The 144,179-nt window shown below is 41.8% G+C and overlaps 4 protein-coding genes and 1 long non-coding RNA gene across 7 annotated transcripts in view; 2 read left to right on the top strand and 3 right to left on the bottom strand.

Annotated features, from left to right (window-relative positions):
• Positions 1–49,483: 49,483 nt before the first annotated feature.
• MMP27 (matrix metallopeptidase 27) lies at positions 49,484–63,138 on the bottom strand. Of its 2 annotated transcripts, none has more exons than XM_059874730.1 (10): positions 63,012–63,138; positions 61,973–62,211; positions 60,659–60,807; positions 60,444–60,572; positions 55,098–55,259; positions 54,801–54,921; positions 52,623–52,753; positions 51,565–51,724; positions 50,933–51,036; positions 49,484–50,019 (listed from the first exon to the last, which is right to left on the bottom strand). In XM_059874730.1, the coding sequence occupies exons 1-10, from the start codon at positions 63,108–63,110 to the stop codon at positions 49,778–49,780; spliced, it is 1,536 nt and encodes a 511-aa protein (XP_059730713.1). In that variant the 5' UTR covers positions 63,111–63,138; the 3' UTR covers positions 49,484–49,777.
• A 6,390-nt stretch (positions 63,139–69,528) lies between these two features.
• On the bottom strand, positions 69,529–80,769 carry MMP8 (matrix metallopeptidase 8). Its single transcript, XM_024975688.2, has 10 exons — positions 80,520–80,769; positions 78,611–78,855; positions 77,553–77,701; positions 77,340–77,465; positions 74,606–74,767; positions 72,177–72,294; positions 71,302–71,435; positions 70,574–70,727; positions 69,796–69,899; positions 69,529–69,638 (listed from the first exon to the last, which is right to left on the bottom strand). Exons 1-10 carry the CDS (start codon positions 80,628–80,630, stop codon positions 69,529–69,531), a joined length of 1,413 nt encoding a protein of 470 aa, XP_024831456.2. The 5' UTR covers positions 80,631–80,769.
• An 8,038-nt stretch (positions 80,770–88,807) lies between these two features.
• LOC100336562 (uncharacterized) lies at positions 88,808–106,952 on the bottom strand. Of its 2 annotated transcripts, XR_009490614.1 has the most exons (6): positions 106,556–106,952; positions 105,065–105,187; positions 104,158–104,313; positions 103,763–103,992; positions 97,719–97,905; positions 88,808–88,827 (listed from the first exon to the last, which is right to left on the bottom strand). It is a non-coding gene; the product is annotated as an uncharacterized lncRNA (long non-coding RNA). The 2 variants fall into 2 exon arrangements; XR_003029416.2 differs by lacking the exon at positions 88,808–88,827 and having other exon boundaries at positions 96,440–97,905.
• A 1,269-nt stretch (positions 106,953–108,221) lies between these two features.
• LOC100848277 (stromelysin-1) lies at positions 108,222–110,706 on the top strand. Its single transcript, XM_024975625.2, has 3 exons — positions 108,222–108,405; positions 109,124–109,227; positions 110,301–110,706. The coding sequence occupies exons 1-3, from the start codon at positions 108,278–108,280 to the stop codon at positions 110,399–110,401; spliced, it is 333 nt and encodes a 110-aa protein (XP_024831393.1). The 5' UTR covers positions 108,222–108,277; the 3' UTR covers positions 110,402–110,706.
• A 25,195-nt stretch (positions 110,707–135,901) lies between these two features.
• Positions 135,902–144,179, top strand: part of LOC112441463 (interstitial collagenase) — a 9,468-nt gene continuing 1,190 nt past the window's right edge. The window contains exons 1-8 of the mRNA XM_024975704.2: positions 135,902–136,206; positions 136,924–137,168; positions 137,262–137,410; positions 137,652–137,777; positions 138,712–138,867; positions 139,000–139,117; positions 141,659–141,792; positions 143,689–143,851. Of these exons, the coding sequence (XP_024831472.1) occupies positions 136,102–136,206; positions 136,924–137,168; positions 137,262–137,410; positions 137,652–137,777; positions 138,712–138,867; positions 139,000–139,117; positions 141,659–141,792; positions 143,689–143,851 (1,196 nt within the window). The 5' untranslated portion in view covers positions 135,902–136,101. The remainder of the gene's footprint in view (positions 136,207–136,923; positions 137,169–137,261; positions 137,411–137,651; positions 137,778–138,711; positions 138,868–138,999; positions 139,118–141,658; positions 141,793–143,688; positions 143,852–144,179) is intronic.

The raw sequence follows: 144,179 nt of genomic DNA, 5'->3' as shown, positions 1-144,179 counted from the left end.
CTGTGCAGACTGTGTGCCCAGTGCCTTGGGTGGGAGAGTTGGGTTTGCCTTGGAGACAAATCACGTCTTTCCTCAGGCTGTGCTGGCAGCTGACCCCTTGGTAGGGGATGTGGCTAGAGCTGGAGCTGGGTGGGATGGGGACGTCCCCCTCTGCTTAGTGGCTGCTCTCACCCTACTGAGGGGAGGGCCTGATTCCAAGTTGCTGGAGCACAACCCAGAGCTGGCTCTGTTCTCTTTGCGTGTGTTTCCCTCTCCCTTGCCTCAGAGGGTGTGAATGCCGAATTGCCTGTCCCTTTAGACTCAGCTCAAAGATCATCTATTTATCATTTATCATTTCTCATGCTGTTGAGCGAGTGTATGTCTCTCCTTTAATTATGCTTTGAGCTCCTTAAGGAAAGAAACTTGATATCCAGTAAATATGGTTATTGGATATAAGATGTTGAAAAAATTAACAAACTATATTTGTTGAACAAATTAAGATTTTCTTGAATGAATTAACAAAATTACTTGATAAAAATGGGATTAGAATGAACTTTGGATGTTCTAGAATAGTACTACATAGTATTTTCTTTAGACTTCAGGAAAAGTTTAAAAATAATCATATGTAATTGACATATGTAACACATACATTTTTGTGATACATATAACAAAGATTGGGTTCTCCTGGTGGCACACTCTGCAGTGGACACAAGAGTGTAGGAAGTTATTGGGAAGTGGTCTCAGCACTGCCAGTTGTGGAAAGGATGGGAAAGGAACTGAAAGAATGGGAAGGGAAGGAAAAGGAAGGGAAGGGTAAGGGAGAGAAGGGGAGGGGAGAAGAGAGAAGGGGAAGGGGAGGGAAGAGAAGGGGAGGGAAGGAGAGGGGAGGGGAGGGGAAAGGAGGAAGCAGGATTAAGCAGATGGAGAATCTCAGCTGTGATATAGTTTCAGGATGGTGTCAGCATCCCGAATGGTGTCAGGAGCTGACAGGGTCCTTCAGAGTTGTCCTGAGTTGAACTGTGATTGACTTGCCTTATAACCCATACATGTAATAAGGATGTGGTCTGCCTTGGAAGGGAGGAGGAAATGGCAACCCACTCCAGTATTCTTGCCTGGAAAATCCCATGGGTAGAGGAGCTTGGCGAGCTATGGTCCATAGGGTCGCAAAGAGTCGGACATAACTGAGTGACTGAGCGCTGTCTTGGAAGAGGCAAGATCCCTCCAGTTGAAGCAATGCAGAAAAGGGCTAAGAACTGAGGGCTGTCTGCTGCAGTGCTGCCAAGAGCTGGGGGGATCCTTTTAGTCCAGAGGAGGATCTTGACATGCTGCACAGCACCCGGTACATCCACAAACACGACGCTCGAGATGGCTTGGATTCCATTGACCTGAGTGTAATTGTGTGTGGACGGAGGTGGGGTTAGGGAGGTGTGTTTCTTCCAGGGCTCTAGAACCACTGGCCATGATTTCTGTGAGGGAAAACAGAGCTCAATAAAACTTACACTGTGAGAACAGTGTGGAGATTCCTTAAAAAACTGGAAATAGAACTGCCTTATGATCCAGCAATCCCACTGCTGGGCATACACACTGAGGAAAGCAGAAGGGAAAGAGACACGTGTACCCCAATGTTCATCGCAGCACTGTTTATAATAGCCAGGACATGGAAGCAACCTAGATGTCCATCAGCAGATGAATGGATAAGAAAGCCGTGGTACATATACACAATGGAGTATTACTCAGCCATTAAAAAGAATACATTTGAATCAGTTCTAATGAGGTGGATGAAACTGGAGCCTATTATACAGAGTGAAGTAAGCCAGAAGGAAAAACACCAATACAGTATACTAACGCATATATATGGAATTTAGAAAGATGGTAACAATAACCCTGTGTACGAGACAGCAAAAGAGACACTGATGTATAGAACAGTCTTATAGACTCTGTGGGAGAGGGTGAGGGTGGGAAGATTTGGGAGAATGGCATTGAACCATGTAAAATATCATGTATGAAACGAGATGCCAGTCCAGGTTCGATGCACGATATTGGATGCTTGGGGCTAGAGCACTGGGACGACCCAGAGGGATGGTATGGGGAGGGAGGAGGGAGGAGGGTTCAGGATGGGGAACACATGTACACCTGTGGTGGATTCATTTTGATATTTGGCAAAACTAATACAATTATGTAAAGTTTAAAAATAAAATAAAATAAATTTGATAATAATGACTTAAAATCATTTGATTTTAGTCTTTTATTAGGTTTAATGTTTCTGTCTAAGAAGAAAAACAGATTTTACATACTGAAATTCTGAAAATGTGTTAATTTCAAAATCTTCAGTGAGGATTCTAGAATAAGGAAGTCACCTAAACATAAAGATTTACATTTTTAGATAAGGAAAAATTGTGAATAAAGTGCAATGTGGGTAGCAGTGATTTAAAGGAAGTGTATATAAATAGAGGCTAGTTGTCTTAAACCACGTAATCACAGTAATTCATGAGCACACAATAAAACAACCACAGTTTCCTGTTCAGTGTTCCCAGTAATTAAAAATGTATATTGCATATATCAAACTTCTCAAGGAATTTTATTTTAATGTCTATGAAGGCAGAAATACTGATCCCTCCATCCTATAATCCTGAAGTATTTATGTCAATAAATGTTTTCTCAAGACCAGAATGATGGTTAAATAAAACCTTAATTTTGGTTTATAAATCTTCCTCTAATAATCTGGGGCAAATCCAAAGGACACAATACACTAATTATTAATCAGAATGTAAACAAGGACAACATTCCATTTTGGAAAGAAATTATTGGTCCACTTGAGACATAGGTGATGTTTTGGTAGCAACAGTCCTGAAACTTTGCTTTCCAAGTGGCTCAGTGGTAAAGAATCCGCCTGTCAAGCAGAGTCGCAGTTCAATCCCTGGGTCAGGAAGATCCCCGAGAGAAGGAACTAGCAACTCACTGCAATGTTCTGGCCTTTGAAATCCTATGGACAGAGGAGCCTGGAGGGCTACAGTCCATGGGATCGCAAAAGAGTCGGACATGACTTAGCCACTAAACAACAACAAATCATTTGGACAAGTCTGTTTATGCAAATGATGCTAAATTGTAATGAATTGTTACTGATTTCTTTAATAACTTACATATATGCAAGATAAGTAGGCACTTACAGTTGTCTGATCTTCCGCGAGGTAGTTTACTTTCTAAGGTTTGAAGATGAAGTAAGTCTAAGGTTTGAAGATGATAAAGCTCAGTTGTGTGTGACCCCATGGACTGCAGCCTGCCAGGCTCCTCCGTCCAAGGGATTTTCGAGGCAAGAATACTGAGTGGGTTGCCATTTCCTTCTCCAGGGGATCTTCCCGACACAGGAATCGAACCCAGGTCTCCCACATTGCAAGCAGACTCCTTACCATCTGAGCCACCAGGGAAGTTCTTTCTAAGGTTTAGTTTCTTCAATTAAGGAATGAGGATTTTAAAACTTACTTCACTGAGTTATGTGAATTAGATGTGACAGTGTGTATAAAGGCTTCGTATAATACCTGAAATGTAGAAAGTGATGAATAAATGTTTGCTATTATTATATATTATGTCATATATATAATCCAATTATAATTTAACATAATTATTATAATCCTAAGATATAATTTATCTTCAAAGCCTCTTAATATCACTCCCTTTTGACCTGAATCCCTTCAAGCATGCTTAGAACAGCTGTGCAAATGTGTGCAGCTTAATAAATGGTTATAAGTACCCTCTGGTTTTCTTTTCTCTCATACTTTTCTTTTTCCCAATCTTCTAAACATATCCTAAACCTATCTACCCTACCCCTGCCCAACTACTCCACAATTAAAAAGTAAAAAGTACCTCTTTGTCAAGGACCCAGGGCTCACTGTGCCCTTCCTCCCCACCTCCACCCCTTCCATGCCGGTCGCCCCCACAAAGCCCCTAGAACACTGCTTAGGAAGTTTTTGCCAACAAAGTTTGAAAGAAGAGCTGATTAAGATTTACGACTATCCCAGTGACTCATTCACAAAACATATGGCCACAGCCCTGCCACGAGTGGTATTGTAGTAAACGTGACCCAGCTCTACCCTCGGGGAGCTCACTAGCTGGTTTAAGACACAGGCATTTAAAAGAGCAATTGTAAAACAGGGCCAAGGGCAGATACAGGTTGTCATTTTTATGGGGTTCTTGCAGAGGTCAGGGAAAGCTTCCTGGGCGTGGTGGTATAGGCAACAGTGAACTAGGCGAAAAGAGAAAAACAGGTGTCCCTTTAGAAAGTGGGATGTCTGAGATGTCCTGGTTTGTGCAGAGTCGCAAGATTCAAGGCAGAAGAAGCTGGGGCCCAGTCACAGACTTGGAATTTACCTGGTGCAAGTGAGATTTTAACCCTGCCTGTACTTGCGGTTTTAACTTCCTGCTTTTTCCTGAGGTTTTCTGTGTACCTTCTTCTATTGATCCTAGCATCAAGAACAGAATTGTGGCTCTGGCTGAAAATGTGCATTCTTGAGAAGTTGGAGTCCCAGGGCAACAAAAAGAAGCTTCTGGCACATTCTTATCATCACCTGCCACTGGGCTGAGTCTATAGCATGCTCCTGGTTTCTCCCAAGGCAGGCACTGATTTCTTTTGGGTCATCAGGCTGTATTTTTTCTTTTTTGAACTATGTCATTTTTTTTTTTTTCCCTGCTCAAGTGAGAAGTGTCTAGATTTTATTCTCACGTCTCATTTCCCAGTTGCTGTTTCAAAAGAAAATTTCTGACTTTTAAGTCTGATTATTCTATTATTATAATGAGAAAAACAGTTACTCAAAATAAGTGTGCTTATTGTAAGGTAGGTCTTCTTTTTAACAGCCACTGCAAAATCAGTGATGGCTTGGACTTTAGCTGAAGTCATAAACATTCATCACTCATTCAAATGATTCTTTCCTTTCATTCTTCTTGAAGATCAAATTCAAGGGAAATTTAATATTAGTTAATGCTTCTGTTTTTCATTTTGTCATTGCAGTTGGCTCTGTTTTCCTCAAAACTTATTGCTCCATTGTCATATATTTAGGTGTACAGGATTTGTCTGTAATTAATCATTTCATCTGTTTCTTTTTTTTCCTGGAGCATTGAATCTTTAAAAATTCTAATACATGTCATTTGAAATTAACTATGTCCCCTCCCCAACTCCCAATTTTTATTAAAGAGGAGTAAGTAAAAAGTGAAATGAACAAGAAAGGTACCAATAATGTTGTTTCACACATTAACTATAATGCATGGTTTTAATCAGGAAAGCAAACTCAGCTGTGTTTTCATATTATTTCGTTCCTGCTAAGTTGCTTCAGTCATGTCTGACTTTGAGACCATAAGGACTGTAGTCCGCCAGGCTCCCAGGCCTTCTGTCCATGGGATTCTCCAGGCATGAACTGAAGAGGGTTGCCATGCCCTCCTCCAGGAGATCTACCTGACCCAGGGACTGAATCTGCGTCTCTTACACCTCCTGCATCGGCAGGTGAGTTCTTTACACCACTGAGTAACATTAGTTTTTTTCTCAGAAAGCCTTTCAAATGTTAACCACTGATTTTAAATCAAGGGGTGTAATTTCTTCATCTGCAAATGATTATTTGGTTTTAGAGTCTTTCGGTGAGAGGAGCAGAGGTTAGAATCATTGACAGGCAGTGGCAGGTAAGAGTGGCCACCTTGTGGCATCCAGGACTAGAGGTCAAGCTGGCAGTGGTGGGCATGACACCGTGACTTAGCAGTAGGACTAAAATGACCTGATGAATTTGCATTTATTGTTCCCCAAGACCATCATCATCAAGTCGAAGTCAGTCTGTACGTCTGTACACCAGCCTGAGAAAGTGGCAAGCTGTCCTCTTTCCCTCTCCTTGACGTTCACCTTACCCTGATTCCATCCGCATGAAACGGCGGTGGTGGTGATGAGCCTACTTCCTACAGGCTGGCTCTTCCTGGGGTATTCTGTGTCTTCCAACTCTGATTTCTTGAACAGTGAGGCCACACTTTGGCTTCTATGCACAATCATCTGACCACCAGGCTGGCAGCCCTTGTGAGGCTTATGCTGTAACTTTGGGTTCAGAGCCTCCTTGGCTTTATTTGGCATTATTGTCCCTGCTGTAGTTTTGCTTTTCGTCTCTATCAGGCTTTGATATAGTGGCCATTGTCGTGTTTCCCTCAGGATAATGAGATATGCTAGCACGACAAAGAACAATGCTTAAGATTTGCAGCAGCTGCATTTTAGTGTCTTAAGTTTTATTAGATAGCATTTTCATAGAACTCCATTTCTGTACTTATCTCCTTTTATTTATGCTATTTACTGTATTCTGATTCCCACATTATGTAATATTAGGAGGTCTCTAAAAGCCAAAATCAGTATTTCACGCATCTTTGACTTCCTATCTAATATAAATGGCAGAGAGCAGTTTAGAAAGTATACACTGTACAAAATAAACTATAGCAGCAACAAAGATATTGACTTGGAACCAGAATCATGGTCCAAATTCAGAAGTATTTACCTTTTTCTCCCTGAGAAACCAGGATCTTTTTTAAAATGCTAATTTGCAGTTTGAAACTGTTGAAAATACAAGAAGCAGCAGCAAAAGAGACGAAGCAGGCACTTTTGGATATTATAATTACACCTAAGGATTGTTTTTATTATAGTTCTTCAGGTTTAATCATGCTCTTGATTCTGTGAAATGTCATGGAATCACAGGACGGAGGGCTCAAAAGGTCTTTAGTCTCTGTCTTTTAAAGAAATGCGAGTTTAAACTTCTGCAAACATATACTTACCCTATAGTTTTCTTTTAAAATAACCAGGAAAAGAAGGACCCAGAGGCCCAAAGATTTGTTTGAATAAATAATGTTTTACTCAAGCCTTTTTGGTTAATCTAATACATCTGTTACATCTAATACATTGGTTCTCAGTTCTTCCTTTTCTTGCCACTTCTGGGATTTTCCTTTCTCTGATCTCTTTCTCCTCTTTTCAAACAGAATTTTAAATCCCTCACTTACCTGCTGTACAGAGAAATTTAGCAAGCAATTTCTGTTTCTTGAGCATGCATCTACACCCTGTAGGTGATGCTAACTTCTGCTGCTGCTGCTGCTGCTAAGTTGCTTCAGTCGTGTCCGACTCTGTGCGACCCCATAGACGGCAGCCCACCAGGCTCCCCCGTCCCTGGGATTCTCCAGGCAAGAACACTGGAGTGGGCTGCCATTTCCTTCTCCGATGCATGAAAGTGAAAAGTGAAAGCGAAGTCGCTCAGTCGTGTCCGACTCTTAGCCTCTTAGCGACCCCATGGACTGCAGCCTACCAGGCTCCTCCGTCCATGGGATTTTCCAGGCAAGAGTACTGGAGTGGGGCGCCATTGCCTTCTCCGGATGCTAACTTCTAGTAATGGTTAATTGAGACAGTTGCTACAAGACGAGAGAGATTTCTATCAGAGATTTTGGTGACTGAGATTTTTCATCTCGTTACATTTTCATGTACTCTTCTTCTAAATAAATGACTCCATCCCATCATTCTTTCAACACAGTGCTTCCTTTCCAGAAAGATATTACAACTTTGTTTCCTCTTTTTTTGGTGCTCTGCTCCGGTCAACACCCATCATCTAGGTTTAGACCCAGAGCTGATTACAGTTTCTAAAAAAGGCCAGACCACTCCAGATTGTAGCATTCATGGGTGGTTGAAAGTGCTGATGACTCAGTTCCTGGGATTCGCCAAATACCACCATTTGCAAGTCAAACTATATTTTAGCACTATTATTTTTAAATCTTCATTTGTTTTCCATCAGACTTCTGGGTTTTCTACTCTACTCATTTTGTTCTAGATTTAGTAAAGTTGTTACTTTTTTCCTACTCTTCAGGGCCAAAGGATTCTAAGGATTCAAATAGTGTATATGCTGCTTTTCTGGCTATTTTTCTTTGATCAGTTCAACACACATAGATTGTACCGACTCTGATCATTAAGTTGTGGGCTTCCTGGCCTGCTGTCTTGAGAAAGACTTCTGATAAATGTGATGATAGACACCCCATGCAGTGTGCTAAGGGAATAGCATGGGAGGGAAACCACTGGCTATCAGGGAAGAGTCTCCATGAGAGGTAAACTTTATCTGGTGTCCTAAAGCCTGAGAAGGAGAGGGCCAGGTGAAGAGGATGGAATAGTAGTGGGAGAGAGTTCCAGGAAAATAAAACAGCAGGTAAAAAGGCCTGAAGGTGAAAAAGAACATGGCCATGTTTAAGCAAACACATGCAAGTTCAGCATGGCTTTAGCATTAGACACAAGGCTGGGTGGGTAACAGGTGATAATAAAGCGTGGTAGAGCCTTCTGTCATGCCAGGCCTTGTGAATCATGTTAAGAAAGCTAAGAGTGATGGAAAACCACTTAAGGGTCTTAAGAAAGAAGATGATATTAGTAATTTCAGAGGGCTTACTCTGGCCTTGGTATGTAAAATTGGAGGCCATTTGATCCCAATAGCTGGACATAGCAATAGACACAGGATGGAGGCTACAACTGAGGAGGGAAAAATTAGATGAATTTGAAAAATATAAATATGGTAAAATTGGAAAATGAGATGAAATACCCTGCCACTCCTATCATATTTGCCATTAAAATTACATAAGATTTAACTGTAATCCATGGGATTAGGGGCTATAGTTGGAGAAGGAAATGGCAACCCACTCCAGTGTTCTTGCCTGGAGAATCCCAGGGACGGGGGAGCCTGGTGGGCTGCCGTCTATGGGGTCGCACAGAGTCGGACACGACTGAAGTGACTCAGCAGGGGCTATAGTAAGCTCTTGAAACAAGGCACTGAGGAACAGGAGTTCCCTGGTTTTCTTTGATGACAGCTTGCTTCAATAGCACTGTCTCGAAGTAGAGTGACCGACCTTACAGGCATCAGATTGCTGTCATGCATGTATTTCAGGACTGGCTGCCGGGAATGATGTGCTGGTTGAGATGGTTCACTGATCTCAGCCCTGATCGGAACACACCTGCATCACTGTATAGGTTCTAAAGTCTGCATTTGAAAGTGGTCCTAACTGGAACCTCTACAGAGAGGAATCAAAAGATAAGAGGCCCTCAAACACATCATATAAGGAATAGGTCAAGAAAGCAAACATATTAAAGACAGGAGGCACACAACAGCTCTCTTTGAATACCTATAGGGTTCTTAAACTTGTTCTGTGTGACCTCAGAGGGGTGATCTGGGGCCTATGGAAAGACAGGAGTTCCCAGAAGGTAGAGAATAGACTCACCCTGACATCCAAATTTTGGAGTTGACTGAAAAGTGGAGACAGTGTGCTCGCTCCCAGTGTGAATATTCAGCAGACCAGGCTGTGACCTCAAAAGTACCTTCCAGATCCGAGTCACTTAGTTTTGAAAATACTTCTCTTCTTCCTTCCGCTGACAGGCCTTGCACAGAGCAGAGTAGGAGATACCTTGCCACTTACACTAAGCATAGCAAATGAGTAATAAATATGTGATGAATGCCAACGACACTTCCTGTATCAGTGCCTGAGTTGTCACCATATCCTTTTTTTTTTGGGTGGATCTTTATAAGCCTATCTTAGAATGAGGATTCACTGAAAATCAGTCATGATTTTGTCTATACTGAAGTCCTAAGTTTCCTATTTGTATCCTTCTTTGCCAGAAGCACTGAAAGTGACCGTGGGTATAGGAGTGAGGGTAATCATGATGGAGAAAGCAGGGGGATGGTTGAGAGTGGGCTCATAAAAAAATTTATGTTACAGTCCACTTATCTATGGCTTCCCTGGTGGCTCAGTGGTAAAGAATCTTTCCTGCCAATGCAGGAGATGTGAGTTTGATTCCTGGGTTGGGAAGATCCATTGGAGAAGGAAATGGCAACCCACTCCAGTATTCCTGCTGGGGAATCCCATGGACAAAGGAGCCTGGTACAGTTCATGGGGCCACAAAGAGTTGGACACAACTTAGTGACTAAACAGTAACAACAACCACTTATATAGGCCACCTCACTGGCAGTTGGGAGACGTAATATCTAAACATCTTGTCCACCTTTTAGCAAAAATTTTGATTTTTTAGTATCTACTTGCTTATGTTTCTTATCAAAAAACGATCACCAAGATTAAATTCCTCATTTTTCCTCTTTCAGATCAGATCAGATCAGTCGCTCAGTCATGTCCGACTCTTTGTGACCCCATGAATCGCAGCACGCCAGGCATCCCTGTCCATCACCAACTCCTGGAGTTCACTCAGACTCACGTCCATCGAGTCAGTGATGCCATCCAGCCATCTCATCCTCTGGCGTCCCCTTCTCCTCCTGCCCCCAATCCCTCCCAGCATCAGAGTCTTTTCCAGTGAGTCAACTCTTCACATGAGGTGGTCAAAGTACTGGAGTTTCAGCTTTAGCATCATTCCTTCCAAAGAAATCCCAGGGCTGATCTCCTTCAGAATGGACTGGTTGGATCTCTTTGCAGTCCAAGGGACTCTCAAGAGTCTTCTCCAACACCACAGTTCAAAAGCATCAATTCTTCAGCACTCAGCCTTCTTCACAGTCCAACTCTCACATCCATATATGACCACAGGAAAAACGATAGCCTTGACTAGACGAACTTTTGTTGGCAAAGTAATGTCTCTGCTTTTGAATATGCTATCTAGGTTGGTCATAACTTTTCTTCCAAGGAGTAAGCGTCTTTTAATTTCATGGCTGCAGTCACCATCTGTAGTGATTTTGGAGCCCAGAAAAATACAGTCTGACACGGTTTCCACTGTTTCCCCATCCATTTCCTATGAAGTGGTGGGACTGGATGCCATGATCTTCATTTTCTGAATGTTGAGCTTTAAGCCAACTTTTTCACTCTCCACTTCCAGTTTCATCAAGAGGCTTTTTAGTTCCTCTTCACTTTCTGCCCTAAGGGTGGTGTCATCTGGATATCTGAGATTATTGATATTTCTCCAGGCAATCTTGATTCCACCTTGTGTTTCTTCCAGTCCAGCGTTTCTCATGATGTACTCTGCATATAAGTTAAATAAACAGGGTGACAATATACAGCCTTGATGAACTCCTTTTCCTATTTGGAACCAGTCTGTTGTTCCACGTCCAGTTCTAACTGTTGCTTCCTGACCTGCATACAAATTTCTCAAGAGGCAGATCAGGTGGTCTGGTATTCCCATCTCTTGAAGAATTTTCCACAGTTTCCTTTTCAAACAATTTAATCCAGAAGCCATTGGGTGAAATTAAGGAAATAATGATGGTCCAGAACAGGATGTGAAGCCCAAATGGGATGAGGAGGTGTCTGTCAGTGGGGGAGCCCAGCACAACATACCTGAGCGTGAGGAGATGAGAAGGGTGTCCATGCAGGTGTGTGGGTGATGGCAACCCCATGAGGGGTGTTGGGGCCTGAGAAGTGTGAAAGGGCATATGCCTGAGGTCTAGGTTTGTCTCTTATATACAAGGAGGTTTGTTACATACAGGAGGATCAGTTAATTCAATAAATATTGTAAGGATAATGGGAGCTAGGTTTTTCAACGTCAGAAAATAGCATTATAAGTAAGGAAACAGAAAAACTAGATGTTAGATTGGGACTGGAGACATTAGTGTGAACTTATGGTTTTCAATGTATATAGATAGAGAAATAGGTTAGTTGTGTATATACATACACATATGTGGGCTGATATATCCATGCATTTGATTGTATATACAGCACATTTAGCTTTATCCAGTCAAGGAGTCCTGGAGCTGTGGCACCCCCTAGTATTACACACAGCTAGCATGCAGATCTTGGTTTCTAAACACCAGTCTCTCCTCAAAGGGACCAGGGCTTCTTGGAGAAACGATTGATTTCTGGTGTGGGGAAGGAAAAGTACAAAATAAGCTGGAAATACCTTGTTTGGCTAAAAAGTAAGAAATTGTTTAAAGAATAACAGAGACTGACAAAAAGATGGAATAACTAGCTTTAAGGGGTCCTGTTGATCAAATCTGGAGCACTTTGAGTATCAAAATAAATAATTATAGAAGTATAATATAATTGAATAAAATAGTTCTCAGTTAATTCATTAACATGTAAATTAAAAACAGTTTAATGATGAGATATTTGGATGGTCTCAAAGTACTTTTTAAATGAAATACTTTTTAATTACAAAGGGGAAAGGGGAAATCCAAGAGTTGAGAAAACCAGAAAGAAAAAAATTTCACAAGAATTTTGAGGGAGGGGCTGAGGTTCTCCTGAAATCCTGGGTTTAAAACATTTGTACACTGATATTAGTGGGCTGTATATATGTAGGTATTCAGATTAAAAGTTCACAGTCTCACTTAGGTTCACCTTCACAACAACTATAAAAGAGAGGCATTACTGTTGCCCATTTTACACACAGGCAAACAAATGAGAAATTAAGCAACTTGCCACAGCCACTAAGTAGCTTCAGGATGTGAACTCAGGCCTGACTCTAAATCTGCTTCAATTTGAGAACCAACGTGGAGTACCAGAGAGCCCATGGCGGCTCAGATGGTAAAGAATCTGCCTGCAGTGTCTGAGACCCGGGTTCGATCCCTGTGTTGGGATTATCCCCTGGAAAAGGAAATGGCAACCCACTCCAGTGTTCTTGCCTGGAGAATCCCACGGACAGAGGAGCCTAGCAGGCTACAGTCCACGGGGTTGCAAAGAGTCGGACACGACTGAGTGACCTCACTTTCTATGGAGTCCCTGTTTCATGCTTATCACAGGCAAGATCTGCAGCAGTTTCTTTATTTCTCTAAATTAGTTCTGGTTGTAGGCCTGCTGAATATAGCCCATAATTTATAATGAACACATTTCGTGTAAAACTCCATTTGTTGTTCTTGTTGTTGTTCTTCAGTTGCTAAGTCACGTCTGACTCTTTGCGTGCCCATGGACTGTAGTATGCCAGGCTCCTTTGTCCTTCACTATATCCCAGAGTTTGCTCAGATTCATGCCTACTGAGCTGGTGATGGTATCTAACCTACTCATCCTCTGCCACCCTCTTCTCTTTTTGCCTTCAATCTTACTCAGCATCAGGATCTCATCCAATGAGTTGGCTCTTGGCATCAGGTGGCCACAATATTGGAGGTTCAGCTTAAGCAACAGTCATTCCAAAAAATATTCAGGGTTGATTTCCTTTAGGACTGACTGGTTTGATGTCCTTGTGGTCCAAGGAACTCTCAAGAGTTCTCCAACACCACAGTTCAAAAGCATTGATTCTTAAGCTCTCAGTCTTCTTTATGGTCCAACTCTAACATCTGTACATGGCTACTGGAAAAACCATAGCTTTGACTATATGGACCTTTGTTGACAAAGTGATGTCTCTGGTTTTTAATACATTGTTTAGGTTTGTCATAGCTTTTCTTCCAAGAAGCAAGCATCGTCTAATTTCATGGCTGCTGTTACCATGTGCAGTGATTTTGGAGCCCAAGAAGAGAAAAAATCGTCACTGCTTTCACTTTCCCCCCATCTATTTGCCACTGGGCTTCCCTCATAGCTCAGTTGGTAAAGAATTTGCCTGCAAGCAGGAGACCCAGGTTTGATTCCTGGGTTGGGAAGATCCCCTGCAGAAGGAAATGGCAACCCACTCCAGTATTCTTGCCTGGAGAATCCCATGGACAGAGGAGACTGGCAGGCTGCAGTCCCCAGGGTCGCAAGAGTCAGACACGACTTATTGGCTAAAGAGAGAGAGAGAGATGGAACTGAATGCCATGATCCTAGTTTTCTGAAATGTTGAGTTTCAAGTCAGCTTTTTCTCTTTCCTCGTTCACCCTCATCAAGAGGCTCGTTAATTCCTCTTCACTTTCTGCCATTAGAATGGGATCATCTGCATAGCTGAGGTTGTTTATATTTCTCCTGGCAATCTTGATTCCAGCTTGTGAGTCATTCAGCCTGGCATTTTGCATGATGTACTCTGTATATAAGTTAAATAAGCAGGGTGACAATATACAACCTTGATGTTTCCCAATTTTCAACCAGTCCGTTGTTCCATGTCCAGTTCTAACTGTTGCTTCTTGACCTGCTTACAGGTTTCTATGACCTGAACAGAGGAGGCAGGTCAGGTGGTCTCGTATTCCCATCTCTTTAAGAATTTTCCACAGTATATTGTGATCCACATAGTCAAAGGTTTTAGTGTAGTCAGTGAAGCAGAAGTAGATGTTTTTCTGCAATTCCCTTGCTTTTTCTATGATCCAACAGATGTTGGCAATTTGATTTCTGGTTCCTCTGCCTTTTCCAAATCCAGCTTGTACATCTGTAAGTTCTTGCTTCATATACTGCTGAATTCTAGCTTTAAGGATTTTAGGCATTACCTTGCTAGCATGTGAAATAAGTGGGATTGTGCAGTAGTCTGAACATTCTTTGTCATTGCCTTTCTTTGGGACTGGAATGGAAACTGACCTTTTCCAGTCCTGTGGCCACTGCTGAGTTTTCCAGATTTGCTGGCATATTGAGTGCAACACTTTAACAGCATCATCTTTTAGGATTTGAAATAGCTCAGCTGGGATTTCATCACCTCCATTAGCTTTGTTCACAGTGATGCTTCCTAAGGCCCACTTGCACTCCAGGATGTCTGGTTCTAGGTGAGTGACCACACCATTGTGGTTATCTGGGTCATTAAGACCTTTTTTGTACAGGTCTTCTGTGTATTTTTGCTACCTCTTCTTAGTATCTTTTTCTTCTGTTAGGTCCATACCATTTCTGTCCTTTAATTGTGCCCATCTTTGCATGAAATATTCCCCTGGTATCTCTAATTTTCTTGAAGAGATCTCTAGTCTTTCCCATTCTATTGTTTTCCTCTATTTCTTTGCATTGTTCACTTAAGAAGGCTTTCTTATACCTCCTTGCTTTTCTTTGAAACTCTGCATTCAGTTGGGTATATCTTTCCTTTTCTCCTTGGCTTTCTGCTTCTCTTCTTTTCTCAGTTATTTTTAAGGCCCCCTCAGGCAACCATTTTGCCTTCTTGCATTTCTTTTTCTTTGGGATAGTTTTGGTCACTACCTCCTATACAATGTTGTGAACCTCCATTCATAGTTCTTCAGGAACTCTGTCTACCAAAAATAATCCCTTGAATCTATTTGTCAAAATAAGAGTCTGAAATGCAGTACTTGGGCACAGTCTCAAAAATGACAGAATGATCTTGGTTTGTTTCCAAGGCAAACCATTCAACATCACAGTAAATCAAGTCTATGCCCTAGCCACTAATGCCGAAGAAGCTGAAGTTGAATTGTTCTGTGAAGACCTACAAGACCTTCTAGAACTAACACCAATTAAGATACCTTTTACATTATCATAAGGGATTGGAATGCAAAAATAGGAAGTCAAGCAATACCTGGAGGGAGGGAGGTTCAAGAGGGAGGGAACATATGTTTACCTGTGGTTGATTCACGTTGATGTTTGGCAGAAACCAAAACAATTCTGCAAAGCATTTATCCTTCAATTAAAAAACAAATACATTTTTAAAAAATTAAGAAAAGAGAGATACCTGGATTAACAGGCAAGTTTGGCCTTGGACTACATAATGAAGCAGAGCAAAGGCTAACAGAGTTTTTCAAAGACAACACACTGATCAAACACCCTCTTCCAACAACACAAGAGACAATTCTACACATGGACATCACCAGATGGTCAATACCGAAATCAGATTGATTATATTCTTTGCAGCCAAAGATGGAGAAGCTTTATATGGTCAGCAAAAACAAGACCAGGAGCTGACTGTGGCTCAGATTATGAACTACTTATTGCAAAATTAAGGCTTAAATTGAAGAAAGTAGGGGAAAACATTAGACCATCTAAAGTGAAAGTGAATGTGAAGTCGTTCAGTCGTGTCTGACTCTTTGTGACCCCATGGGCTGTAGCCTACCAGGCTCCTCAGTCCATGGGATTTTCCAGGCAAGAGTACTGGAGTGGGTTGCCATTTCCTTCTCCAGGGGATCTTCCTGACCCAGGGATCGAACCTGGGTCTCCCACACTGTAGGCAGACGCTTTACCCTCTGAGCCACCAGGGAAGCCCCCAGACCATCTAGGTATGACCTAAATCAAATCACCATAAATTGTTGAAACAACAGATAATAAATCATGTTCATCATCATAACAGCTAAATAATATTGAAGGATTGTCATGTTCTAGATCCTATTCTGGGCATTTAACATATTCATCTAATTTATTCCTCATAAAACCTGAAAAGTAGCACTATAACTACTTCATGTTGGTGGAAACCAATGTCCAATTTTGTCTTTGGATTGTGGTTGGGAAGATTTCCTGGTCTTTTTTGCTGTTACTCAGTAATTTGAGATTATGTATTTGGATGAACTTGCAAAGTTCGGGATTTGTGGGTCTCACCCATGTGTACACCATACGAGTCTGAAGTTTACGACTGATGTTTTCTGTTCATGAAATCTTTATCTTAAGGGAGCAGCTGCAGATTGAAGACAGGATGCAAGCAGGAGCTTTTCCATAAGTGCTGGAGGTGAGCTTGAAGTCAGAGTTCTTTCCATGACCTAAGACTGCAATGCTAGGCATGTGTGTTGACATTCGTTCTCCTTCCTGTATTCATGGAAGACATAACTAATTTCTCAAAAACTCTGAGTCTGGATATGGCTTCTGGATTTTTTTTTTTTTTCCACAAGGCAGCACTTCTTTCCACAGATACTTGAGTAGAGCTGTCCCTCCAGGTGAAAGCTATTTGCTTTCCTTAGTCAATGAGGCCCTTAATAATTGTAATCCATAGTTCTAAATATTAGCATTCCAGTAAGGTTTGGCTTCCTCTTACTCTCAATAGCAGTATAGATTACAAAGTGCTTTCATGTAAATTGTTTTATTTTATCAGCAATAACTACCATCTGAGCTCTCATGTATTAAGTGTTTATTATAGACAGTCTATACTAACTTTGAATCCTTCTAGGTGGATATTGTGATTCTCATTTTATTGATGGGAAAACAGGCTCAGAGATGAGAAATGGCTTGCAGGAGCCCAACTGAAAGGCAGTTGTGCTCACTACTGTATCACCAATACCCACCAATTGGCTTCCCAGGTGACTCAGTGGTAAAGAAACTGCCTGCCAATGCAGGAGACGTAAGAGACCCAGGTTCGATCCCTGGGTTGAGAAGATCCTCTGGAGGAAGGCATGGCAACCCACTCCAGTATTCTTGCCTGGGAAATTCCATGGACAGCGGGAGCCTGGTGGGCTATAGTCCATGGGGTTGCAAAGAGTAGGACACAACTGAAGAGACGGTACACACACACCATACCACCAACTGGTAAACAGCAGAACCAGAAGTTGGACACGTTTTTACAGGGCAAGTTCTCAGTTTCTTTCAAACACTGTAGCTACATCAAGTTTCCAAACACTGGAGCAAATCCAGTCTTTTTAGCCAGATGCCTGAAGGAATGTTGCTATTGTTCAATAGAAGTGTTGCCCCTCCCTATACTTCTCCCTCTGTCTTCCCCGGTGTGCATATGTGTGTGCAAGTGTGTGTGTGCATACACATGTGCACACATATGAAACATTCACTTGTTTTAGGCCCTTGAAACCTTGCTAGGTTATTTGGCCAAACACAGAGTTGTCTTGCAAACACAGTCACTTTTCTTAGGAGACCAAGATCTCGACCTCTTAGAAAGATGTGTCTATATAACTGGAAAGTACATTCTCAACACTGCTCTGAACCTGTGCAATGATTCTGCTGACAGCACCTGAGTGAATCTAACTAAAGGGTATACAGATGCCTAACCTTACATTAGCAAAGAATCAAGGTAAATAAATGTGTACACAGCCTTTCTTCAAGTTTCTGGCCTCTGTCTTTGCCATATTGGATCTAAAGAATTTAGATCCTTGCTGGAAAGGTATGTTTTAAAATGGAAACACGGTTATTATATCTAATTTTCTGTCTCTCTCACTACTAGATCTTCTAGTCAAAATTAGATTTGTAGTCACTACCTTCTATTGAAATTTTAATACCCAATTTCTTTTTTCTTTCTTTCTTATTACTTTATGTAAGTAGAATCTATCACAATATATTATAGTTGCTTGTTTTTTCCTTGAAAAAAAGTTTCTTTCTGACACATGCACTTAAATATTAGTAGTTATCTTGAGAACAGAAGTGAAATGAAGTCGCTCAGTCGTGTCCGACTCTTTGCGACCCCGTGGACTGTAGCCCACCAGGCTCCTCCATCCATGGGATTCTCCAGGCAAGAATACTGGAGTGGGTTGCCATTTCCTTCTCCAGGGATCTTCCCGACCCAGGGATGGAACCCAGGTCTCCCGCATTGCAGGCAGACGCTTTAACCTCTGAGCCACCAGGGAAGCCAGAAGGAGTTTATATATGACTGTTGTCTTTTTTCCTTTGTGCATTTATGTATTGTTTAAATTAGGAAAATATTACATAAAATATATTTTATTTCAGACTGTGTCTTTTAGAAAGGTGATAAAATCTCTGTAGAAACATGCATGTGCCAGGTTATGCCTAAATCCATACTATTTTTATGTTAAGCAAACACAGGCACACAATGAAATAGAAAGCAAAATTCAGATGATGTTTTAAATGAAAACAAGCATGCTTAGAGATATGTATATATGTGAATTTGATTTGCACTACATCTGTAACTACTTCTTTGCCAAAAAGAATTTCCTTAGGGCACTTTGGAGGAAAGACTAGAGAAGCCATTAAGTGTAAGGGAAATGCTCAAGCAGTAACTGAGAGGAATGTTCTAAAGAGGATTTCTGTTCTCGTAGAAGAAGGGGTGATGAGCTCTGAGGTCCTTACATTTAAGGTCTTCTCAGTTCAGTTCAGTTTAGTCGCTCAGTCGTGTCCGACTCTGCGACCCCATGGACTGCAGTGTGCCAGGCCTCCCTGTCTATCACCAACTCCTAAATACCTCTAAAAAAGTGGGCAGGGCCTAAAAAAATGTAAGGAGGAATCTTAGATTTCTAGTTTTGAGATCTACTGCAAGGAAGATCATTCCTGTTAACTAGCTTTTACTTACACAGCAACTTTCTTTTCTTCCATACAGGATCAGGTTACAAATTAAATGATACTTTTCAAGGGAAAAATATCCTTTCTGCAATTGCCACAGAAAGTTCATCATGTTTCCCCACATGTCCAAGACATAGATTGATTCTCTAGTTGATGATTATGGAGTTCACACCTTATATTTAAGTTTCAGATCCCACTTCTTATATCCCTAGAGTATGGTAAAGCAAAAATGGTTGTATTGAAGGATTCCCCACGTTCATCCTTGTTGTTCAGTGGCTAAGTTGTGTCTGACTCCTTGCGACCCCATGGACTGAAGCACACCACATTTCCTTGTCCTTCTCTGTTTCCTTGGAGTTTGCTCAAAACTCATGTCCATTGAGTTGGTGATGCTATCCAACCATCTCATCCTCTGTCGTCCCCTTCTCCCACCTTCAATCTTTTCCACCATAAAGATCTTTTCCAATGAATCAGCTCTGCCCATCAGGTGGTCAAAGTATTGGAGCTTCACCTTCAGCATCTGTCCTTCCAATGAATATTCAGGGTTGATTTCCTTTAGGATCAACTGGCTTGATCTCCTTGCTGTTCAAGGGACTCTCAAGAGTCTTCTCCAACACCACAGTTCAAAAGCGTCAATTCTTCAGTGCTCAGCCTTCTTTATGGTCCAACTCTCACATCCATACATGACTACTGGAAAAACCATAGCTTTGACTAGACAGACCTTTGTTGGCAAAGGGATGTCTCTGCTTTTTAATATGCTGTCTAGGTTTGCCATACCTTTTCTCTCAAGGAGAAGGCGCCTTTTAATTTCAGGACTGCAGTCACCATCTGAAGTGATTTTGGAGCCCAAGAAAATAAAATCTGTGGCACAGTTTGTAGGAGAATGGACAGGACTCAGCATACAGTCATATTCATGGCTATGATTTACTGCAGTGAAAGGGTACAGAGAAAAGTCAGCAAAGGCAAAAGCAGAAGGACCAAGTCTAGGGGAAGCCAGGTGCAAGTTTGCAAGTGTTCCTTCCCCATGGAATCACATGGGACATTCTTAAATCTCCTAGCAATGAGTTGTGACGAGATGTGTGAGTTGTTTCAATGAGGGAAGCTCACTAGAGACTCACTGCCCAGGGCTTTTATTGGGTGCAGTTGACATGGCCCCGCTTCTAGCCTCTGCCAGGCATGAATCCAAATTCCAGACTTCCACAAGGAAAGCAGGTGTTCCGCATAAACCACATTGTTTGCACAAGCAGTTTAGGCACAGTAAGCCACTCAATCTGTTAATGGTGGGAACCCTTCCAAATCATGTTTCTGAAAGCCATCCAAAGGCCAACCCTGCAAGTGGAGCGTTCTAAGGATAGCACCTCAGGCCTGCTAATTAATTCTAAGGCACAGTGGTCCTTTAACATTTTCTGAAAAAGAGTTCTAGTCTTGCTAGCAAAGGAAGGACCTCTGGCTTTTCTTTTGAGGGTTTTGGAGTAAGCATCACCCCTCTGCAAACTTTCCTTCTTTCCTAAGAACCAGAAAAAAAAAAAAAAAACAGGAAGAATTATAGCAGGAGAATCAGTAGGAGGATTTTTTTTTTTAATCCTTCAAAAGGGACAAAATAAGTAGAGACTTGTCCACACGAGCATCACAGCTTGGCTCAAGTAAATAACCATAAATGAGATCCCTCACCACAACCCAGCATCTGCCTTAAGTATGTGTTAGAGCAGGAAAATATACACATGCAAGAGCCAGAGTAAGCACTTAGAGGCATCCTGCTGGCTCACTGACAGGGGCTACATGCTGATTTCAGGTTTAATACACAGTCATCACATTAAACAGTGTTTACCTGCCAGGATCCTCTTGTGTCTGGCTGGTTCCGTGCCTTGAGTTTCTTTCTTTGCCTTCCTTGCTGCAACGCCCCATCTAGCACATCATCTCTCAGCCTTTCAGCTCCTTCCTGGTGGCTCTGGGTCCCCTAAGGCATCATCATCACTCTGGGGTCAGGAGAGTTGCCAGACTTTTCCTTCCTCCCTTACTTACTACTGTCTCTGGGAAAACTTGGCTCTACTGCTTATTCAATAAGGGAATGGTGGTGGGAGAAAGAGAACTGATGGGGAATAATGTCTGGAGAGTTTAAGATTGAACTAGATGAAAAATGGCAAGTAGGTGACCAGTCGCCTCACCCCGGCCACCTGGGCCCTTGGCAGTTAAGACAGTGTTATGGCGTGTTTTCTCTTTGTGTACAACACAGCATTCCAGATAGCCATTGCCAGTTCCTCAAAATTGGCATATAAATTCAAGTTTACTCCTACCAAGAATAAATAGCCTCAAGATCTTTTTTATTTAGAAGTAATTTTTTTAATAAAATAAAATTCTGATGTGCTTTTCACCTATGTTGACAGAAATTGTAAAACCAACAGTATTTGTGTGTTAAGTGTATTACGAACTTCCCTGGGTTATGTTTGTTAAGCAAAGTGAAAAGCAACATGCAATAAAGTAACAATGGCACCAGAACTTCCTCTAGCTAAGGGACTCCATGGATGCAAATAAATACTTAAATTTATGGGAAAATATCACCTGCAGTATTGAGCTGTTTGTATTTGTGTATAGAAAGTGCATTGATTGTGTGTAAAATCCAGGTTAATTTGTGTCTCATCTCGTGCGCAGGACCAAGATGAGACTTGAGAACATGTTCAAAATTTTCAGCATATAGGACTTTGTATTTGGCAAGTGGATGCTGAACTTTTCAGTTTCTCTGGTCTGAACACAAGTCATTTTCAATCTTTTGTTGCCAGAATAAAAAATTTTGAACTGCATCTTCACTGTATTTATATGCCCAAAATAAAGAGAAAACTTTGCCTCCTGGAGAAACTTAGTCTAGGAAATTCTATTTTTATGAGAAGCACAGTTTCCCTTGAAAGGGTTGATTGGTTTGAAATCTAATAACAATTTCTACTGAATTATTGACAAGAGCCTATCATTATGGTCCTGTATTATTAAAATTTGATTCTGGTGTGAATAAAAGTTATTATTTAATACAATAATTAAAATATTGATTTATGGGGTACTTTACATTTCTCACAATATTACCCCAAAAGTTGCTAATTTAATTTTTCCTATAGTATCTTAAAGATCTGTGGCATGTGGCATTATCTGTATGTAAGAGATAAGAGAAAGTAACTTTTGAGTGAATTGCCGAACATATCAAAGCTAATCAAGCAGTAGACTGAAGTCTAGAATTGAGGTCCTCTATTACTTTAACTATGCATTTCTGGCTCTCTCTCTTTTATTTTTATTCATAATTTTTTTTTTTTTTTGCTTTCTCACTCATACTTGTGGCAAAAAACTCACAATATGAAATCTGCCTTCTTAAACATTTAAGTGTAAACATTTAAGTATTGTTAAATATGTGCACATTGTAATACAGAAGATCAACTACTTCATTCTTGTAAAACTCAAATATTGTTCCAGTTTTAGTATATGTGCTGCCAAAGCAAACACTAAAAGGCATACAGATCCAACAGGGTAAGCAGCATGGCCCAGTACTGTGCTGGCCAAGGAGTGTGAAATATTTTATATTTTTCAGTGAAAGATGGATAAACATTTAATAATTTAGTATTTATTTTAATGTGAATTAGGATGACTGGTGAACACATCAATCTCATTTGTGAAAGTGAAGTGAAGTTTACATTTACACTCTATTCATAGGAAAAAGAGCCAAATCAAAGAATACTTAGCAAACAATAGTTCACATATGCCAAAAGTCTCATAAGTGGTATGCAGCTGACTGAAAGGGTTTAGAAAGAGTTCAGTTCAGTTCAGTTTAGTCGCTCAGTCGTGTCCGACTCTTTGCGACCCCACAAATTGCAGCACGCCAGGCCTCCCTGTCCATCACCAAGTCTCGGAGTTCACTCAGACTCACGTCCATAGAGTCAGTGATGCCATCCAGCCATCTCATCCTCTGTCGTCCCCTTCTCCTTCTGCCCCCAATCCCTCCAAGCATCAGAGTCTTTTCCAATGAGTCAACTCTTCGCATGAGGTGGCCAAAGTACTGGAGTTTCAGCTTTAGCATCATTCCTTCCAAAGAAATCCCAGGGCTGATCTCCTTCAGAATGGACTGGTTAGGTCTCCTTGCAGTCCAAGGGACTCTCAAGAGTCTTCTCCAACACCACAGTTCAAAAGCAGCAGTTCTTCAGTGCTCAGCTTTCTTCACAGTCCAACTCTCACATCCATACATGACCACTGGAAAAGCCATAGCCTTGACTAGACGGACCCTTGTTGGCAAAGTCATGTCTCTGCTTTTGAATATGCTATCTAGGTTGGTCATAACTTTTCTTCCAAGGAGTGTCTTTTAATTTCATGGCTGCAGTCACCATCTGCAGTGATTTTGGAGGCCCCCCAAAATAAAGTCTGACACTGTTTCCACTGTTTCCCCATCTATTTCCCATGAAGGGATGTGACCAGATGCCATGATCTTCATTTCCTGAATGTTGAGCTTTAAGCCAACTTTTTCACTCTCCTCTTTCACTTTCATCAAGAGGCTTTTTAGTTCCTCTTCACTTTCTGCCATAAGGGTGGTGTCATCTGCATATCTGAGGTTATTGATATTTCTCCCAGCAATCTTGATTCCAGCTTGTGTTTCTTCCAGTCCAGTGTTTCTCATGATGTACTCTGCATATTTACAGAGTAAATTAAATAAACAGGGTGACAATATACAGCCTTGACGTACTCCTTTTCCTATTTGGAACCAGTCTGTTGTTCCATGTCCAGTTCTAACTGTTGCTTCCTGACCTGCATACAAATTTCTCAAGAGGCAGATCAGGTGGTCTGGTATTCCCATCTCTTTCAGAATTTTCCACAGTTTATTGTGATCCACACAGTCAAAGGCTTTGGCATAGTCAATAAAGCAGAAATAGATGCTTTTCTGGAACTCTCTTGCTTTTTCCATGATCCAGAGGATGTTGGCAATTTGATCTCTGGTTCCTCTGCCTTTTCTAAAACCAGCTTGAACATCAGGAAGTTCACGGTTCACATATTGCTGAAGCCTGGCTTGGAGAATTTTGAGTATTACTTTACTAGCATGTGAGATGAGTGCAACTGTACGGTAGTTTGAGCATTCTTTGGCATTGCCTTTCTTTGGGATTGGAATGAAAACTGACCTTTTCCAGTCCTGTGGCCACTGCTGAGTTTTCCAAATTTGCTGGCATATTGAGTGCAGCACTTTCACAGCATCATCTTTCAGGATTTGGAATAGCTCAACTGGAATTTCATCACCTCCACTAGCTTTGTTCGTAGTGATGCTTTCTAAGGCCCACTTGACCTCACATTCCAGGATGTCTGGCTCTAGGTCAGTGATCACACCATCGTGATTATCTGGGTCGTGAAGATCTTTTTTGTACAATTCTTCTGTGTATTCTTGCCATCTCTTCTTAATATCTTCTGCTTCTGTTAGGTCCATACCATTTCTGTCCTTCATCGAGCCCATCTTTGCATGAAATGTTCCTTTGGTATCTCTGATTTTCTTGAAGAGATCCCTAGTCTTTCCCATTCTGTTGTTTTCCTCTATTTCTTTACATTGATTGCTGAAGAAGGCTTTCTTATCTCTTCTTGCTATTCTTTGGAACTCTGCATTCAGATGTTTATATCTTTCCTTTTCTCCTTTGCTTTTCACTTCTCTTCTTTTCACAGCTATTTGTAAGGCCTCCCCAGACAGCCATTTTGCCTAGGTTTAAGCAGGATCATTAGAAGGTGACGACCACCTGTGGGTTCCAAGGAGAGCAATGACCGAAGTCCTGCAGCCGTGACGCCATCATCAGAGACAGACTGTGGAAGAAGAGGATGAATTAATTTGAGTTTGACGCACGTACCAAACAAAGGAATCTGGGATTTTGGCAACAGCTTTTTCTCCACAATGACTATTATATTAGGAGCAATGTTTACTGATAAGGAAAGAAATGCATCATTCCCGACTTTCCTCCAGTATCTCAGGTTAGTTTATTAGCCTTACTGTCGTCACTGGAGACTCAAGGTATACGTCGGAGATGAGATGTGATTTCCATCGGTGGGGAGTGGGGACCATTGCCACACCCAGTTCCGGGCTGTTTGCAGTGTCTCTCTCATTCTCTGGCACCTGGATTTGCTTTCGTAAGGAAAAGAGAAACAGTGTTGTTTCAGCTAGTGGAAGAGCAAGGTTTGAGAACTTGGGTACTCTTTAACTCTCGTTTGACAAATATTTATTGAGCGAATGTTTATTATTATGTAGTGGGCACATCTATTGAGGTTGGGGATGGTCTAGGGAACAGGACACAGCCCCAGCAGTCCTGGGACTTACGGTAAGGGGCCTGCGAGCTAGTAAGTAAAGGGATAACGGAGCATGCTGTCCAAATGCAGCGGAGAGAGGGTCCAGGAGGGTGGGCCAGCAAGTGCAAAGGCCTTGTGTGTGACAGGAGCAAACCCAGGCTGGCTGAGGGAGTGAGGGAGTCACATGTGGCTCTTCTGGACCATCACCCCTTCCCTGGTTCAATTTCAGGAAAGGGCCCTGGATTTCTTAATTATTGAGTAAAACAAATTCTCTTTACAAGGCCTCCCTGTTACTTGGTGCAGCTCTAGGCCTGATTTGTAACATCAAAGAAAGCCTCTGAGAAACTTTGGAGATTTTACATCCTTGGAGCTCAAATGCTCTGGGGAGCAGTTGCCATCTAGTGGCAAAATGAGGAAACGAGCCTGGTAGATTGGGAACAAAGGAAGCTCAACCTTGGATCCTTGGCTATGAAATTATTCTGAAAATTGGCATATTTTCCACTCACAAAATCCAAGAAAGTTGAACAATAAGCCCCAGCGTGTCCTCTGTCACAATCATTTTCTGACAAAAGCATTTTCCTTGACATCTAATTGGCATTTTAATGTTTGCATCTTTGATCCTCACAGTAACTCTGCAGATTGGCCATTATTATTATTATCCTCATTTTGAATAGGAAGATATCTAAAGATTAAATCACATTTTCAATGTCTTAGATCTGTTAAATGACAGAGTTTGCATTTACCCTGGTTTGTGTGAGGACAAACACTGCCTGCATGTAGGCAGCTCTGGGCACTTAATAAAGGAACTAGTTCTTAACTGCATGCCAACAAGTCCAGTTAATGTACTCTGAAATCAGGTCCACACTTCTCATGTGAAGGAAATGCTCAGAACTAGAGGTCATAGGGAGAAATAGCCACAGATAAATATCAGCTCAGCATAAAGATGTTTCTAGTAATCAGACTCGTCTGCAGTGAAACAGGATGCCACAGCAGGCAGACGAGGATGGGTTGCTTGTGACTGCTGGCAGGACATTGCTGTTTTTTGTCTGGCCCAGGCTGAGTCATATAAACATCTGCATTTGAGTGCTTTGTCATGGAGTTCTTTCCAGTTTGTCACAGTCTCAGCCATTTCCTAAATACCACGCATGGCCTAATAAACATCTTACCTGCCTGGTCCATTAGGCATTTGGGTTGTTGATCACTGAGTAATTTAGAAGTGTTTTAAGAGATGTGTTATTATATATCTGATGGGGCTAAAGGCATTTTAAAATGTGAAATGAAAATATGTCCTGCCATATTAGTAAGAAATGGCACAGCCATCAGTGATTTTTGTTCTCCAGATGTGAATGAGGGCTTCCTTCTGAGAAACCTGTATGCAGGTCAGGAAGCAACAGTTAGAACTGGACATGGAACAACAGACTGGTTCCAAATAGGAAAAGGAGTACATCAAGGCTGTATATTATCACCCTGCTTATTTAACTTCTATGCAGAGTACATCATGAGAAACGTTGGACTGGAAGAAACACAAGCTGGAATCAAGATTGCTGGGAGAAATATCAATAACCTCAGATATGCAGATGACACCACCCTTATGGCAGAAAGTGAGGAGGAACTAAAAAGCCTCTTGATGAAAGTGAAAGTGGAGAGTGAAAAGGTTGGCTTAAAGCTCAACATTCAGAAAACGAAGATCATGGCATCCGGTCCCATCACTTCATGGGAAACAGATGGGGAAACAGTGGAAACAGTGTCAGACTTTATTTTTTGGGGCTCCAAAATCACTACAGATGGTGACTGCAGCCATGAAATTAAAAGACGCTTACTCCTTGGAAGGAAAGTTATGACCAACCTAGATACCATATTCAAAAGCAGAGACATTACTTTGCCAACAAAGGTTCATCTAGTCAAGGCTATGGTTTTTCCTGTGGTCATGTATGGATGTGAGAGTTGGACTGTGAAGAAGGCTGAGCTCCGAAGAATTGATGCTTTTGAACTGTGGTGTTGGCGAAGAGTCTTGAGATTCCCTTGGACTGCAAGGAGATCCAACCAGTCCATTCTGAAGAAGATCAGCCCTGGGATTTCTTTGGAAGGAATGATGCTAAAGCTGAAACTCCAGTACTTTGGCCACCTCATGCGAAGAGTTGACTCATTGGAAAAGTCTCTGATGCTGGGAGTGATTGGGGGCAGGAGGAGAAGGGGACGACAGAGGATGAGATGGCTGGATGGCATCACTGACTCCATGGACATGAGTCTGAGTGAACTCCGGGAGTTGGTGACGGCCAGGGAGGCCTGGCGTGCTGTGATTCATGGGGTCGCAAAGAATCGGACACGACTGAGCGACTGAACTGAAAACTTCAATCCATCAGATGCTGCCACTTGCCACAGTGATTGTTGAGGAGCTGGGGGAATTCAAGAAGCAAAGTAAACAAGGAAACAGAATTGTCCCAGTATAGCGAAGGTACATATGAAAGGAAGAATTAAGTTAGCATAAAGTCCTTCTGAATCTATCCAAATTCTTGTGTGTAGTAGTTCAGTTCAGTTTAGTCGCTCAGTCGTGTCCGACTCTTTGTGACCCCATGAATCGCAGCACGCCAGGCTTCCCTGTCCATCACCAACTCCTGGAGTTCACTCAGACTCTCGTTCATCGAGTCAGTGATGTCATCCAGCCATCTCATCCTCTGTCGTCCCCTTCTCCTCCTGCCCCCAATCACTCCCAGCATCAGAGTCTTTTCCAATGAGTCAACTCTTTGCATGAGGTGGCCAAAGTACTGGAGTTTCAGCTTTAGCATCATTCCTTCCAAAGAAATCCCAGGGCTGATCTTCTTCAGAATGGACTGGTTGGATCTCCTTGCAGTCCAAGGGAATCTCAAGACTCTTCGCCAACACCACAGTTCAAAAGCATCAATTCTTCGGTGCTCAGCCTTCTTCACAGTCCAACTCTCACATCCATACATGACCACAGGAAAAACCATAGCCTTGACTAGACGAACCTTTGTTGGCAAAGTAATGTCTCTGCTTTTGAATATACTATCTAGGTTGGTCATAACTTTCCTTCCAAGGAGTAAGCGTCTTTTAATTTCATGGCTGCAGTCACCATCTGTAGTGATTTTGGAGCCCCAAAAAATAAAGTCTGACACTGTTTCCACTGTTTCCCCATCTGTTTCCCATGAAGTGATGGGACCGGATGCCATGATCTTCGTTTTCTGAATGTTGAGCTTTAAGCCAACTTTTTCACTCTCCACTTTCACTTTCATCAAGAGGCTTTTTAGTTCCTCCTCACTTTCTGCCGTAAGGGTGGTGTCATCTGCATATCTGAGGTCATTGATATTTCTCCCAGCAATCTTGATTCCAGCTTGTGTTTCTTCCAGTCCAACGTTTCTCATGATGTACTCTGCATAGAAGTTAAATAAGCAGGGTGATAATATACAGCCTTGATGTACTCCTTTTCCTATTTGGAACCAGTCTGTTGTTCCATGTCCAGTTCTAACTGTTGCTTCCTGACCTGCATACAGGTTTCTCAAGAGGCAGGTCAGGTGGTCTGGTATTCCCATCTCTCTCAGAATTTTCCACAGTTTATTGTGATCCACACAGTCAAAGGCTTTGGCATAGTCAATAAAGCAGAATTGCTGAGTTAATTAATTCTTATTTTCACAATATACGTACTGCAAGAAGGGGGACCCATTCCAGGGCCCGAAAGTGGGCTCTTGTCTAACACTTGGAAATGAATTGTTCAAGAAGACACAGGTGCTGGCAAAGCAAGAGCTTTTATTGGGAAGGGGCGCCCAGATGGAGAGCAGTAGGGTAAGGGAACCCAGGAGAACTGCTCTGGCACTGTGGTTTTATGGTGATGGGATTAGTTTCTGGGTTGTTTTTAGCCAATCATTCTTACTCAGAGTCCTTCCTGGTGATGCACACCTTGTTCAGACAAGGTGGATGCCAGCGAGGATTCTGGGAGGTGGTTGGACACGTGGTGTCACTTTTTGGACTTTCCTGAACTCTCACTGTTGGTGGTGGCTTATTAGTTCCGTGTTCCTTACCAGGACCCCCTATCGTAAAACAACTCATGCAAATGGTTACTATGGTGCCTGGCCAGGGTGGGCGGTTTCAGTCAGTGTGCTTCCCCTAAAATAGGTGTACTACAATTTGTTTAGCCATTCACCTATTGAGGATACATTTTGTTTGTTTCTGTTTCTGCCTATTACAAATAAAGCTGCTGTAGTACTCATGTAGAATCTAAAACAACAACAAAAAAACTGAGCTCATAGATACAGCTGACTAACAGAGAACAGTTGGATAGTTACCAGACTCAAGGGAGTAGGGCGTGAATGAAATGAATGAAGAGGGTCAAAATGTACAAACTCCCAGGTGTAAAATAAGTAAGTCCTAGGGGTATAATGCACAGATGGTAACTCTAGATAATAATACTATAGTAGTACATATTTTACAGTTGCTAAGAGAGTAAATCTTAAAAGTTCTCATCACAATAAGAAAATTGTAACCATCTATAGTGACAGGTTTTTATCAGACTTATTGTGGTGATCATTTTGCGGTATATGCAAATACCAAATCATTATATTATATGCCTGAAACTATGTCAATTATACTTCAATTAAAAAATACTTAAAAGTGCTATAACAATTGTTTATTGGTTTCATGTGAATCTAGGTTTTTATTCTCTGATACAAATGCTTGGAAGTGAAATGGCTGCATTGTATAAATATACGTTTTGTTTAAAAATACTGCCATATTAATTTCCCAAGTGTACATTTTTCATTCCCACTAGCAATATATAAGAGGTCATTTTCTCCATATTGCCAACATTTGGTATTGTCACTGTTTTTCATTTTAGCTGTCCTAATAGATGCAGTGATATATCACTGTGGTCTTGTTAGACAGGAAGGCAGCCAAAAGCAATGAGAGGCAGCCCCTTCAGCTAAACATCCAATGGTTGCCTAATCCCACCAAGCAATTCACCAGGCCCACTCCAAATATGCCCCTCAGTACTCCAAAATAGTCAGGGGGCTAGAAACATTCCCCATTGGCCCACTGGTGGGACTTCCCTACTCTAGAACATGCGTGCATCTCACATTATCAGGCACTCAGATAACCTTTGGTGCCACCGGACGCATTCAGTTCAGTTCAGTTGCTCAGTCATGTCGACTCTGAGATCCCATGGACTTCAGCCTCCCTGTCCATCAACAACTCCCGGAGCTTGCTCAAACTCATGCCCATTGAGTCAGTGATGCCATCTAACCATCTCATCCTCTGTCGCCCCCTTCTCCTCCTGCTCTCAATCTTTCCCAGCATCAGGGTCTTTTCCAGTGAGTCAGTTCTTTGCATCAGGTGGCCAAAGCATTGGAATTTCAGCTTCAGCATCAGTCCTTCCAATGAATATTCAGGACTGATCTCCTTTAGGATGGACTGGTTTGATCTCCTTGTAGTCCAAGGGACTCTTCTCCAACACCACAGTTCAAAAGCATCAGTTCTTCAGCGCTCAGCTTTCTTTATGGTCCAACTCTCACATCCATACATAACTACTCAAAAAACCACGGCTTTGATTAGACGGACCTTTGTTGGCAAAGTAATCTCTCTTCTTTTTAATACTCCAGGCCAGAATACTGGAGTGGATAGCCTTTCCCTTCTCCAGGGGATCTTTCCTAACTCAGGGATCAAACCCAGGTCTCCCGCAGTGCAGGTGGATTCTTTACCAGCTGAGGCACAAGGGAAGCCCATTGGGCTCATTAACTGTTTATAAATATTCCATGAATACATGCATCGAATTATAACAGACTGAATTATGGGAAGGATATGCATGGTAGACCACCTTCTTATATAATCTGCAACTGTCAATGAAGATTGCCATTCAACAACCCCTGGATTATGCAAATGACTTTGCCTTAAAAACTCTGTACCTCAGCCCTCCTGGGCCATTACATCACTTGGCCTGACCAACCTCTATCTTGAGGTGTTCTTTCTGTTCTTTCTTATCTTCAATAAATTTTCTTGCATTGGGTATATATTCCCCTTTGTGTCCTACCAAGAACCAAGACTTCCCTGGTGGCTCAGACAGTAAAGCATCTGCCTACAGTATGGGAGACCTGGGTTCAATCCTTGGGTTGGGAAGATTTCCTGGAGAAGGCAATGGCACCCCACTCCAGTACTCTTGCCTGGAAAATCCCATGGATGCAGGAGCCTGGTAAGCTGCAGTCCATGGGGTTGCTAAGAGTCGGACATGACTGAGCGACTTCACTTTCACTCTTCACTTTCATGCATTGGAGAAGGCAATGGCAACCCACTCCAGTGTTCTTACCTGGAGAATCCCAGGGATAGGGGGAACCTGGGGGGCTGCCGTCTATGGGGTAGCACAGAGTCGGACATGACTGAAGCGACTTAGCAGCAGCAACTGGTCTGTTTATATTTTCCATTTCTTCCTGGTTCAATCTTGGGATATTATACATTGCTAGGAATTTGTCCATTTCTTCTAGTTTGTCCATTTTATTGGCATATGGTTATTCTTAGTAATTGTTTTTGATTCTTCTTATTTCTGTGGTGTTGGTTGTAATTTCTTCCTTTTCATTGCTAATTTTGATTCCAAGAGGATCTTATCTTCATTTCTTGTGTCTGGATAAATGTTACCAATTTTTATCTTTCTTTTATTGGAAAACCAGGTCTTAGTTTCATTGGTCTTTTCTATTATAGTTTAGTCACTATTTCATTTATTTCTGCTCTGGGCTTTATGATTTCTTTCCTTCTACTAACTTTGGGTTTTGTTTGTTCTTCTTTCTCTAGTTGCTTTAGGCACAAGATTATGTTTATTTTAGATTTTTGTTTATTTGAGATTTTTCTTGTTTCATGAGGTAGGCTTGTATTGCTATAAACTTCCCTCTTAGAACTTCTTTTTCTCTATCCCATAGAGTTTGTAAAGTTGAGCTTTTGTTTTCAATTGCCTTCAGGTATTTTTAAAATTTGTTCTTTCATTTCAGCAGTGAACCGTAAGTTTAGTCTCCAAGTGCTTCTATATTTTGCAGTTTTTTTTTCCCCCAAGTAGTTGGTTTCTAGTCTCATAGCATTGTGATTGGAAAAGATCCTTAATATGACTTCAGGTTTTTAAAATTTATTCAGACTTGATGAGTGGCCTAGCATCTGATTATCCTGGAGAATATTCCAGGTGCACTTGAAAAGAATATGTATTGGGCTGTTCTTGGATGGAATGTCCTTTATGTATCTGTTAAGTTCCTTTGGTCTAATGTGTCCCTCAGGCCAGTGATTCCTTATTGATTTTCTGTCTGGATGAACTTTCCAATGATGTAAGTGGGGTGTTAGTCTTCAACTATTATTGTGTTACTGTCAATTTCTCCTTTTGTGTCTGTTAATATTTACTTTATGTATTTAGGAACTCCTTTGTTTGGTGCATATATATTTTAAATTGTTGTATCTTCTTCTTAGATTGATCCTTTGATAAATTTGTAATGTTTTTTGTCTCTTATTGCAGTCTTTATTTTAAAGTCTATTTTGTTGGATATGTCTTGCTATCCTAGCTTTCTTTCTATTTCAATTTGCAAAAGATATCTTAACCCATCCTCTTTTAATCTGTGTGAATCTTTAGGTCTGAAGTGAGTCTACTGTAGGCATCATATGTATGAGTCTTTTTTTTATATCCATCCAACCATCCTATGTTTGTTATGGAGTGCTTTTCTATTCTTATTTCCATTTTTGTTAATTGGGGGCTGTTTTCTAGTTCTTTTTGGTCATTCAGTTTTTGTTTTCTTCCTTTGTTATTTGATGACTATCTTTAGTGTTGTGTTCAGATTCCTTTTTGTGTACGTATATGTGTACCTATTATAGATTTTGGTTATGAATGATTATTTTAAGTTCCTGATCTTCAGTTTCAAGCACATTTTGACATTTTTGCCTCCCTTCACCCCAATTACTTTATTGACATCACAGTTTACATTGTTTTTTGTGTATATCTTTTAGCTATTTATTGTGCATGTAGCTAATTTTACTACTTTTGTCTTTAACATTCCAACTAACTTTGTACATGGCTGATTTACCATTTTTACTATATAGTTGCCTATATCAATGAGCTTTTTATTTTGTAATTTTCAGGTTTCTAGTAGTGGCCTTTTCTTTTTCACTTAGATAAGTTTGTTTAACATTTCTTGTCAAGCTAGTTTGGTACAGTGGAACCCTTTAAGCTGTTGCTTGTCTGTAAATCTGTGATCTCTTCCATCAAATCTGAATGAAAGCCTTGCTGAATAGAATACTCCTGGTTGTAGGTTTTTTCTTTCATCGCATTAAATATATTGTGCCACTTTTTTCTGGCCTCAGGATTTCTTCAGAAAAGTCAGCTCTTAGCCTTATGAAAGTTTCCTTTTTCATAACTTATTGCTTTTCTCTTGCTGCTTTTAATAATCTCTCTTTAATTTTTGGCATTTAAAATATAGTGTATCTTGTCTTCAGTGTCTTAAACTATGTCTTCAAATATTCTATGCCTCTTTCTCACTCTTTCCTTCTGGGACCCCTATAATGCAAATGCTAGTATTTAAAAAGTTACTCTTTATTGTCTCAGAGGTCTTTTAAATGGTCCTCATTTCTCTTAATTATTTTTTCACTTTTATGTTTAATATCAGTGATTTCCATTACTCTGTCTTCTAGCTCAGTGATTCATTATTCTGTATAATCTAATCTATTTATTCTGTCTAGTGTAATTTTTATCTCATTTATTGTATTCTGCATCTCTGGTTCTTCTTCTAACTTCTCTGTTCTGTTCATCCATTCTTCTCTCAAGTTCTTTGGTCATCTCTATGGTTATTACTTTGATCTCTTTATTGGGTAGGTCACTTATCTCTACTTCATTTAGTTCTTCTCCTGGGATTTTCTCTTGTTCTTCCATTTGGAACATGTTCCTCTGTTGCTTCATTTTGCCTGATTTGCTAATCTTATTTCTGTGTATTTGGTAGATTGGTTAGATTTCTCAGTCTTGGAGAAGTGGCCTTTGGTATGAGACATCCTATGCATCCCAGAAATGCACTCCTCTCTGGTCACCAGAACTATATGTTCTAAGGGTGCCCCCTATGTGAACTCTGAATCTCTGTTGTAGAGGGCTGACTACTATGTTAAATCTGGTAGGCACCGCTGGCCCCTGGCCTGAGGAGGCTGCTGGCTGGTGGTAGGTGGGGCCTCATCATGAGGCAGCTGACTATAGAAACCTGGGGTGTCAGGCTGGTGATGGCCCGCTGGTGGGTAGGGCTGGGTTCTGGGGTGGGTGGTTGCAGGGTCAGGTATCTCAGTTCTAGTGTTGGCCTGCTGGTAGGTGGGACTGGTTTCTGACACTGCTGGCTGTGGGCTCTAGGGTGTTCCAAAGCTGGTATTGGCCCACTGGCAAGTACAGCTGGATCCTGGGGTGGTTTGCTGAGGGGTACAAGTTGTCTGAGATCTGGTGCCACCAAGCTGGTGGCTTGAGCCATTTCTTGAGGTCTCTGGCTGCAGGGCCCTGATTTTGTGCCTGATGGTGGATAGGGGCTAGTTCTTTATATGGCTGGCTGTGGGGTCCAGGGTATTCTGAATGTGGCTTGTTTCTTTGTCATCTTCAGAGGGCCTTTCATGGGGCAAAGGTTTTTAATTTTGATAAAGTCCTTAGATATCTTTTAATATCAATGGTATGTTATATTTTAGTCTTTTTAGTGGTTGCATTGTATTTAGTTGTAACGATGTATAGTAATTTATTTAATTGGTCCTTTATTCATATTGATTATTTCTAACAATTTACTAAAAGCAGGGCCATAGTGATTTTCTGGGGAAACTCAACCTTGTGTATATGTGCACACACACACATGTATTGGTTCAGTTCAGTTCATTCACTCAGTCATGTCCAACTCTTTGAGACCCCATGAATCACAGCACGCCAGGCCTCCCTGTCCATCACCAACTCCTGGAGTTTACTCAAACTTATGTCCGTCGAGTTGGTGATATCATCCAGCCATCTCATCCTCTGGCATCTCCTTTTCCTCCTGCTCCCAATCCCTCCCAGCATCAGGGTCTTTTCCAATTAGTCAACTCTTCGCATGAGGTGGCCAAAGTATTGGAGTTTCAGCTTTAACATCAGTCCTTCCAATGAACACCCAGGACTGATCTCCTTTAGGATGGACTAGTTGGACCTCCTTGCAGTCCAAGGGACTCTCAAGAGTCTTCTCCAACACCAAAGTTCAAAAGCATCAATTCTTTGGTGCTCAGCTTTCTTCACAGTCCAACTCTCACATCCATACATGACCATTGGAAAAACCATAGCCTTGACTAGATGGACCTTTGTTGGCAAAGCAATGTCTCTGCTTTTCAATATGCTATCTAGGTTGGTCATAACTTTCCTTCCAAGCAGTAAGCGTCTTTTAATTTCATGGCTGCAATCACCATCTGCAGTGATTTTGGAGCCCCCCAAAATAAAGTCTGACACTGTTTCCACTGTTTCCCCATCTATTTCCCATGAAGTGATGGGACCAGATGCCATGATCTTCGTTTTCTGAATTTTGAGTTTTAAGCCAACTTTTTCACTCTGCTCTTTCACTTTCATCAAGAGGCTTTTTAGTTCCTCTTCACTTTCTGCCATAAGTGTGGTGTCATCTGCATATCTGAAGTTACTGATATTTCTCTCGGCAATCTTGATTCCAGCTTGTGCTTCCTCCAGCCCAGCATTTCTCATGATGTACTGTGCATATAAGTTAAATAAGCAGGGTGACAATATACATCCTTGACATACTCCTTTTCCTATTTGGAACCAGTCTGTTGTTCCATGTCCAGTTCTAACTGTTGCTTCCTGACCTGCATATAAACATCTATTTCTGCTTTATTGACTATGCTAAAGCCTTTGACTGTGTGGATCACAATAAATTGTGGGAAATTCTTCAAGAGATGGGCATACCAGACCACCTGACCTGCCTCTTGAGAAACCTATATGCAGGTCAGGAAGCAACAGTTAGAACTGGACATGGAACACATAAGTATATATGCAAATATATCCTTAGGATAAATTTCTAGACATGGTCTTCACTGAATCATAGGCTATATGTATTTTAATTGCCCATCAACTACATTGCAACAGTTTACATCTCTACCAGCAGGATGTGGTAATGGTTTTTATCCTATACTCTCATTAACTCCCATCAACAATGTTTCACATTAAAAAGCAGACAAATAACTTTGATGATCTTAGAGGTAAAATGCATATTACCTCTAAGATCATCAAAGTTATTTGTATCTATATATACACATGTATATCTCCATTACTTTTTATATTATTTCAACTATGAGTGATATTGAGCATAGATTCATATGTAAGCCTTCCTTCTATTGACCTTGAACTGTTCCTCTCATTTGACAATTTGAGTTTCTAAGTTGATAGTCATTTTCTTAGTGAAGAAATTTCAACATTAAAAAGGGAAACAATCCCTTTCCATATGCAAATATTTTTCCTGTTTTGCCCTGATTATAGTACTTTTTACCTTGGGGAAATTTAGATTTTTGTCGTATTTTTCAGTTTTTTTTCTATTATGGTTTTGGATTTGCAACTTATGTAGAAAGGAAAAAAATGTTTTAAAAAAATTCTCCCATGTTTTCTTTCAGTATTTTGACATTTGTGATATAATCTATAATACCAGTTCAGATGGGATAGATTTAAATGCTTTTCAAAGAATCTCAGGCTGTACTCAAGGCTATTTTGCATCTCATTGTACCCTACTCCCTCAGTGATTCAAATGCCCATTAACATTAGAGAAGCACTGGAGTAGATTGTATATGTTTGCATTTTTCCCTTTACTAAACAGTGGTCAGACCCTGCAGAATAGATGAAACAGCACATTTTTTAGCTCAAACAGTTTTCACTAGGAGACACATGGAGACTTTTAAATAGTCAAGATTCAAAGAATTAAGCTCAGCAAATTGTAAAAACCAGACTTGACCTATTGGGTCCACTCAACTATGAGAGTTGAAAGAGCTTAAGACAGAGGTTAAGAGAGAGCTAATTCAGGTCTATGCCTTGTTCTGTAATCTTGTTTCATTCTCTTCTAGTCAGTGGTGTTTGAATGTTGTCAATGGCTGAACCCCGTATTTTCTAATAACTCTGCAGAAGTTTGTGGAACCTGATTGATTTCTATTAACCCCTAGAAATCAAGTTTTGACTTTCCCTGATGGAATCACCCTACTTAGTAATGGCTCACTCCAAAATCCAGCTAGTCAGGGTGATTGGTTAGTGCTGCCTGGACTGCCCTGAAAAGTGAAAGTAAAGTGAAAGTCACTTAGTTGTGTCTGACTCTTTGTGAACCCATGGACCATACAGTCCATGGAATTCTCCAGGCCGGAATACTGGAGGGGGTAGCCTTTCCTTTCTCCAGGGGATCTTCCCAACCCAGGGATCAAACCCAGGTCTCCCGCACTGCAGGCAGATTTTTTATTAGCTGAGCCACAAAGCCCTGGGCTGTCACAAACACTGGAGTTGTATTACTTCACCCTCTCCTTTTTGTCACAGCTGTCTTTAATCACTCACTGTTGCTGCTGCTGCTGCTGCTAAGTCACTTCAGTCATATCCGACTCTGTGTGACCCCATAGATGGCAGCCCACCAGGCTCTGCCGTCCCTGGGATTCTCCAGTCAAGAACACTGGAGTGGGTTGCCATTTCCTTCTCCAATGCAGGAGAGTGAAAAGTGAAAGTGAAGTCGCTCAGTCCTATCTGACTCTTCACGACCCCATGGACTGCAGCCTACCAGGCTCCTCCGTCCATGGGATTTTCCAGGCAAGAGTACTGGAGTGGGTTGCCATTGCTTTCTCTGACAGTGACTGCAGCTATAAAATTAAAAGACACTCACTCCTTGGAAGAAAAGCTATGACAAACCTAGGCAGTGTATTAAAAAGCAGAGACATTACTTTACCGACAAAGGTTTGTATAGTCAAAGCTATGCTTTTTCCAGTAGTCATGTATGGATGTGAGAGTTGGACCATAAAGAAGCCTGAGTACTGAAGAATTGATGCTTTCAAATTGTGGTTTTTGGAGAAGACTTTTGAGAGTTGCTTGGGCACCAAGGAGATCAAATCAGCCCATCCTAAAGGAAACCAACCCTCAATATTCATTGGAAGGACTGATACTGAAGCTGAAGCTCCAATACTTTGGCCACCTGATGAAAAGAACTGACTCCTTAGAAAAGACCCTTATGCTGGGAAAGACTGAAGGTGGGAGGAGAAGGGGATGACAGAGGACGAGATGGTTGGATAGCATCACCGACTCGATGGACATGAATTTGAGCAAGTTTTGGGAATTGGTGATGGACAGGGAAGCCTGGCGTGCTGCATCCATGGAGTGGCAAAGAGTCAAACAGGACTGAGGAACTAAACAACAATAACAACATATAGATCCAGATCCAAGCACAGTTGAGAGATGAGGTTTTCTACCTGTCTTCCTTGGTTGTGCTTTCTGTCCTCTCAGACTTGCACCATTGCAGCCACAATGAGTTAGGAGGACCAAAAAAGCAGGAGCGGTGCTGATGGGGGCAGGGCACACTATAGTGATTTCAAAGTGGCCTTTCTGGACCAACCATATCAACATCACCTAATGAATCCTTAAGTCTAAAGTGGGGCCTAACAATCTGTATTTTAGAAACCTTCCAGTTAATTAAAAAAAAAATGTGTTTATTTATTTATTTTTGGCTGTGATAGGTCTTCATTGCTGCACACAGGCATTCTCTAGTTGTGGTGAGTGGAGGATACGCTCTAGGTGCAGTGTGTGAGCATCTCATTTTGGCAGCTTCTCTTGTTGCAGAGCATGGGCTCTAGGCTTGTGGGCTTTAGTGACTGTGTCACATGGGCATAAGATTTTGGTGAAGGTGGAGATCAATGCAATCAAGGCTTACTTTACGAAAGGTTTTCTAATAGTCACCAGGCTGATGATGTCAACATGAAAGCTTTTTGAGATATGAGGAGATGAAAGGACTGGGATCGTGAAATCAGTTCCTAAAAATATCTAAAGACCTGTTCCCCAGTTTCTCTGGAGCACAGAATGCCTCACTCTCCACCCTGAACTGCCTTCAGGGCATGTTGAGGGTCAACAGCTGCAGCAGCACAGGATTCAGTCTCTGCAGAAGCAGATGGCAAATGCTCTTGGCAAATGCCAATTTGTAGTTGATAGTCATTTGGGAGCTTCTCAGAAATGTGCAGTCTCAAGCCTCACTCTCCTGAGATTCTAATGTAATTGGTCTGGGAGAAAGGAGCCTAATTATTAGTAAATAAAAAAGCTCCTCAAATGATTCTAATTGTGCATTGGCATTGCTTTGGACCAAATGTTTATATCCCCTCAAAATTCATATGTTGAAATCCTATTAATAATACCTAGTGTAATGGTATTTGGACATGGGGCTTTGGGGAGATAAGCAGGGTTAGATTAAGTCATAAGGGTGGGGCCCTGATGATGAAATTAGTGCCCTTATAAAAAGAGGAGGAGGCAGGAGATCTCCCTCTCTCTCTCTCCCTGCTTATACACACCAAGAAGGATATAACATGCCATGTGAGGACATAACCAAGAAGAGATCTCTCACCAAGAAGTCCACCATGCTGGCACTCTGATCTTCCAGCCACTAGAACTGTGAGAAATTCATGTTTAGGCCGCCCAGTTTATGGTATTTTGTTACAGCAGTCAAACTGACTGAGGAATGCCTCTAGAATTAAGAATTACTGCTCTAAGGAAGAAATTGTTAAGTGTATTTTATGTTTTTTGGGGGGAGAAAAGGTAGTCCCTTCCACACAGATATTAGAAGATTTAAATGATTTTCCTTTGCAGATTTACTGGAGCTCAGTTTGAAGAGCTCAGTTATCACAGCTTTTTCTCAAAAGGGGTAGGTTTCAGAGTTTCAGCACTAGATGATGACTCCAGCCCAGGTGTTATAAATAGCTCAACATCATTCAATGAAAATTTCAGGTTCCCATAAGGGAATGAAGCAAAGAACTAAGATCTAGCTACTACCCATGGCCACGAAAAATCAAAATGAGGAATAAGAAAAGGAGGGTCTGGCAGTCTAACTCCAACTCCAACCCAGCCCAGGATCACTGGCCCAGAGGCAGCAACCAAGGAGAAAGGTGGGCAGGTTCCACCATGAGAAGTGACGGGACTCAGTCTGGCCTCTGCCTGAGGCCCGGCTGAGTTTAGCCAGCAGAGAGGCCAGCTCAGGGGAGAGGGGGAGGCAATATTTGGAGAGTGTTAGGACTGTCCCTGCCAACTGGATGACCATCAGGATTGACCTGCAGCTTCCTCAATAAACATCAGCATCTTGTTCATTCAGGTTAACTAACTGGCTGTCTGTATATGTGACATCTTTAGAAAGCTGCAGCTCTGTGGGTTTGTGAACAGCTGTTTCCACTTAAGGCTGCTTCCACTCTTATAACACTTAGGGTGACTGGCATTTATGTTTTGGGGTGTTAAAATTTAAATTTCCTGAATATTTGTATTCTTTGGATGATGCAAGGCAGTGAGTTGGATTTTAATATTTCCTAAACCACCACTGAGACCTCAGGAAGGCTTATTTCTCATGGAATAAATGCAGGGAACATGAAGGCCTAAACAAGACCATAACAGTATGACTACAAGATTGTTTATTCCAACCCAATACATATTCCTTGAGGCCTCTTAGGTATTAGACATTATATTAAATATAAAACTTCCTAAGGCATGGTCTTACATTTAGGAAAAGAGTCAGTAAAGACTAAAACAATATTAACAACAACATACAAGAAGTTGGAGAAGCAAAGAATATTATACAGAAAAGAGTTATAGTAAAAAGAACACAGAACCACAAGCCAGGGTATCTAATATGAATTCCATCTTTGTTATCATCTTAGTATGTATCTTAACTTTTTTTCTGCATTAAATGGACTAATTACCACCATTTTCTTTTCTATCTCCCAAGGTCATCTTGAGAACCAAATAAGGTCATGGATGTGAAATAATTAGTGAAATACAGAATTTCAATCATCATATTGTCATACTTTGCTTAGGCAGTTCTGTATAAATCACTTGCAAGTCAATATTTTAGTTATTTTTTAATTACTATAAAATAAGGGAGTTCCTGGCCAAGAGGCTGATGAGTTGAGACTTCTGAGTTTTCCAGAGCCTCTTTGATAACTGCATTCAGCAGGAGTGTTTTCATGGAAGGATGCAGGCACCACTGGGTCCAGTAACCATCACCTGGGTTATTGCCTTTGGTTGCTTGGTGTGTTGTAGGATTGCTTAACAGGGAAGGTACTGTGTTCTTTCCTTTTCCTTTACACATATTGAGAAAATAAACCACAGCAATCATGAAATCAGAACTTTGGTGAAACATATTACAGAAGAACCAGGAAACATGCTACAATGGAGCCTGCTGGGTGCAGCTGCAGGCTGGGGAGTGAACAGAAGAATCAGGTTCTCATAGGTAAATAACAAATGTGTGCAAGGAAATTATGTATTGTTTTGTTTTGAGTGGTGGTGAGTACTGGACATAATAGAGTGTTAAAACATTCATATTCCATGAGAACATTGAAAATGAGACTTTATGAGGCAGAATTTGGATTTTGACATTTATCATATGACCTTGGATAAGAAAAATAAAATAATCTTAAATCCCACTTCTTTATTTATAAAGTGCAATAGGAGTTTTAGGATTTTTTAGGATTGTTACAAGGATAAATGAGATTCCATAAAATAACTAGTATTATTTAATATTGTTTAATACATGGTCATTATTACTATGATTATTTAAAGAGTCCTCATAAGCTTGCATGGACTTCCCTGGTGGCTCAGACGGTAAAGCATCTGTCTACAATGTGGGAGACCCGGGTTCGATCCCTGGGTCAGGAAGGTCCCTGGAGAAGGAAATGGCAATCCACTCCAGTACTCTTGCCTGGAAAATCTCATGGACAGAGGAGCCTGGTAGGCTACAGTCCATGGGGTCGCAAAGAGTCGGACATGACTGAGCGATCTTCACCGTAACTGTATAAGCTTGCAGATAACCTATTTTTAACAGTGAAGATAAGTGCTTAAAAAACTTATTTTCCATCTGAGTATCTGCTTCAAATAAGTTAGGTGCTCCATTCTGATATGTGTTGAGGAAGATGCTTTCCTGATTTGAATAACTGAGGTGGAAAACGATCAAATGAATTTTTAAAGACATATTGCCTCTAATCTTAAACTCCTGCATTGATTCTTTTTGTGATTTCTTAAAACAAGTTCCATTCTTATAGAAAAAGAAAAAAATTTCAGTGTTTATAATGCTTGCTAAAATAAAGTCATAAGAGCCCACTGGAAACTGAGCTTGCAGGCCACTTAGCAAGGAGAAGTACAGTTCTCCTCCACCACAGATAATAGGTCTCTTCTCAGGATGGCATGGTGGCAGTTTCCTCATTTTATAGATTTTTCCAACCTGATAAAAATGTATTACATGTATGTGTGTATATGCATGCTCAGTCATGTCTGACTCTTTGTGACTCCATGGACTGTGGCCTGCCAGGCTCCTCTGTCCCGGATTTCCCAGGCAAGAATACTGGAGTGGGTTGCCATTTCCTTCTCCAGGAGATCTTCCCCACCCAGGGAACAAACCCGTGTATCCTGTGTCTCCTGCACTGGCCAGTGGATTCTTTTACCACCGAGCCACCTGGGAAGCTCTTATTAGCTGTACATCTAAAATATAATGATGACATATATTGTTGGCATGAACTTGATGCACACCCCACAGGAAGAATGTGACCAGGTAAATAAATAAAACTGCTGTGGGGATCAAAATGCACAACACAGTTTATCTTTATCTTTAACCTGTCAATGACTAGGGATCAGTTCTCGATTTCTTTTTTATCTGAGTGACCCCATCCAATCCTGTGTCTCTACACTGTATCCCCCAGATGGACCTCTCCCTCACCCATGCTCAGGCTCCCTTCCCAATTTCAGGTCTGTGTATCCAACTGGCAACTGGACACACTGATTTTCTCCTCAGAGTTGTTCCTCCCCAAGACTTGGTCACGTTAGTGAGTACACACTCCAGTCTTCCAGTTGTTCAGAAACAAAGTTGGGTTACACCCGACTCCTCTCTTCACATCACACCATTCACCCCCAGTCAGCTAGCAAGTTCTCCGGTCCTATTTTCATAGTACACCCTCAGGCTTCCCGCTGCTAACCACCACCATCTGCGGTGGCAGATAGACACCTCCTGTTTCTCTCTTTTGCTCCTACAGTTTATTGTCCTCAGAGTAGCCTGTGATTCTTTTAAACGCAAGTCAAGTGATGTTTCTCCTCTTAAACCTCTGGACTCTAAAGCCTGTACAAAGGCCCACAAGACCGTCCACCACCTGTCGTCCCTGCCGCTTCCCTAACTTCATCTCCGTCCCCCCCTGCACCCTTAGCCCAATTTCCCCAGGTCTTGGGAGCTCACCGGTCTGCAGCTGAGCCTCGGGCCCTTGCCCCCGCGGTTCCTCCTGGGCGCCATGTCACCCAGGTTGGGTTGCTTGCTCATTTCCTGCAGATGTCGGATCAGCTCTTCACCAAGGGCTCTGCGTGATTCTCCCCGAAACACCCACGTCCACCATGCTCTCTGTCCCCTTACTCACAGAATTAAGTCAAGTGTCAACTAGAAAACAGAAATCACTCAAGCATTTGAAACAAGAGGGATTTAACGCAGGATATTAGTTCCTTGAGTGATGGCTGCGAAGCCGGAAGAGACTAGCAACCCAGGAGCTACGAACACCGGAAGCCGCCAGTCCTTGTCTCCCCGCGAAGGTGGGGGAAAGCCGCCCGCATCACCGGCAAGGAGCAGGCAGCACCGAGGCTGTGGCAGAGCTGAGTCTGGGGAAACGGCCCCCACTGCCGGGAGAGGCTTCTCCTTCGCCCAGGGCTCTCAGCGCCTCTCCTCAGATGGACTCTTTGAGGCCGGAGCTCGGCCTGCAGGCGGCGGCACCCACCACCCCGTTCTGAGCGAGGAATCCAACCCCGAGGCAAGCAGGCTCAGCACCCACACAGTCTGCTCCCTGCTTTTCCTCAGAGCATTCATCATCCTTGACATACTTACAATTTTTGGTTTATTTGTCCTTTCTTTATTTTGACTGGTCCATGAAGCCTGGTGCTTTGCAGTTTTGTTCACTGTTTTATCCCTGGCCCTAAAACAGTGCCTGGCACAGAGTAAGAACTTAATAAATAATTGTTGAATGAAAGGATAATCCTCAACAGCGCATCTGATTTACAGCAGGCATTAGATAAACATATATTGAATAATTGAGACATTAGCAATTATAATACCGAGGTAAGTGTTACATGAAAAATAACGATGTGCCATCTTCGATGAAATCCATCTCAACAGATTTTCCAACACAAGACTCCTGAGAAGATCAGATCAGGTTTGTTTGAAAACCTCATAATCTAAGATGCGTTTTCTCATATGGTCTTAGTATCATATTTCTTGAGGTTTTTAGACCCATTTTGTTTCCACTTCAACTTCATGAATTTGTCAGTTGAAATTTCCTATTTGAAGTATTTTGCTTCTCAGTTTTACAGGAAACTTGAAATTTTGAACTCAGTTTGTTAAAAAATACAAGAACTTTGAAATGCTTCTATTTGTTACTAATGAAATTGAGCACTATAATTCACAAAAATGGACAAAAATCATTAATTAATCAAAGCTCAAGATTAAAATCAAATCTGGCTTTATGGTCAATTAAGCAAGAAATACTGCATGAAACTGTACATAGTGGTCAGACAGAAACACTTCTTTGTTCTGGGAACTTACAACTGTAAGGAGGTTTCAAATTCATTGTTGACTATCTTATTCATATTTTTTTGATGTTCCTAGAGATCAAATTCTAAGTGATTTAAAGTAGATTTTTATTTTCATGTGGAAACTGCAGATAGATAATGGTATTGAGGAGTGAATAAAGACCCAAAATGAATGATTTTGTGAGCAGTTTCAATATGTTAAAATGTTTTGTAGGTGTTGATCTTCCTTTTTAAGGTTCTCTATACCTGAAGACAAACAAGGGACTGAATTTCAACCTAAGGAGATGTCGTGAGTTCAGAATAACTTCAAGACCAAAACCCAAAACAACAAATCATCGCGTTTTCCTCTGGGACAAATGATTCATTTAGATGACACTCTTAGGAGAGTCCGTCCATGATGAATAACAGAAAGATTATGATGAGCGTCTCTCTTTGTCCCAAGGCAAGAATAATTCAAAACATTCTCTGCGTGTGAATTTAATTCTGTTCCATCTCAACTGCTCAAATCTCCAAAATGAATAAATATTTGTTAACATAGTCTTGTTCACGCTTGTTCTTAAACCTGTTTCTTTCTTTGAAAACCTGAGCAGAGGTCCTTGAGAAAACCAGAAAGGACACAGCAAACTGGAACAAAGTTTGTTCTTCCAGTTAATTTATCCCCAGTAAATGTATTATATAGCAGGCTTCTAGTTTTTCCAACTGTTTGTACTTTTGGATAAATGGTTTAACTTACTGTTGGATAAACAGTTTAATTTGCCTAATTCCAGTAATGATGGCTCACAGTTACCAAGCAGTGTGTCTCGAGTGCTAATTCTACATGCTCTATGTGACTAGTTGTTCAGCGTCTGGGTCCCTTCCTATTCTCCTTTCACAAATGGAGAAGCCGAGGTCTAGAGAAGTCAGTAACTTGCCCAGTGTTCCACAGCTGCTAAGTGGAGGAAGTGGGCTGCAAGTCTAAGCAACCTGGCTCCTGAGCGCATACCCTTCCCCAGCCTCCAAGGTGGTAAAGGGAAACTAAATCATCTTCTTTATGAAGTAAGGTGCAAGTGCATTTTGGTCCTCTTCTCTAGGAGAAAAAATAAGCTGCTTCTCCAAGTAAAGGGAGGCCCTGATGGCATGTTTAAGAGACAGTAAACAAAGTTACAGCTTAACTGCTTTATGTTTAAAGAGAAAAATAATTCAGTAAGGAGGAGCTTGGGTTCCTCATAGAGGGCAAAGCAGAGAGGGGGTCAGACAGAGGAGCAGGAGGGTGGAATCCAGGGGAGAAGTGACTGGTGAGATGACTGGAGGTGGGTTGGTTAAAGGACATTAAGAATATGAATTTTTTTTCCCCAATAGCTTGGTGGAGGGCCTTAGAAAACTCCAGAGGCTTTTCAAAATTAAGTTCATTAAAATTTCAAAGGATAAATGAAATCAGCTGATCTTTGAGTTATACTTATAAATCTTGAATACAGCTCTAATAGTCAACATAGGTTCCTTGGAAAACTGTTTTTAGATATTCCAGGGTTGAAAATTAAGGAGAAAGTAAATGCCTATAAGCAAATCTGAGTGCAATTTCAGATGCTCTCTGAATACCCCAGGTGTTTATGCCACAGAAGTGAGAACAGATGTAAGGAAACAAAGGAAGTTTGATTAACATTTGAAAATCTGTGTGCGTGCATGTTAAGTTGCTTCAGTCATGTCCAGCTCTTCGAAAAACCTATGGACTCTAGCCCGCCAGGCTCCTCTGTCTGTGGAATTCTCTAGGCAAGAATACCGGAGTGGGTTGCCATGCCCTCCTCCAGGGGATCTTTCTGACTCATGGATCCAACCCCCATTTCATGTCTCCTGCATTGGCAGGCGGGTTCTTTACCACTAGCACCACCCTGAGAAATCCAATGTTAAATACTAAGCTGCACTGCTGCTGCTGCTGCCTAGTCGCTTCAGTCGTGTCCGACTCTGTGCAACCCCTTAGACGGCAGCCCACTAGGTTCCTCTGTCCCTGGGATTCTCCAGGCAAGAATACTGGAGTGGGCTGCCATTTCCTTCTCCAATGCATGAAAGTGAAAAATGAAAAGTGAAAGTGAAATCGCTGTGGTGCCCGACTCTTCACGACCCCATGGACTACAGCCTACCAGGCTCCTCCATCCATGGGATTTTCCAGGCAAGAGTACTGGAGTGGGTTGCCGTTGCCTTCGACTAAGCTACACTACTTTTTCTAATAAGCAACATTGAAATAGAATTAGCATATAATAAAATTCACTAATTTTAGGTGTATGGTTTAAAAAATATATTCAGTAGTGTCACCACCACCACCATAATCATGATATTGAACATTTCTATCACATATATGCCTTTGTGGTCAATCCCTTCTTCCACTTCTGACCGCTGGCAACCAGCCATCTGTTTTCTATCATTATAGTCTGCCTTGTTATATTTTTCATATAAATGCAATCATAAGATATGAGGTCTTCTGTGTCCGTCTTCTTAGCCATAATGCTTTTGAGATGCGTCCATATTGTTGCATGTATCATTCATTTATTGTTTTTTATTGCTGAATAGTTTTCCACTGTCTGGATGTACCAGTTTGATAGACATTTGGGTTGTTTCCAGGTTTTAGATATAAATAAAACTATCATGAACACTTCTGTATAACTAATGTGAGCATGTTTTCATTTTTTTTAAGCATTTAGGAGTGAGGTCATTGGGTCACATGATGTATATGTGTTTAACTTATAACAGCCAGACCATTTCCCAAAATGGCTGCATCATTTTTCACTCTCACCAACACTCTAAGAGTGTTCCAGTTACTCTGCATCTTGTCAACATTTGGTATTTTCAGTCTTAAATTTTAACCATGCTGGTGGGTATGTAGCAGTATCCTACTGTGGTTTTAATTAGCATTTTCCTAATGATTGAGATGTTGAATATCCTTTCATGTATTATTTGCCACTCATAGCAAATATTTTAGCCATTGAAAAAGTTGAGCTGTTTGTCCTCTTATTTTTGAGTTGTAAGAATTATTTATATATTCAGGATATAAGTCCTTTATCACATATTTTGAAAATATTTTCTCCCAATGTGTAGTGGTTCATTCTTTTTTTTTTTTTTGAAAAGCAAAGTTTTTTAATGTTCATGAAGTTCAATTCACTTATTTTTCTTTTATGGGTCACACTTTTTATGTCCTATTGAAAAATCAAAAAATCCAAGGCTTTGTTTAATCCAAGCCTACAACATTTAAAAACTATTTTCTTCTAGAAGCTTTATATTTTTAATTCTTCTATTTAGAGGTCTATGGCCCATTTTTTAGTAAATTTTGTGAACATGTGAGTTAATCTAAGTTTTTTTATGTGTTTGGATATTTGATTATTCCAGCACTATTCTTGTTTTCCCAAAGGCTGACCTACTATCTCCTACATGCTAGGTATTAAACTGTACTTCTTAAAATTTACTTTCTGTTTCAAACATGCAACTACTTTTTTGTTTGGGATAAAAGAATATCCCATTCTTTTAGGAATCTGATAATACTTAACTCAAGGAAAAAATGTGTGAGTTGGAGGACTAGCTGTAGGAATTCCTGAGATTTTTCTATTCTCACTTTCTATCAATTGATACTTACTCAATCTATCACCTAATCAGAATCAAGTTCAACTGACAACCTCCCATCTTTGGGGTCACAAAACTTATGTAGAGCTTTGCTAAGCATTCAGCTTTGACGATGTAAAGGCAAAACTTAACCACAAGAATTTAGAAACCCAACATGTACATGTATAACAGAGGACAGGAACTTTCTACCAATAGGTATAAGAACAGCTGACCCATAAACTGGAGAAGGAAATGGCAACCCAATCCAGTATTCTTGCCTAGAAACTCCCATGGACAGAGGAGCCCTGTGGGCTACAGTCCACTGCGTTGCAAAGAGTTAGACACAACTGAGCAGACACGACCCACATACACAGGAAACACAAGAAATTTCCACATTTCTTGTATATGATATATGAGGACAGTGTGCACAAAACTTGCTTTTAAGCTTTCTAAGGAATGGTTCAATGAGCTGGTCTCTGCTTGGAGGGTGAGGGTTGGAGGGAACATTACTTGCCTACTCCTGCTAGTTTCTGAATTGTTGGGGGGGGTTATCTTTAGTGTAGCACTTCCGGCATCTCTCTAGGTTCTCACTCCTCTCTTTGGGAGGCAGAATCACTTATTTGATTGGTGGATTTGGGAGCAGGAACTAGACACATGTGCCTCCATCCTCATTTCTTCCTCTTTGGGCTCCATGCAGTCTGTACGTAGCTCTCTTTTCCATGGGGAGGCAGGGTGCTTTCTAGTTCTTCCCATGGCTTGTGAGTAAGGATGTCTCACTCTAGAATTTGATATTAGGAAGATTGCTCCTCCACAGATACGTTCTCTAGCATAAGCTTTTCAGTAATAAAGGTGGTATTGTACTCTCCCAACTGTATATTTCTCAGTAGATTCAAAACATGGGTAGGGATGTGGGTTGCAGTTTATTGAGCCTCTCCAACTCCAAAGGTCCAGACAAAATAGAATGCTAAAGATTGGTTTAATAAATGTCTTCAGTATTTTGTTATTACAAGACACATAGCTTACTTCTTCAAGTCTACAAAACATAAAATATGCTTCAAGTCCAGTGAGAGTTTTGTTTATACATAACTTCCTGTAAAAAGAATCAGGCAGCTCAAAACAGCTGTTTCACTCTTCATTCAATAGATATTTATAACTAGGCCTGGAGACTTGATGTTAAAGAACAGTTCTGTTCTAATTTGAAGCAGAGTTCAGATTAAAAGATCCCTTGAGGTTTATTTTAGGTCTATGAATTTATTGGTAACTGTAGATTTTGTTCATCATGTGAACAATACTAAAAATAAGAAAATTTAAACTTTTATAATGAAACATCTCCACTCCTGAATGTACTTTTCCCTCACTGATTGTAAAATCAGATGATGAATTTAACGGTTCTTTACACTGAAGCCAAGTATTGGTTTTCATTATTCGGGTAACGGTCTTTGCCTTAGGATCATATTCAAATTGTTTTGATCTACGGAAGAAATAGAAGAATCCTAGAGAGAGAGAATCATGATTAGTTATCTTATACAACTGTATAATTGTTCTATACTTTTCAATTTTATGAATGTAGAATACAATAATTGAACATGATATGGAGAGAAAATAAATGTGTAACTATATACATACATTTTACTTTACCCAGTCACATGAAAAATATTAGTTTTATTTCCCTGAGGAAAAAGCCAAGGTATGAAACATGAATTTCAAGGGGCTGTAGTTTATACCAGAGGTTCTCAGACTAGGTTTCCAAAAAATGTCCCAGTGAGGGGGAGAAAGAGGCCTCTATGAGTATGGTCTTGGGCCCTATCTCATTTTCCTAAAGCTGCTCTGCTTTATCTGTTTTAAGTTCTGAGGTTCTGTATTAAATTTCACTAGAATAAAAGATGGCGATACTCAAAAATATCTTTAGACTTCTGCTTACTCCATGGTCTGCTCTGTTGTTTTTGAAGATATAGTAGCTGGACTGATTCATTAATTTGCCCAAGGTTCTTTTAAAACTGTAGATTCCTGGCACAATCCTACTGCCTCAGAAACTCTAAGGAACTTGTCGCTTCATATACAAACCCTAAACTGTGTTTATTAAACTATATACATTGAGGTTTGAGAATCACTGTTCAGTTCAGATGCCCAGTCATGTTTCACACTTGAAACTCTTCAGGGGTATCTTTATCAGACATCTATGATCAGTGATAATTTTGATACCTTTTGCATAGTTTCGAAGTAGTATGTCAGAGAATATAACTCAAATTTACTATTCAATTTTGATAAGATCCCCACAGTTTATTATTACATGTACTCAAAGTAGTAAAAGGACATTAAAATGGAAACATTTAAGTTTTCATGCTGAATTCTTTCACAGTCAGTAAAGCCTTCTAAGTATCCTAATAGTCAGGCGCTGAGGCTTACCTTTGTGTTGGAAAGCGGCGTCCACTCGGAGGCCAATTCCTGGGAAGTACTTTACCACTCTCCGTGGGTACCCTTTGTCCATGGTTTGGGTCACTTCATCATACCTGGAGACATGGATTTGAAAGGTTTTGGGGGGACCTTTGTTTCAGGGAAGAGGACTAATTTTTTTACTGCACAACTTGGAGTCAAGCAAATATGTAGGAAAAAAGTAATCCTATTGGAAGAAAACTAGTAGGATCAATAATTAAAAATGGCAAAGAGTATATTTGGTCAGATCTCTGACAGTGTCTTAAAAACAAGGAATTATGAGGGAAAAAAGCCACATAATTTACCAGATCGATACTATTCTGAGGAACTATTAAATCAAAGGGCCCTTTCCGGAGTTTCAATGATTTTGACTGAATATGTTTGTCACTGGCAGCTTGGTTGGCACCACCAGCCTTATTATTTTAGCTTTATTTTTATAAGCTGGAGAAAGATCTTTGACCTGACTGAAACATTCTTTTGTTTGGTGAATGCCAACCACCTAAGATTGTCTTCAACATAACACATTTGGAAGACAGTGTTAAAGTGATGCTTTGTGGATATTTTTCTCCAGACTAAAACAAGGGGCCAATTGTCTGCAAACTTACCTCCAGCACCAAATGCCCACAAAGAAGTAGGTCTTTCTTGTGCTGCGGTCACACACAGCTGCATCAATTTTCTTCACACGTCTTGGAAAGCCAAGAGTATAGATGGATTTGGGATAATCTGGTAAGACAGCATATCCTCTGATCACCCAGAAGTTGTCATCTAGGACGAGAGGGAGAGTGATTATCTTCTGATTTATTTCCTAAAGGGAGAAATAGGTGTCTTAAGAAGTTTGAAAATAATTAGATTCCTAGTTCCTTTCAGGTGCAAATCTTAAAGATTTAGTAATCTTATGTCTCCATTTACTCTTACCATGTTCTTTAGCTGCTTACATATCATTAATATTACACAAATAATATATACCTAGGAAATGGCTACCCATTCCAGTATTCTTGCCTGGAGAATTCCATGGACGCTAACACTTTCACTTTCATAGTTCATGGTATGCATACCCATGTCAGTTGAGTTCATTATACTGATTCTTCTCTAATGCTGACAAAACTATCAAGTATATTTGTTCTCCTAAATTTCCATGCCCTAATGTTCTTAAAGGCAAGTAATCTGATAAAATCCTCCTGGAAAGTAGGGTTGCTAGATTGAATATAAGATACCAATTGAATCTGAATCTGAATTTCAAGTAAACAGTGATTAATTTTTGGTATAAGTATATCCAAAATATTACAATGTGCACACTTAAACTAAAAAGTTATTTTTTATTTGTCTGAAATTGAAACCATCTTGTATTTTTATTTGCCACATCTAGCAGCCCTAGTAAAAAGGGAATATAAGAAGAGAGATGGGTTACCTTTATTTGGCAGAAAAAAAGACTTTTTAGTTTTTGTTATACAGGTTTCTTCTCTCCTGTGCACTTGGGATGACGTTTATCTTTACAGCCAGAGAGAATCCTTGGATAGTTGTTCTTTATAATAGGAACTTAAGGTCAGAGCAGAAGCCCTGTCCATTTGGCTCATGCATGAAGATTATATTCCTTGAATTAAAATATCCGCTAACTAGTTCAGGCATACACAAGGAGAAGAGGAATAATGATAGGCAATGTTACCTTTAAAAACCAGAATCTTGTCGATGGGGTTCTCATATGCAGCGTGAATATCAGCTGGCAGAGATGGCCAGAATGAAGAGATTAATTCAAATTCAACATCAGTGATGTCATAATAGATCCTCCATATGTGCCTGTGTTAGACAGGAAACCATACTTTATATACAGTCTATGTGTATCTATTTCAATGAAACCACTGCAAACTTAGACTTGACTTTATCTAATTGGTTGATATTTTCATCAGTTTATAGCATTAGCATAATTTTCCTCAGAAATTTTAGGTGGTTATGAATTCAGTTCTACCCTTTGGATCACCAAAGTCAGGACATGCCTTTGTGCCCACTCTTTTGGGTACTTAGAGTAGCAAACTACCCATGGAAGTCTCATTAACAGTTCTCAGTGTATTTGGTCACTTCATTTTTGCCAAAGCAGCAATTCCCAATATTCTAAGTCAACACCAAGCATTCTAAGAAAAAATTTCTGGTATTGATTGCTAGAATTAAAAATGTTATTATTGTCATTGCTAAATATTTCCTCAGATTTCCCTTCTGGCTGTAAAGCTCTGAGGTAGATCCGTGAGCAAGGTCTGAAAAGTCCTTATAGTTCATTTTTCTTCCCATGCTGGGAACCCATCCCTGACAAGTGGCCTCTCAGCCTCAGCTATCAGGAGCATGGTATGACAGCATGTCACTGTTGGTGCTGTTCAGTCGCCAAGTTGTATCTGACACTGTGACCCCATGAACTGTAGTGCTACATAGTCATGGGTGGAAGGAGTCTGATTTCACATGTTCTTTCCTTTTGCCCCTATATCCTTGTCAGATGGTAAATGTCCTGACACTTTGCTCTGAAAGTGTGGCCATGGTATACATAACTGGCACACCATGTTGCAAGTTAAGTGCAGTAACTACATAGTGAGAGAAGAGATTTCCTACCACAGCTAACACTTTGTTGATTCAACTTCGAGGAATGGTCCATTGATGCATATTTCACAACTGGCTCTCCAGGTAGGAAAAAGACCTGCTACTGCTGCTAAGTCACTTCGACTGCAGCCCACCAGGCTCCCCTGTCCCTGGGATTCTCCAGGCAAGAACACTGGAGTGGGTTGCCATTTCCTTCTCCAATGCGTGAAAGTGAAAAGTGAAAGTGAAGTCACTCAGTCGTGTCTGACTCTTAGCGACCCATGGACTGCAGCCCACCAGTCTCCTCCATCCAAGGGATTTTCCAGGCAAGAGTACTGGAGTGGGATGCCATTGCCTTCTCCGGGAAAAAGACCTAATTTTTATCATTTGGTGATTGTCAGGGTGTAGGTACTCCAACCAAGGCCAATTTCAAGGTACTAAATCAATATGAGCTAGTTTACAAAATTCTTGAAAATTTAATAATTGAATCTCTAACTCCTAGACTTAATTGCACCTCTCTCCGCTTCTGTAGCCAGGTGTAAGCCAGGTCCAGGACATCGTCGGGATTGTGGTATTATTTTAGCTAAGAAGTTACTGAAAGTAGACTCTGGTTCAATGGCAATTAAAAAATTTCCTTAAAAACATTTAAAAATTAATTTATTATTGTTGCATGTATGAAAGATGGGAGCAGAAACAAGCAGGCTAGTAAATAGGCTTTTGGAGTAGGAGATGAGAAATGATGGTAGCTTGGATGAGCTGGAGATGGTGGTGGAGACGGAGAGAAGGGAGTGGACATAGGCCATCGATGTGTCTGCAGTAGGACTTGACAAGACCTACTGAGTGACTGATAGGGGATGGGATGGGGTGTAAATGAAAACAATGGTATCACAGAGGAAAGAGCGGCTCACCTCTACCTGGGAGGGTGGAGATTAGGCCACAGAACACATTCTCCGAGAGGTGACATTGAGCAGGGATGAAAAAACAGAGCACAAGCATTGGTGAGGATGTGGAGAAACTGGACCATTAGTTGTTGTTGGTAGGAATGTAAAGCGGTGTCACCTCTGTGGAGAGTGGAATGGCAGTTACTCGAAAAATTAAGTAGATAATAACCATTTGAAAAAACAACAATTTATCAAACAGGTAAGAGGTATGTGCACAGAGTAATACATTCAAGCAATGTAGACAGTTATAAAACAAAAAGCAAGATATATTCTCTTATCCCCAAATCTCTTGAAAAGAAAAACTTCACAGGAAGTTGAGGTGTTTAAGGGAATGGGTTTACCTGCCTTTAAAGAACATTACTTCTCTGCGGAAAGTGGTGATAGCATCAAAAGTCAAATCGGGGTCACAGGCATGAGGTAGAGTGGGTCCCTTTGGCTTCTCAGGTACCTTAGGTGGCCCTGCTTTGATGAAAAAAAAAAAACCTCAGTGAACTAAGAAGGCATGTGGAAATACCTACAGAAGGATCTTTCCCAAGAGAATACTTTCCTCATAATAATATTTCGAGAAGTGATTTTTCTCAACGTCCTTCCTGGAAAGCCTTCAATTCAGTTCACATATATTCAGATTTATTGCTCACCGTAGATGGATTGGATTCCGTTGATATCGTCCTGAGAAAGTGGGTATTTGCTAGGATCCAAGGAGACATAGTTTGGGAACATCAACGCTGTTTGATCACTGGAGTGAGAGAGCCCCAGTGAATGGCCAAATTCATGAGCTGCCACAAGAAATAAGCTGAATCCTTAACAAAAACGGAAAACATGAGTATGTTAGTCAATCAGAAGAATGATTGCATCTGAGATTAGGAAGTAACTGAGAGAAATGAAAAAAAAAGGCTTGTCAAACAGACAATTCTTATGACACATGAACCATTATTTATCTGGGAAATTTTTCAACAGTGATAATTGGTATTAGTCACATCATGGAGAAATGTAACCCAGAGCAAGCAGATGGCAGAAAACAGGTGTCTCGAAATGGATAGTAGTGGGAAAAAAAAAAAAGCCACCAGTTTTGGGTTGTTGTTAGGCATCTGTACATGATCATATTTCCCCTACTTATATTCTTCAGAGATTCTCCACTGGTTGTAGGATCAAGTCCAAATACCTAAACACAGCCTTCCATGAACTAGTCCCTGCTTTTTTCCCCAGCCTCATATTTTATTTTCATTTTCCCTGAGCTAGCCATGTGGAATCACTTGCATTTCTCATCTATGCCATGCTCTTTTTCATCTGTGTCTCTGTATCTCCATCACTTCTGCCCAGAGTATTATCTCTTTCACCCCCTTCACCCATCTGTCCTGCATAGGCCTCAGGGACCCCCTCCAGAGTCATCGTCACAAGACTTCTTTCCCCCAGCTCCTATCCGGGTTGACTTAATTGCACCTCTCTCTGCTTCTGTAGACTGAGCTTAATTCTGTCTTTGCAAATAAGTACTGCATTCTTTTTTTCTTTCCCTAAGTTGTGCACCCTTTCAGTCCAGAGACCATGTCTTAATTATCTTCCTGGGGACTAATAAACAGTTTAGTAATGGGTGCTGGATATCCAGGCTTTTATTTGGATGAAAGGATGGTTAGATGTTCCTCCTGGACAAGACTGGAATACTCTACTTATCCACACCAGAAGTTGTACCATGCATGGTTGGAATTGCCTTTTTGTTTGTCTGTCTCTCCTACAGTCTGTAAGCTTCTAAGTATATCAAAAAGACTGTCCTTGGACTTGCAGCTAAACCTATGGATACTAAGGAAAATGCTGAGCCTTTTGTGATGGAGCCTTGTCCAGTGATGTTTGCATAAAACAACCATGGAAAGGCAAAGAATTATTCATGGACTTTCATGCTTTTTGCTCTGGCTTTTGCTGCCTCCCCTTGTCTGGCTGGCAACATCACTTTGTGTGCTTTTGAACAGGGATGGGACAAGTGACTCTTTAAAGAAGTAATTAAAATTCAGATCATCTAAACGAAGTGCAAACTTTTATTCTGGCTCTCAAGACCCTCTATATAGGATTCTAATCTACACCATTTTAGCCTTCTGCTCCATTACAGTTCTGATACTTGAGTTGGTTGGGTTATTCTGTCTAGAACACTTTTTACTCCACTTTGCTTCAGAATTCCTGCAGAGCCTTCAAGTCTCAGGTTGGCGTCACTTCCTCCCTGACCTCTGTATATGGGCTGGAATTTCTTTTAGGTGCTCCTATTACATTGCCATAGTACCTTTTATCCCAAGGTTGATCATACTAACTTTAAATGCCATTTATAGAATGTGCCGTCTAGACTGTAAACCCCTGGAGAGTAGAGTCTGTGTGTTGTACGCTATTGTATATTCCAGTTATATTACAAAGCATGGATTAGAGTAGATTTTGAGTAAAGGACTGTTGAAAGGCTTCATTTACTATTATTTGTAGAGCATTTCTCATGTACTGACAATATTATAGGCTGTATGATACAGTAGAAAAAAGATTTCATTTCTGCCTTCTTGGAGATGCAACTAAATAGATAAGTTTGGGCATTATACATCAGTACCTTTGTGAATTTTTTTTTCTCCTAGAAATCACTTAATCATCACCATTATCATTAGTATTAATAATCACCAAGATAATTATCAGTGTCAAACACTTTCTGAATGTTTGCTAAGGACTGGTGCTTTGCAAGGTTTTTTTTGCCCTTATTATAGATAAGTTGTGTCATCTTCCTGCATGTAGGTTCCCCCATGCCACAGACCACTGCTCTTCTGCAGCCCAGCCCTGCATCTGTAGTGGTCTCTGAGGGCTGTTTCAGTTGCCTGGTGCCAGTGCATATGTGTGTGAAGCATTTACATTCACATACAGGTTTGAAACTGGCCTCACTTTGGGAGATTCCCAGGAAACCCTCTCCATGTGTTCAGATCTCTCTGATATCACCATGCAGTGACTTCCAACCCCTTAGGAAGCAGTGGGATTAGCAGATGCCTGCTGTCTATTGCTTTTGACGGAGTTGCACTAAGACTTTTGTGCCCTTTGCATAAAGAGAGCCCACATATACGTAAAAAGGTATATTATACATTATTGCCAAATTTTCTATTTAAAAAAATCCATTTGATTGGAGATGCTTGATTGGATGCTTGAGATTTTACATTTTTATTAGAGAACAGGAAAACATTTTCCCGTGTAGGCCAGAAAGCTGAGAGTTATAAGATTAGGGATCCCCAGGTCCAATAATTTCAACCCTGAGGGAATGTATTACAATAAAGCAGTTACAAAACACCCCTTTTTAATATTGTTGCCTGGCTATCCACCCGGAACTTGGTGGAGGGCTATGTTTATCCTCTGCTTTGCTCAGGCAAGTTTTGCCAGCTTGGGGCCCAGGACCCTCTGGAGTTTTTCATAATCCATCCCACACATCCCCTTTGGCAAGGGGCCAGTTGCAGTGTGGGGAATAGTACTTTACCACTAAGGTAAGGTAAGGTAAGGAAAGTCTCTCAGTCGTGTCCGACTCTTTGTGACCCCATGGACTGTAGCCTACCAGGCTCTTCCCTCCATGGGAGTCTCCAGGCAAGAGTACTGGAGTGGGTTGCCATTTCGTTCTCCAGGGGATCTTCCCGACCCAGGGATTGAACCCGGGTCTCCCGCATTCCAGGCAGATGCTTTAACCTCTGAGCCACCAGGGAAGCCTTTTACCACTAAGTGTTGGAATTAATGGGCTTCCCAGGTGGGAAGCGTCTGCCTGCCAGTGCAGGAGACATGGATTCAGTCCCTGCATTAGGAAGATTCCCTGGTTGAGGACATGGCAACCCACTCCTGTATTCTTGCCTAGAGAATCTCATGGACAGAGGAGCCTGGTGGGCTACAGTCCATGGGGTGGCAAAAGAGTCAGATACAACTTAGCGGCAAACAGCAACAAATTGGAACTAATAGGGATACAATGATAATGAGGGGACTTCTCTGCTGGTCCAGTGGTTACAAATCTGCCTTGCAGTACAGGGGAGATGAGTTTCAATTCCTGGTCAGGGAACTAAGATCCCACATGCCATGGAACAACTGAGCCCACTTGATGCAACTAAGACCCAATGCAGCTAAATATAAATAGATAAATATTTTTAAAAAAATGATAGTGAAACCTGAGACTAATCTCTGCTTCTAGATATGCAAGTAAAGCCTGGCTGAGTGAGGGGAGTCATTTCTGACTTTGGTGAGCACTAGAATATTTCCTATACCTGCCTGATTGGATGTATCCACCCGACCTTCAGGCCAAATCCAGGAAAATATTGGAACACATCTCAGCAGGAGACAGACCCGGTCCCTTCAACTCCTCTGTCATTTGGACCCTGGGGTCACCCTACCTCTTTCACTTTCTTGGCTGTAATGTTACCTCTGTGGCAGTGCAGCCACCACCTCCAAACTCCCCTTGAAGTTCAGCCAGCATGGAGTCCTTTCCCCTCTTTGTTGCCTAGCTCTTGGAAGAACACTTCCATCACGTGCTCAGACTTAGCAAGGAGAGGCTGTGCGTCATTTTGAGTCACTGGCTTTCAGTTTTGCAGAAACTATGACTGACTCACAGACTACATAGAGTTATGTGGTCAGGACTGAATTGTGGGCTTGTGTACCACCCACCAGAAAGCCACAGCATCCTCTTTCCTGGAACCCTGGAAACCAAATACCAGAGACATGATGACTGTGGTAAATGACAGAAAAAAAAGAGTAGAGAGAACCTGAGAGTCTACCGAACTGCTCCTTTGTTTGCTGCTGCTGCTGCTGCTGCTAAGTCGCTTCAGTCGTGTCTGACTCTGTGCGACTCCATAGACAGCAGCCTACCAGGCTCCCCCGTCCCTGGGATTCTCCAGGCAAGAACACTGGAGTGGGTTGCCATTTCTTCCTCCAATGCATGAAAAGTGAAAAGTGAAATTGAAGTCGCTCAGTCGTGTCCGACTCCTAGCGACCCTGTGGACTGCAGCCTACCAGGCTCCTCCATCCATGGGATTCAGATAACAAAGTTTTGTTTTTTTATTTGAAACATAATAAAATATCACTTATCTTCATGCCAGGGAGGCCCAATAAGAGAAATAAAATCACTGCCCATGGCCTAAAGAAATAAGTCAAATATAAAGACCAGGATCCAATTCTTTGGCAGACAAGCAAGAGTTAGGTGAAGAGGTTCATGTATATAAATGGACGTCCTATGGGCCATGTACCCACATAGCATCTTTCAATCACTAACTTGGAATTACTACCTCCCAGAGTCATGGAAACCTACTCCAATATTCTTGCCTGGAAAATCCTGTGGACAGTGGAGCCTGAAGGGCTGCTGTCCATAGGGTCGCTCAGAGTCAGATACAACTGAAGTGACTTAGCATGCATGAATGCATTGGAGAAGGAAATGGCAACCCACTCCAATATTCTTGCCTGGAGAATCCCAGGGACTGGGGAGCCTGGTGGGCTTACGTCTGTGGGGTCGCACAGAGTTGGGCACAACTGAAGCGATGCAGCAGCAGAGTCTTCTTTCAATCTTCAAGCTAGAGATGACTTCTGCCATTGGTATAATACACAGTACTTTCTGCCTTGTATGGTGGTGAGTGGGTCTAGGCCTTATACACCACCCAAGATCATGAAGCTCTGAACTTTTCTAGAACAACTTTGTGGTCTGCACGACACCTTGCATAGATCCAGACATGTAGTGGCCCTTTAGGCATTGCAGATGTATGAATGAACATATGAGGAAGGGAAGAATGTTCTGATAATAACAGGATTAGCAGCTTTATGAAAGTGCTATGTGGATAAAGCTCTGAACTGTACAAGCACAGTTGTCTGAATAGACACTGAACACTTTCATCAATGTCATCTGGAATATGAAACATCATAGGGAAACTGGGAAGTAAAAAGCAACTAATTACAAAGCTATTCCTTTCAGGGATTTGTATGAATAGTAACATTTTGTTTGTAAAGAAAAATGGGCTCACCTACTCCGTCCTTGGTCCAGTTCTCATCCTCATCAAAGTGAGTGTCTCCACCCAATCCCAGACCAGGGGGAAAGGCGTGGCCGAGGACTCCCAAGGGGCCGTCAAAGTAACGAGGACACGAACCATGGACTGGGAAACAGGGGGTAAGAGGATCAGCCTCGTCAAAGCTCCCAAGATGAAAATGGCTATATTGCTTTCTCTGCTGAAAACCTTACCTCGGGTCTTAAAGGCAATCATGATGTCAGCGATCCCTTTGGAAATCTTGGTGAATATTAGTGGAGTGACTTTGCTCCACACTTCTAAACCTTTTTGGATAGCCTCATCCACATCAGCTCGAGCCATATCAGGAGTGTAGTTTACAATTCTTACAAATTAACAGATATGTATCAATTGGCTGTTATACAAGCATGTAAACACATATACTAGGAAAAGAAAATAATTTCTATCTTATCCATCACATGCTGCAGTAACTTTTGGTATGGTGCTATCGCTACATTTCTACAATGCTTTACCATTTAAATTAGGTGCTTTTACATTTGCTATATGTTAATAATTCAGTCTTTCATCTGTGCTATTCATCAGGTAGTATGATTGCACTTAGACAAATGAGGCTCAAAGAGGTTAAATGACTTCCCTAAGGTCATGTCTTAAGGTGGAAGATCATTTTATGCATGGATTTGCTGTGCATATGACTGTATGATACGATCTTCTGAAGAGAACTGAGATTCATTTTCTCAAACAGCTTATAGAAATCAGTTTTATGCATGTGTCATATGTTAAGTCTCACTTGAGAGCCACAAAGAGTTTGTTTCTCAGGAAAAGCTCTTGCTTTTGTTTATATTCTCTATTTTGCTAAATCTACTTTTACCTCAATCCCTAAGGCTCAAGAAGAAGAAGGAAGGACTATTAGACTTTTTAAGGCCAGCCAGGAGGGCTCTGGAGCAGTGCTCAAGGCCACTGCCTCTATCTCAGGTCACAGGTCACCCTTCAACCTCTTTCTGCCGATAAGCCAGCTCCTTTGCGATATCCGAGGTCTACCTGAGATTTGACAATCTAACTCATACATGTCTCCAACATGAGCTGGTTGAGGTCTACCTGAGATTTGACAATCTAACTCATACATGTCTCCAACATGAGCTGGTTGTACTCCATTTTCTCATTTTCCCTTGAGCACACTTCAATTGTACCTTTAAGCATCTGCAGTCAGACCATAGAGGTTCTGGTCCTAGAGTTTTTATGGAGGTGGCAGAGGCTAGAGATTAGAGCATATTTGCAGAGCCAGTCTGCTGAGAAGAGCTGTGCAAACTGGCCTATGCTAAACAAGTTTTTTTTTTTTTTCTTCCAGTTTCTCCTGTGTTTAAGGTGATAATAACAGGGGTGCCTAGGTCGCAAGTTTTTTGAGAGGGTGGAATAAATAAAACCTATCAAGTGCTATGCACACAGGAAGTGCTGGGTAAAATAAACCATTATTATCTTTGCTTCTTAGAGATAACATTCACGTTAATTTAGATTAAGAGCAGGAGCATTACCTGTAGGTGAGGTTGTACTTCTTCCACCCGGGGAGAGTGTAGCCATACTGACCCACGTCAGGCACCCCACACCTGGGTGTCTTCATGATCTCCAGAGTGTTTGAGTCCAGTTTTCCAGTCACTGTCAATCCAAAGAACGCTTGCATTTCACGGATTTTGCCATCTATGAGACTTCTGTTACTGCTTTGAGCAAGATGACTCCCTTCTATTTCAAGAGAGTAGAACTGGTTGAGATATGCCTAACCGAAAAGACAAAAAAAGGCACGGACTACAGGGGAGCAGACCTCCATCTCAGGAGAAGCAAGCTTTCCGAGATCCTTTCCGGCAGCAGGAGGGGAAAAGGAAATAAATAACAAGGGAAAGGGAGGGGAGAGGAAGAAAACAAAGAGGAAGGAGAAGAGTCACCCTCTCTTTCAGTTTCCAAAAGCTCATTGAGCTGTGTGTGACCAGAACCGGCTACACCCATAGAGCTATGGAACTCCAAACTTTAACAGACGAGAAGCATGCTTCTTCTATGTGTTGGATGATCTTGTGTCATACACATTTTTACTGTTACTTTCATTTGGTGTTTCCTTGAAACAAATTATGGAGAAAATATGATTATTCACATGTAATCACATTTAAGTAATTCCATCAAATATGGCAAAGTACCTGGATTGATTTTTAGAGGGAATCTCCAAAGCAGCGTGGTTTTCGTACATGTAGGATAAGGAGCTCCAAACTACACTTGGGTCCCCCTGGCTGGTCTTCAGATGCTTTTATGGAGATCTCCGTTCTCACAGAGCTGACTCTGTCTCTGCTCACTCTCTCCTCACTTGTATCCAGTGCTTAAATAGCAAATCCTGCCTTTCTCCCAGCCCACCCCACTCTCCACCCTCTACCATTCCTGACGTCTTTAGGGCCAAGGAAAGGAAAATCAGCTCCTCACAAAAAAGTTCAGGACTCTTTGGTAAGAATGAGCTGTCTTTTTAGGTCCTCGGACAATCAGTAAAGTGAAATTTTTATGGATAGCCACGAATGACATTTACTGAGACAGTACCTGAGTCAGTTGCAGGTTCTCTTCGTCTTCCATCCTTTGGTCTGCAGGAAATGCAGAGGACAGTGTTACAAAGACCAAAAGCAGAAGAAGGTTCTTCATTCCTCTCTCTCCAGTTGAAGCCTCGTTCTGTTTGCATAGAATTTAGAAAATAATAGTGAGACGTGGCATGAATTGGCTTGTATTATCCTTTAATTAAAAACAGAAAAGGACATTTGCCATGGAGTGTGTCATGGTATGCTTTTTTTTTTCTTAGGTTGAGTTGATTTCACAATCATAATCTATGATTTGTTTGGTAAATACAGTCACTGTTATTATTGAATTTAAAATAATACGAACTGAGGCTCCAAGCTACTTTTGCCCTTGCAAAGTTGGAGGCTTTCCTATGCATAAATTCTTGGGAGTTGAATAATTTTCGGTTGAATCAAAGCCCATAATATTTGTATAACAAGAAAATTTTCTTTGTAAAATTTTTATCTTTTGTTGCAATCACCTGTTATGCTTGCAAAATTATAATTTTTTGCTTCTTCTGAGGAATATGATTTCAGCTGTTGTCTTGCTCTTGATACAGATACTTCCTTACTTCCTGTCTTCTAATAAACAAGGCATGTCTGTTTTTCAAAGAACAAAGTTTTCAAAGACACAGTATTGTGAAAAGACAATTGATTTAGGAATCAGATTATCCTAATTAACTGGGTAAATACCAGATGTTTATTGAGCACTCACTCTTTGCCTGTCATTATTAATGCAAGAAAGAATAAGACACTGGTCCAAACTTGTTGGAAAATTCAGACATACACAGACTAACCCCAGGTAAAACAGAAAAAGTGGCAAAATGCACAGTAAAGATTCTGAAGACTGAAATGGCCCAAAAGGCACTGAGATCACTGCAGATGAGTGTGATCTAGAGGCTTCAAGCAGGTTGAGCTTGCAGCTGGCTCTTGAAGAGTGTGTAGGATTGGTTCTCAAAGAGGAAAAGAGAAGGCATATGAGCGGAGGGAGGCCACAGGAAGCAGGGACCATGGCAGAGACGAGCTGCAGGAGGTCTGACTGGACTGGAGCAAATGCACGTGTAGGCAGCCATGTCTAAGAAAGGGTGCAATGAAAGGAAGAGGGACCATGGCAGAGATGAGCTGCAGGAGGTCTGACTGCACTGGAGCAAATGCACGTGTAGGCAGCCATGTCTAAGAAAGGGTGCAATGAAAGGAAGCAGGGACCACGGCAGAGACGAGCTGCAGGAGGTCTGACCGGACTGGAGCAAATACACATGTAGGCAGCCATGGGTAATGGGGGTGGGGGGTCTAAGAAAGGCTGCAAGGAAAGTGCATGTTTTGAGTCTTTTCATGTCTAGAATACCCTTTATTCTGTCTTCATACTCTACAGAGAGTGTGCCTGATTATGGAATATCAGGCTGATATCAATCTGCCTTAGAATTCTGACGTTTCTGTTTCATTGTTTTTCTAGAATCTAGTGTTGTTATTGAAAAGCCTTTTATTCTTGGTATGTTTCTTTTTATTTCTGAATAATTTTGGAAGTCTCTTTACCCAGGTATTCTGAAATTTTATAAAGATATCTCTTAATGTGAGTCTTTTTGCAGTACATTGCTTGGCAATGAGAGCTCTTTCATTATGAAAACTTCAAGGAAAATTTCCTCTATTATTTCTTTGATAATTTCTTTCTACCTAGTTTCCTCTTTTTCTTTCTGGAATGCAAAGCTATTGGAACTCTTGGGTTGAATCTCTGTGTTTCCAATATATCCTTTATTACTTTCCATCAACTTTATTTCCAGCTCACTTATTGAGTTTATCTTAGTTATATTTTTAATGTCCAAGAGATTTTTCTAGTTCTCTGAGTATCCTTTTATTTTTTTGTATTTTGTTAATTTTTTTGGATGTAAGCTATGTCTTATTTTTAAAGAATGTTAAGTATTTTTTCATTTATTTTGACATTTTCTTTTGCTTCCAGGATTGTCTGTTTCTTCAAAATTTCTGTTTTGGTGTCTGTTTTTGATACTAGAAGCTTTTAAAAAAATGTCTGGAGATTGATCTGAAATCTGTTTAATATTGAGAGACAAGAAAGTTGACTGGAAACTACGTGTGCTTTGGCAGGACTGCTGGTTGATGACCTTTACTGCAAGGCAGTAGGGTGGATTCCAGACACTTTATATGGTACATTAGTTGGACTTCTTGGTTAGAATGTAATAGAAAAAATCCAAGTACCAAATGATTAAGAAACATTTCTTCCTCCCTCACGTCCAGATTTGGTAGTCCAAGGCTTGTGTGACAACACCACGTTATCAGGGATGTAGGCACAGACACCTGGCAACACCAGCTCTCAGGGGCAGTGCCTCGTGGTCCAGGGGGCTTCTCAAGTTTGTGCCATTGCGTCTGCATTACAGGCAGCCGGACAAGGAAATGGCAACCCACTCCAGTGTTCTTGCCTGGAGAATCCCGTGGACAGAGGAACCTGGCAGGCTGCAGTCCGTGGGGTTGCACAGTGTCAAACAAAAGTGACTTAGCACATACAGGCAGCAGGAAAGAGGAAGGAAGAGAAAGTAAATGCCCAGTCTCTTTCTAGAAGCCCGTACAGTATTCTGCTTACACTTTTTGGCAAGAAATTAGACACATGGCCATATCTAGCCATAAGCGAGGCTACAAAGCAGTCTTTTAGCTGCATTGCTACCTCAAATGAAATTTACTGCAGCAAAGGAAGAGGGGGATCATGTTAATAGGGGTAAGTAGTAAGTCTTTGCCCCACTGAGATTTCTATAGGTTGGGTATTTGTAAACCCTTTTTTTTCGGGTGAGTAAGTTTCCCCAGAGAAGACAACTCTAATTTCTCACTTTAATCTCCCAGCAACAAAGTTATAGGAGGTGCCTCTGGCACCCTGTGTGACAGTCTCCCAGCATACCTCTGAGCTTAGCTGTGCAGCTGTGCATAACTCACCTTACACAGTCCACCCTTAACCACTCACTGGGTGTCTTTGTGCTTTTTGCTTGGGCATTGAGCTGCCATGGGGACTGACAGGTCAACTCCTTAGAGCTACCTGGTGGTGGGGCGGGGAGCTGAAGGACGAATGTTCCAGCCTCCCACCCACTGGAGAACAAGTGAACAACTGAAAGGAGTTTTGTAAGTTTCTCAGTAAGTCCTGCTGGAATTGAGCCCCAGCTCCTGCAGCAGAAACCTCAGCGATACGTACTTGAATTAATGAACTTTCTCTCTTTCTGTTTCATTCTGCTTGCTCAACCTCACTCTTGCTTGCTGGGACCACGTCCCCAATAAAGTGACTGTGCTACGGTCTTGTCTTAGCCTTTGCTTTGGAAGAAACTCAACCTAAGATAAAAGTAATATCATTCTTAAGTTTTAAGCTTAGATTCTCACATCTCTTGTACTCAAAACTTCAACACAGCATCCAGAAAATACCACACATTGTCAAGAAAACCTTGAAAAGGGCAAATGTTTAAAATTCTTTACTATACTTTATATTGCTGTTCACTTTCTTTGCCTGTGAAATACGGTTAAAAAAATAACATGAATTCTGTTCTTGTGTTGAAAATGCATAGATGAGGCTTGGGCCAAGAATCTGTCATAAATAGCTGGTACCACTAGCAGGTATTCTGAAATGAATCTCCCATCTTTGTGCCTGTAAAAACTGATTTCATAAGAAGTTTTAGAAGATGCCATAGTCTGAAATTGACTCTTAAAAATGAAATCTCAAATTCTTACAGGTCCTTTTGCCATTTGACATTGATACAATGAATTGCTTATCTATTTCCCTCACTTTTCCTAGCACAGTACCTGGAACAGGTAGGTGATTAATTGTAGAACAAGTGAATAAATGAAATTATAGTATATACTAGTTTCTATTTTATCTTATAAAGTAAGTTGAGAATAAAGTATTGACATACTCAAGAGACTCTTTGAAGACATTGAATATTGACAAAATATTTCATTAACCTATGAAGCAATACCTAAAAGTTTAATATCAATAGTATAATATTTCTGATAAGGGAAAATACCCACAAATATATTGAAAATTCCCTTTATACTTTAGATGGACTATATGGTAGTATATTAAGAAATTCAGTAGATCACAAGTCAGTCATTTAAAATATTTATTTTAAATTCATTTAATAGATAAATTTTGAACCAAAATTAAGTATAAAATTATACTAAATTAATCATCTGCTGGGCTTAAAAATTCTAACAGAAAAAGAACAAAGTATATGATAGTGTTAAATATATTTTACAGTTCACATATTTACTATGTAATAAGCTGCATTGTATTACATTCCAACAACTGCCAATATATTATAATGATTTTTTAATTGGAGGATAATTTCCTTACAGTGCTATGGTGGTCTCTGCTGTACGTCAACATGAATCAGTCATAATTATATATATGTCCCCTCCCTCTTGAGTCTCCCTCCCCCACCCCATTCTACTCCTCCGGGTCATCCCAGAGCACCAGCCTGGGCCCCCTGGATATTATAATAATTTCAGTGTCTGGACTAACCATTGCTGCTGCTGCTGCTAAGTCGCTTCAGTCATGTCCGACTCTGTGCGACCCCATAGACGGCAGCCCACCAGGCTCCCCCTGTCCCTGGGATTCTCCAGGCAAGAACACTGGAGTGGGTTGCCATTTCCCTCTCCAATGCGTGAAAGTGAAAAAATAAAGTGAAGTCGCTCAGTCGTGTCCAACTCCTAGCGACCCCATGGACTGCAGCCTACCAGGCCCCTCTGTCCAAGGGATTTTCCAGGCAAGAGTACTGGAGTGGGTTACCATTGCCTTTTCTGGGACTAACCATTATGATCCCACAAATCTTAAAGTTCTTAATAGAAAATCCATTAGCAAATTTATGCATCTCATCTCAGTGTAATTGAATTAAATAATAGTTACTGAATTTTGTGCCCAGCACAGTTCTGTTTGTCTGGCAAACCCTAGTTTTCTGTAGAGGGTGTCCTTTTGAGAAGCTCAGGGAAAACAGAAATAAAGAACAACAGATCTAACTCGCCCATTTGCTCAGACTCTAGAAGCCAAGGAGGAGGCAGGAGAGGAGGTGGTACCCCTCCTTTTTGCTGCTCCTCTGGGAAGATACCAATTATCTTTACCAGGGTTTCAATTCTGACTTTCTGTATTGATTCATTTCCTTAAGTGCAGATGTACTATTTCAGCTTCCAGAGCTGCTGTAACTGTCACCAACTTGGTAGCTTAAAACAAGAGAAACCTTTTTTTTTTTAACACAGTCTGGAAGCTACAGATCAAATCAAGGAGTCAGGAGGGTCATGTCCTTCTCTCTAAAGGCTCTAGGGCAGATCCTTCCTTGCCTCTTTCCAGCTTCCGGTGGTTGCCGGCAATCCTTGGCACATAGATGCACCATTCCCACTCTGCTCCACCTTCACAAGGCCTTCTCTACTGGATATCTAGTGTCTGCTCTTCTTATAAAAACATCAGTTTTTAGACCTACCCTGATCTAGTATAACCTCATATTAGCTAATTACATCAACAGAGATGCTAGTTGCATAGGTACCTGGGGTGAGGGCTTCAGCATACCATTTTTCAGCTCAGTTCAGTCGCTCAATCGTGTCCGACTCTGCGACCCCATGAATCACAGCATGCCAGGCCTCCCTCACCAACTCCCGGAGTTCACTCAAACTCATGTCCATCGAGTCGGTGATGCCATCCAGCCATCTCATCTGTCGTCCCCTTCTCCTCCTGCTCCCAATCCCTCCCAGCATCAGGGTCTTTTCCAATGAGTCAACTCTTTGCATAAGGTGGCCAAAGTACTGGAGTTTCAGCCTCAGCATCAGTCCTTCCAATGAACACCCAGGACTGATCTCTTTTAGGATGCACTAGTTGGATACCATTTTTAGGGGGATACAATTCAATCCACAACAGGTATCAGCAATATTTTTTTCCAAGAGTGGAAAATAGCATCACATTTTTGTCAAGGCAATGTGTACTGCTTATGTTGTCCATAATACTTGTTGTTGTTGTTTATTCACTCGAAGAGTTGTGTCCTACTCTTTGTGACCCCATGGAGTATAGCTGGCCAGGCTCCTCTGTCCATGGGATTTTCCAGGCAAGGACACTGGAGTGAGTTACAATTTCCTTTTCTGGGGTTGTAATCCTTACTTCTAACCAAAATACAGTGCTAAATAACATGTAGCAGGTACACTTAAGATGTATTTAAAAGACTTAAGAATAAATGGGCATTTTAGAAGTCAAATAAACAAGTTAAGGAAATAACGAATATTGATTGAGGTGGCAAAGAAGACTTAATCTCCTTCTTGTGATGGATTCACTAACATGAGACGGAATGTATGAGAACCAAATCAACCTCTGCAAACAGTGGATACTCCAAATGTAATTTCACTGAAGACAAGTCCAATGAATACAGTGATAGCAAACAACATTATTTATTATTCAGAAAATATAAATAGGATACAGTGTAATAGATATGCAAATTAGACTTCCCTTCCATATTCAGAAAATGGATACAATCACATTTAATTTTGCTTCAACTGTACCTACAGTTAAGCCACGTATTGCTTCTGTCGACTCTAGTAACTCTACGAGCATGAAAATCAAATGCATAATATCTTGGTCCACTGAAGAAAAGGAACAAGGCTATATAAAAGAAAAGATATAATGTATTGAATTAGCTTGTAGAAGATCTTGGATATTTTCAATTAAAAAACCCCATTCCAGTCCTATTATAACTATCACATGCAAATGAACTATTTTAAAAAATTAAACAAATTTATTAAGTTTATTTTCTACTTACAATTCTCCTGGAAAACTGCATCAACTCTACTTTCTATTCCTGGAAAAAAACTTGCTATGCTTTGGGGATAACCTGGTTCCATAGATTGACTTTGGTCATCATAGCTGATGAGAAAAAAAAAATCATCCCATGTTTTAAGACCAATACAATATACAATGATAACAATTTTCTTTAAATTGTATATACTTTAAAAAAGTGCCTTCACACATATCTTCTCATTAGTTCTTCACAATATCCTATTTATTGAAACTAATGATGGTTAATTTCTCTACCTAAGGGTACCTACCTGTTTATAAAATATACTGCCATCACTAGTACTAAGACAGATATCTGATTGCTGGTGCAGTGTTATTTTCAAAAGGAGAGCTTATGTTTCTAAGGCTTTTACTTAATTGATTCATCATCTCTATCTGAATAAATATAAATAATAATTTCAACTTGGGAATCAAGTTCTGTATAACATTTGCTTGAGTGTAGTAGAATTTAACTCTTAGAATTTCATGAATAAATGAGACTTAGACTAATTCTTTCTTTGGATCCCACTTTAGTGCTCTATTCAAGTTAGCTCTTTTTCAGGATATAGAGTGCTCAATACCATTGGGCAGGTGTCTTAACTTTATGAAAATTTCAAAAGCCATAGCAACATCAATCATCTTGTGAAAAAGAATGCTTATCAGAGACCATCTAGATGTGTTAAACCTTCAGATACCTGATCATCGATGGTTTCTAGACAGGGTGAAAAACATAGATTTCAATCTCTAATGGAAAAAAATCTTACCTCCAGAACTGGTCGTTTACAAAGAAGTACGTTTTTCTCCTGTAGGAAACAGCTGCGTCAATTGCTTGGACACTGCTCGGCAAGCCATAGCTTGATATATGCTTGGGGTAACCTTGCTGAGTATCATAGCCACTCAGAGCCCAGTACTGGGTGCCTGTCAACGATTCAGGTGTATGTCAGATAAAGTTTTTCCATTCCTACAAAATGTATATCACTTCTTAACCTTTGCATACATTCATCATAGGAATAAAAATGGAAAAAACAGTCTTGAAAAGAAAAAGGTGGTCAAGTTAAGATCACTGGGCTATGATAGACTTCATGGTTCCCCAACACCTGTAAAATATTCCCAACTTCTAAGCCTGGCATTCAGGGTCCCACACTTGAATGTCTTATCTCATGTGACTTCTATACAGAGATTGAACTAGAACCTTGGGGGAATCTTAGAGAATTATACCTGGGATAAGGCTGGAGGAACGCTAAAGGTGGTCTAATGAAGTGTTCTCATTTTGTAAATGAGGAGATTAATGCCTGAAGAGGGTACAACCTGCTCAAGTTCACACAGCTGTTAGTGGTGGACAGAGGACCCAACCCAGGTCTCTCGACAAAAACGCAGCCAGCGTTAACACTCTCTCCTTGACTCACCTCTTTGAACCTGGAAAAGAGCACAAAGGAGTCCTGCCCTTCCCTCCACCGGGAACAAGAAGAAGAGGAAAACCTCGGGCAGTCACCTTTGAATATGAAAATTAGGTCCCTGTCAAAATCCTCATAAGCAGCCTGTATGCCGTTTGGCAGGGACGGCCAGTAGAGAGAAATGAAATTGAATTCCGCCATTCGTAGCCGAGGGTGCTTCCTCCAGACGTACCTAGTGGAACACAAGGAGAGAAGCACGCGTGACAGTCTACGTAGGCGGTTTCTGCGAGTCTGGGGCTGGAACTGGCCCTGTAAGCCTGCTGAGAGGATATGACACCCAGTGAAGGCGACGCTGGCCGCTCGGTGACCAGCATATGCCCAGTCCTTTGTGGTGACGCCATCCATCTGGTGAGAACTCTGCAGGTGTCAGGGGAGCTGACACGAGGGGCCTTACTCCATTGCGTTTTACACTACCTCCATTCTCACACACCGACAAGTCTTATTTTGTTAGGCTCTTTCATTACTGTGCTACAGTATGATGAAGATATTTAGAATACAAGCACACTCAGCCTGTGGGTACACAGTCACAAAATAGCCAATGGAAAATTGAAAAATTCAGTCAGATGATTTTTCCCGCATCTTACGAAGTGACTGGTTCCATTCACCTGACTGAATTTGGGTAGGACCGAATACTATTTTGGTCTTGGGGAAACCCAGCCACACAATTTCTAACAGCTAGAGCCCATGTTTGTATACATCTTCAGAAACATCTGAATATTTACAAATGTTTTAACTATTTTTTCTCTTCCAGGATGTTTTAAGTTACCCAGAAAGCACTATCAATTCCAATGACATTCACATGCATAGATTTCAAAGGAAAAGCTGAGTAACGTGTAATATGTGACTTAATTAGAATACAGTTTTAAGTTAGCCAGTAAAAGAAGTCAAAAGAAGGAATATTTCATTCTCATACTTGTCTTTGAAGAAGAGTATTTCTCCACGGAGTGTGGTGACAGCATCAAACGTCAGTCTGGGGTCGCAGGCGGTGGGGGTGGTTGGTCCAGTAGGTTGCACAGGGTTGCTTGAGGGTCCTGAAATTTAAAAAAGACTTTCTATAAACATAAGCCCAGGGTGTACATTCGATATATCTCAGGTCAGTGAAGGGTCTTCATATGAAAAGAAATGCTATTTGGCCATCCTACAAGGTGTTAAAGTAGTTACACATTGCTGCTGCTGCTAAGTTGCTTCAGCCATGTCCAACTCTAGACAGCAGCCCACCAGGCTCTTCCATCCCTGGGATCCTCCAGGCAAGAATACTGGAGTGGGTTGTCATTTCCTTCTCCAATCACACACTGCTGCTGCTGCTAAGTCGCTTCAGTCGTGTCTGACTCTGTGCGATCCCATAGATGGCAGCCCACCAGGCTCCACCGTCCCTGGGATTCTCCAGGCAAGAACACTGGAGTGGGTTGCCATTTCCTTCTCCAATGCGTGAAAGTGAAGTCGTGTCAGACTCTTCGAGACCCCATGGACCACAGCCTACCAGGCTCCTCCATCCATGGGATTGTCCAGGCAAGAGTACTAGAGTGGGTTGCCATTGCCTTCACACATTAAAAGTCTTTTAAGGCTCTCTTAAAAGTCTTTTTTTATAATTAAAAAATTAAACAGGCTCAACTTGATGGCTCAGTTGGTAAAGAGTCCGCCTGCCAATGCAGGAGACATGGGTCTGATCCCTGATCTGGGAAGGTCTCTCATGCCACAGAGCAGTTAAGCCCGTCTGCCACACTCTAGAGTCCGGGAACCACCATTAGAGAGCCCACGGACCGTGACCACTGCAGCCTGAGCACCCTGGAGATTGTACCCCGTGACAGGAGAAGCCACTGCAGTGAGAAGTCTGTGTACCGCAGCGAAGAGAGGCCACCTCTGGCTGCAACTGGAGAAAACCTGGGCAGCAACAGAAACCCAGCACACCCGAAGAATTAGATAAAAAATAAACAAAAGAATAGTTGTGACTTTAAGGACAGTTCCAGGTTAAGTTGTGAAGCAAAGAAGTGTGAATTCTTCCCCTTCCCCTCTGCCAATTTAAAATCAGAATCCCATGTTTCTTTCCCTTCTTGGTTCCTCTTTCTGCATGTTTAGTCACTCAATATCTACTTTCTAATTTCCCACAAAAATCCCCCTTCAAGAAGCTCTTATCCATCAGTCTTCTGCCAAACAGCATAAATCTAAGTCCAATTTTAGAAATATTTTCCTATAAATATTTAAATTGTATTTTCTCATTGCAGAACAAAAGGTTGCAAGCAGTTAAAATATGGGTGAGTGAGAAAAGGAGGTGTTTTCAGAGGAAAAGGAATTGGGAAGTAGGGGCAGTTAGACTAGGTCTCATTGTTCCTGAAAATTCTACTGTCATGAAAAACATTCATAGTTGTGGACCCTAGCCTGCTTGGTTTTGATACTGCTGTCTTACCAGAAAGGGAGAATGTTTTACCCAATGTGACTCCACAACACTCCTGTCCCATCAACACTTTAAATTTTTTTTTTTAGAGATAGAAAGAGCTGCAAACCTTTCTCTGGCTTCTTGTTCCTACAGCTACTAGGGGGCAGGAGGGCAAGAGGAAGGAGAGATGGAATGGTCCAGACCACACTTACACAGAGCCAAAGACCTCTATATCCCTCCCTGAAAAGTGTCAGTCTCAGCTTTAAAAAACATTTCTCTCTCTTCATACTCCATCCCACTTCCTTCTTTCTGTCACAGACAACAATCTTGATATGTTCAACATGTATATATATGTAAATATATGTTTGTTAGCATGTTTCTTGAAAATGCTTTGCTTTGTCTGTATGCATTCTTAATTTGTGTGGATTCAACATATTGCATAATTTGCACACTGTGTAATATGTATCATTCTGTTTCTTATCCAGGAATCACAATGTTTTAAAGACACATCTGTGTGTGTTAGTTGTTTAGTCGTGTCCAACTCTTTGCAACCCCATAGACTACAGTCTACCAGGCCCCTCTGTCCATGCAACTCTTCAGGCAAGAACACTGGAGTGGGTTGCCATTTCCTTCTTCAAAAGGAACTATAGAAAGAAAGTGAAGTCCCTCAGTCATGTCTGACTCTTTGAGACCCCATGGACTGTAGCCTACCAGGCTCTATCCATGGAACTCTCCAGGCAAGAATACTGGAGTGGGTTGCCATTTCCTTCTCCAAAAGACTTATTGGTGTCCACCTGATTCAGAGTTTTTCAGGGCTGCACATTACTGTATGGCCTGCATCTACCACATTTTCCCTGTTTATTCTCCTGATGGGCTCCCAGGTGCCCTCCAACATCCATCATCATAGCAGACTGCAGTGAGCATCCCTGACGTGCCCAGGCATCACCACGTACTTCAGACGACCTTACCGTAGATGGCCTGAATGCCATTGATGTCATCTTGATGCAGTGAGTAGCTGCTGGGGTCAATGAAAGCATAATTGGGATACATCAAGGCCCCAGGATCAGAGGAGTGAGCCAGCCCCAAGGAATGGCCGAATTCATGGGCAGCAACAGGAAACAAGTTGTAATCTGAAATGCAAGCGTGTGCGGTGAATGGGTTGAAGTGGATTGAAGGGTGGTGGGAATAGGATCTTGAGGAATGCAGCTTCGAGGCCCAAACTGCTTGACTTCTCCCTTCCCTCTACATTATCTGATGAAATAGAGGCTGGAAGGAAACAAGATAGGACTCATAGGTTGTGATTAGGAATAATGAGTGCCTCATCAGGTCTTAGAAACAAGAGGACTGCCTTTCTTCCAGTTCTCATAATTGACAGACCTGAGGTTTAGGGAAATGATGACGAGGCCATCACAGGTCTCAAGACTCTAAGAGGCCCTCTCCCCACACCTGCTCCTCGCCAGCCTCCCAGACCTACAGCACCACAAGCCGAGTCGAAGTGAAGAGGCGCATAGAAAAGAAGCCGGTCAGCTGGGCCTCCCGTGTGGGGTTGACTCCCTTTGGCTTCCTGACCACCCAGAGCCTAGCGCCGGCTCTTCCTTGATTCTGAGCTCTCCAGGAAGCATCAGGAATTTTCCACCAGAATGAGACAAACTCCGCCCCTTATTGGTTCCTACTCTTGTCTTTTGACTTCCACGAGTACTGTGCCTTTCGTAACTAGGAACTGAAAACCTTTCAAGGCCTGCACTTCCTGTCAAACAAAGCCCAAGCTCCTTTGCCAAGTCGAAGACTACTGCATTTGGCTCCGGCAGACGTCTGAGGACTGGATGTCTGATGTGATCCCTTCCCTCCAGCTGGTCTACGTGCCATCTCACAAACACACAGGCATTTTCTAACACTGCCTACTTAAAAAAAAAAAAAAAAGCATAGTTGTAGAGCACTTTCTTATATGCTAGTCATTGTAATAATATTTAATCTTAGCAACGTTCTTATGAAGTATTATTAGAAATACTTCTACAGGAAAGCAACTGAAGCCCAGAGATTTTGGAACCTTGTTATTTGTCTTGCAACTAACAACTGGTAGAGCTGGGGTTGAACCCGGTTATGATAGCAAGACCTGTGTTCTTTCCAGTGTTCAACACTTCCTGATGATAATTAGCCTTGAATATTCTACCCATGCTCTAAGACTTACTTTCTTGATCATCACATCCTTCCACCTTGCATTCATGAATGCTTCAAAAAACATCTTTGAGTGCCTGAAGTACTGGGCAAAGGGCTCTGGGGGATTTATCATGATGCATAGACTAGCCGGGGAGACACGTGCCAACAACTTGAATGTGCAGAATAATGAGGAGGGAAGTCAGAGAAGACAAAACAAAGGCTACTAGGATTCTGAGAAGAAGACAAAATGGGGTGTTTCCATACCAATTGACATAGTATGGAAAAAGAGAGATTTTGAAAGGTGGGGCTTTGGGCGTGGGCAAGGGCATTTCAGGAAGAGGAAGCAACGTGAGCCAATGTAGGACGGTTGGAAAGCAGATGCTGTCATCTGGGAACAGTGAATTGCAGTGTGGCTGCTCTGTGTGAAATGCGAAGACAAGCCACGAAAGATGATGTTGGACGATCCCCAAGAGCTTTCAGTGTCAAGTGGACATACTTGGCCTAGAAAATGTAAATCCCAGGCTTTCCAAATGTGGACATGAGCTTTCCAAGAACAAAACTCCTTGCAGTGTTGGGGAGAATTAGAGGGACAGAGACCAGAGGTGAACAGTCAGGTGGGATTCTGGATCAGGTGAGTGGTAGTGACCATCTGACCTGGTGGGAAGGGCAACAAGAATCCGAAGTCATGGGGAGAGTTTATTATCTTTGTGAACACACAAAGCTGTGAACACACAGCTCCAAGCACAGGGATTTAGATAGAATAAATACTTAGATCATTGATGTTGAGGAAATGGTGGGAGGAACAGGTCCCAAGCGAAGACAAAATGTTCCTTTCTTATTATTTTCAAAAAAGTGTCCCATGGCCTCTTGTTACCCTATAACCTTTTAAAGCACCACTCAGTTATTCCCTTCAGGTGATCTTATTCTTACCCTGAGTCTTCTCCTGAAAGGGGTAGTTTGCTATATGGGAACATATCTTTGAAAAAATAGCTCTATTAAGATGAAATGACTAGATAAACAAGAATATCTAGATGGCTGCTCTTTCCTAAGTCGGACAGTTTTCTAAATAAACCTTATTATTTCTGAATTTCCAAAAGTAGAAATCTTTTCAAACATCATAAAATTTCACAATATTAAAATAAAGATACACCCTAAATCAGTGGTAAGCAGACTTTTTTTAATGAGAATCCAGATAGTAAATATTTTAGATTTTGTGAGCCATAAGCTCTGATATTGTGGTATGAAAGTCATCATAGATGATACATAAAAAGAAGAGTATGTGGCCCTGTCCCAATAAAACTTCATTTATACAAATAGGAACAGGAAGGACTTAGCCATGATTTGTTGTTTTGATTCCTGCCTTAGGAAACAAGGTCAGGATTTAGCTTTTAAGATTTTTTCTCAACCTAAATTAACTTAGTATCTTGAGGTAATAAGAATAATGTGTGTGTGTGTGTGTGTGTGTGTATGCATGTAGACGTGCAAATTCTAATATGGGAAAGTTCAGTTAGAAGCTACATGTGGACATAACCTTGGTTAACTTACTTTCAGAGGTTTTGGTCCATGTTTCTTCTGCATCAAAATGAACATCTCCTCCAATACCAGGGCCTGGCTGAAAGGCATGAGCAAGAATTCCATCGGGTCCATCAAATGGGGAATTGTCCCCATGATCTGAAATAAAACAATTTGTATTAGGTATTAGCCACTTTTCAGTTTAGCCAGAGAAAGCAACATTGAGCCTGACTTCTTTGAGCCCACCTCTTTGGGCAAAAGAAATCTGGATGTCTGCTTCTTCGTCCAAGGTCCTGTTGAAGGTCAAGGGTGACACTTTACTCCAGACTTTAAAGGCTTCCTCAATAATTGCTTCCACATCCATCTCTGTCAAGTTCGGGGTATAGTTCACAATCCTTCAAAATGAGAAGGCACATTAGTCTTTAGAACAGCAGTCCCTCGGTAGATTAAATTGCTCTAGTTTGGAGTTTGTTGCACGTATAACATGCTACCACTGAACAGTGTGTAAGGAGTGGGTGAAGGACTTAGGGTTGAAGACAGACCTGGGTTCTGGACAAGTTACTACATGTCGTTAAACTTCCACTTCCTTATTCATAAAATGAGGATGGTAAAATAAAATTAAATAAAACCCTCTCATAAGGTTTTTGTGCGAGTAAATATATATAAAGCATTTAGTTCACTACTTGGCAAATAGTAGTCTTCAATAAATATAGTGTATCATTATTACTGTTACTATCTTCAAAATGGATGAAAAGTGAGGCTAGATTATCTCCAGCAATGATTAAGTCTTTTGGGGGGTCCCTGGTGGCTCAGTAGTAAAGAATTCACCTGCATGCAATTCAGGAGACTGCCTGTAAATGCTGGAGACTCAGATTTGATCCCTGGATGGGGAAGATCCCCTGGAGAAGGAAATGGCAACCCACTCCAGTATTCTTGCCTGGGAAGTCCCATGGGCAGAGGAGTCTGGTGGGCTACAGTCCACAGGGTCATAAACAGTCAGACATAACCTAGTGACTAAACCACAAACCACCTACATGAGTTCTTGGACAGACAGCCTAACTTTGCCATAGTCCTCTTTAGACTGTTAGAGAAAGGAGACCAAAATGGCAGGCTTTGGATTGATAAGAACCCATGGGATCTTCTCCACTTCATCCTCTCATTCATTCACTAGAATGTAAACTGTGTAAGAACAGGGATATTTACTCGTCTCTAGTGGAGTCCAAGTTCTGTATCAGTGTCTAACACAGTAAGAGTTCAGCGAACACTGGCTCAGGGAATAAACTCTGAAACTCGAGAAATATCACCTGTAGGTCAGCTTAGTTTTTTCCCACTTGGGGTTTCCTGGGGTTCTCATAAAGCTGCCCGAGTCGGGCACTCCACAGCGAGGCTTTCTCATCATCTCCAGGGTTTCCTCATTTGGCTTCCCTGTCACGTTCAGCCCGAAGAATTGCTGCATTCTTTTAAGTGTCTCAACAATCACATTAGTTTTGCTCTTCCTTTCAGACTTATATTTGAACCTTGGCAATTGGTAGAACTTCTCTAGGTAATTCTGGAAAAAGACAAACATAAGGGATTTGCTGTGAAATTGCCTTCAGTTCTCTGGGGTTTTGCATCCCTTTTTAAGTTATTACAGGGCTAATAACCTGATCGCCACAAAAATAAAAGCACAGATTTGCTGGTTGACTTTGAGAGAAAAGGGCCTACTGGAAAGAACAGTTTATCCCTTCAGTGCTACAGTTACTATTATTCATAAAAATAGGTATTTCATGAAGGGTAAGATAGACATCTCAAGCAATCTCAAGCAAAATGCTAGTATACAGTTAGGAGACTGCCTTCTTATTTTTATCAAAAAGCAAACAAAACAAAACAGCATAAGCATTTATTGACTTCTTGAAGTATTAGTTGCAGCAACGCAGATTCTCTTTTTTAATCCTCTTTTCACTATTGTAGAGGAGGGTTAATCATTCACACTGACATAAAGATGCAAAAAAATAAGGAACTTGCCAAGATGATAATCGGGTCCCAATTCACCACGTTGCTTCCCAAATGAGAATTGAGAATTTTAAGAGAAGAACGCCAAACATGTTTTGGAGTAACAGCAGCATCACTCTCATTAGCCTTTTATTCACCACAGTAACTCTTCAAGAGGGGCCAGAAACTCATTAAGTACAGGTTCTGAAGGTTGTTAATGAGCCAGTTATGAGACTTCTTTCTTTCACCTTAAGCATCCTTAAGTGGCACTTTGCAAGTGACACAGAACACAGCAATTTTGTGTTCACACAGGCTTTGAGATCAGATAGCTTTGGGTTCAAAACTTAGCTCTGCCACGGATTAATTGTGTGTCCTGGACACATCACTTAGATAATTTAAGATTCACTTTTATCTCTAAAGTGGAATTAATAATCTGTCATCACAGGGTTGCTGTAGGATGAAATGAGACAATATTTGAGAAATGCTGAGCAGGACACCCTGTGCAGAATAAGTACTTAATCACTTCTGGCTATCAGCCATGGGTTACTGTATCATGGTAAGAAGTATTTTTTTTTTTAAGTCAAACAAAAAGAATCAACAAGAAAAAAATGCTTTTCTAAAACTGTAATGCTGGGAAAATTGTGCATGACAAATTTCTGACAGCATTCCTTTGTTTTTCTTTAAAGACTTGGCCTTTCATACTGTTAAACAATGGGGAAAAAGCTATCCGTTTTGTTTTTTACAATGCTTCCCAGAGTTTATAAACAGCCCCATAGTCTGATTTTAGGAAATAAGACCACATAATGAACTGATTTCTGGTTTCTTATAGTTTCCCATCCTCACACTCTCTTGTACACCTGAGATATTTGGCTGCACAAACAAGTTCATACAGAAAGCACCAATCATGTAGTAACTGCATTGCAGACATTCTAGAAAGGAAGTCTTAGGTAAGTGAAAAAGAAAATCATTTTATAATTAAAACCATTCCTTCTAAAAGGTTTTCCCTGCTGGAGCAGCTTGGCAGCCGTGTTTTCCAAGGGTTTGAAGAGTCCAGCGTGTTTGCACGCCCGGCTTTTGGAGAGCCCCGTTTGGAACTCTCCTAATCATTGAAACAAGATGTTCAGCCTCAAGCAAATCATTCACATAATTCCTTCAGGCGGTTTCAACTAAAAAGAGAAGATAACCCCCAAATTTTCTCATCACCAGCAAATCAACCACCCACCTAAATGATAGTTGAGGTACCTGAACAATGTTTCTGTTTTTCTCTTCTAGGGATGCAAAAGATACTGGAAAGGCCCTGGAAAGCTGCACGTGGAGTAAGAGCAGAAGTGGGAGCATCTTCAGGCTGAACATGGCCTTCCTTGTCCTCAAGGAAGACCTCTCCCGGCCTGCCTTCTGCCCCTTCCCCTGCCGGGTACCCTGAAGGTCACAGCATCACAGGTCTCTCACTGTTTCATCTGGTCCCTTATAAAGCTGTGTCTTAAACAATTGCCCCACCAGGAACGTGAAGCAATGCAGGCTAATTACACTCTGACAGTTCTGCAATGTTATAATGTGATCGAGTACCCTCAAATGGGGGAGTCTTTCAATGGAAAAAAGTACAACTTGCTACTCTGCTTTTGGGGCTTTTACATATTTACTTTTGCAAAATTGTCGAGGAAAAGGAATAGGAGACTAATTCTGAAGTTAATAAACAGCATTTCTGGATATGTCAGAGGCTGAGGCTGTGTTACTTAAACAGTAGAATATTGTTTGATTAGTGGTAGGTGTCTTGGGACTAAGGAGTCTAACTGGAGAATCTCTGCACTTACCCCACCCCCCTCCATTGTTGTAGGTCAGGAGCATGTGTGCTTGTGTGTACTGTGACAAAGTTGGATGCATCTGGGGTCCTAGAGTAGTTTCTGGAAGATGTGGTTTTGGCATCAGTGCAATAGAAAACCCCAGTCCACAGCTGGATTTTCCTTGGAAAGACACAGAAAACAGTTCTGATGGCAATGATAATAACGATCGTTTGCTAAATACTTTTTATATCCCAGATTTATGTGCTATATGTGTATGACCTTGGCCCATGCTCACAAGGCGTTGGAGGGTGGATGCTACTACTACCTGCACTTTGCAGATAAAATCAAATCCAGAGACATGAGATGGCTTATATAAGACACATGCTAACATTGTGGAGGAGCCAGGATTCAATCGTAGGGTGTGTGTTTAGAGGCTGAACTGGCAGCTATGACTGACTCATCAGGACTTATTTTCTAGTCTCCCCTCCAGCACCTGGCTGGCCCAGATGGAGCTGTAGGTCCAGGCCTGCAGCAGCTGGGAGACCTTGGCTGTGTGGATGGAGAAGACAGGAAGAAGGGGCACAGGATGCCTTGTGTACGCCCAAAGGACTCAGAGAGGACTCCCAGACAATGTGGCTCTGCAGCAGCTATGCTGGGCAGGGGCCCTTGGGCCTGCTTTTTAAACCATGGTCCTCAGTCCCACTAATTCTGACTCTATGTGCATATCCACTGCTACCACACAAGGGCTCTGAATAGATTCATTCACACATGTTAATATAACAGTTGGGGCTTCCCTGGTTTCTCAGTTGGTAACAAATCCACCTGCAATGCAGGAGACCCTGTTTTGATTCCTGGGTCAGGAAGATCCCCTGGCGAAGGGTTAGGCCACCCACTCCAGGATTCTTGGGCTTCCCCGGTAGCTCAGATGGTAAAGAATCTGCCTGCAACATGGGAGACCTGGGTTTGATCCCTCGGTTGGGAAGATCCCCTGGAGGAGGGCATGGCAACCCACTCCAGTATTCTTGCCTGGAGAATCCCATGGACAGAGGAGCCTGGTGGGCTACTGTCTCAAAGACCTCATGAGCCCATGGGGTCTCAAAGCGTTGGATACAACTGAGCAACTAAGCACAACACATATACAGTTGACTCTTACCAAGGGGGTGGGTTGGGGTGCTGACCTTCTGTGCAACCGAAAATCTGCATGTAATTTATAGTCAGCCCTCAGTATACTCAGTTCCTCTGTATCTTCACTTCCGTGTCGGCAGATTCAACTAACGCTCAATCCTGTCATACTCTAGTATTTATTATTGAGAAAATCCAGTGGGGTGAACTGGGAGACTAGGATTAACATACATACACTCCCATGTATCAAAAGCCTGGTGGGCACCCGCTGTCTGCACGGGAGCTGAGCTCAGCTCTGTGATGCCCTAGAGGAGTGGGGATGGGGGTGTGGGCTGGGAGGGAGCTCCCAGAGGGAGGGGATATGTGTGTACATACAGCTGATTCATCTCACCGTGCAGCAGAAAGTAACACACCGTGGGAAAACGATTATATCCCAATAAATAAAATGAGGGATAAAGAAGAAAACAGTCCAAGTGTGAGTAGGCCTACAGTTTAAACCTGTGTTGGTCAAGGGTCAACTGTATTCTGTAAAGGCAGGCTGTTCTTGTGCTTAAATGTATATGCCAACATGTACAGCATGTGTTAATGTGTTAATAATATCTCTATTTGAGAGGCTTTGGTAAGTGCTTCAGTTCCCTCCTGAAGTCTTTTAACAGCTTTTAAAACAAGCTGAAGAAACATGGCTTGGGTTAGAACCTATCTAGAGAGCAGAAAAATGTTTATGAGATAGATTCTCACATTCACTCAAGAAGTATTTCCTGACACCTCCTGTGCGCCAGGTGCTGTGCTGGGTTATTAGAGACTTGCCGGGGTCCAGCCCCGGTGGATCCAGGGAATTTGAAGGGGAGACGGCTTCAGCGATCAGGAAACAATAGATCATGGTGAAATAAGGATAGGTCAGTGAGAAAATTTAGTGGAGAAAAGAGGCTGAATAATTCAGCCAGAAGGTGAGAGAAAGAACGACACGGGGAGACCAAGTTTCGGTGAACAAGGCCCGCATTTTATTTTCCAAAGTAGTTTTTATACCTTAAGTTATGCATAGAGGATAATGGGGGAAGGGGTAGAGTCATGCAGTAAGCCAGGCTTTCTTCCTGCAAACTTATCATATGCAAAAGTTTAGGTGATTTGCATCATCTTCTGGCCTGGAGGCCTGTTAACATTTTAAGACCCTTTCTTCAGAAAACTTATTTTTCTCTATAGGTGATTAGTCAGGCGCCACCCTCCAAAAGCATTAGATAAAGTTGCATTCCTACAGGGCAAAGGTGTGGTGGGCTATAACAAGAAAAAGAATTAACTCAAGGGTCCAAGGTTACAAACATTAAAGCTACTACTTACACCAGTTATATTAATCAATACACTGCCAGGGACACAGCAGGTAAGGGATATGGAAACTTAGCAGCAAACATTGGCCCAACAAGTGAAAAACCCTTCACCAATACAATTTCTAATCAATCTTTTAACTGCTCAAAGGAATCTGTGTTTAGACAGTTTAGAACATCTCCTGCCTCTCACAGTTGGGAGGCTCTGAGCAATCACATGTGGCCGGAAAAACCTATTCAGGCAGGCTAGAGGACTTCCAAAGGAGTTTGTAGGTTGAAACACTGTCACACCCAGGAATTAGTAACTGGAGCTGTAAGCTAACTCTTTTTTCAGAGAGAGGTAGTGGGGGACAGCCCCCCGTAAAGTCAGAGGTGTAGGTGAGAGCACAAAGCAGAAAGTAGGCAGACTCTGGTTTTGGGGGTAGATGCTCGAGAATTTCCAGGGGGACTCCTGAGGCTCGACCCCGCCTTTGTGTATGCCAAGCCTCCTTCCTCATGACCTTTGCCACGGGCGGAGCGCCTGCTCCCGGCAGGGGACAAGTTAACAGTGGTTCAGGTGAAGTACTGTGGGAGTCTGGTGGAAAGTGCAGGGTGGGTAGAATCAGGGAAGGCTTCCTGAGGGAGGCAGAATTTGAGCTTGTCCTCAGAGGAAGCAGAATGTGGATGTGCAGAGATGTAGGATCCGGTCCTTGTCCCCATGTTCTTTTTCCAAGTGGTTCAAGCTGTTCTCCATGTTAACCCTCCCTGGGTACATGACTTAGTCATGATGTGGCTTTCTGTGCATTAGGTCTTCAGTGAAAAAGCCTTTTCTCCCTAAATGAGAACGCCCTGTGTTCAGTTATTGTGATTCACTGTCTTGTTTATAAGGTTTATCAATGTACTTTCTCCTGAACATAATGAGAAATGATTTAGACAAGACTCCCAAACTCTAGTGAACTCGGTTCTCTAGTGTTTGTGTAAATGTTGTGTTGTATACCTATGGCTGATTCACGTTGAGGTTTGACAGAAAACGACAAAATTCTGTAAAGCAATTATCCTTCAATTAAAAAAATAAATTAAAAAGAAAAAAATATACACATAAAAGGAAAAAAAAAAAGAAACAGGATTTTGGACCTGGATCCCAGATGACAGGTCCAGCCCTAGTACAGAGGTGGAGAAGGCCACGCTTGTTGTCAGGGTCTCTGGCTTCTGCTTTGTGAATCCTTTGTCTGTGCGTGACTGACACTCGCCTCCATGGTGTCTGCGCCTCCCTTCCAGGACACAGAGTTCTCTCAGGCCCTCCCCTCTCTGAAAATCTGCTTCTGGGAAAAGACCAGCTATCAGTCATTTCCACTCTAGTGTGAACTTGGGGACCGTTTGCCTTTTAAGCCAATTTCTTACTAGGAAAAAAAAAAAAACCTGACATTTTTTTTAATGAAGGTTTTGTTTCCTGTGAGTTTCAGAGCAAGCAAAGGAGACAGTGGAAATTTAGTTTTGGACAGAGACAGTGAAAGGCAGCGAAGGGTCATCCTGTCTCCATCCTGCCACCCCCTGTAGACAGCAACCTTGTCTCACCGTCCAATGTGCTGCTCCACTCCAGAGGTAGCAAGTCGTCGTTTTATAGCTGTTTTGGTTTCTAGGCCCAAGAAGAAACTGATTGCATAGATACAGCTTGTTTTCCCTTGAGCTTTAAAGAAAAGAAAAAAGGAAGAGAATGTGTCTGGCTAGCTGGGGTGGCATAGGTAGCCGGGAAAGCTACCTGGAGGTGCTCAGGGAGGCCTGAGTCTTCAAGGCTGAGTAGGAGTTTGCCAATGGGAAATGTGAGCCGGTAAAAGAAAGAGCACACGCCGAGTGCAGTTTACCCAGTGAAGTGGATGGATCTTTGAATAGTTTGTGAACAGGCAAAAATGTTCCTTGCATCATGCATTTTTGAACTGTGATGATCAGCATGGATGTCTCTACCCTCTGACCAAATGAACAGGTGATTGTTGGAATCATTGGTGGTGAAGGTAAAGAGCATCAGACATGAAATCATACTAACACTAACTGGGTTCAATTCGCAGTTCTGCCACTTCCTACTTAGGTAACTTTTAGCAAATCATCTAAGTTCTTCTGGGCCTCAACTTCCACATCTATGTAACTGGGACATTAACTTCTCCCTCACATGGCTTCAGGGAGGTTGGATGAGACAGTGCATTTGAAAGTCGCATGTAAACCCTCCAGCACACTCTTCTCTGCATTGCAAATGTGATTAAGTTATGCTTCTTCTTATGCTCATTCTGTAAATTGAGTCAGCAATGTTGAAAAGCTACACGTTTCCAGAAAGAGAAGTGCTTCAAGGTTAAGCCACTGAGTGATGAAGTAATTTCCATCCAGCTTTCTTCAGCATCCAGAGCTCAGGGCAGTCAGGGTGTAACTTACACACCCTTCACATAGAGCATAAGTGGTTAAGTTAAAGATGACACAAACCAGCTGTATTAAACACTGCATGAAGCTGGCAGCCTTTACTATTAAGTGAGCGGAATGTGTGTACTGTCTTCACTCTGTAGGAGTCAGTCTTAGATGTTTATTACATATTGCCTCCCTTAAGCTTCATAATAACCCAAGGAAGAAGGGTCTATTATCCTCATTTTAAAGGTAACTAAACTGAGGTCCAGAAATCTGATTCACACTTTCCTTTCCATTTATCTTTCCTGGTAATCTCCCCTTTGTCCTCCCGGTGAGGAAAGATTCAAATTAAGACAATAATTCTCAGTCTCAGCTCTATATCAGAGTCTGTATTAAAAACACAGATAAGTGGGGGACTTCCCTAGTGCTCCAGCAGTTAAGACTCCATGCTTCCACTGCAGAGGGCATGGGTTTGATCCTTCCTGGTCACAAAATTAAAAGACGTTTGTTCCTTATAAGGAAAACTATAACAAACCCAGCGTAGTAAAAAGCAGAGACACCACTTTGTCGACAAAGGTCCATGTAGTTAAAGCTATGGTTTTTCCAGTAGTCATGTACGGATGTGACACCATAAAGAAGGGTGAGCACTGAAGAATCAATGCTTTCAAATTGTGGTGTTGGGGAAGACTCTTGAGAGTTCCCTGGACTGCAAGGAGATCAAACCAGTCAATCCTAAAGGAAATCAACCTTGAATATTCATTGGAAGAACTGATGCTGAAGCTGAAATTCCAATACTTTGGCCACCTCACACGAAGAGCTGACTCATTGGAAAAGACCGTGATGCTGGGAAAGATTGAGGGCAGGAGGAGAAGGGGATGGCAGAGGATGAGATGGTTGGATGGCATCACTGACTCCATGGACGTGAGTTTGGGTAAACTCCAGGAGTTGGTGATGGACAGGGAGGCCTGGCGTGCTGCAATCCAAGAGTCCAACAGAGGTTAGATGGCATCGCTGACTCTATGGACATGAACTTGAGCAGGCTCCAGTGAGATAGTGAAGGACAGGGAAGCCTGCTATGCTGCAGTCTATGGGGTCGCAAAGTGAACGCAACAGGCAAATGAGGCCACTAAATCCCAGCTGAGCAGCAGAGATGGCCCAGGCACATGAGAGGGTGGTTACAGTTGGCAACCAGGATCCAATCTCTGTCTTGTTTTTAACTTCAAACATTCCCGTTTACCTCCCTGACTCTGCCACCACTTCACATCCCCTCCCAACTTCAGAATGTTGAGGATAAGACAAAATGGAGAAAAAAATGATCCAATGATACTCAATAACTGCACAAAACCATTTGACAGAGACCCATGTTGGACTTCCCTGATGGCTCAGATGGTAAAGAATCCACCTGCGGTGCAGGAGACCTGGGTTCGATCCCTGGGTTGGGATGATCCCCTAGAGAAGGGAAAGGCTACCCACTCCAGTATCCTGGCCTGGAGAATCCCAGGGACTGTGTAGTCCATGGGGTCACAAAAAGTCAGACACAACTGAGTGACTTTCCCTTTCGTGAGGACAGACGTGGCAGGAGATAGGCGTTTGCTCCAAGTGGCTCCGTTTCTGGACGGGGGAAGCTGCTGACTGAGGTTTCTGGTTTTCGGCCCCACCGTGTGGCATGCGGGGTCTCAGCTCCCCGACCAGGGATCAGCTGTAACCGCGCACTGGGAGCACAGTCTTCACCGCTCCACCACCAGAGGAGTCCCTGCTGACTGAATTTGCCATAATTCTCTTCCCTCCTCAAGGAGCTCGGCTCTGTGATCGGGTGTCTGGGTTTTTGTTTCTCCTGAGCTATGTGATTTCTACATCTTCTCCACTCTTGGGAGTCTGGCCTCATGTCCCATCTTTCTACATCAAGAGACATGACTTCTTACCACAGGGAAGTCACCTCAATTTCTGTGCAAAAAAAAACACACAACCCAAAGCACGTTGACCTCACTCATCCCAGGCTCCTGATAATGGCCCTTCCGCGTGTCCATGGATCTCTCTTGTTTCTACCCCAGAGCCGGTTCTCTTTATACCTTCTCTCCCCTCTTCCTGTCCCTGCTTTGACACCTTCACCTCTGCAGACGCTTCCTGATGGAAACCAGACAGAGCAAACCAGCTGCCTTCCCCCATCTCTCCCCAACGCAGACTCCGGGGCCCTGTCCTCCCTTCCCCACTGGCCCTTAGAGTCGAGAGCGCCCCTGAAAGAACCGTCTCTCTCTTCAGGCCTCCACTCGGTCCTGTTCCCCCCGCCTTGGTTCGGGCATCTCACGTTTAAAGCCGGACTCTCAGGAGGATGCGCGCCCGCCCGCTGGAGACCCACTCTCCACTCCGGCCACGTGTGAGTTTCCTGCGGCTGCTGCAACAGCCCACCGCCAGCCCACAGCTTAAGACGAGACGTGAGTTCTCTTACAGCTGTGCAGTCTGGAGTCTGACACGGGTCTCCCCGAGCTAAAATCCAGGTGTCAGCACGGCTCTGTCTCCTGCCGGGGGCTCCCGGGGGCATCACGTTCCTCGCTGTTTTCAGCTTCCCAAGGCAGCCTGGACGCGTCGGCTGTGGCCCCGTCCTCCGTCTTCAAGCCCTTCACTCCTCTCTAACCCTTCTGTCCTTAACGTCTTTCCCTGACAGCAGCTGGGAGAAGTTCTCTGCAGCAGCATGTCCCCTACGTACGAACACGCTCTGTTCCGAGAGTTCATTCCCAACTCCATTTTGTTCATAAGTCCGCAAGACTTAGCCTAGATCCCCAACTAACACAATCGGCGATATAGTCCTGTACTGTAATAGGTTTATAACACTTTCACACAAATAGTACATGAAAAACAGCAAACACACATAAAATCTTTGAATCTTCAGTACAGCACCTTGGAAAGGACAGCAGTGCCAGCTGCGTCATGCTGCTGTTATGCTCGCGTCCAGATGCCCTAGGCCTGAAATAAAGATGGCACAGTACTGTATGGTCTTCAGTGCTGTGCAAAACAGTGCACAGAAGCACAGCCCCTTGTAGAGGATGCATGCGTGTGAAACTGTACACCAGACACGTGAACTAACTTACGTGATTGGACACGTGAACCTATGTTCATTTTATTGAGAGTTTGCAACTTGAAGGTATGGTACATAGGAGACTTACTGTGATTAGATTGGACCCACGTGGATAACCCCTGATACTCTCCCCAGCTCGAAGCCTTGAACCTTTGTCACACGTGTAAAACCTCATTTACCGTGTAGATTCGCGTATTCACAGAAGTCCAGGGATTCAGGTGTGGACATATCTGGGGCTGTCACCATGCTCACCACAAGCAGCAACTCTCAACGGGAAGAGACGGGAGGGCCCGGTGAGTGTGAGGAGGGTGACTGCACAGAGGAGGGTAGCTGAGAACCTGTGGGTCTGCCTGTGGTTTTAAAGTTCTTTAGAAGATAATGCCCTATGACCCCAGGATGACCTACACCCACCCTGGTCCCCCTTTTGACTTCCAGGGCCAAGAATATATCATGTGAGTACTTACTAAACACCCATTCTAAATCAGGGGCTATAGCAGTTCCTTTTGCAACATCACTTTCATGTGAATCTATTTATATGTGTTTTTAAAGCAATATAGAAATTGAAGATCAGAGAGGTTAAGTGAATTACCCAAGGTCACATAGCTAGCAAGCTTGTAATGTAAGTAGATTTGGAAATTCTGTTTTGGTTTCATAACTGTTTGGTTTCAAACTGTTTCCAATAAAGCTCAATAAAGTCATGGTCTAATGTCACCTTTCACCTTAGTAGCTTCTTTAGTTTAAAGGTTGGACTGCAAGGAGATCCAACCAGTCCATCCTAAAGGAGACCAGTCCTGGGTGTTCATTGGAGGGACTGATGTTGAAGCTGAAACTCCAATACTTTGGCCACCTCATGCGAAGAGTTGACTCATTGGAAAAGACCCTGATGCTGGGAGGGATTGGGGGCAGGAGGAGAAGAAAACAGAGGATGAGATGGTTGGATGGCATCACCAACTCGATGCACATGGGTTTGAGTAGACTCCGGGAGTTGGTGATGAACAGGGAGGCCTGGCGTGCTGTGATTCATGGGGTCGCAAAGAGTCGGACACGACTGAGCGACTGAACTGAACTGAACTGAAGGTCCCCATAGGAATATTTTGACCCTTCTCTCCTCTAAATTATGCAAGCCTGGTTGCCTAGCACGTGAGGATAGAACTTCAGAGGAAGCCTAAGTGAAGCCAGGGCCCCACAGGCAGCCAGTTTATCTTTTGATTGGGAGGGGAAGTCTGGAGACCCGGGTTTGATCCCTTTCTTCCACTTGCTTGACCTTGGACAGGTTCCTTCATCTCTGTGCTTCTATTTCATGCCTCTGGCCACTTATATCTGTGAACCTTGAACAAGTCACTTCATATCCCTATGCCTTAATTTCCTTCCATGTAAAATGGTGGCAATAACACCTACATGGTAGGAATGTTGTGAAGATTAAACATAGATTTGCCTGGAAAGTGCCTGCACATGTCGCATAGTAAGAGTTCTCTGACAGCTAAATAAGAAAGTACTTCGCAGGATAGCCATGGGTTCCAAGGAGGTAGCAGACCAAAAGCAGACTATAAACCATAAAGGGCTATTCCAAAGACTTATCTTAAAAGTCATTTACTTAAAAGTAATGCAGGAGCATGTGCTCACTTGTTTAAACAAGCAAACAAACAACATAAAAAACACCCAGAAGTATGAAATGCAGCCCCTCACTCACTCAGCTTCCCTCCTCAGGAGAAGGAAGGGATGTTAACCACTGTTAACCACTGTTAACATCTTGATATGTCTCTATCCAGATATTTTCTTATGTCTTAATGCTAAAGATTAATTATCATTATTAGATATAGAACAAGTTTCCAGGACTATAGTGTGTCCCGAGTGTAAAATACCAAATGCTTCAAGGCTATGTGGTGTAGTGTGTGTGTGTGTTGGTCGCTCAGTCCTGTCTGACTCTTTGGGACCCCATGGGACTGTAGCCCATCAGGTTCCTCTGTCCATGGAATTCTCTAGGCAAGAGTGGAGTGGGTAGCTGCTCTCTTACCCAGGCGATCTTCCCAAACCCAGGAATTGAACCTGGGTGTCTCTCATTGCAGGCGGATTCTTTACAGCCTGAACCATCAAGGAAGCCCGTGTAGAGTAGCAAACAAGGCCTAAAAAAGTCAGGGAAGACAGACCTGTCACTCTTAGCCAAGCCAGCGGTGGTCATGTGCATATAAAACCACTAGAGGGCACAGTCCATCTGGGCACTGAGCTGTTTGATCAGGTCCGTGAAAAGTGGAAGTGAAAGTGAAAGTTGCTCAGTCATCTGACTTTTTCTGAGCCCATACACTATACAGTCCATTGGATTCTCCAGGCCAGAATACTGGACTGGGTAGCCTTTCCCTTCTCCAGGGGATCTTCCCAACCCAGGGATTGAACCCAGGTCTCCTGCATTGCAGGTGGATTCTTTACCAGCTGAGCCACAAGGGAAGCCCAAGAATACTGGACTGGGTAGCCTATCCATTCTCCAGGGGATCCTCCTGACCCAGCAACTGAACTGGGGTCTCCTGTATTGCAGGCGGATTCTTTACCAACTGAGCTATCAGGTCAGTAGTCCGAAACAAATGTGAACACAGGTGGCCATTATCTCCTTTAGTGAAGGTTTGAACAAGGCCGGTTGAACAAGGCAGTTGGGGACTCACCAAGGCTTAATACAGTGTAATTTGCTGTAGGTGAGAACAGAGAATGCGAAACCCCACAGACGCCCTAAGCACAGAGTTTTGGCCTCCATTAACAGAGGAACATTTTAATGTGATGTTGTGGGGAGCAGCTTTAGAAGGCCACTATAGGGTCATCTATGGAAAAGGGGACGACAGAGGATGAGATGGCTGGATGGCATCACCGACTCGATGGACATGAGTTTGAGTGAACTCTGGGAGTTGGTGATGGACAGGGAGGCCTGGCGTGCTGCAATTCATGGGGTAGCAGAGAGTCGGACATAACTGAGTGACTGAACTGAACTGAACTGATGGACACACTGGTTGTCACACATGTCACAATTTGCTTTGGACAGTTTGCACAATTTGCTGGTAAAAGGAAAATTTTTAAGTCTGCTAAATAACAGTTGAATATCTGATGACTACTTACCATCAACAGAAATGAGGTTCAGAAGAACCTGCAAGAAAACTGAGATTCCTAAATCCATGAATGGATTTAGTTTAATTTTATACATGGTTTATACCAGAGAGGATGGGTTAAATTATTCAGTGATTGTAAGCCCAGAATCCTTTAATGTCTCTTAAAGCAACAAAGGTTTACTTCTTACTCATGCTATGCAACCATCGTGGTTGGACAGAGGGACTCTGCTTGTGGCAGTAACGCTGTTTCCCAGAGGAGCCATAGTTTTGAGTTCTATCAGTTGCTATGTTGGATGGAAAAAGACACTGAAGGGTTTTATGCAGGCAGTTAAATGTTCCATCCTAGAAGAGCCACATGTCACCACCACTTACAGGTCATTGCCTGGAGCTAGTGATGTGGCTCCACCTACTGCAAGTAGGATAGGAAGTATCAATATAATCCTTCCTTGTGGCCAGCAGGTTCAGTTCAGTTGAGTTCTGTTGCTCAGTTGTGTCCGACTCTTTGCGACCCCATGAACCGCAGCACACCAGGCCTCCCAGTCCATCACCAACTCCCGGAGTCCACCTGAACCCGTGTCCATCGAGTCAGTGATGCCATCCAGCCATCTCATCCTCTGTCGTCCCCTTCTCCTCCTGCCCCCAATCCCTCCCAGCATCAGGGTCTTTTCCAATGAGTCAGCTCTTTGCATGAGGTGGCCAAAGTATTGGAGTTTCAGCTTCAGGATCAGTCCTTCCAATGAACACCCAGGATTGATTTCCTTTAGGATGGACTGGTTGGATCTCCTTGCAGTCCATGGGACTCTCAAGAGTCTTTTCCAACACCACAGTTCAAAAGCATCAATTCTTCAGCTTTCTTGAGAGTCCAACTCTCACATCCATACACGACCATTGGAAAAACCACAGCTTTGACTAGAAAGGACCTTTGTTGACAAAATAATGTCTCTGCTTTTTAATATGCTGTCTAGGTTGGTCATAACTTTCCTTCTAAGGAGTAAGTGTCTTTTAATTTCATGGCTGCAGTCACCATCTGCAGTGATTTTGGAGCCCCCAAAAATAAAGTCTGTCACTGTTTCCACTGTTTCCCCATCTATTTGCCATGAAGTGATGGGACCAGATGCCATAATCTTAGTGTTCTGAATGTTGAGCTTTAAGCCAACTTTTTCACTCTCCTCTTTTACTTTCATCAAGAGGCTTTTTAGTTCCTCTTCACTTTCTGCCATAAGGATGGTATCATCTGCATATCTGAGGTTATTGATATTTCTCCCAGCAATCTTTATTCCAGCTTGTGCTTCCTCCTGCCCAGTGTTTCTCATGATTTACTTTGCATATAAATTAAATAAGTAGGGTGACAATATACAGCCTTGACGTACTCCTTTTCCTATTTGGAACCAGTCTGTTGTTCCATGTCCAGTTCTAACTGTTGCTTCCTGACCTGCAAACAGGTTTTTCAAGAGGCAGATCAGGTGGTCTGGTATTCCCATCTCTTTCAGAATTTTCCACAGTTTGTTGTGAACCACACAGTTAAAGGATTTGGCATAGTCAAGAAAGCAGAAATAGATGTTTTTCTGAAATTCTCTTGCTTTTTCCATGATCCAACAGATGTTGGCAATTTGATCTCTGGTTCCTCTGCCTGTTCTAAAACCAGCTTGAACATCTGGAAGTTCACGGTTCACGTATTGCTGAAACCAGGTTTGGAGAATTTTGAGCATTACTTTACTAACGTGTGAGATGAGTGCAATTGTGCGGTAGTTTGAGCATTCTTTGGCATTGCCTTTCTTTGGGATTGGAATGAAAACTTACCTTTTCGTTGGCCAAAAGTGTGTCTGGGTTTTTTGTAACATCTTACAAAAACCAGAATGAACTTTTTGGCCAAGCCAATACATGGTAAAGAGCATTAATCATGAACGCTGAATGGGAGAGAGAACCCACCTTTATCTTCTCCATATAGTATACCAGTTTTCTCCAAGCATTATTTACTACTCTTTGTTTTCCTTCTAAATTGTGATGCCTCCTCTATCATATCAAGGATATGTTTCTTGACTCATATCTGGCTCCATAAGCTCTTATCTCTGCTCCTATGTTAGTTTTATAATGGTTTTGTGAGATATCTTAATGTCTGGTGCAACTCTATCTTTATGCTTTGTTAAAATCTGTAGCTCTTTGTTTGTATTTATTCCTTCACAAAAGCTTCAAAATCAGTTTTTGTTTTCCAAATAATACGGTTTGGATTTCATTGAAGTTTCATTGTATTTATAAGTTAATTTTGGGAAAAGGATTATCTTTAGAGTATCAGGTCATTCATTCATGAATATGGTGTTTGGGCTTCTTGTGTATCTCTAACAACTCTTAAAATTTTATTTAAACGTTTAAGGTCTGTTTTTGCTAGATTATTTCCTATATAGATTGTAGATTTTATTGTAACCATTAGTCTTTTACTTTCTACATTTTACCTAGTTTTTTTTATTGTGAGTATATAGGAATATAAATAACTTTGATATGTTTATGTTATATTTGAAAATGTTGAAATTCCTGCCTAAAGAGTTTTGGTCTTTTGGACTTTTCTATGCAAATGATCTAATTATCTGAAAATAATGGTAATTTGGACTCTTCCCTTTTAATCTTTATATCCATCATTGTTTTTCTTGTCTTAATTTTTGAACAGAGTCCCAGGACTATGTTGAACACATATCAGCGATAGTAGGCATCCTTCTGTTACTCCCAGAATTAGTAGGAAAGTGACCACACTGTCCCCACACGTGCTGTGTGGTGAGAGCAGAATAAAGCTGGTTTGCTTTCTTATCATGTGTGTGTTCACGGAGTAGCACTTTTATTTTCCTCCGAGAGCTCTTCTTTTGCATTCACAGGTTGGCTGTTTGGCACAAAAGGCCTACCTTGTGATCTAAGTCAGCTCTTGATGTACTTTCCTCACTAAGCTGAATCATTTCTAGCTTTTTATTTGAAGTGAGGGCCTTGCATGTTGAACACTTAGGGGCCGTTGAGGATTAACTGGCCTAGTTTCAATATTGTTGTTCTCAGGAAATAGGCCTGTGTAGAGGGGGAGGTGGGGAACAGCTGGTTATTGGAGCAGTCAGAACACACACAACATTTAGCAATGAAACTTGCCATCTTATTCAGGTATGGTTCATGGTATCCCCAAACAATTATAATAGTAACATCAAAGATCACAGACCACTGTAATACATATAACAACACTTCAAAAGTTTGAAATAGTTTGAGAGTTACCAAAATGTTACATAGCAGCACAAAGTAAGCGAATTCTGTTGGAAAATAGACTTGTTTGATTCAGGATTTTAATGAATCTTTACTTTGTGGAAAACAAAAAACCACAGGATCTGCAAAGTGCAATAAAACGAGGTGTGCCAGTAGTAGCAGTGGGTCATTCACTTTCAGTTTTATATAATATTCTATTGTATGACTCAGACTCGGAGAAGGCAATGGTACCCCACTCCAGTACTCTTGCAAGACTGGAAAATCCCATGGATGGAGAAGCCTGTGGGCCGCAGTCCATGGGCTCGCTAAGAGTCGGACAAAACTCAGCGACTTCGCTTTCACTTTTCACTTTCCTGCATTGGAGAAGGAAATGGCAACCCACTCCAGTGTTCTTGCCTGGAGAATCTCAGGGACGGGGGAGCCTCGTGGGCTGCCGTCTATTGGGTCGCACAGAGTCGGACATGACTGAAGCGACTTAGCAGCAGCAGCAGCAGCAGCGTGACTCAGACTTGGGCTATCATGAATAAAAATTCTATGGACATTCTTGAAAGAACTTTTTGCATATTATGTGTTCATTGAGCTTGGGAAAATATTTGCAAAAGATCATAGGTTCAATAAATTAATTTTGTGAGCAATTTCTATGTTGTATGAGAGTTGTAGATATTTTGGCTTTTCATCAACATTTGGTGATGTCAGTCTTACTAATATTAGTTGTTTTAGTGGCTTTATCCTGGAGGAGGGCATGGCAACCCACTCCAGTATTCTTGCCTTGGACAATCCTATGGACAGAGGAGCCTACCGGCTAGAGAACAGGTTACAGTCAGCTACCCACTCCAGTATTCTTGGGCTTCCCTGGTGGCTCAGACAGTAAAGAATCTGCCTGCAATGTGGGAGACCTGGTTTTGATCCCTGGGTTGGGAAGATCCTCTAGAGAAGGGAATGGCTTCCCACTCCAGTATTCTGGCCTGAAAAATTCCATGGACAGAGGAGCCTGGCAGGCTACAGTCCATGGGGTCGCAAAGAGTCAGGCGTGACTGAGCGACTTTCACTTAGTGGCTTTATATAGCACCTTATGAGAATTTTTTTTTCTTGATAACTGATGGTAAGTACATTTTTCATGTGTTTATTGATCATTCATATGTCTTTTTTGCAAAAAAAAATCTAAGACCTCTGTATATTTTTAAGTGGATTATTTGTCATTTTATTAACAGTTGGTAGGGCCCTTTTAACATATTCTAGATGAAAGTCCTTTGTCATACATATGCATTCCAAGTACGTATTCCTCCTGTGATTTCATGTTTCCATGAACTGTAGCTTCCCCGGCCTCTTCAGATGAGTTAAACCTGGGTCCTGGCTCATTCTCTTCTCCAGTTTAGGGACTGGGACGGAATGCAAGCAGCTCAGAACATGGTGTTTGGTGATAAAAGTCTGTACCCAGCGGCTCTTGTTTCTCATTCTCATCAGTGGATCCTCCCATGACGGACCACTCAGAAATTTTCTCTCAGCTTCTAACAATTTCTGGGGTTGCTGCCGTGTCTAATTTTCTAGTATCTTGGCAGGAAGGACAGAGAGAGGAGTCCTTTCATAGTTGGTCAAACTGACTACACACTTTGTTATTGACTTCCAAGTTTTGCTGGCATCCAGCATCAATTCTGCATACATTTATTAAAAAGTTTTATTGAGCACCTACTTGGTTCTTGGGCTTCCCGGTCGCTTAGCAGTAAAGAATCTTCCTGTAATGCAGGAGACGCAGGAGATGCGGGTTCAGTCCCTGTGTTAGAAAGATCCCTTGGAGGAGGGCATGGCAACCCACTCCAGTATTCTTGCCTGGAGAATTCCGTGGAAGAGGAGCCTGGCAGTCTGTAGTCCATGGGGTTGAAAAGAGTTAGACATGACTGAAGTGACTGGGCATGCAGGTGCAGAGACATAATATTTGAGAATGTAGTTACTATGAGAAATGTAATTACTGAACTATCATAGAATATTGGTAAAGAGTTTTGCTCTGTGAAAACCTAAAGATAAACTATGACCTTGACGTGCTCAGCACTCAATTAAAATTAAGTAGTATAAGTTCACAAAGCAGTGTGATCTAGTCAACATGGAATATGTCCAGACTGAGGTTAAACAAGGTTGTGTTTATGTGTCTGTGCTCTTGCCTGGAGGATCCCATGGATGGAGGAGCCTGGAAGGCTGCAGTCCATGGGGTCGCTGAGGGTCGGACATGACTGAGCGACTTCACTTTTACTTTTCACTTTCATGCATTGGAGAAGGAAATGGAAACCCACTCCAGTGTTCTTGCCTGGAGAGTCCCAGGGACGGGGAAGCCTGGTGGGCTGCCATCTATGGGGTCGCACAGAGTCGGACACAACTGAAGCGACTTAGCAGCAGCAGCAGCCGCCTTGTTATTACCTAGAGATTCAAATAAAATACTGAAATATCTGGTTTCTCAGAAAACTCACCTTCCTTGGGTGAGTTAGAAATAGTTCTTCCATCTCCTTTGTGAGAATCAATCAATCAACTGAGGCATCAATCAGTTACTTCTGCAGTTGAACCAGCTGTTAGTATTCAGGAGGACAGAAACTTGCTTGATTTTAGGATCAGGTTTGTACTTCTCTTTTCCATAAAAGAAGTAGAAAAATCTTGGAACTAAAATGAAAGATAATGATCATATTAGATGAATAATGATGTTCCACATGAACTCTTAAAAAAATACAAGTTTTCATGAATGCAATTTACTTTCATATCTAAGTAATAGCACATATGCTATTTCTACAGTAAAAAATGGAGAAAACAGTATGAACGTTTTTGCCAATCCCAGGGATATGAGTTATCTTGAGTTATCTCTTTGGGATAATCTGTATCCATGAACTGATAAAAAATAGATTAAAAATATCAGAATGTGTGATTAATATAATAACAAATAACACTTAGCCTTTACAAAGAACTTTCCAGGTGCCAATCACTGTTCTAAGTGCTTTGAACACTTGATTCATTTCATCTTCACAACAAATCTGAGAGGTAGGTGCTACCTTTATGTCCACTGTACTGAAATCCAATGGCTGCTTAAAACAACTGTGGATGGGTTCATCATTGGTATAAAATAATAGGGAATTTTAACTGGAAAGTGTCCTGGTTTAACAGGATTATAGGAGACTGAGACAGCCTAGACCATACCTAAAGAGGCATCAGTTCTAAAAAAATCTGATTCAAATTTTATCTCAGGCTCCAACCCTTTAAAAAATCTCTGGAACTCAATCCTGCAAGTCCATTGCCTTCAAGGACAGGTGTGGTGTGATGACAACAGGCAGGGGACTAAATGACACTCAGCTTGGCTGCGTCCATTCACAGAAGAGGATGGAGATTTATCCCAGTTTTAGAGTAATTTTATTTATTTTTTTAATTTTAATTGGAGGCTAATTACTTTACAATATTGTGGTGGTTTATTTTAAAAGGCAACTTTCTTTCCACTAAGGAGGGATTTGATGTGCTAAGATCTCCAAGGGTCTCTCTTTACCTCCCATACTTATGTCAACAAAAAAGTGCGTCTTTCCAATTTCCTCCTCATGGACAGCAGCATTGATTTACCTCACCCTTCCAGAGAAGCCAAAGGAGCTGTAGATGTCCTTAGGGTAACTGGCCAGCATCTGATCTCCCTTAAAGAGTCGGAATTTACTGCCTGTTAGTTAAAAATTTGGCTATGAAAGCAATTTGCCTGGGATTCTGGAAGACAGATTCGGCTCAATGGTAAAGAATCCGCCTGCAAATGCAAGAGATGTGGGTTCGATCCCTGGGTTGGGAAGATCCCCTGGGGTAGGAAATAACAACCCACTCCAGTATTCTTGCTTGGGAAATTACATGACGGAGGATCCTGGTGGGCTGTCGTCCATGGGGTTGCAAAGAGTTGTTGGACACAACTGAGCACGCACGCCAGAAGCCAGTAGCCAGGGTTTCCCCAGATGTTCACTTCATGAGAAATCAATGGAGGGCTTTATCCAAAGTGAGGTGCACTTGAGTGGAGCATTCATCCCTAGTGTGACCGGCTTACTTCTCCAGCTGCACAGGCAGTGTGGGTTGGCACAAGTGGTCTTGCAGATGTGGGCAGGTAATGTACACTTCTGCATCTGATTGGAAGGCAGCTCAGCTCTTGACTCAGCTGGGTCCAGGCGAAAAACAGTATTTGTTCATTTAGTTACCCCAGAACAGTAATTTATCTTAAATCGTGGAGGCAGAGTATCCCTGCACAAATACACATTATCAGCTCACAAAAACTTCATCTATATAAATCCTTATTTTCAAGATATATACTTTAAATTGATATTTTCCAAGATTCTTTCCTTAAACTAATTAAATCATTCATGTCAAAGTGTCTTTATATTTTGTACATGTAAAAGCCAAATTCCTGAGTGTTTTTGAAGAGCTTAACATTATCGTAATGAACACAGAGTTGGTCATTAGAATGACTGGATATGGCAAAATCCAAACATTTTGTCCATCATTTCATGTAGGTCACATGTAGATCTATCATGTGGGTGGTGGGTGGGGGACTCACTCTACACCTCCCTTAAGATGGTGATGCATATTTATGGACTCGCTCAGAACACCAAAGAACAAGTATTTGTGCTCCATTTCTTATAAATGTGACATCTATATCTATATAGAGAAATCTGCATACATATCTATAGATATGTATACGGACCCAGACCAAATTTCCATATATATTTATATATGTGTGTGTGTGTGTGTGTGTGTATACGTATATGTATATATACCACTTCCTATAAGTGTGGCCTGAATTGATATATTAATAGATTTAGTAGTACATAGATATTCCTATAGATATGAAAACTTGACATAGGTTGGTAGATAAATATAGAATTAGAGATATTGATAAATATAATCTAGGTATGTGTTCTATTAATATTTTTTGTAAATGTGTCCTGAGCTGGTTTCACTCTCTCTCACTTTCTTTTCCTCTCTCATTCTCTCTATATTTTTATTGTTTGTTTTTTTACACAAATAGATAAAAATACCTAAATACATACACTTACCCAAGACAAGTCTCCATACTTATATTTAAAGATATATATTGACTCAGGCCACATTTACAAGAAATGGAATACACATATGTATAATAAATTATACATATATATATAAATTTTATCTGAGTCTGTATCTATATCTATGTCTGTATGTCTATATATTGATTTAGAGATCTTTATCTATCTATACATATAAATATATAGATACTGACCCAGCCAAGTTTTCATTTTATATATTATTAACATAATCAATATTTATATTGATTTATTTGTATATACTGACCCAGACCAAGTTTACTTATGTATTACATATACAATATATATAATTGAATACATCCAATAATGTGGAATGTGTTTAAAATACATTTGCAGTTTGCACTGAGAGCAAAGCTTCCTCATTCTAGTATCACAATCAGTCGATAAGAAAAGTTATGATTGCAGTCATGTAATATGTAACTAAAACTTTTGAGAAACAGACTCCGTGAATTTTAATCACCATCATGGAGTCACAGACTTGGTAAGTGAAACTCTTAGCTTTCAAGAGAAATTCACAGCTTAAAAAGTATCCAGTACCCCCTTAATTTTCAACTAAAAAACTAATGAAAAATCTAACTCACAAAAATATTGACAAAAAACTCAGAAGCTTTACCTTTAAAAAATAAGATGTATCTCTTTTAACAACTTTGTAAGCAATCTCAACTCCATTTAATAGTACTGTCTAGAAGTCAGGAATAAATTTTAGGTCAACTATTTTGTGGAAGACATCTATCTGTGTGTATGTTAAAAGAAAATAAGTCAGATTGTATCTAACTTCCCTCAATCTGGCAGATTTACAGATGTTCTTATCTCTGGAACACAAGCCTAATGTTCACAAAAGTAACCACTTCCAACATAAGTCCTTTACCTGCCTTACATCCTGTCTACAAAAGTCCTACATGGAAGTGGATGAGAAATCCAGGGCAGGTTGACCCCAGGAGGTTGCTGCTGCTGCTACTGCTAAGTCGCTTCAGTCGTGTCCAACTCTGTGCAACCCCTTAGACGGCAGCCCACGAGGCTCCCCCGTCCCTGGGATTCTCCAGGCAAGAACACTGGAGTGGGTTGCCATTGCCTTCTCCAATGCATGAAAGTGAAAAGTGAAAGCGAAGTTGCTGAGTCTTGTCCGACTCTTAGCGACCCCATGGACTGTGGCCCACCAGGCTTCTCCATCCATGGGATTTTCCAGGCAAGAGTACTGGAGTAGGGTGCCATTGCCTTCTCCACCCCAGGAGGCTAGAGATGTCTAAAGCTAGTAAGAGGCAATAGCTGCTCAGACTAAATTCTTCTTTATTATGATCTTTAAGCTGGGAGTTTGGTTGTGTTCATTTCACAGTTATGGATACTGGAGTAAAAGCACAGCAGAGACTTCCATGTGGGCTGACACACGTGTTCCCAAAACTAGAGAAACAGAATGGAAGCCCCATAGCCAGCTAGCCTTGGGAAATGAAAAAGGATCCTACAAAGGCTGATGTGTGGAAAGCACCCTCCTTGTCAGTCTCTGGAGCAGACCCTCCTGATGCCCAAATCCCTGGGCCCACCACCAGATGTGCAGCTTTGACAGGTGGTCCCCATCATCCCCCTCAGCCTCAAGCTTTCCCCAGCCCAGGAGCAGGCTGGGCCAGTGTGGTGCCCGCCAAGTCACTGTCTAGTGACGGCTTCAGGACCTCCTCAAACAACCCACCGAGGGGAAATGTTGGTGGGAGGTACCTCAGCTCCCCTGCCCTTTGGTGGGACAGCTCTGGAGGGTGCTCTGTGAGGACTTCAAGGGTCTGCAGTGGGACTGGGCCTCTGTTGGCCAGAGCTGTAACCGCTCACTGGCACACCCCTGTTGTCTCTGCTCACTTATCTCAGTTCCTTACTCCTCGGCCATGCCTCGTGGGATTGCCTCCAGACCAACTATGTGCTTCCTAATTCTCATGTCAGTCCCTGCTTCAACCTCCTCCCAAGGGGCTAAGGACCTTGTGCAAATCAGTGACCTGTCCAAGTTTTGGTTCCCTCAAGGTCACTGCTGCTGCAGCTAAGTCGCTTCAGTCGTGTCCGACTATGTGCAACCCCAGAGTCGGCAGCCCCCCAGGCTCCCCCATCCCTGGGATTCTCCAGGCAAGAATACTGGAGTGGGTTGCCATTTCCTTCTCCAATGCATGAAAGTGAAAGTGAAGTCGCTCAGTCACGTCCAACTCTCAGCGACCCCATGGACTGCAGCCTACCAGGCTCCTCCACCCATGGATTAGTACTGGAGTGGGGTGCCATTGCCTTCTCTGCTCAAGGTCACAGGGAATGCCAAATTTCATTACCCTAGTCCAACCCCATCTGAACTCTTCCTGCCAATAGAACTTTTTTTTTTCACAACGGAGGTGTTTTGACATTCTGGCAGCTTTCTATTAAAACAGAAGAAGAGGAAAGTGAAGAAAAAGAAGCATCAGCAGCAGAGGAGGAGGAAGAGGAAGAGAAAAAGACAGGGGGAGGAGGAGAAAAAACAGTAAGAGGAGGAGGAAGGGGAGGAAAGGAAAAAATCTCTCATCAATGATCTTCCCATGTCTGTACAGATACTTACAAACAAAAGTAATTTAGATTTATAACTAAGCCTCCTGATGACCTGCATTTATCTCATGTAGATACTAACATAAGATAATGCAAAACATCAAACATTCTATAGGCTTAAAGAGAGCTGTTGACTTCTTCCAAAATCCCTGATAGTTCTCATTTGGAGGGGGAGGATCACACTATCTATGCTCTTATCCCTCAGTGAGTCAGTTTTGATGAGAAGAGGAAGCCAGGTGTGAGGTCATTCTATTCTGAATCCACACACAGTAGACTGAGTTCTAGGACTGTAAGGCTTTGGGGAGGAAAGTAGCAAGTTCCTCAGAAGGCAGGGTGGGAGTTGGGCCTGAGGGGTGGGGTTGGGGGCTGGTCTTCAAACGCTGTTTTCTTTCCTCCTCACGGCTTCCGGGGCACAGTGAGGATCTGTCGGATGGCAGGTAGGGAGTGCAGCATTGTGCGGAAGGGAGGACGACATGGACAGAAAGGGAGGCCTTCCCTGTCTGGGCTCTGGGCTGCTCAACGCTCAGCAGAGTGTAGAGAGCTGATTCCAGCCAGACAGTCAGAGAGCAATTTGTCCTCAACCCCACCATCACATTTGCCATTGCAGAGTGTGCTAGGGAAAGGAGCTTCAGTCCGGAGTTGGCAGACCAGCTTTTGCTCTGTCGTGGACCACGTGCAGCCTTTGGAAAGTCATATTCCTTCTCTCTGCCAAGCTCTACATATATCTGTGTCACAGAGGGTGGTGGGAGTAGGACTTAGGAGAGCTTTTATTTTATGGATTTTTATTATTATGTATGAATATAATACTGAAGAATAAGAACAGAAAAAAAATACGCACACATGTATAATCATTATAAACATACGTCAGGATTAATTATAACTTGTACCTGTCTTTGAAGAAGAGCAATTCCCCAAGAATTTTGGTAACAGCATCAAATGTTATCCTGTTATCACACTCACACACAGAAAGGGAGGCCTTCCCTGTCTGGACTCTGGGCTGTTCAACGCTCAGCAGAGTGTAGAGAGCTGATTCCAGCCAGACAGTCAGAGACAGCCCAGTTATCACAGGGCTGTGGGATTTGTGGCACTGGGACCAGCTGTGGTTTATTAGATGGCCCTTAAAAAATAAACAAAGATCCTGAAGTTAATGAAGTTTTACATACTACATTGACCCAAAATATATATATGATGAAGAGTCTTTCAAGGACCAGGTCATTGCCACTATTTTTGAAGCACACATATAGCTCACAAGCATGTGTCTGGTTCACCCAGCTTCACTTACCATAGATGGCCTGGATGCCACTGATGTCATCCTGAGACAGATAAACTTCACCAGTGTAGATGTAGTTGGGGTACATCAAAGCCCCGATGTTAGTAGAATGAGAAAGTCCAAAGGAACGGCCCAATTCATGTGCCAAAACCCAGTACAAGTTGTAATCTAAAGGGCAACAGAATCAGTCAGTCTTTAGCAGATGGCAGTACAGTATTCAGGCCTCAAAGAGCAAATGTATCTCCAAACCGCACAAGAATTCCCCTGTGGTTTGGCTTTATGACATGGTCTGAGATGTGTGTGTGTGTATAATCACAAGAGAAGAATTAATTAACACTAAAAAGCCTTCAAGTCTAAATTTTTATAATTGAACTGATAAAATGTAAGGGAAAAAATTAGCTGACATGCAAAATTTTAATATTGATTAGTAAGTCCAGCTATAAATAAATTGGAAAAAAGATTACATAGAGAAACAACAGCATTCTATTAATGCTTATTACTCTGATCTAATATAAATTCTAAATAAACTAATACAGATTCAAAATAAAAATTTGGATAACCATGTACCAAAACACATATTCTCCAAAGCAACCCCACCAAGAGTTACCATTATTTAATTTTGGTACATATTTGTACACATACAAAATATCATTTGTAATCTTAGAGTTTTTTAAAATTTCAAAAACATATTTTACCCTTAAGATGCAGCCATTGGTAGAAACAATATCCTCGGACATTATCACTAACTGTAACTATAGTGTTGCAATATCTTTCTGAACCACCATTAAAAAGCATATCTTTATTAAAGCATTTAACTATCATCATAATATTGGTTTATTCTTTTATACAAAACAGAACATATTGCACTAAGCCATGAAAAGGGAAAATAAAAATAGAAAGGGAGAATTCCTTGACTCACTATTCAAAACTTTGGTCCATATTTCTTCTTCATCAAGATGAACATCTCCAATACCTATTCCTGGTTGGAACGCATGAGCGAATATGCCCCCAGGTCCATGAAAGGGAGAGTTGTCACAATGATCTGTGAGGGACAAACGGCAGCAAAGATAAATCTCCTTTTCTATTTAGACTTCCCTACCAGAGACGAGAGCGTAGGGACAAGGAGCCAAAAAGCATTGTTCACCTGTGAGGGGTCCCTTCTTCAGCCCGTAAAATCAGCACCCTCAAATAAGGGGAAAATCTGACCGGAAGCTCAGTGTGTCTGAAAGAAGTGTGAGGCGAGGTTCAGAATGGTTTGGGGAGAAAAGAGCTCACCTCCCCAGACAAAGGATATCATTATGTCCACTTGCCCCTCAGAGACCTTGGTGAAGGACAGGGGTGAGGCACTGCTCCAGAGCTGAAAGGCCTTCTCAACAGCCTGCTCTATGTCTGCTCTCGACAGGTCTGGGGTGTAATTTTCAACCCTTCACAGACATGTCAGAGCTCATTTCTCACGGCTCTGGTGGGAAACAGTGTCCCCACTCTGGGGCTCCGTCTAATTACCTGTAGGTCAGGTGTGTGCTCTGCCAAGGAGGGTTCCCTGGAGTGAGTCCATACTGGGGTGAAACGTCAGGCACTCCACACCTAGACTGCCTCATAATATCCAGGGTATCAGCATCTATCTTTCCCGTCACCTTTAGCCCAAAGAATTCCTGCATTTGCTTTAATTTTTCAATCATTGTACTGTGGTTTCTCTGCCTTTCGAATCAGCTGGTTCCAACCCCTAAGCCGTAATAGTTTTGTAGGTATTTCTGATAAATAAAAAAAATTCAAACAGAAGATATGAAATCTTTCTTATTTCTCTGAAAATTCCCAGCATTTCACTGTAGTGACAGAATAGTTCTTTTACCTTAAAGGTTTAGTGTCAAGAGGGGAAAAAAAAATCTGCTTCTGCAATGAATTTCTGTCTGAATTTCATAGCCCTTTTTATGCTTACTGTTGATACAGAAATGTCAGTGCAGTGGTAGAAACTATGCTATTGCTAGGTCTACAGAATTTCAATTAGAAGTCAGAATTACAATTAGAGCAACCAGTCTGCATGCTTCTCTTTGGCTTTCTCTTTCTCTATATTCCAAAAATGTCTACAGAGAGATTTTGTTGTTGTTCAGTCACTAAGTCATATCTGCCTCTTTGCACACCAGGTTTCCCTTGTCCTTCAGTATCTCCAGAGTTTGCTTAAACTCATGTCCACTGAGTAGGTGATGCCATCCAACCATCCCATCCTCTGTTGCCCCCTTCTGCTCCTGCCCTCAATCTAAGTAGATTTTTATTTTTGTATGAGGGGATCTGTTTCTGACAAAATGGTTATCCCAGAATAAATCCCAGACTTCCATGAACTCCTATCCCTTGACCTTGGAAAAATGAGAAGGTAGGGCTCTTGAATTTCTGGCACGTGAAATTAAGCATTTACCTGGACCATCTCCGTGCTTTGCTCTTGTGTTTCTGAAGTGGCTGGAAACCCATGAGACCCCAGGCTCCTGAGCAGCAGCAGCAGCAGGGGAAGGCGGGGAATGCTGGCCTCTCCTTTTCTTCTGAGCTGAAGGAAACCAGGGGCTCCCTGCCTCTGCCGTCCTGGGGTTTCAGCCTGCAGGCTCTGCTTTTTTGTAGGGTCCTTACTACTACTACTACTACTACTACTACTACTACTACTACTAAGTCATTTTAGTCGTGTCCAACTCTGTGCGACCCCATAGATGGCAGCCCACCAGGCTCTCCCATCCCTGGGATTCTCCAGGCAAGAATACTGGAGTGGGTTGCCATTTCCTTCTCCTTGCACCCCCACAAAACTAAAAGCTATCTGACCCCGATCAGACAACATCCTTCTTATTTGCAATGTGTGATCTCAACATTAAAAAGTTGTGACATAATACAGATTAATCTTTTCTGTCTGTTTGTTTACACAATCTCAAGATTATGATCACACAGAAGAACAAAGAGATACACTCTACCTCACACATAACATCCTGTTATTGAGTCTATGTTGTCTTAAAAAAAGACCCTTACTTTCTACACTATAATGGACATAACTCACAGAGCATTCTGTGAACTTTTAAAAATATTGGAGTTCAGTACTTAGTTCTGCTGATCCTAACCTGCTCCTGGGTTCTGTGTGCTCTTACCCCCAGAGTTAAGGAAGACTGGCTGGTGATATGTGAAATGCTCCTGCTCTTCCTCCCCTCAGAACAGAGAGCTGGCTCCTAGAATCACCAGCTTTTCCATTTCCCAAAGATTTCCTCCTGCTTTTTAAACCTTCTCTGTGTGATCTATTTTTCTACCAATCAGACATTGCCTAACTTGCAAATTAGCTTAAAGTAGGGAATAGTATGACAAAGTCATTACTAAAGACTGAACAAAGAGTAAACATTGACATTTTAGGAAGCAGTGAGCTAAAATGGACTGGAATGGGAGAATTTAACTCAGATGACCATTATATCTACTACTGTGCACAAGAAGAATCCCTTAGAAGAAACGGGGTAGCCATCAAAGTCAACAAAAGAGTCTGAAATGCAGTACTTGGATGCAATCTTGAAAATGACAGAACCATCTCTGTTCATTCCCAAACAAACCATTCAATATCACAGTAATCCAAGTCTATGTCCCAATCAGTAATGCTGAAGAAGCTGAAGTTGAACAGTTCTATGAAGACCTACAAGACCTTCTAGAACTAACATCCAAAAAAGATGTCTTTTCATCACAGGGGGCTGGAATGTAAAAATAGGAAGTCAAGAGAACTTGATTAAGACTTTATTTTTTTCTACAACAAATTTTGTCTGGTTTATTGCTTAAAGGTAACAAAGCTGTAATCGAGACTGGCATTATTTTATTTATATTTTATAGATGATGAAATGAACACAAGAATAGAAATAGCCCAGTTGTAAATTCCCTCATTCCCACAGTAAATGAACAACTGTGTTTATTCCGTCTGTGTTCATTCATTCAACCTACAAGTTTTTGTTTAATGTCTATTTGGGGGCGGCTAAACCTAAAGTTCTGGCTTCTTTTTCTACTATGAAAATCAAAGGTGCTAAGAAGTATTTCCAAAACCAAAGACTCAATTGTCTTAGATTCAGTGTGATTGTGTTTTTTTCTCATAAAAACAGGAAATCAGTTCTGGGCCATCAGAGGAAATGAGATGCAAGCAGGTTACCCAAGAGGCATCCATACCCTGGGCCTTCCTTCAACAGTAAAGAAAATAGACTCAGCCTTTTCTGACAAGGAAAAGAAGAAAACGTACTTCTTTGCAGAGGACAAATACTGGAGGTAATATTTGTTTGTAATAACTTTGTATGATAATAGTTAGGGTAATTATCTTCTTTCTCTAAGGAAGTCGCCTGCCTTCCTCTTAGACCTTCGTCCCCCACAGGAGGAACGGTGGGGCTCTAGACAGCTGTGGGGGAGTCCCTGTGTGTGTGCTCAGACCCCAGTCATGCTCAACCCTTTGCGACCCCATGGACTGTAACCCTCCAGGCCCCCTGTCCATGATTTCCCAGGCAAGAATATGGAGTGGGTTGCCATTTCCTCCTCCAAGGGATCTTCCTGACCCAGGGATCGAACTCGTGTCTCCTACATTGGCAGGAGGATTCTTCACTGCTGAGCCATCTGGGAAGCCCCAGTGACAACATATATGAACCAAATATGATAGAAAACTTGAAATTTGTATCTGAAATGAATGATTAGATTCACTTTGTGTTCACATCTTTGTGATAGAAGGATGATTAAGATTCTTTCTCTCCAGACCTAAGAAATATGGTAGCAAACAGCATCTGCTAGATCAAGATGTTGCCTCTCTTTCTGGTAGAGATACAAATTTAAGAGCCAAGTTTGCAGTACCATTAAAGTCACACATTTCTGTAGCACTAAACATGCTTGACATTTATTTGCAAATCTCGGAAAGTTGGTTAGAATTCCACATTTTTTGCCAATTTTGATAACACGGCCTCTGTGCAATGCTGAGCTTTGTTTCTTTTACTTGGTGCAGATTTGATGAGAAGACACAATCCATGGAGCCAGGTTTTCCCAAGCAAATAGTGGAAGATTTTCCAGGGGTTGAACCAGAGGTGGATGCTGTTTTTGAAGTATTTGGTAAGAGGACACTCCTTTTGTTGGCAGTGGGGCACTTGAAACATTCTGTAGTACCAGAAGAAAGAGGAAAGCTGAAGTATTTAATAAAGTTTTCTTTAACCAGATTCCTCCTCCCAACCCTAAATTTCAGCTTACAAATTTCATATCAATTGTATGACTACTTCGTATAATAAGCTGTATAAAAACCCCCTCAAGTGGTGTGGCCAAGTTCAACAGTGGCCAGCTGGCTTCTCCATCCCACCTCTAATTCTCATGGAGAGTTTCTCTGTCTTTCCTGAGTAGTCAGTCAGCTGCCAATATTTAACTTTCCATGAGCCCAAAGTTAAAAAAAAAAAAAAAAAGGATTTTCTCCTGCCTCAGGGATAGATGGGTGGAGGGAATGATGATCTTTATTGAAAGGTAACCTGAGCACCAGGATGGCAGAGTCAGAAAGGATCGTCTGGTTCTGAAAGAGTCCCTGAGATTCTCTGAGGCCAGAGAATCAGGCTTCTTTGTCAGCAAAGGGGAGGAGGAGTATTCGGAAGGAAAAATGTAAAGATACACAGTTTCTGAAGATGCAGAAAATTTTATCTGATTTTAAGTGGAATAACCTAATAACCCAGAGCCTGGTTCTGCTGTCAGAGAGAGCTGGAGTGGGGTGCTGTTCCCATCCTTTCCTTATTGAGTGACCTTGGGCAGGCATTTAAATTTGTTTGAATCTCAACTTCCTATCTGTAAAATGGAGTTAGATATATGTGCCTGATAGGACTTTTACAGAAAGAAATGAAAATAAAAGTCATGCAAAATGCTTACCATAGTTCCTGCTGCTCCTGCTGCTAAGTCGCTTCAGTCGTGTCCGACTCTGTGCGACCCCATAGAAGGCAGCCTGCCAGGCTCCCCTGTCCCTGGGATTCTCCAGCCAAGAACACTGGAGTGGGTTTCCATTTCCTTCTCCAAGGCATAGTTCCTGGCACATAGTAAATTTCTACAAACACTTTCTACTTTTAGGTATCTGTTATTCTGAGTTCTGTGTGTTGCCAAATTTATTTACTTGAAGAAAAATATCTCATTATTTCTCCTGTCTGCATTTGCAGGGTTTTATTATTTCTTCAGTGGATCTTCGCAGTTTGAATTTGACCCAAATGCAAAGAAAGTGACACATGTGTTGAAGAGTAACAGCTGGTTGAATTGTTAGGAGAGATGTTTAGAAGGCATAACTGGGCATTTTACGTTAAGCCGATAACTCTTCACCTAAGTCTCTGTGAACTGAAATGGTTCGTGTTCTCCTGTGTGTGCAGTGATGGAGACCAAGAGTGTGAGCTGTGTGTCTTGCTCACTAGCCTCATATATCACAGAGCATTCAAATGGGCTGTGTGTTTGTACTCTGGTCACATGCATCAGCCTCCCACGGGAACAGGGTTAGCACTCTGCAACAGGCAAGAGACTGTATATAGACTATTTGCTTATTATTTAATAAAGAGAATCTGTCAGTTAACTTTATCATGTTGTTTGTTTCAATGAATGCACTTTCCTCACCATCGTGGGTGTGTTGTGGACTGATCAGTCAACAATGGAGGCACAGGATCAGGGTCTCCATGGCTGGGACCTCAAAATGGGCTCAACCAGAACTGGAAACAATCTGCCATTTCCCCTCCCCAGGTGCCCTACTAAAGGGATGCTATTTCACCAACAAGGCTTCATATGTGTTCCCGACACACCTAAGGAGAAAGATCAAGGGAGTTGCCACCACACAGGGCAGGCCTCTGAAAAAAGTTGTGAGGCAGAATCCTATAATCAAAGCAAATCACCTAGTTCACACACCTCATTTTTTCTGGTGGGGAAATAAACCCGTTCTTTATCTTCTCCTTTTACTTATATATTGCATCAATGGAGTTCCTTTCCCTGCACAGGTAAATAATTGTGCTCAGATCGCCTCTATCCACACATGAAAATGCCCTCCTATACTCATTTTGTATCTGTCCATGTCCCCATAAGCCCCCATGGACAAATGGTTATCTTAAACCAGGTTGCCACTCCTAAGTAATATGTAGCACAGTACTGGCTACACAGTAAGAGCTCGTTCATGCTATCACTTATTAATTCATTTGAGAATAATTTATTAGTAGTACTCCATGTCTCAGGTATTGTGCTGGGTTGTGGGCATGGGAGCCTGAGGAAATGGACACTGTCCCTGCCTCACTGAGATTATAATCCAGCAAGAAAGACTGTATGCAAAGAGTGACAAACATGGATATGCAACTGTGGTTTTAGGAAGAGTCATAAAGGAAAAATTCGGCTTCTTTGATAGAATAACAGGAGGAACTCCTTTGAGCTGGGTGGTTTTAGAAGTTTTGGAAGAATGGCATTGGAGAAGGTTTTGAAGGAACACATGAAAACTAGCTGAGAAGATGGTTTGGACTAAAGCAGTCACAGGGGAGAATCAGATGGGCATATGAATGTGCATATGATTGGCAGCAGAACTCTATGATGGCTTAGACATGGAGTTTATTTAACAGACAGAAGTGGCCAGAATAACTCCCAGATAGCTTCGTTGAGCTTACGGATTGATGGGGGAAGAACTGGAAAGAAGCAGTTTTGTGAGGAAAGGGCAATAGTTCGGAAGAATTGCTCAGTTTGCTAATTTTTGAAATGTCTGAGAGATGCCCAAATAATACCATGAAATAAATGAGCTTAGAACTCAAAAAAGAAGATATAGTGATTATGTTTGGTGATAAATGTTAACTAAACTTACTGTGGTAAACATTTCGCATTGCATTCACATACCAAATCATTATGATGTACACCTAAAACTAATACAATGCTGTATGTCAATTATACCTAAATTTTCTCTTTAAAAAAGAGAGAAGATATGAATATGTGGGATTTTTCAGCATTTTATTAGTCTTATAGTGCAAGACATACCAAATGAAAGGTTTTTATGATGTAACCTTAATAAACAACAATATTTTGCTAAGGATTGAACATGTCTTTATTTTAAAAATTAACTAAATTCATTTGGTTTATTTTTTGATAGACACTATGCAGCCACAGCACGAATTTGAAAGGTAAAAACATGCAATGAAAAATTCATTTTCCTTGCACGTGTATCATCACTATCTAGTTCCTTTTTCAGAGGAAACAAACTAGAATTTTAGGAATCCTTTCAGAACTATTTTATACATATGCAAGCAATAATATTATCTTTATAGGTTAAAGTGCGTGTGTGTGTTAGCCGCCCAGTTGTATTCAACTCTTTGCTAACCCATGGACCATAGTCTGCCAGGCTCCTCTGCCCATGGGCTTCTCCAGGCAAGAATACTGTATTGGGTAGCAATTCCCTTCTCCAGGGGATCGTCCTAACCCAGGTCTCCTGTATTGCAGGCAGATTCTTTACCTTTTAAGCCACCAGAGAAGCCCTAAGTTAAAATGGTAGCATATAAACTCACACTGCTTTGTCATTTGCTATTTTCACTAACTATAGCCTGGCAACCATTCTACATCAGTACATGCAGAATTTGCTTCACTTTTCATGACTACATTCTGTGAGATAAATATGTGATTTATTTATTCAGTTTCCTATTGGTCACTAAATTAGTGATTAAATAAATGCATACATCAAAGAAATAAAATTTAAATGTAAAATAATAAAAAATAAAAATATATTTAAAGTAAATAAAACTATTACATTAAATGATTATTCAGTAATGTGTAATTTGTGGTTGTCATGAGTATCCAAATGGCCCACGTGGTGGAGAATTTAAACAATAGTTTCCCTACCCCTCCATCTCTGCTCAGACTTTGAAGGTTAAGGTTTTCATCAGACATGCAAGTGTATTCAAGGATATTCATTGTAGCATTGGGAAAAATAGTAAATAAATCAAATAAAATTGTAGGCATCAGTATACTATTTTCAGTATTCAGTGTATCAGTAGGTGATTTTAAATATTTCACTATTATTTCTATTATTTGATTGGCATGCAAAAAAAAAAAAAAAAAAAAGCTGCTCTCAGACATGAACTAGTCCAACTGAAGGTCTGACATATATTATTTGTCCTGTTTTAATGCAGAAACAAGTAGTTTACATACATCACCTCACTTAATTCTTCTTTGGGAGGTAGAGATTATTACGTCAGTTTTACAAATCTAAGGATTGCTGCTCAGAGACGATAGGCCATATCCTCAAGGTCATGCTGATAATAAATGGCTGAACCAGAGATGTAATCCATCTTGGCTGACACCAAACTTATGTATGATCCACTCTGCTGCTCCCTACTCTTTGTATCGACACGAACTGACTATACATGTGACGAAAAACAAAAGAGATGAAGCAAAGGAAAGACTGACAGAGGTAATAAGTCAAGAGCTGGAAAAGAGATAAAGGAACTGGCTCTTTATAGCTAGCTGAATCAAAAGGGGAGGTTGGAGTGGCCTAGCCATGGGTGTAATACAGACTTTCAAAAGTCAAAGGTTTGTAACTCGAGTAATTTCTACAAGTGCTGCTTTATATTTTTCCACTTAAATAAGGAATATTAACTCAGGTGATAGAATATTTTACACGCATCTAAGTGTACAGGAATATGGCTTTTTAAAATAAATAGTTCATTCATAATTCAAGAGTATTTAATGACTTGTCAATTAGGATTCTGCTGGATAGTAGAAAGGGACAGTGGGAATCTCACTCATCCATTCATGCACATCACTAATTATATGATGAGGCATTTGGCTACCTTAAGAGAGTCATAGATTAATCTTAGTTATAGATTAGTGGTTTTAAAAAACCACTGCAGGGGGACCTGAAGCGCGACAAAGAGTCGGCGCGCTCGGAGCTCTCGCTTCCGCGGAGGCTGCGTCTGGTTCTCGGCGAAGGGCCTAGGAGGTTCAGTCGGCGGAACCCACCGGTCTCTGGGCCCAGACCCCCCAGAGGCCCACGGCGCCCAGCCTTCCTTTAAAAAAAAATAAATAAATAAAAAACCACTGCAAAATCCGATACTAAAGGAAAGGGCATGGGTGATTCATAAGAGAGCATTGTAGAGGACTCCCACACTCCTGGGACAACAGGTGTGACACATGAGACCACAGATACATTTTCAAAGGCGTGAAAATCTTTTATATAGATCTGTTACAGAACATCAAATTGCTTTCCCTGACACATTCTGAAAACGACAATTTAATTTTAAATGTCTCTGCACATTAACCTGCTTTGAATTTCATTTTCCGTGAAGTCCTAACATGTTACCATCTGTAGCAAATGAAAAAGTCTTTTTCTCAGTGCTTTCAGTCCATGTCAGTTTTGTGATTAATCAGATTCAAATTACATCCTCATGAGCAAGTAAAAACTTGGGAGGAGAGTCACAACCGCAAGGCTACAGTTGGCAGAAATCTAGGTCAAAATTCTGCTAAGAAAGGACAGAAGTGCTTCCAACACTTTTGGAGGTCACAATTTGGGGATGATACCACTGATATGGAAATAAACATAAAGGGCAGACAGGATAGGAGACATCCATTTCTTCCTCTCCTTATTCATTCACTCTTTGGGCAATAGTTACTAAGTACTCACTGTATGCTAAGCACAGTGCTAAAAGCTTGGATACATTTGGATAAATCAGTGAACAAAACAGGTGAAGATTTTGTCATCTTAAAACTTCCATGCATGAGAGAGGCAGACAAGAAACTACAACTAAGAACTATAAATACACTACATCATATGCTGGAAGGAGATACAGGCCCGAGTCCGCCGTGCCCAGTGTTCAAGGAACAGCAAGGGGGCTGCTGACAGCAATGAAGTCAGAGGGAGCGGGTGGGAGCCCTAGAAGAGAAAGGCAGAGAGATGCGGGCTGAGGCGGGAGCAAGTCCGCGAGGTGATACGGGTCGGCTTAAAACTTTGGTTTTTGGGTGAAATGGAAGAACCGTAGGAGAGAATAGATCAGAAGAGGCTCTGGATACCCTGTTAGATTATTAATAGAGCAAACGGGAACATAGGCAGAAGCACAGAGACCAGTTAGGAGGCAATTGTACTATTTTAATCCAGCAAGGATGGTGACTCCAGCTAGGTGGGAACCGTAGTAGTGAGGAGAAGTTATTTGAGATGTATTTGCAAATAGAATCAACAGGATTTAGGGTGTGAAAGTGTGAGGCTGTAAAGTGTAGGAAAAAGAGAAGAGTTTGGAGGACCTCAAGTCTTTTAGGACAAAGCTGTTGAGCGGCCCTCACTTGAGGCGTGAGCACGCTGTGGTGGGAAGACCATAAGTTTAGTTTGGGGCTTGTTGTGTATTTGCTATGTCTGTCTTACATCCATACAGTGATGCTGGATTTATGAGTCTGGAGTTTAAGGAAAAGCTCTGGATTGGAAATGTAAATTTGGGAGTCATCAGCACATAGATGGCTTCATTTTTTTTATTAAAATTTCTTTGTTTTATTTACTTATTTTTAAATTAAAATTTTTAATTTTAAAAAATCAGTTAATATTTTTGTGGTGCTGGGTCTTTGGTGCTGCACACGGGCTTTCTCTAGTTGAGGTGGGTGAGGGCTACTCCCCAGTCGTGGTGTGTGGGCTTCTCCTTGTGGAGGCGCCTCTTGTGATGGTGCGTGGACTCTCAAGTATGTGGGCTTCAGTTGTTGTAGCACAGGGGCTTAGATGCCCTGCAGCTCATGGAATCTTCCCAGGCCAGTGACTGAGCTTCCATCCCTGCACTGGCAGGCAGATTCCTAACCACTGGACCACCAGGGAAGTCTTGTAATTCAATGAGCTTAACGGTGGAGTAAGAATATAGAAGTGGCCTCAAAAAAAAAGAAAAAAGAAAGAAAAAAATCCCTGGGGCACCCCAGTATTGAGTTAAAGAACACATGAACAATGAATTTATATTCCACCACTCTTCGATGGTACTGACTTGAAGCATCAGAGTCATTTATGAAACAAAGCAGGGTACAAAGTTTATCATAATCTACCGTTACAGATTGCCTCTTTTTTGCTGCTTGTGAGAGTCCAGGTGTGAATTGCTATTTTTATATAAGTGTGTCTGACAGAGAGAGGAGGGTAGGATATGCTCTTGGCATGGACAGTTTGGGGCAAGAATGTGTGAATCCTCCTGGGTGATCCAAGGATGAGCAGATGATGAGTGAGGAGGGGTGTTTCAGCAGGTCAAGGGAGGAAATCAGGGAGGAGCGAGTGGAGAGGGCAAAGGATTAAGGTGATGAAATACGGAATCACACAAGGAAAGGAATATAGATTGGTCACGTAGGAGGTGTAGAGTGAACAAGGAGGCATCTGGAGAGAATTTGCATCCAGAGTCCCAGGGCTGAGCCCAGAGAACCTATAGGAGAGCCTTCATTCTTCCTAGTCTAGGGACCAAGGAAGGGCCAGTTAGTCTACCTGAGAAGCAAACCCAAGCTTACCCTTTAAACAGGAAATGGATGCTGCTGTGATCTGACTTATCTCTATCCCATTCGTGCCCTGATGAATTCATTCCTTAAACAGACTGCGTGTCTGAGATTGCCAGGCCTTGTGCTAGGAATGAAGATACACTGAGATAAGATTCCTGTTCATGTTCTCGTGGAAGAGACAGAAAGGGCAATCAGGAAACAGATTGGAATATAAGCGCTGCTCAGGCCAAGCCCAAAGAGCTGGGGACACACACAGCAACTAACCCAGTCTGGAGACATCAGGGAAGAATTTCAGAGGAGATACACTTAAGCTGAAACCCACAGGGCAAGCACTTAGTGAATGAAGGGAAGGAAGGATGATATCCCCACCAGACAGAAGGCATAAGATGTGTCAAGATCTGAAGGGGAGGGACCTTGGCTTTTTACTCCTTCAACCCCTTAGCGTGGCATCAAAGTGCCTCATGTGTTTGTGTCTTTATGACAGCTCCCATTATGGCCCACCCTAATGCTACACTCCAGCCGCTGAACCACTTGAGGTTTCCTCTCCATGCCAAGCTCTCTGTCCCCTCCCATCCTTATGTTCAGGTCTCATGTTTGCTTTACCCACTGTCTGGCATATTGTGGATATCTTCCCAGTTCATTTCCCTTCTCTGGACATAGCCTCCTAAGGTCCCCGTAGGTGAGGTTGGGCTAAGCAGTCATGCTTGTACCTGCAGTCCCACAGTCATGCAAAAATCTGATTGGATTACAGAAAGGCACAGGAATAAGATAGAGCCTATGAGGTGCTCTCTCCCAGAATTAGAAGCAACCCATAATACACAGTCAGACCATACTGTGGACAGAATCTATAAGCTCCCCTAGGGTTGGAACCCAAATCAGGACCATGGTGTGTCAAAGTCCTGCACAGAATATTCTCATGGGGAAGCATCCTCCTTGAAGCAAAACTGATCTACAGAAAGAGAAAAGAACAGCGAACCTGCAGGCTAAAGCTGAGAACACGAGGGAGAGAGAGACTGAGAGGGGGAGATGGAGACAGAGCCTGTAATTGTCCCATTTCTCAGGAAGGCCGTCCTGAGATTGGATTCCATGAGATTCTTCCATTTCCTTAGAATAAGTCGACTGTAATCATCCTCCAATGAAATGATTCCTGGCTTAGACATAAGTTGGGAGTGGACTGGTGAGCCACAGGCTTTCAAAGTGTATGTGAGATTTGCTGTGGGGTCCCAGCAGGGCAGAGGAAAATGCCATGTCGAGGCACAGCCAGCAGTTTATGAAAAGCGGAGAAAGGGCAGCCAGTTCATCTGCTATCTGTGTTGAACTGTCTCCTGAAAACTCAAGCCAGGGCCTCCCTGACAGCAAAGTTTTAGGGGCTTGGGATGAAAAGTAAGGTGTCTGAAGCTGTCAGTTACTCCTTGTCATCCAAATTCTACAAGGAGAGGGATATATTACAGTCCCGGTTTCCCTACCGAAAATTAAAAAAAAAAAAAGTAAATAACTGTTGCTGGAAGCCCTTTTAGTCTGAATTCATATTCAGATTATGAAAATGTGTCTGGAAATTAATCATCCACTTGGCTGAACTGTATCCGTTCCTTGCTGTGCCCTACTGAGTGCTAACAGTAATGGCAGGGCTCTGAGTGATGGGAAATGGGCTGGAGACTGTTGAGAAATCCGGTGGAGGAGCTGGAGGGATCCAACTCCCTGCCCAACACATCCCTTCACACCACTTCTTGCTATTGGGTTCTATATGATTCCTCTGAGTCTTTAAAATGAACTTCATTTGAATTCAGTTTCAATCAGATGGTTCCCCAGGAAAACACACATAACGTTCTCTCAGCTGACTTGCTCTTGAAAAGCAGTGCTTACTTCTGGATGTGAAGAGCCAGCAGGAGCCTGTCAGGTCAAGTGTGAAGAGAAAGGGTCGGGATCAGAACCACGTGGAAGGGTGATAATATGAGGGGACATGTCATAGTTGGGCACTAAACAGAAGACGATTTTTTTTTTCTGAACTAAATTATAGAGAGATGAATATTAAGTATTCAACAGCTAAGCCACCAGGGAAGCCCAATTATCTAATTAGGAATATTAAATTAAAAAAAAATCCATTACTGTTATTCAATAAATGTGACAACTGAGAAAGTGCTCCCCAAAGCATATGAATTAACTCAGTCAGTGAATAATTCAGCAATAAATCTATTTCGGAAATAGTCAGGCTATAAACAAGTTAAACTACTAACTTACTCAGCTAATGAGCCTTACCTCTGCACACACAGAGAATTTCTTAAATTTATCTGAAATTGATTAAAAGTGCTTCAGAGAAAAGCAAAGAAGGTTGTTGCTGTTGAGTTGCTAAGTCATGTCTGACTCTTTGCAACCCCATGGACTGTAGCATGCCTGGCTCCTCTCTTCTCCACTGTTTCCTGGAGTTTGCTTAAATTCATGTCCATTGAGTCAGTGATGCTATTTAACCATGCCATCCTCTGCTTCCCTCTTTTCCTTTTACCCTCAATCCTTTCCAGCATGAAGGTCTCTTCCAGTGAGTTGTCTCTTCTCATCAGGTGGCCAAAGTATTCCAACTGTGGTGCTGGAGAAGACTCTTGAGAGTCCCCTGGACTGCAAGGAGATCCAACCAGTCAATCCTAAAGGAGATCAGGCCTGAATATTCATGGAAGGACTGAAGCTGAAGCTCCAATATTTTGGCCACCTGATGCAAAGAAGCAAAGAATATAGAGAGATTAAAAAAAAAAAAAAAACAAAACCTGGCCTTCCCAGCTTTTACTGAAAGAGAGGTACTTGAAGATCCACTTAAGTCATTTAATCCTTGAAAGTGATAGTTGCTCAGTTGTGTCCAACTCTTTGCGACCCCATGGACTGTAGCCTGCTAGGCTCCTCAGCCCATGGACTTCTCCAGACAAGAATACTGGGCTGGGTTGCCATGTCCTTCTCCAGGGGATCTTCCCAACCCAGGGATCAAACCTGGCTCTCCTGTATGGCAGGCAGCTTCTTTACTGTCTGAGCCACCAGGGAGGCCCTTAATCTGATGGCCGTTAGAACAAAAAGATGCTTTGGGGGGAAATTCCACTCTGGGGTTTGGTCCTGGTAAGGGTCAGGCTGCAGAGTAACAGCTGATTCTTAGTATAACCACCTCTATCAGCAAGAGCTCCTCAGCACGATTAACAGGAAGCTGTTTCAGTTTCCTAAGGCAAAACTAAAGGTGAGTATTTATGATACCTGACTTCCTGGTCATGATTTAAACCACTAAGAGATTTTCCACCTTGACATTTACTCTTCGAATCACAATTAGCTTATGGCACTGAAGGTGATGATGATGATGCGACCCGTTATAACACGCTGCTTCCTGAGCAAGTTTCCAAAAGTAATAAAAGGAGGTAAGTCACTGTGCTGGCTTACATGGTGCATTTAACCAAAAGTTAAATTCCCTCATTGCATAATAAGACTTTCTTCAGTACTTGTATTTAATTTATGTTATAGGTAATTATTTACTATTAATATTTAGCTATAGATACATTCTTGTCAGGACTCATAGTTCTAACAGTTCTGATAGCTTTGCTTCCAGTGAATTAAAGCAAATAAAATTTGGGGGCATGATTTCCTCATCTCAATGTAATTGGGTTAAGGTAAGTGATTTGGAGTGTCTTTCTAGTCTTAGAGGAATTAATACTCATTGAGCAGCTATTATGACAGCAAGATACATCCTGTGTTTGAGGAACTCACTATCCTACACATTGCCGTGGCATATCTTAATATCACTATTTTCATTTTATATGTGAGAAAATGAAATACCATAGAGGTCAACATGCCTAAGCTTAGTGGTCTAAATTGTTGCAAAACTCTAATTGAGTTTTGAATCCAAATCTTCCTTACACAAAAATCTGAATGCTGTTTTGGTTCTATATGGTTTCTGGGTACATGTAGTAACTCTATATTTGCAATCAAGCTTTCTAGAGTATCAAGCAGTAAAAGTACATCAAATTTTTATATACATATATGATTTTGGTTAATATTCTAGGGATAAGTTTGTCTTTTTATTTCAAGAAAATACTTATCCAGAAAATGAATCTGGATTTGTTTCTGAATCCAGAAAATGAGTTTCATGTCTATGGGCCCCTAGTATTTATCTTGTATTGTTATGTAATACCCGATCACAGGGACAGTCTTCAAGGGCAGGAAGTGAAAATTTTAATATGTAATCCTTCCATTTAAAAGGTATATATCAGTTCCATTATACTGTAAACAAATGGGCTAGGCATTATTATTTCCTTTTTGCAGTTGATAACATCAAAGATTGCTCAGCTATGATTCAAACCTATGTCATTTGATTCAAAATTCTGAGCTTTTCCTGCCACGCCCTTTGCAAGGTACTTGAAAGAAAATGCCCTCCCCACATGTAAGGTAACTCTCCTCACTCACTACAGTTAGAAAACCACTGCTTTGTGCATAAATCTCAGATATTTCTAAAAGAACGTGCATTGGCTTCTAGACAGCTCTGGGCTTAAATCTCCACTCTGCCACCTCCTGGTGCCTTGGAGAAAATAATGTCTGAGTTTCAATTTTGCTCCCCTACACCATGGAAGTCTCCAGCTCTAAAGGATCCAGACTCCAGAAGTCCACGTCCTGGCCACCCCAGCAGCTTCCAAGGAGTGGGAAATGGAGTGTGGATCTTTATTCCTGATGGGAACTGCCCAAATGTCCCATTTTCCAGTTTAAAGAAATTGCTCCTTTCTCTTATGCTTCCTTCAAACATTTTCCTTCTCCCTCTTAGTTGAAGACAACGGACATAGCCTTCTCAAATGATCTTAGGTTTTCCCAAGTTTAGAAGGAGGTACTGCCTTCAATCAACTAGTGTTTGATTGTAGTCGTGAAGGCACATCTAAGATCAGGGAACGCAGAATCCTTGGCAACATCAGGGGAAACTATAGAATGCAATTTTACATCTCAATATACTATCTCATGACATATACTGTCTATAGAAATATATGTCCATATTGTTTTGTAGGGACTCTGTTAAGTATATTTGTTTATGTATGTATTGTACTATAGGAGCTTCCCAGGTGGTGCTAGTGGTAAAGATCCTGCCTGCCAATGCAGGTGACGTAACAGATGAGGGTTCAATCCCTGGGTCAGGAAGATCCTCTGGAGGAGGAAATGGCAACCCACTCCAGTAGGCTGTGCCAGGCCGAGGCCTCCCACAGAGCCTGATTGGAATTGGCAGGCTATGGCTGTGCCTATCTCTGTACTTTACACATGTAGCCCAATGTTCATTGCAGCGCTATTTACAATAGCTAAGACATGGAAGCAACCTAGATGTCCATCGACAGATGAATGGATAAAGAAGTTATGGAACATATACACAATGGAATATTACTCAGCTAGAAAAAGGGATGCATTTGCATCAGTTCCAAAAAGTGGATGAAACTGGAGCCTATTATACAAGTAAGTCAGAAAGAGAAACACAAATACTTTATGTTGAATTTAATTGGTAGAAGACAAATAATAATAAAAACAATAAAGCTAACTCTTCCTTAGCACTTTCTGGCCAGAAAATATTCTAGTTGTGTGTGATATATTTAGTAGATGAAGGAAGAGAGAAGAAAAAAAGGAAGGAAAAGAGAAAGGGAGAAAGAAAGAAAAAGAATAATAACTAATACATATGTGAATTTTCGTGTATAAATGGCTTGAGAGCCCCTCACTTCCATCAGCTCCCAGGACCCAGCAGGAGACCTTCCAAGGAGGGCTTATTGAAAGATATTCCTGCCAAGTGTCCAACCACACAGCTACCTTATTTCCCTCTCCACTTACCTCTCCAACAAGGCCAACAGAAGTTCCTAATGCCAACATGACAACATCTGTTGCCAGTACTAAAAAGTACTGAAGCTAAAAGAGGCACACTTATATGAGAAGCAAAAGGAGACTTTGATTTAATTTGTTTCAGCCATTAATAGATTTCTGGATAAACTGACTGGAAAGTACACACTTGTATTTTGAATCTTATTTTTTCTGTTGTCTTCCATAAAAAATTTGAAGACATGTGCCTACATAAATGTTCATTGGTATACTATAAATTACACCTAAGATTTTAACAGCTACTTGAAAAAAATAGTAATGTATACAATATCACATTGCATCTCATTCATGAGAGAATTAACCCCCAGAGCAAAATTGATGTCTGATTGTTTTTTGCAGTTCTGAGCGTGTGACCCAATGCCTTGTATCAGATCAGTTCAGTTGTCCCAGTCCTATCTGACTTTTTGTGACCCCATGAACTGCAGCACACCAGTCTTCCCTGTCCATCACCAACTCTGGAGCTTGAAAAACTCATGTACATCGAGCCGGTGATACCATCCCACCGTCTCATCCACTCTTGTCCACTTCTCTTCCTCCCTTCAATTTTTCCCAGCTTCAGGGTCTTTTCAAATGAGTCAATTCTTCACATCAGGTGGCCAAAGTGTTGAAGTTTCAGCTTCAGCATCAGTCCTTCCAAGGAATATTCAGGACTGATTACCTTTAGGATGGACTGGTTGGATCTCCTTGCAATCCAAGGGATTCTCAAGAGTCTTCTCCAACACCACAATTCAAAAGCATCAATTCTTTGGTGCTGAGCTATCTTTATGGTCCAACTCTCACATCCATACATACCTACTAGAAAAAACGATAGCTTTGACTAGATGGACCTTTATTGGCAAAGTAATGTCTCTGATTTTTAATATGCTGTTTTATGTTGGTAATAGCTTTTCTTCCAAGGAGTAAGAGTCTTCTAATTTCATGGCTGCAGTCACCATCTGCAGTGATTTTGGAGCCCCAAAAATAGACTCTGTCACTGTTTCCATTGTTTCCCCATCTATTTGCCATGAAGTGATGGGACTGTATGCCATGATTTTAGCTTTTTTTCTATGATGACCTCCAAGACCTCCTAGAACTAACACCCCAAAAAAGATATGCTTTTCATCACAGGGGACTGGAATGCAAAAGTAAGAAGTCAAGAGATACCTGGGGTAACAGGAAAATTTGGCCTTGGAGTACAAAATGAAGCAGGGCAAATGCTAACAGAGTTTTGCCAAGAGAACGCACTGGTCATAGCAAACACCCTCTACCAACAACACAAGAGATGACTTGGACATCACCAGAGGGTCAATACCAAAATCAGATTGATTATATTCTTTGCAGTGAAAGATGGAGAAGCTTTATACAGTCAGCAAAAACAAGACCAAGAGCTCACTGTGGCTCAGATCATGAACTCCTTATTGTCAAATTCAGACTTAAATTGAAGAAAGCAGGGAAAACCACTAGATCATTCAGGTATGACCTAAATCAAATCCCTTATGATTATACAGTGGAAGTGAGAAATAGATTTAAGGGACTAGATCTGATAGACAGAGTACCTGATGAACTATGGATGGAGTTTTGTGATATTGTACAGGAGACAGGAATTAAGACCATCCCCAAGAAAAACAAATGCAACAAGGCAAAATGGTTGCCTGAGGGGGTGTTACAAACAGCTGAGAAAAGAAGAGAAGCTGAAGGCAAAGGAGAAAAAGAAAGACATACGCATTTGAATGCAGAGTTCCAAAGAACAGCAAAGAGAGATAAGAAAGTCTTCCTCAGTGATTAATACAAAGAAATAGAGGAAAACAATAGAATGGGAGAGACTAGAGATCTCTTCAGGAAAATTAGAGGTACCAAGGGAACATTTACGCAAAGATGGGCTTAATAAAGGACAGAAATGGTATGGACCTAACAGAAGCAGAAGATATTAAGAAAAGGTGGCAAGAATACACAGAAGAGCTATACAAAAATCTTAATGACCCAGATAATCACAATGGTGAGATTACTCACCTAGAGCCAGACATCCTGGAGTGCAAAGTCAAGTGGGCCTTAGTCAAGTGGGCATCAGTATGAACAAATCTAGTGGAGGTGATGGAATTCCAGTTGAGCTATTTCAAATCCTTTAAAAGATGCTGCTGCTAAATTGCTGCACTCAATATGCCAGCAAATTTGGAAAACTCAGCAGTGGACACAGGACTGGAAAAGGTCAATTTTCATTCCAGTCCCAAAGAAAGGCAATGCCAAAGAATGGTCAAACTACCACAAAATTGCACTCATCTCACATGCTAGCAAAGTAATGCTCAAAATTCTCCAAGTGAGGCATCAACAGTACATGAACCAAAGACTTCCAGATGTTCAAGCTGGATTTAGGAAAAGCAGAGGAACCAGAGATCAAATTGCCAACATCTGTTGGATCATCAAAAAAGCAAGAGAGTTCCAAAAAAAATCTACTTTTGCTTTATTGACTATGCCAAAGCCTTTGACTGTAGGATTACAACATACTGTGGGAAATATTTAAAGAAATGGGAATACCAGACCACCTTACCTACCTCCTGAGAAATCTGTATGCAGGTCTAGAAGTAACAGAATTGGACATGGAACAACAGACTGGTTCCAATTGGGAAAGGAGTATGTCAAGGCTGTATATTACCACCCTGCTTATCTAACTTATATGCGGAGTATGTCATGCAAAATTCCTGGCTGGATGAAGCACAAGCTGGAATCAAGATTGCCGGGAGAAATAGCAATAACTTCAGATATGCAGATGACACCACCTTTACTGCAGAAAGCAAAGAGGAACTGAGGAGCCTCTTGAAAGTGAAAAAGCAGAATGAAAAATCTGGGTAAAACTCATAATTCAAAAAACTAAAATCATGCCTTGTATATCATACCTTTTAAGTAAATGGAATATGTTTTCTATATGCATTCAATTTTTTATACAAAGTTCAGGGAAATAGTTAACTAACGTGGATTTGTCCACATATACAACAGCAACATGACAATTATATTGATAATTTTGGGGAGTTCACTATGATTCCTTGGATTTAAGTAATTCAGTTCTCTTAGTGACTCTGCTTCCTTTTAGGCTTGTCAATTGAAAGAATTCCTTCTGAAACAAGAAACACTTTAAAGAGTGTTAACATGCAACATTTTCCAATCTTAAGAATTTAACCTAAGATTTTCTATATCAAGCAAATTTGTACAAATCCAATATTCCTGGAAAACGATCAGGGACATAAACACAGGTAAAACACCAGCCCTTCACCAGAGTGAAGTCAAGGTGAGGAAAACGTGAAAAGTGATTTAATCAAGTGTAATGTTCTATGGAACTTCAGAGTGGACCTATCTCACAGAGGAAGGAAAGAGAAAACTTTGTGAATAAACTAACATTTAGACTGGACTTTGAAGAATAGATAGAATGATATTAAGTAGAAATAGAGGGGAATAAAAAGTATGACAAGGTAGGGGAACAAAGTGCAAGGCACATTTGGGAAATAATATAATTTGTTCGGAAGAGTGGGAAGTGAAGCTTGGAAGTCATTTTTAAACATGGGAGGTCTTCAGTACTACAGATGGTTTGTATTTGCTTTGGTAGGTTATGTCAGTCACTGAAGGCTTTATTCATAAGATTAATTATACACCGTTTGCATGCTCACTATGTTCCAGTTATTTTACCATAACAATCTAGTTTTTGTACATGGATTACCTTATTTCAGTCTCGGAAATACTAAGGACGTGCTGTTATTATTTCTATTTTTAAGATGAAAAAATCAACATATAAAAAGATTGAGTAACAGACCATTTAGCTATTAGTTGGTGGAGCAGGTATTTGAACCTGAGTCTGCGGTTTAGGAAGTTCTATGCTATATAAGATGTAAGAAAGTGAGGATTAGGAGTCCTGGTTAATAGAAAATAACACCAGATATGTTCAAATGGAGAGGCCTTGGTGGTGGTTGAAACTTGAGATAGAAGTTCAAGAAAAACAGTAAGGCCAGAGTTTAGGGTGGGTGAAGATGTTGGGTGAAGTTATAGAAGTAGATGAGATGGTGTTGGGCAAAAAGTGGCCAGAGATTAAAGATAAGAACTCAGAGTAGGATCTTGATGAATGACTAGACTCAAGAGGAGCGAAAAGGAAGAGAAGCCAATGAAGGAGAGGAAGTAATCGGAAAAGTATTAATACAAGGAGAAAAAGCAAAATGCAAAAGCTCCCAAGCCAGAGAAGGAAGGACTTCCAAAACTGAGCATCAAATATCAAAAAGGATCAGTGGGAATGTGAACTGAGAAAAAGTCATCTGACTTGGTGGTGGGAGTTAGCAACCATTGAGAGTGCAGTGCCAGACATTAAAGTCAAGGTTAATCTTAGTGATGAGACTGATGGTGAAGAGAGGCATAATGCGCTGAGATAATAGTATCACCATGCTCATCGATCCATTTCAAGACAGACTTGTTCACAGGATGAGCAAAATGATCTGTGCCAAAGGAGACACACACGTGGAAGAGAGAAGGACTGAACTCACAAGGGGAGATGCCAGCTTAAGCAGAAATGGACTGTGGTGTCCCATGGTGTTTCAAAAAAAATTGTAGAACTGAAAAATGCATCCTAAAGTCAAGTATAGAAAGATGTCTATGTGGCTAAAGAAATACATCACCTTGTTTTGTAACCAAAGCTAATATCAAGACTCTATCTCCAGAACTGCCAAGGAAATCCTAAGGAAAAAGCGCAAAGCTGGAGACATACCCTCCCAGACTTCGGACAATTATTACAAAGCTATAGTAAAAAAAAAAGCGTGATACTGACACAAAACAGACATATGGATCAATGGAATAGAATAGAGAGCCTAGAAATAAACCCACATACCTACGGTCAATTCATCTTGAACAAAGGAACCAAAAACGGAGAAAAGACAGTCTCTTCGGCAAGTGGTGTCAGGAAAGTTAGACAGCCACATGTAAATCAATGAAGTTAAAACACTCCTTCACATTATACTCAAAAATAAACTCAAAATAATGTTAATCTTTAAGACAAGACACCATAAAATTCCTAGAAGAAAACATAGGTGAAACATTCGCTGATAAAAATCATAGCAATGTTTTCTTATGTGAGTCTCCCAAGACAGTAGAAAAATTGATAAAAGCAAAAGTAAACAAGTGAGACCTAATCAAATGTAGAAGCCTTTGCACAGCAAAAGAGAGCATAAAACAAGATGAAAAGACAACGTACGGACTGGGAGAAGTATTTGAAAATGACACAGTTGACAAGGACTGCATTTCCAAGTTATACAAACAGCCCATACAACGCAATAACAAAAAACCAAACAACTCAATAAAAAAACGTGCAGCTCTAAATAGACATTTCCCAAAGAAGACAAACAAATGGCCAATAGACACATGAAAAGATGTTCAACGTGCTGATTATTAAAGAAATGCAAAATAAAACTACAATGAGGCATCACCTCACACTGGTCAGAATAGCCATCATTAAAACATATACAAGGTACACTGTATTTAATCTACAATATACATTAAAACATCTACAATATATTAAACACTGGACAGGGTGTGGAGAAAAGGGAACTTTCTTACACTGTTGGTGGGAATGTAAACTAGCGCAGCCTCTGTGGAAAACACTATGGAGGTTCCTTAAAAAACTAGAAATAGAATTACCATATGATCCAGCAACCCTGCTCCTGGGCATAAATTCAGAGAAGACACTAAATTCAAAAGATGCATGCACCTAGATGTTCATAGCAACATTATTTACAGTAGCCAAGACATGGAAGCGGCTTAAATGTTCATCAGCAGATGAATGCGTAGACATGGCGCACACACAGTGGAGTGTCGCTCAGCTACAAAAAGAACAAAACGCTCTTTGCGACACGGATGGACCAGGGATTATCATACTGAGTGAAGTACATCTGAAACAGAAAGACACATACCGTGTGATATCATTTATATGTGGAATTTAAAATATGGTACAAATAAACTTTTTAAAAAACAGAAACAAACCCACAGGCATAGAGAACAAACTTACGGTTATGAGAGGGGAAAGAGTCAGGGAGGATAAATCAGGAGCTTGGAATTAGCAGGTAGAAACTGTTATATATAAAATAGATGAACAACAAGGACCAACAGTACAGCACAGGGAACTGTATTCAGTGCATTATAATAACTTAGGAAAGACTGTGAAAAAGAATCCGCACATATATATGTGTGACTGAACCACTGTGTTGTACGCCAGAAACTAACTCATTGTAAATTAGCTATACTTCAATTAAAAAAAAATCACAAAGATTCTGTCTCTACCACTTGCTAATGGGACAACCTGAGCTAGAGACTTAGTCACGAAAGTTGCCATAGTTTCTTAATCTATGAGGTAGAAATAATCATATCTGTCCTAATAATTCCACAGGATTATTGTGAAGATAAAATAGTCGTGTATGTTAAAGCTACTGAGAGCTCACTGAACATTAAATGCTGTTTCTTTTGCTCAGCACTTATAAGTGTTGACTGACTCTGAAAACCAGCTGTCATTGGAATGAATTATAGTGGGGGCCTGAGTAGTTTAGAGAAATGAAAAAGAACTGGATAAAAGCTAGTGGGTTTAGTGAACACTGTGCTTTAAAAAAAAAAAAAAGGAAAAAAGTTCTGAAGGCAGCAGAATACAGTCCTCAGAGACTCCCAAACTAGCAAGCAAGTCACAGTCTGGGCATTGCCTCTTCATCACAATCTCCTGGGGGTGTCCTGATCTCCCTCACATGTCCCAGATAGCACAGACCAGAGGGCTGGGAGAGAATGGTGTCAATGTGTCTGGGCTGAGCCATGGTACAAGCAGCACTTATTCTCTGCAGGGCCCTTGGTTTGAACTTCCTTAGAAGAGAACTACAGCTGCAAAAATCTGTAGGCTACTCTTCCAGAGTTCCTAACAAAATATTTAGATAGAGAAGTATTACTGGCAAACAAATTAAAATGCTCAAAATAATCAGTGAATCAATGATTATAGCCTGACATGCAAGTCACCAAAACTAAATGTGCAGTGGCTTATTCCAAATCTCCATTCAATGGATATGTCCAGATTTTGCCTATGATGTCTTAAATAATTTTAATCTTAGGAGAGTGAAATAAATAAAAATCTAGCCATGGGTATGAGACTTTTAGCAGACAATTGAGCCAAAAAAACCTAACACAAAACAAGCCCGTTTATTTGTGACATTTAGTATTTATTTGAGGGTTCCCCGGTGGCATAGTGGTAAAGAATTCGCCTAACAATGCTGGAGATGCAAGAGACCCGGGTCCGATCTTGGATCACAAAGATACCCTGGAGAAGAAATAGGCAACCCACTCCAGTATTCTTACCTGGGAAATCCCAGGGACAGAGGAGCCTGATGGGGCTACAGTCCATGAGGTGAGAGAGTCAGACACAACTGAACAACTGAACACACACATAGTATTTATTCACTCTTTTATTTTCTTACTAGTTCATTCAATAATCATTTTTAAACACCTACTGAATTGAGGTACAAACTACAAACAAACTACGAACTACGTAGTATCAATACAAACAAAGCTAGCGTAGGTGATGGAATTCCAGTTGAGCTATTTCAAATCCTAAAAAAAAGATGCTGCTAAATTGCTGCACTCAATATGCCAGCAAATTTGGAAAACTCAGCAGTGGCCACAGGACTGGAAAAGGTCAGTTTTCATTCCAATCCCAAAGAAGGGCAATGCCAAAGAATGCTCAAACTACTGCACAATTGCACTCATCTCACACACTAGCAAAGTAATGCTCAAACTTTTCCAAGCCAAGCTTCAACAGTATGTGACCATGAACTTCCAGATATTCAAGCTGGATTTAGAAAAGGCAGAGGAAGGAGAGATCAAATTGCCAACATACGTTGGATCATCGAAAAAGCAAGAGAATTCTACTTCTGCTTTACTCACTATGCCAAAGCCTTTGACTGTGTGGATCACAACAAATTGTGGAAAATTCTTGAAGAGATGGGAATACCAGACCACCTGACCTGCCTCTTGAGAAACCAATATGCAGGTCAGGAAGCAACGGTTAGAACTGGACATGGAACAAAAGACTGGTTCCAAATATGAAAAAGAGTATGTCAAGGATGTATATTGTCACCCTGCTTATTTAACTTATATGAAGAGTACATCATGAGAAACACTGGGCTGGATGAAGCACAGCTGGAATCAAGATTGCTGGGAAAATATCAATAACCTCAGATATGCAGATGACACCACACTTATGGCAGAAAGTGAAGAAGAACTACAGAGCCTCCTGATGAAAGTGAAAGAAGAGAGTGAAAACGTTGGCTTAAAACTCAACATTTGGAAAACTAAGATCATGGCATCTCGTCCCGTCACTTCATGACAAATAGATGGGGAAACAATGGAGACAGTGACAGACTTTGTTTTTTGGGGCTCCAAAATCACTGCAGATGGTGACTGCAGCCATGAAATTAAAAGATGCTTGCTCATTGGTAGAAAAGTTATGACCAACCTAGACAGCATATTAAAAAGCAGAGACATTACTTTGTCAACAAAGGTCCGTCTAGTCAAGGCTATGGTTTTTCCAGTGGTCATGTATGGATGTGAGAGTTGGATTATAAAGAAAGCTGAGCACCGAAGAATTGATGCTTTTGAACTCTGGTGTTGGAGAAGACTCTTGAGAGCCCCTTGGGCTGCAAGGAGATCCAACTGGTCCATCCTAAAGGAAATCAGTCCTGAATATTCATTCGAAGGACTGATGTTAAAGCTGAAACTCCAATACTTTGGCCACCTGAGGCAAGGAACTGACTCATTTGAAGAGACCCTGATGCTGGGAAAGATTGAAGGCAGGAGGAGAAGGGGACGACAGAGGATGAGATGGTTGGATGGCATCACTGACTCAATGGACATGAGTTTGGGTGAACTCCGGGAGTTGGTGATGGACAGGGAGGCCTGGCGTGCTGCAGTGCATGGGGTCGCAAAGAGTTGGACACGACTGAGTGACTGAACTGAACTGATCTGAGTTGAGGTAGTAAATATAAGCTGCAATTTTATTAATTTTATTAAAGGGAATAAGGGTTATTGAGTGGCAGCTTTAAGGGGAATATTGTTTCAGCCCTGAGGGACAATGGTGGCATGGAGGCATTATTGCAGACGTGACATTACATTAGACAGCCCAGCATCTCAGAAGATTATCTCTCTTTAGGGAGGCAAAGTTTCTCCATCCAGAGGGTGTGTATCATGTAGGTTGACAAGAGTACCATGTAGACTGCTAGGAAGTGGGCTGGAGTTCCACAGACACATGTCAGTAAGTGACTTAGGGCTGTTGTGTCAATTGTTTCTACCTGGAGGGTAACCATGAGGCCTGAAGGACCAGAGATGCAAAGTGTCTGAGTGTCTGGCACACAGCGGTCATCCATAAAGCCACTATAAGCGCTTGAAGGGAGAATATATAGGGTGGGAGAAATCTTTCCCTCTTGTAACTCCTGAACAAAACAGCATTCAGGCTAAAGGCCATTTCAAGACTGCAGGACCAAAAAAAGAAAAGAAAAAAACAACTGACACTCAATTTGAATTATGAAATTAAAAAGGCTGAATTTCCAAGCATAAGTAATGTGAAGCACAAGTGAAATTCCAAGATCGACTTTACTATGGAAAAATACAAACACATTTGAGTCTTTCCACAGAGCAGCCAGAGTGGGCATAATTAGCCTGTTTTGAAACTGGAGTCATTTGACACAGCCACACCTCTACAAGCCCTCTTGTGGCTGACATTCTCCCAGGGGAAACTTTCACAAATTTTTACACCCAAAAAGGGATTATGGGGGAAGAAGAAGATCCCAGAGAAAAAAACACTTGGATGTGAAGAGCAATACAATTTTAACACATTTTGAGTTTCTTAGAACTATGCTGAGTTTCTCAGAAACATTGCTAGGGTTTTGGTAGGATTAATCACCAGATCTTTGTTCTAAATTTTTGTGTTCTATTTTTCACTCACAAATAGATAACTCACTAGCATGAGCCCAGAAGTTACACGTTCTGGTACAAATACCTAATGGAAATTTCAAGATTCAAGCCCATGTGAATCTTGGAGGTTTGTTGCTTAAGCAAAACTTAAATAAAATTCTTTGCTAATCTAACAAGAAATGTAACAAAAAGCTGTTTTAGGTATCCAGTTTCCAATCCACTTCAACATGCCTGAAGTTATGACAAAACAATTAGAGCTTTTAAGTCATGACTTCTGGACTCAGACCAGGAGAAAAAGGTGTAAGTGCAGGATCTGTCTTTTCTTTCCCCTCACATGTGTCCTCCTGCAGAGGTGTGACCTCAGGCCTGTAGGCAACTACTCAGCCCTTTAGTTTGCAATTGAAAAACCAGGGTCCTGGACTAGATCGATGGTTTTTGAGCTTCACTGCACTGCACTGGATACTCATTGTTTCCTAGAAACTGGGGGCTTTGCTAAAGAAAGGGGGCATGGGGGCAAAGTGGAAGTGATGTAGGTGGGACTTCCGGCCCCTTTTGTCTTTCATTAGAGCACTTCTGTTAACATCCAGTTCACAAATTAGTCTTCCCAAAAATATTTCCTTTGGGACTTCTCTGGAGGTCCAGTGGTTAAGAATGTGCCTTGCAACTCAAGGAACGCTGATTCGATTCCTTTCAGGGATCTAAGATCTCAGATGCCACGGGCAAGTAAACCCACACACCACACTAGAGAGAAACCCACGTGCCTCAATGAAGACCCGACACAGCCAAACGAATCCATTTTAAAAAGAAAGAGATTTTGCTTAAGTGAGGTGAAAGTCACTCAGTCGTGTCCGACTCTGTGACCCCATAGACTGCACAGTCCATGGAATTCTCCAGGCCAGAATACTGGAGTGGGCAGCCTTTCCCTTCTCCAGGGGATCTTCCCAACCCAGGGATTGAACCCTCCCGCATTGCAGGCGGAGTCTGTATCAGCTGAGCGGTCAGGGAAGCCTGATTTTGTTTAAAGTGGATTACCAAGTTGGACAGCTTCTAGATCATAGGATGGAGACTGTTGCCGGATTGAACAGCTTATGAGGCTCTTCCAGCGTGCTGCTTCTGTAATTCCTTGCCCCGTCCCAGATGGTTACAACGCTGTTCTCTTGAGTCAGTCTAGTGACCCCTGTTCCCCAGGCCCTGGCAGAGTCGGGGACAACGTCACACTGACCAGACTCGCTAACGCCAAGGTGTGTGCCTGCCGCCTGCTGCCCGGACACGCAGCCTGTGCCCAGCCTCTCACAGGAGGGGCCCCTTCCGGCACGTTCCTTGCCTGCGCTGCAGCGCCTCCGCTGAAGCTGTCCTCACCCTCTGTGTCCTGCGGTGAGGAGGAGAGGAGTTCATCTCCGTGAGGGCGCCTTCCAATCCCTCTCACCGCCGCTAAAACTCACACGTTCCTTCAAGGCTGAGGGACTTGTGGTTAAATGATTACAGAGGAAACAAGCTCTTTCAAAACAATTCAACAAATACTGAAGCAAGATTTACATGTGAGATGTGTTTCTTAGCATGACAAGGAAAGCAAACTGGTTCAGTGAGAAAAGTCCTGAGAAAGCAAAGCTGACATGGTGGGGAAGGCGGACGACCCCATCAGGCACTCACACGGAACACACGCCAGTGTTTCTCAACTTTACACGGTACTTAACCTATTTCAAGGAAGAGGGGTGGGGCGCTGAGGAAAGGAAGCTGCAGATTCAGGCCAGCTTGCCTCACCAAGCGTGTAACGGATAGCACTATGGCCTCAAGACACTTCTGTGGAACATGAGTAATGAGCAGAAGTTTTTCATTATATAGCCAGTTATTTATTTTAATTTGCACACAGAAATAACACCCCATTAAGCTATGATTTTATGGATATAACAGACTATACTGAGACAAAACTTTTAGAGGACATTTAAAGAAAAGTACAAAAATAATATAAGAGGTGTCACTAATATTTGGCAAAACTCATGACGGAAGTAGAAGGATTAATGGAGATCAGAAAACTAGGGCTAGACCGGGTACAGATACTCTCCTATCCTATTTCTGGTAAAGCTAGTCTGTGAAACTGTGTACAGACTTCTCCTAAAGTCATGTTAAGGTGTCCCATGTTTGCTTGTTTTTATTTTTTGAAACGTGTTTCTTTTAAAAATGTTTATTCACTTTTTTATTTTGTGCATCAGGTCTCAGTTGTGGCGTGCAGGTGAGTCTTTTGTTGCCGTTTGGGAAGGTCCCCTGGACATGGCAACCCACTCCAGTATTCTTGCCTGGAGAATCCCAAGGACAGAGGAGGCTGGTGGGCTACAGCACATGGTCCCATACGTCAGACGTGACTGAATGACGAATCCTTTCACTTAGGGACTCTAGCGTGGCATGTGGGCTTAGTTGTTCCAAGGCCTGTGGGATCTTGCCCCACCCCCCCCCAACCAAGGACTCAGCCTATGTCCCTCATTTTAAGGCAGATTCCTAACCACTGGGCCACTAGGGAAGGCCCTCTTTGTTTATTAATTACCCCCATCCCACCATAATTGGTGCACAGAAGATGCTAAATAAGGTCTTTGAAGTGGATAAATACATAAATACTTGAATGAGTGCATGCAGAAAGAAGAAATACTTGCTTCCTATCCCCAAGGAGCAGACATGTGCTCACACTGAGGGGAATGAGGATGATTAAAATAAGATCTCAGACTCACACTTGATCGTCTGCTAGCCTCTGGCTTCCCTAATGGGCCTGACAGTTTTCAGAGAAGGATTCCACTTGTCCCGTGATTCTGCTGGGCAGTGTCTACACCCTGTAGGGAGTTACCACATACCCCACCCGTGGATGGGGGTCTTCTCAGCCCAGATTCTCAAATTCTGGGCCTGAATGAAGATTAAGGGAAACTATGGTGCTATGAAGTAGTGTACAAGGCAGTTTAGCAAAGGTGGAAAGAAACCCCACTGAACCCAGAAGAAAAAGTGAGTGTTAATTCATGTCTGATTCTTTGTGACCCCATGGACTGTAGCCTGCCAGGCTCCTTTGTACATGAGATTCTCCAAACAAGAATACTGGAGTAGGTAGCCATTCTCTTCTCCAAGGAATCTTCCTGACCCAGAGATGGAATCTGGGTCTCCTGCATCACAGGCAGATTCTTTACCATCTGGGCCACTAGGGAACCCAGGAGAGCCACCCACAAATGAGTGCCTGTCTTCGCAGGTGCTGAGCAGCCGTGGGGCATACATGTCAACAGCTTTGCCCTTTGCTTGGAAAGCAAGGTGTGTGTGTACCCAGAGCACTTTATGACCAGCAGAATCAAGTAGCAAAGCCTGCTATTTTTTTTTTTTAAGTCCGTGGCGTACTCTGTGATCTGTGTATATAAGAAGTTCTCTCTCAAACAGGATAGAAATGAATTGGAGAAAACAATTGTTTATGTGGTGGATATGTCTCCTTTGCCCACGTCCTGTTCGATAGTAATGAAGATTGCAACACCAAACGACCCCAGATATTCTGCTTGGAGTCACCATTCGTGATGATTGCTCATAGCTAATCAAAGGATGTTATGAAATGTGAGTCAGACAGCCGCCGGCTTCCTGGAAGTTCCAGAACCTGTATATAAAGAGGGAGCTTCCTAGTTGAAACACTGGAGCAGCAGAGAGGTAGGAGCTATCAGATTCCTTAAGCTGAGAAGGAAGACAGAGACCAACATGCCCAGACTGCCTCTGCTGCTGCTGCTACTCTGGGGCACGGGGTCCCACGGCTTCCCAGCAGCAACTTCAGAAACACAAGAACAAGATGTGGAGACGGTGAAGGTAAATGCTCAACTTCACATGCCTAAGACCCAAAAGCCTCATTTGTGTTTTTCCACAATATAACAGAATAGTATCAGTATGCAGTTCTGGTGGTGATTTAGTAACTAAGTCGTGTCCAACTCTTTGTGACCCCATGGACTGGAGCCCACCAGGCTCCTCTGTCCATGGGCTTCCCCCAGTGAGGATACTGACATGGGTTGCCATTCTCTTCCCCAGGGGATATTCCTGACCCAGGAATCAAACCCAGGTCTCCTGCATTGCAGGTGGACTCCTGCATGGTGGGCAGATTCCTGCATTGCAGGTGGATTCTTTACTGTCTGAGCTATGAGGGAAGCCCCCAGTAATAGTATAATAGAGTTTATTTAAGGATGCATTTCCTATAAAGAGAGATTTTTTCCAGAAAGGGTATTCTCCCCCAAAATGTATCTAGCTGTGCATAGACTCTCATTTTCCAGTTAAAAGTGATAGGGAACTAAAGGAATAATATACAAATATGTCTCTATAAAATTGTAATTCTGACTTCATAGTAAATAGTGGTAGGAAGAGTTCTACTCCAAAATGAGCTTCCACCAACAATAAGGATAATAAGGACCATGCAACCTAAGTGGAACCTTTAAAAGTAGTTTTTTGTTTCAGGTATGACAGTATAAACCATCAGTATTTAGTAAAATTGGAGGATTTCCCATTCAGTGTTTCGATAATTTTATCTTTCATCAGAAATACCTGGAAAACTACTACAACCTGAACAGTAATGGGAAGAAAGTTGAAAGGCAGAGAAACGGTGGCCTCATAACTGAAAAGCTAAAGCAAATGCAAAAATTCTTTGGGCTGAGAGTGACCGGGAAACCAGATGCTGAAACCCTGAATGTGATGAAGCAGCCCAGATGTGGGGTGCCCGACGTGGCTCCGTTTGTTCTTACTCCAGGAAATCCTCATTGGGAGAACACAAACCTGACCTACAGGTAATCAGATTGAGCACCAGAGTGGGAACCCTCTTTCCCATCAGAGCCATGAGAAATGAAATCTGATGTGTCTGTGTTTTATTCCACTTGAAGGATTGAAAATTACACCCCAGACCTGTCAAGAGCAGATGTGGACCAAGCCATTGAGAAAGCCTTTCAACTCTGGAGCAATGTCACACCCTTGACCTTCACCAAGGTCTCTGAGGGTCAAGCGGACATAATGATATCCTTTGTCAGGGGAGGTAAGCTCTTTTTGTAGCATGAAAGTATTCTTACCTTAACTTCTCCTTGCCCTTGAATCTCTTCAGCTTTGCAGATAGATTTCCTTGTTTAAAAAAGAGTGTTGATTTTACAGACTTAAGAAGGAAACAAGATGTCATTTGCTGAAAATCTGCTGGCCTCTTAGCAAAGTTAATGCTTACTCTCCTGGGTTAAACTAAATAAGACTCTAGAGAAACATCTGATGAATTCTGTGTCTTGCAGATCATCGTGACAATTCTCCCTTTGATGGACCTGGTGGAAACCTTGCTCATGCTTTTCAACCAGGTGCAGGGATCGGAGGAGACGCTCATTTTGATGATGATGAATGGTGGACCAGCAATTTCCAAGGTAAGGCAGCTTGTCCTGCCTCTCTCACCCTCCCCCTCCTCCACCTTCTCAGTTCATTGTGATATTGGTTGATTTAACTGAAAGAATGCGTTAATAGAAATAGGTACTCTGCTGCTACCACTTAGAAAATTAACAACACATTTAGAAAATATGAGAGAATTACTTCTGTTAGTAAGACCATCTTACTGGTTACAATTGGGCTACTCTGAAATTTCTATTGAGAAAGTGTTGAAAATATTAATGTTTTCCCTGTGGGCATCTACACAGAATCTTTTTTTCCTGGAAATACACCAAAGTGTAACAATGTTATTAAGATATCTAGAAATTAAGGGAGAAGATACTATATATTTTTTCTAAAGTTTCCAGCATTAAGCATCTATCAGTCTATAAATAGGAAAAAAATTGTGTTTATAGAAGAATATTGCTTCTCCGTGAAATAATATATGCCATATAACCACTGACAAGATTGACTAATCTGTGCTAGAGCCTTGGTTGGCTGAATTTGCTCTTTAATTGTAATCATAGAATTCAAGTTTTCACCAATCTCTTCACTGGCTCCCAGATAGCTCAGTGGTAAAGAACCCGCCTGCCAAATACAGGAGACTTGGGTTTGATCCTTGGGTCACGGAGATCCCTGGAGAAGGAAATGGGAACCCACTCCAGTATTCTTGCCTGGGAAATCGCATGGACAGGGGAGCCTAGCAAGCTGCAGTCCATGGGGACGCAAAGAGTCAGACATGCCTGGGCATGTAATCTCTTCACTATTAATGAAGGCATCCTTCTTACCTTTCAGAAAAAAAGTTTATATACTTCAAAAAGCTACTGATAAAATAAGAACATTAATCCTTGTACAGTTGTAGATTACTTCTTACTTAAATGTCTCCAAACTGAAAACATTTCAAATAATTGCAAATGGGTTTCTTGTCCCTTTTAGATTATAACTTGTACCGGGTGGCAGCACATGAATTTGGCCATTCCCTTGGACTTGCTCATTCTACTGACATTGGGGCTCTGATGTACCCCAGTTACACCTTCAGTGGTGATGTTCAGCTTTCTCAGGATGACATTGATGGGATCCAGGCCATCTACGGTGGGTATAAAGAAACACAGCATAGACAGGTGGTCCTTAAAACATCCGTTGTCTATCTTTTAAGAAGCCTTCATTGGTTATGTAGTTTTCCAAAGCCAGGCAGAACTAACTTCAGATCTCTTGTTCCTTTAGGACCTTCCCAAAATCCCACTCAGCCAGTCGGCCCCCAAACCCCAGAAGTGTGTGATAGCAAGCTAACTTTTGATGCCATAACTACAATTCGGGGAGAAGTGATGTTCTTCAAAGACCGGTAGGACAACAGTTCTTTTTTGCATTTTGTATTTGTAATAATAATAGGACTCACTACTATGGGGCTATATGGGCTACTACTATGCTTCACATATTATTTATTACATTTGTTTATATACATAATTGTAGTTATAATTAAGCATAAAAAATAGCTTGCTCTTGCACAACATAATGAATTTTTAACAACTTTTTTCCCAGCACGTATTCTGTGTCTTGATTCTCAGAAAACTTACCAGTGACATAGCAAATCAGTAAATATAATTCCATTTTAAGGATCGGTAAAGCAGAGAAGGCAATGGCACCCCACTCCAGTATTCTTGCCTGGAAAATCCCAGGGATGCTGCAGTCCATGGGGTCGCTGAGGGTCGGACACGACTGAGCGACTTCCCTTTCACTTTTGACTTTCATGCATTGGAGAAGGAAATGGCAACCCACTCCAGTGTTCTTGCCTGGAGAATCCCAGGGACAGGGGAGCCTGGTGGGCTGCCGTCTATGGGGTCGCACAGAGTCGGACACGACTGAAGGGACTTAGCAAAGCAGAGAAAAGGAAAGAGATCCTCAGGGTACCGAGTTCACTGGCAGCAGAGCAGTAATCGGTCTTCTGAACTCTGCTTCAGGCCTCTTCCCGTTTTTGTCACTCTTTGGGATGGTTAAGTACATCAGAATTTTGTTAGGAGAAATTGGTCCTTTTCACAGCACTATCATGATGATGAGGGTTGTGTAGACCCCTTTGAAGTGTCATCTTGGAAAAGACAGCCTTTCCAAAGCCTGTGGTCATAACAAGTCTCTGTGCCCCCAACCCTGGGAGGAGGCAAAGACATGTAGGCGCAGGGAGAACCCCCAGAAGCTCATGAGATCCTGGCAGGGGGTGGGGAATGGATGGTCACAGTGAGTTTCCGTCCTCAGAGGAGGGTCCCAGAGCTCCCTAGGCAGCATGAGACCTCGAGAAGTCTAGGGTCCCCTTGTGTGCAAGGAGTAGGGCTGCTCTGCATACAGTTCTGACTCCTAAAGGACCAGGAAAATAGTAACAGTCTTCTGAACGGCACAGCCCAGCATGCATAGAAAGTAGGGGTGCTTTAGAAGGCTGGCTTCTCCCCGCTTTCCTCTTGGAGTGCTGTTCTCCTGGGTCACAGTCATAGCTGCCCCAGAAGGCAGGAGAGTCAGCTCCTCCTGCTTCCCAGCCTGTGCTTTACTATCTCGAGTTTAAGAGGTAAGGACGGATACATGCAGGGGGTGGCTCAGTGCTGGGGAGTGCTAGGAAAGATACGGCTTTCAAGGAAAGCTCTCAGTACCTCAGGACAGCTCATCAAAGCAAGTACTTGAGGGCTGACCCCGAAGAACAGGGCCGAGTCTAAGGTCCACAAGACCTGAGAGGACACTGAGGTCATCTAGATGTCACCAAGTCGTGGAGACACGGACGGCAGGAAACTGACGGCGACTGGCCTGCCCCAGGTCTCACAGGCAGGCAGAGGCCACTGGATCAGAAGTCCAGAGTCTGCCCTGCGGATCCACACGGCAGTTCATGCTTTGTCTTCACCCCAGTCCCTGTGGACCGTGGAGTCAACTTTGTCATTAACAAATAATAGGCAGAGCCAGACACGACTGAAGTGACTTAGCACACGTGGGACTGCAGAACCAACTTTGGAACTGCCGGTCTCAGGAGCACACAAGGAGTGGCTAGGGTTTAAACTACCCTTTGCGTCTTATCAGTCGCCTGGCCTTGGACACCTCCCTCTGCCCCCCTGACCTCAGTTTCTAATCCGTGAGATGGAAGTAATCTCTTACAGGATTTCTGTGAGGTAGGACATGAAGTAGGTAGAGTGTGTACAAAATGCAGAATGCAAGTGTTGTGTTCTAGCCAGTGCCATTGGAGAATTTTGCAAGCTGGTTGTTAAACAGCATTATTAAAAGTTTAATTATATCAATTTAAAATTATATTTAAACCAAAGGTACTAAAAATAATTATAACTCATCCTTTGTGTGTGTGTGTGTGTGTGTGTGTATGTGTGTGCGTGTGTGTTAGATACTCAGTCGTGTCCAGCTCTGTGACCCCATGGACTGTAGCCTTAGCCTACCAGGCTCCTCTGTCCATGGAATTCTCCAGGCAAGAATACAGGAGTGGGGAGCCATTCCTTTCTCCAGGGGATCTTTCCAGCCTAGGGATCAAACTCAGGTCTCCGCCATTACAGATAGATTCTTTACCGTCTGAGCCACCAGGGAAGGCCCCATCCCTTTGTATCCCTTTGCAATTATTTTGCTATATTTTTCTATTTATTTATATTCCTGAGATGGCTTATGCCTGTATGGGGGAAATACTATACAGTGAGGTACCACTTCAAATCTCTTGAAATCTGCAGTGGTTGGAGTATTTCCACCAAGAAAGTAAGCAAAGGCTACAGACCAGAACTCCTCTCCACCTCCACTTTGGAGAGCCACGTGTTAAACACTAACCCACAAGCCACCAATGCCAGCCGTAGAAGGGCCTGGATGACACCAGAACTTGCTATGTATTTGATCAAAACCTTTTTTTTTTTCAAATTAGGTTCTACATGCGCACAAATCCCTTGTACCCAGAAGTGGAGCTCAATTTCATCTCTGTTTTCTGGCCACAACTCCCAAATGGACTTCAAGCTGCTTATGAGGTTGCCGACAGGGATGAGGTCCGGTTTTTCAAAGGTAATACTTTCAATTTTTGTTGTTCTTTAGTCACTAAGTCACATCTGACTCTTGCAACCCCATGGATTGTAGTCTGCTGGGCTCCTCTGTCCAATTAGCTCTCAGTTTTTACCAGTTGGGGCTTCCCTGGTGGCTCAGAGGGTAAAGCATTTGCCTGCAATGCGGGAGACCCAGGTTCCATCCCTGGGTGGGAAGATCCCCTGGAGAAGCGAATGGCAGCCCACTCCAGTATTCTTGCCTGGAAAATCCCATGGACAGAGGAGCCTGGTGGGCTACAGTCCACTTGGTCACAGAGTCAGACATGACTGAGCGACTTCACTTTCACTTTTTACCAATTAAGTTTTCTTCTGCTTTGGGGTTCATGTATGAGATTACTACTGGCTTTCTTTCCATGGACTCTGACAAACTGAGCAGTCATACCATGTCAGTGGGAGTCCATCCCCTTAGCTAAGAATTGCAGAGTGCATTTCTAAGGGAAAAAATTTGAGACACAGATTTCCTGGCTTGTTTGTGAATCTGGACTTACGAAAGGATTTTCTGTGCAAACTATGTATTTTAAATCCTCTCCACCTCCCTGGGATGTCCAGGAATAAAACTGAGAGGAACATTGGAGTCGCTTGGTTTCCTAGAGCCTGTTTTCCGCCAGTTGCTTTCCTGAAAGGAGAAGCTGCCTCACGACAGCCAGATGGGGGCTCTGCAACCTTGCCATCAGAGTATGCCTTGCAGACCAGCGGCGTTGACGCTGTCCCCGGTCTGTGAGAATCACAGAATCTCACTTAGCATAAGGCCCACAAAGTCTACCGGTGTCGTCAGATCCTACTCCAGACCGTCTTGAATGTTACCAAGATTCCCAGGCAATTCATATGAACTTAAAGTGTGAAAAGTCCTAATTACCACGAATTGAATGAGGCAAACTTTTTGATTCTATCAGAATAAAACCCCAATCCAACGATCAGCTCCTTACTTTGACAACACTATGCCAAGGAACAGTTTTTCTGCAAATATATGATTGGCATAGTTATAGACAAACATGAAGACACCCGACCCAGTAATACTCTCAAGGCAAAGAACTGAAAACAATTCAGATGGGCAATAAACTTTGAAATGAGCTTTCTAGCTCTTTTATAATGAAAATAAATAGGATTTTAGATACACAAAGTTTCAAAGTGCCCCCCCTCCCCGAGGGATCAATAAAAATATTTGTGCAATAAGAACAATGCTGGCTTCAAGATGTAAGACCAGTTTTATTTGACTTGGGGTTTACTAAGTATTGGAGAAGGAAAAGGCTACCCACTCCAGTATTCTGACATGGAGAATTCCATGGACTATAGTCCATGGGGTCACAAAAAGTCAGACACGACTGAGCAGCTTTCACTTCACTTACTGAGTGAAACGTGCAGAATCTGGACACAGCCTACATTTAAGGATTTGGAACCGTCTTCTAGTTAGATGTAATGATTTCTACCCAGGGTCGCAAGTCATTACAAACTGTGAGTCATTACAACCCTCTGGCCTTTAGGATACCTTGGGGTGAACTTCTGCAGCCTGTGGGCAACCTGGAGAAGCAAAGATTTCTATCTCTGTGGTGGCATGATGAACTCTTTAGTCGTTTGAACTTTGGAAAGAGGTCCCCAGCTCCATAAGCCAGTCATTCCCAAGGCTCGCTACAGATTAGAATCATCCAGGAAAAAAAACCTTAAATATACTAATTTAATTGGTCTGGGGTAGGATACCAGCATCAGTATTCAGAAAAAAACAAAAAAATCTCCCTAAATGATTCTAATGTGAAGTGGGGACACTGCCCTCGCACGTGAGAGTAAGCATTTAGCTGGAGATCTGCTTCCTGTCTACTGGTGCCCTTGGCAAGGGTTTTCATCTCGGTTTCTTGATTGGCAGGTAACAAGTACTGGGCCGTTAAGGGGCAGGATGTGCTCCGCGGATACCCCAGGGACATCTACAGATCCTTTGGCTTTCCGAGAACGGTGAAGAGCATCGATGCCGCTGTTTCTGAGGAAGATACTGGGAAAACATACTTCTTTGTTGCCAACAAATGCTGGAGGTAAGGGCTGGGTGCAGAACACGGGAGGACACCTGTCCTTTCTACGTGGAAGTTGCTAGACTGACTCATTTAAGACACGGGTCTCATACTGCCTGGGCTGGCTGCCTTTGCTGTGAATGGCAGTAGCTTGTCTAGTTACAGAGTCTATTGACCAGTAATGATCATATCTGTCCTAGAAATCCAGGAGGAACGTGAGCCTGAATTGAGAAAGATAATGTGAAGAGAAGGGCATTCATCTTCATAGAACTGCTGCAGCCACCAGGAACTTATCTTTCACTGCATTCGACATTAATGGCACCCACTGGAGAAATTAGAACTAGATGTTATA

This window comes from Bos taurus, chromosome 15 (genome assembly GCF_002263795.3).
Source record: "Bos taurus isolate L1 Dominette 01449 registration number 42190680 breed Hereford chromosome 15, ARS-UCD2.0, whole genome shotgun sequence".
NCBI lineage: Eukaryota > Metazoa > Chordata > Mammalia > Artiodactyla > Bovidae > Bos > Bos taurus.
The sequence above is the reverse complement of the archived record's forward strand: the minus strand, read 5'-3'. Positions and strand labels throughout refer to the sequence as shown.

What these genes read in the sequence shown, in the direction of transcription:
- MMP27 (XM_059874730.1), bottom strand. Translation starts at nt 63,110, where the DNA reads ATGAAGAACCTTCTTCTGCTTTTGGTCTTTGTAACACTGTCCTCTGCA. An exon ending in AGAACCTGCAACTGACTCAG is followed by an intron (nt 62,212 to 63,011) that starts GTACTGTCTCAG and finishes CTTTTCGGTTAG; the next exon opens with GCATATCTCAACCAGTTCTA. An exon ending in CGCCGCTTTCCAACACAAAG is followed by an intron (nt 50,020 to 50,932) that starts GTAAGCCTCAGC and finishes CTCTCTCTCTAG; the next exon opens with GATTCTTCTATTTCTTCCGT.
- MMP8 (XM_024975688.2), bottom strand. Translation starts at nt 80,630, where the DNA reads ATGTTCAGCCTGAAGATGCTCCCACTTCTGCTCTTACTCCACGTGCAG. An exon ending in AAAACAGAAACATTGTTCAG is followed by an intron (nt 78,856 to 80,519) that starts GTACCTCAACTA and finishes GTCTTTTTCCAG; the next exon opens with AATTACCTAGAGAAGTTCTA. An exon ending in GATTTCTTTTGCCCAAAGAG is followed by an intron (nt 77,466 to 77,552) that starts GTGGGCTCAAAG and finishes GTTTTATTTCAG; the next exon opens with ATCATGGGGACAATTCCCCA.
- LOC100848277 (XM_024975625.2), top strand. Translation starts at nt 108,278, where the DNA reads ATGCAAGCAGGTTACCCAAGAGGCATCCATACCCTGGGCCTTCCTTCA. An exon ending in GCAGAGGACAAATACTGGAG is followed by an intron (nt 108,406 to 109,123) that starts GTAATATTTGTT and finishes TACTTGGTGCAG; the next exon opens with ATTTGATGAGAAGACACAAT. An exon ending in TGCTGTTTTTGAAGTATTTG is followed by an intron (nt 109,228 to 110,300) that starts GTAAGAGGACAC and finishes CTGCATTTGCAG; the next exon opens with GGTTTTATTATTTCTTCAGT.